Genomic DNA, 115,024 nt, shown 5'->3' with positions numbered 1-115,024 from the left:
CACAACTGCTGTATCTGTGCAACTCACGTTCATAGATTCCAGGATGGTGTGTTTCAGTGGCATTATCATTGAAACGGTTGGCAGCTGTTCAGTGCTCAACAGAGCTGTTACCGTTTTCAGTGGTTTGAGAACCTGAACAATGTTCTCAGCTACTTTTACATCTTCATCAGACAGAGTAACAATGTCCTTAATGTTCCTCTTAATATTCTTGTCTGTAAGTGCTGAGAAAACAGCAACCTGCTGTTCAAGGTAGCGCTCAAGCATGTCATAGCTTGAGTTCCACCTGGTGGGGACATCCTGGATCAGCTTGTGTGTAGGCAGTTGGAGCATCTCTTGTTTGTCCTTGAGCACTGCTGCAGCAGTAGTGCTTCGATGGAAAAAAGTGACAACTTTTCTCACTCTGCCTAAAAGCCGTGACATCTGGTTAACGCCCATCCCCCGTTGTGAAGCCAGGTTAACAGTGTGTGCAAAACATCGAATGTTTGGTGAAAATCCGCTGCTTTAACTGCATTCACTATATTTTTGGCGTTGTCTGTTGTGACGGGAACAGTCGCGTTTTCTCTGTCAATTTTCCACTCAGCTACAGCTCCCTGTAGTATTTCCGACAGATGATCACTTGTATGGCTTTCATAGACCACGCGTGTCTGGAGAACAGGATTTGCAATTACCCAGTTGTCGGTAATATAGTGCGCTGTGATCGTGATGAAGGACTGAGTTGCACGGGAGGTCCACCCATCTGTAGTTAAAGCAATGAATTTTGCATTGCTCAGGTCCTCCACCAGTTTGGCTCTCACTTTGTTGTAAAGTTGAGGCAAAACATTCTGACTAAAATGCGGTCGGTTCGGTAGTTGATATCTGGGCTCTAACACACGTAGCAAATGCGTGAATCCGTCGTTCTCAACAACTGAAAATGGGCGCATATTCAGCACCATGAAAACACCAATCGCCTTGGTAATTGCTTGAGCACGGTCTGAGTCGGCCTGTAGCTTAATTCTAAAGGCAGTAGGAAGAGTTTCCTGTTTTTGAGGTCTCTTACGTGTGCTGCTGATATCAATGTCGGGATGATGTCTCCGGAGATGCGCTTGCATGTTAGAAGTGTTTCCGTCGTATGAGCAACTTTGTGAAACACTTACGACAGACGACGCCGCGTTTTGTCTATGACACGATTTCCATTGTTGTAGTCCACTGGAAAACCAAAATTTGCCCACACAGGAGACGTAAATGTGACCGGTGGGTCTTCAATCTCAATATGCCGCGGAGTTGCCATCCTGAAGTGCGTAGCGTATGTAAACTCCCGTGCGTGATCGATCACCCAAATCACGTGGTGACATGCACTTTATTTAGTAAATAATATTAAAATAATATTTATTAAAACTACAGCTCTTATTAGTTGTTAAAAGTGTACTCAATTACTATTTAATCAAATGTCAAGGAAGAAAAAAATAGTTTTGTGACAAAATGAAGTGAAAGTTGGGCCGGGGCAGCAGGGGGGCGGCGCGCGTTCGGTTCGACATGCGAGTATCGCGGTTCGAACCGTGGCTGTGGTATCGCGGTTTTTCGGTTCGGTTTGAATATCGTTACACCCCTAATGATAATAGAGTGCCAACCCTTGTGATTCACATAATCATTATGGTGTTCCCTTGGGGCGATTATTGGTATATGCGAACCATCAATTGCACCCACACACTGTGGCACCCCCCATCGTCTTTCAAAATATGCTGCCATCTCTGCAAGGTTCTCTGCAGATGGGAGAGGGATGAGTTCAGCCAGCAAGATGTCTGCAGCTGCTACGCAGAACTCCTTTGTGCAATGCCATACAGTTGTTTTACCAACTCCAAAAAGATGTGAAATTGTCCTGTATTTTGAATTTGTTGACAATTTCCAGAGGGCGATGGCTACTCTTTTATGGTGAGGGACAGAAGGAAGGCAGTGTCTTATTTTTCCATAGCAGGGCGTAATCTTTCGTAAAGGTATTCAAATATGTTCTTAGACATGCGAAGGTTGTCAATCCATTGCCGATCTGAAAACCGTGTAACACATTTTTTCCCACCAGTCATTTCCCCAGCAGTGGGACCATACTGTGGGTGAGCATCTTGTGTTTTGCAACATGCGAAACACCTGGGTAAAAACATCAATGTGCATACATTAACCACTGCTAATGATATTTAAATCAGTATTATGCAGTCAGCATTATGCAGTACGTTATTTTTTAGTAATCTTGTACTCAAATCTACCTTCAATTTTTATTAGCAATGTATTCCATAGGAAGTGTAGTACCTGATTTTAGTACAATTTTACAATAAGGTTTGTTTTGTTCAAAATAATAATTGCACTAAGAATCTTGAAGTACAATAACAATAATTTAATTAAGGGAATTTAGTAACAATATGTGGTGTTTCTTTTTTTAGGCTATAATTGTAATTTTGTTACTTAACGTCAACAAAGTAATATATTTAATAAAATTCATTAACAGCAACCAAGCTAAGTAACAGCTCGTTGTTTGGTCATGTTGACTAGAGCAGCTAATTCCTTACAAAAATAAACCATGGTTTTACTACAAAAAGAAAAGAAAAAAAAGAAAAAACTTGCAATGATAACCACAAATTAACCATGGTTTTGCTACAAAAACTATGGTATTTGTGTGGTTATACAAATGGTAATCAATACTCCCAAAACCATAGTTTTACTATAATAAAACCATGGTTAATTCTCGTAACAAACAAAACTTTATTGTATTATTCTTATTGTAGGCCTAATAATAGTCTTTTGCTGCCATCTACAGGCGTTGGTTTTACTTTCACAAACGTTAAGCATAAGTAACAGCGCTTAAGTATGAATGAATTCAAATTTATATTTTGGGTTATTAGTAAATTTTTCTACAATTTAAATACATTTTTAATAGTTTTTATCAACAATGTGCATTATATAGGCTAAACTAATTAAAACACATCATAGTACAGCATAATATAATACTACAGATACTTAGCCTAATATAATATAATTCAATTATAATAGCTCATGCATTAATACTGTTACATCCCTAGGATGTATGTGTTATGTTTTCTCTGTGTGTTCTGTCTCTCTTTCTCTCTCTCTCTCTCTCTCTCTCTCTCACTCACTCACTCACTCACTCACTTTCACTCTCGCTTGGAGCTGTAAATTGCTCACAGGTGGTGCTCATCAGAGAGAGAATGCTGCAGACGGTGTTGTTACAAAAGAGCAGAGTGAACGTTGTTTGGAGAGGCTCACTTCTCCCCTGCTCTAGACTTGTGTTGGATGATTTCTTCTTTAAAAGATCTGTTGATTGTTGTGAGTAGTTAAAACCATCGCCTGTTACGTGTGAACTTCTGAGAGAGGTTGTTTTAGTGTTGATCAGCAGTGTGTTTTAAAACAAGCAGTGTGCAAGTAAATTACTTACTCTGTTAAGGTATTAAAAAAAGGTATTGTAATTTATTTTCTTTGTTTTCTTGATTTATGGTTAAAACTGGAAGCTGTAGGGGGAGGGTGCCATTTTTGTTTTTGTACTTCCGTTTATCCCTGTTTTCGGTTAGTGAGGGAGTGGAGGAAAGCTTTTGTTGTTTATTTCTTTTCTTTTACCTGAGTAGGTTATTTAGTACTCCTCCTATAAGTTAGCTGCTGTTTTGTTTGTTGTTTTGGCCAGGCCCTCTCCTGAAGACTGCAATTGCTTCCCGTTATTCTTACTTTCCTAAATAAATTGTTTAAGTCTGACAAGCTAGTGGTAGTTGCATTTCTGGGGCAGAGGACTGAGGTGACTCCTCCTCGTTTTATTCACTTCCTTTTTTTAATATTAGTTAACCGGTTACTCCCATTCCTTCCTCCTGAGAGGGGAAAGGGAATGTAACAATACTGTCAATAAATGTGGTATTTTTAGAAAGGAATTTTACCTTCTATGTCTGTCTCCGGTGGTATGCATATTCTCTCAGCATTTGTTGGTATACCCGTCATCGTCGCCTTCTGTTTATATTATTATTCGCATTAAGAGTTGTGTCCCTTTTTCTGTTATTTAACAAAGTAAATAACAGATAAAAAAGGAGTCCCAAAAACAGAAATATATGATCATCGTCCATATCATTGTGTTTACATTACACTTGCGAGTTACCAAGGCAACGACTGATGAATTTGTATTACATTCCAAAGAGCTCCGTTATCAGCACCACAGTGGAAAATGAAACTGTGACCATCATGAAGTTTTTCCTTGACCTCAGCTGTTTGGAATGACGATCCTGTCACTATAAATTAGAAGATCATGACACGCAGACAACATATCTTTGACAGCATAGTAGGGCTTGACATACACAGTTGTGAAGAATACTTTGTGTTTCACGAGTTTCATTACTACTTGCAATTCTGGATCAGCCTTTGTACTTTCTACGACCTCACTCAGTCATGAGCACGACATTGGCCTGGCTGCTCTGGTGGACTCCTCCAGGGCTGTAATGTCATGTGTAAGCTCCACTGAATCCAGTTGTGGTGTTGAAGATGGGTGCCTGGAAAGAGTATCAGCAACAACTAACAGTTTTCCTGGTACATACTCAGTCTTAGCGTTGAATCTCATGAGTCAAATCAAGAGCCGCTGACATCTCAGAGGAACCATGTCAATTTCTTTGCTCTTGATCAGCGGAATCAATGGCTTGTGATCTGTATGAATTACAAAACTGTCCAGACCATACAGGTATTTATAAAACTTTTCACATGCCGACACCACACTGAGACATTCCTTTTTGATTTGTGCGTATCTTGTTTCAGTGTCGGTCAAGGTACTTGAACAATAAACTGTGGGTCTTAAGAATCCGTCATGCTGCTGAAAGAAAATTCCTCCTAATCCATGGCTACTAGCATCTGCACTTACAATGGTTGGTTTGATCATGTCAAAGAAGGAGAAAACTGGAACTTCGGACAAGAGCTGCTTGATTTTTGTGAGCGCTTGTTCCTGTGAATGATTCCAAGTCCAAGCCATACCAGCTTTCAGAAGATCATTAAGTGGACGGGTTATCTCAGCCAATCAGGTAAGTATCGTCCTAGATAGTGAACCATTCCCAAGATCCTCTTCACTTCTGTCATATTCTGTGGAGGTTGAACATTAATTATAGCCTCAATCTTTTTCTTATCTGGTCTGACCCCATGAGAATCAATTACATGACCCAGAAACTGTAACTGTGTTTGTCTCAACAGACATTTGTCCTCACTGAGCTTCAGTCCAGCATCAGAAAGTGTTTTCAAGACTCTCTGGAGACAAAGATCATGGACCTCTTGACCAAAAGGTGTAATGAATGTGGTGAGTTTAGCATTCTCTGCACTCTCTGTCCAGTAGAATTTGCCAAAACCCGCTCTCCACATCCAACAGTAAAAACATTGTGGCACCGGACATCTGAGGTAATATATTGTCAAAAGTTGGTAGAATGTAACGTTCACGCTCAACTACTTGATTTAGGCGGTTTAGGCCAACACTTATCCTTACTTGTCCATTCTTCCTAGGTACAGGCACCATTGGTGCACGCCATTCAGTCAGTTCAGTAATTTCTTCAATCACACCATGCTTCAACTTTCTCTCCAATTCTGCTTTCACCTTGGGAAGTAAAAGGACTGATACTCTTCTAGCTGTTGTAACTGCATACAGGACAGCATCTTCAAATACCGGACCATACTATATATTATCTCATCAATTTTGATGCATTTGAGAAGCAAGATTAGGTACGATGTTAATTCTAACCCAAACCAGGAGAGGTCGCTATAGTTTCCTCCGATTACTGTTATTATCATCACCGTAATTACAGCGTAGTAGGATGAGCACGCTAATTTGAACGATCACGAAAATGAGCAAAAAGAAAAATTGACTACGAATATCGTGTTTTCCAGTCCAAATGGAAAACAGATTATGTTTTTACCGAGTTTAAGGGGGCACTGCTGCCTAGCTCTCATCTCAGACTTAAAAGGTAAATTATATTGTCAGCAAAACCTTTTTGCAAAATGCATGACGGTGCAAGAATCATCAGTAAAGGCATCTTATGCTGTTTCACTTGTGCTTGCAAAAGCGAAAAAGACGTTCTCAGAGGGCGAAATTGTAAAGCAGTGTGCGAATGAGATGGCTAAAGCATTTGGAAATGAGAAAATGGCCAAGAACTTTGAATCTGTATCTTTGTCACGCTGAACAGTAACACGTCGAATTTCTGACAACCAATGTAAAATCCAAGAAAAGCTGAAACATACAATAGAATATCAGTGCACTCTCAGAGGAAAACAGTTTGAAGAGACTCAAGTGAAAGTCATCAGGATTCATCTGTGGTGCAGGTATCTGATTCAATAAAATACAAACAACCAAAAAAAAAAAAAAAGACATTTGTGAGCATGTTAATATCAGGAGCATCTGTGTATATATGTGTATATATATATATATATTAGGGGTGTCAACGTTAACGCATGCGGTTAATATTTTTTTAACGCAGATTAATCGTTTGATAAGGTTTGACCCCAACTTCTTCCCGTCATCGCAGCGCGGAAGTTTATCTATCATTGTGTGATGAGGGTACAGCACCAGTGTTGCCAGGGTAACGATAGCGGCACAAGTGGTTTAGTTTGAAAATACAGTCGCGGGAAAAATTACAGAGCCGTGGCGGGTTGCGGTTTTTTGGGCTACTTTTATAATGTACCGCGGCCGCCCAAAGTGTATATAGACAAATAAAAATTAAAATAGATCCTTTTACTTATGTGTATTATACTTGGAATGTATCCCTGGCAACTTAAGAACGGAGAGGCAGTTGTAACATCACAAACAACGTGAGTTTCAGCCAGAGCATCAGAAATAAACATGACAACAGCCACTATAGATTATATAAGATAATAAACACACGATTACGATAGATATGGTCTGTATGTGATTTTCTTGAGAATGTGTACGTCTGAAATGCTAATTTGTGCAGCGATATAAAAGGCTATAAATAGCATATTTTAACAACAGTAAACGACCAAATTCCACATGTGATTGCAAAAGGAAGTTATTACAAACACTCGATGGTGGTTTGAAGTGAGTTCTGAGAAAAAGTTTACTATTAATCTTATAAATTGTCTTATGAAGCATGATGCTAATATTAGCTCTAATGCAGCTGCAGAACAGGTCCAATTCTTCTTCATAATACATTTTGTCATAATACTTCACGTAAGGTCGCAAGAAATGTTTTGTTGTATTTATTTAGAAATACTTTTGATAATAGTTGGGTAAATGTATACTGGGATTGAAGCGATGTGGCTTGGTAAACGATTTATCGCCAGTTTAAAGGTTGATAATGGCTGAATAAAAACAAAAGAATAATGATAAAAGAATGATAAGGATTATGTCTCATACCTGGCAGAAGTATGAAAGGTTCTGTTTCCTTAAACTAGTTTGTCATGCTTTTTTTTCCCAACACATTTACAGGTAAATCCTAGTATTTTAAATTTGCAATTAATCATGATTAATCACAGTCCATGACTGCTTGACAGCACTAATATATATATATATATATATATATATATATATATATATATATATACAGAGCTGGGTAGATTACTAACAAATTGTAATCCGTTACTGATTCCAAATTACATGACAAAAATTGTAACGTCAGTAACGTAATCCATTACATTACACATTTTAGGTAATATAATCTAGCATATTTAACAATAATTATACTCTAGCAGAGGATGCTAATTGCGTCAATACATAGGTCAGCAACATTCTGATTGGTTCTAAAAACTAGATAAACTTAGACAGTTTCCACATATGGACGTAAACGCTTCAAGCATATCTCCAACTGATTGGGCAGACGTAAGCGATCAGGGATCATACAAGATAGGTGTCTTCCAGACACCTATTCTTGATCAGGATGGTGGGAGCTGGCAGAGACAGTCTTCTAACACAGAGAGAGAGAGAGAGCTACCAGAACACGCACATACACACAGAGCACTTATCAGAACTTCAAGGCTGCTTAGCCCTAGCTAGAATTTTATCAGTATGGTTCGTTCCACACACTCTATGCAGTCGTCATCTTAGAGAGTAGAAGAACAGAATAAAGCAGGATTCTTTAATATCTCTTAAGCACACACGTAAGTCTCAGATACTGTTGCTCACGTAGATGGGAGGTCATCCTGACCTCCTGACATGGCTCTGTCACCTTTAGGGAAGGAATAGATCTCGGCATGTAAAGCATAAGGTTACACATTTCACTCTTGCTGCACTGCTCTAATGAAAGACCAAAAACTTATATCTATAATTATTATTATAGATGGCACCACTAACTTAAGTGAATCATCCAATAATCTAGGAGGTGAAATACTGATCCATAACTTGATTAATAGTCAAACAAAAAATATTAATAAAATAATTAATATCAGAAGGAAGGATATGGTCAGATCGGCATCCACTCCATCCTCTCCTTCAGGTCATTGATTATGATTTCACTTTTTTAACTTTAGTTAGTGTGCAATGTTGCTGTTTGAGCATAAACAACATCTGCAAAGTTACGATTCTCAAAGTTCAATGCAAAGGGAGATGTTGTCTTTTACAGAATTGCTGATTGACCACCCCTTTAAAGTAAATATATTAGGTGAAAGAGGTTCAGATTACAAAGTTTGAGAATATCTGTAAATAAGAAATAACGAGAATTTGTGCATTTTAATGAGTTTGAAAGACAAAAACCTTTCAATAATACATAATAATACATGGTTAAATAACCTACTGAGTGATAATTCAAATAAAAATGAATGTGTTCATCAGTAGTCGATGCCATGTTGAAACACTTCTTAAACCTGAAATGATTTTTGTAAAACCATTGGTCAAATCCTCTGTCGCCACCTGAATAATGACTGATCTCTGTGTGAATGTCCACAAAACCGAAGATTTTCTGAGTGTATATAAGGGATAGACTATTTTAGAAAGGAACATTTAAAAGATAAAAAAAGAGGAATTAAAGAGAATCAATAAATGATGAATAATTTATTGCTATTGTGTGAATATGTAATCATGTAATCAATGAAAAAGTAACTGTAGTCTGATTATGAGTTTTTTAAAATGTAACTTAGTCTAATTACAAGTACTTAATTTTTGGAATCTGATTACGTAATCCAGATTACATGTAATCAGTTACTACCCAGCTCTGTATATATATATATATATATATAGGTTTTGTGGACTCTCTCTTCTCTAGCACTTTAGATACGGTTGTATCTAAAGTGCTAGAGTACCGTGTATATTGTACCGTGGTATAATGAGCACACTCGCGCCCTAAAGAGAGCAGCCCGGAAAATGGAGCGCTGCTGGAGGAAAACAAAACTAGAGGTATTTCGTATAGCTTGGCGGGAAAGTACCCTATCCTACAGAAAAGCATTAAAAACTGCTAGATCTGATTACTTTTCATCTCTTCTAGAAGAAAACAAACATAACCCCCGGTATTTATTCAATACAGTGACTAAATTAACGAAAAATAAAGCATCAACAGGTGTTGGCATTTCCCAAGAGCACAGCAGTAATGACTTTATGAACTACTTTACTTCCAAGATCGATACTATCAGAGATAAAATTGTAACCATGCAGCCGTCAGCTACATCGCATCAGATAGTGCACTATAGATCCCCTGAGGAAGAATTCCACTCATTCTCTACTGTAGGAGAGGGAGAATTGTATAAACTTGTTAAATCATCTAAACCAACAATGTAGTTAGACCCTATTCCTATCTAGTTAATTACAGATCGATCTCAAATCTCCCTTTTCTGTCAAGGATACTAGAAAAGGTAGTATCCTCACAATTATATTCCTTCTTAGAGAAAAATGGTATCTGTGAGGAATTCCAGTCAAGATTTAGGGTGCTTTCACACCTGCCTCATTTAGTTCGGTTGAATCGTACCAGAGTTCGTTTTCCCTCTTGGTGCGGTTCGTTTGGGCAGGTGAGAATGCAGCGGGTGCGCACCAAAAGCGGACCAAACAAGCGTACCGAGACCCAGCTGAAGAGGTGGTCTCGGTCCGTTTCCAAACGAACTCTGGTACGGTTTGTTTAAGGTGTGAATATGAACCGGCCTCGATCCGATCCAATTGCAGAAAGCACGCTCAGAAAACACACAGCTCGCGCATATAGTGCTGTTGTTTGCATTTCAATCGCTTAAATCACTTGTTTTCAAACCGCAATGCTTAAAAACGCGTGCCAATTATGAGTTTTCGTGACCATAGCGCCCACAGCAACGTGACATGAGCGCACTAAATAGGCTAAAGCTTGCCGCAAAGCCCCAGCAAAAGTTACAATGAATGTGTCTGGGGGAAATAGTAAGGAGATATTTGAATTATTTATTAATAAACTAGTGTTTTCTGAGTCAGTGTCACAAAGATGAAGTTAAAAATCCTGACTCGCCGTCTCCTCATTGGACACGCCTTTAGAAAGAAATGCATCTTTACGGATAATGAAAGAGTTTTTGTTTTGGATATGATTTATTTCGTTTTGTAGTAATTCAAAGCTTTCTATAGATATATTCATCATGTCTGTAAGTTACAGTTCATTTTTGACGGGAAGCGCATCCTATTAGTTTTCTTTATTTTAGAAGAGCACGTTTTCTTGATATTGTGAGTGCACAAATAAAAATATACCCTTTACAGTTCCAAACGATGTATTATTATTACCTTTATGAGCAACAATTACGGCGTATATGATGTTCTGAAGCGCGCTTCAGCTTCCACTCTCCGCACAAACGATCGGATATGCGCCTAACGCACATCTATCTAGGTTAAATGTTTAAACTAACATTTTGATATGCTTTGAGTATTTCATATCTATAGATTTTATTTTTGGCAAGTCGTAATTACAACATTGTATGACATTGTCTCATATATGATGTTCATAAGTTGCTTCATATTGCGTTTTTATCTCATGACAGCAAATCAGTAAAATAATAAAAATTGCACTACGAAAGATCTCCATGATTAGCCTGTTTTTGCACTTCCTGTTTTTCCCTGCTTGAGAATTTCTGTCCAATGAACGGATGACCTTAGCACACGTGTGGTTTTGTTTACAATTTCTGGTTCATTTGCAAAAAGGGCAGTGTGAAAGCGAACCGCACCAAAAAAAAAAAAAAAAAAATTCTATTTGGTCCGGACCAAAGCAAGTGAACTATCGGACTTTCCTGGTGTGAATACACCCTTAGACCGTATCATAGTGCTCGTATCATAGTGTATCGTATGCTCTCATCAGAGTTACAAATGACCTGCTTCTATCATCTGATCGTGGTTGTATCTCTTTATTAGTTCTACTGGATCTTAGCGCTGCGTTCGACACTATCGAACACAACATTCTTTTGAATAGACTAGAAAACTTTGTTGTCATTAGTGGAAGTGCCTTAGCATGGTTCAAATCATACTTATCTGACCGCCATCAGTTCGTAGCAGTGAATGAAGAGGTATCATATCGATCACAAGTGCAGTATGGAGTACCTCAAGGCTCAGTACTAGGGCCGTTACTTTTCACGCTTTACATGTTACCCTTGGGAGATATTATAAGGAGACATGGTGTTAGCTTTCACTGTTATGCTGATGATACTCAGCTCTATATTTCTTCGCGGCCCGGTGAAACACACCAAATTGAGAAACTAACGGAATGCATAGTTGATATAAAAAACTGGATGACGAGTAATTTCTTACTGCTAAATTCTGAAAAAACAAAGGTGTTAATTATCGGACCTAAAAACCCCACATGTAATAACCTAGAACACTAACACTTGATCAGTTAGGAACCTAGGTGTGCTGTTTGATAGCAATCTTTTATTTGAAAGCCATGTTTCTAGCATCTGTAAAACTGCGTTTTTCCATCTCAAAAACATATCTAAATTGTGTCTGTCACTCTGTCAGTTTAAATCTAGATTAAAGACACATTTCTTTAACCTGGTTTACACGTAACACACTAATACGCTTCTATTTTTCAAATCCGTTAAAGGATTGTTAGGCTGCATTAATTAGATCAACTGGAACCGGGAACACTCCCCATAACACACGATGTACTCGTTAAATCGTAAGAAGAATGATATCTACGTTAATATTTGTCTGTTTTTTTTTCTTATTCTGTTTCTCAGTCCGTATCCGATCAGATGGTGGATCAGCACCAAGAGATGATGTCTACAGCCTTGATCGTCAGCGGAGACCAGGACACCTAGATGAGCCCCAGAGACATATCCCCAGTGAAGACCTCGACTAAAATACAATAAAACGAAAAACTGAAATATCACATTGTCCTAAGTATTCAGACCCTTTGCTGTGACACTCAGGTGCTGTCCATTTCTTCTGAAAGGAGATACTCCTTTCACGACTTTCAGAAATTGGAATTACTGGCACAGCCCTTGATTGGTTTTCCTCCTATTTGACTGGGAGGCAACAATTTGTTATATACCAGAATCACAGATCATCTACCAAATTCATCAGCTCTGGTGTACCTCAGGGTTCTGTTTTGGGCCCTCTCCTCTTCACCATTTATATGCTACCTATTGGACAAATAATTAAGCAATATGGGTTAACTTCCTCTGCTACGCAGATGACATTCAGATTTATTTTAGTACACCTTCCACTTCAGTGTTTCCTCCGCCTTCATTAACAAATTGCATCAAGGATCTCAAGCTTTGGCTAGAGGCAAATTACCTTAGATTTAACTCTGATAAAACTGAGATAATTCTGATTGGCTCTAAAGCTGTTGTATCAAAGCATTCTAGTCAACTGCTGGATCTGGATGGTGATCTGATTATGCCCTCCACTAAAGTTTGCAATCTTGGTGTTCTCATTGATTCTACTCTTTCATTCAACGATCATATTGGTAAAGTGGTTAAGACAGCTTTTTTCCATCTACGTAATATCTCGCGTATTCGATCCTCTCTCAGTCAGCAGGATGTTGAAACTGTTATACATGCCTTTGTTACATCCCAATTAGATTATTGTAATTAACTTTTTTGTGGCATCTCAGCTAATAATATCAAACGACTACAGTATGTTCAAAACTCTGCTGCTCGCTTGATTACTCCCACTAGAAAGAACGATCACATTACCCCTATCCTTTATCATCTTCATTGGCTCCCGGTTTCCTTGCGTATAAACTTCAAGATACTAATTCTCACTTATAAAGCCCACCATAACATTGCTCCTTCTTATTTATCTGATTTACTTCTGCCATATGTTCCTGCCCGTTCATTAAGATCTTCTAGTGAGGGATTGTTAGTCACCCCTAAATTTCGTCTGGTGACAATGGGAGCTAGGGCCTTCAGTGTTGTTGCTCCCAGATTGTGGAATGCTCTTCCCCAAATCATCCCTCAGGCATCCTCCCTTCTCTCCTTTAAAAACCTCTTAAAAAAACATTTTTTTTCTGACTATTACTCTTCAAATCATTGACTGTGAACTGTACCCTGTTATGGATGTTTCTCTTCATTCTTTCTGTTTGTAATCTAATCTTGTAAGTGGTTTCTGTATATTACTCTTAGCTCTTTTTTTGTGTGTGTGTATTGATGTCTATTGTCTCTGTTCCTTAAAGGAACACTCCACTTTTTTTGGAAATAGGCTCGTTCTCCAACTCCCCCAGAGTTAATAAGTTGAGTTTTACCGTTTTGGAATCCATTCAGCTGATCTCTGGATCTGGCGATAGCACTTTTAGCATAGCTTAGCATAGATCATTGAATCCGATTAGACCAGTAGCATCGCATTCAAAAATGACCAAAGAGTTTCGATATTTGTCCTATTAAAAACTTGACTCTTTTGTAGTTATATCGTGTATTAAGACCAGCAGAAAATGAAAAGTTGCGATTTTCTAGGCCGATTTGGCTAGGAACTATACTCTCATTCCGGCGTAATAATCAAGGAACTTTGCTGCCGTACCATGGCGCAGTGATATTACGTAGCGCCTGAAAGTAGTCCCCAGCTATATTATAACTAGGTACCTAGCTGGGGACTACTTTCAGGCGCTGCGTAATATCACTGCACCTGCTGCGGCCATGGTACGGCAGCAAAGTTCCTTGATTATTGCGCCGGAATGAGAGTATAGTTCTTAATCATGTCAGCCTAGAAAATCGCAACTTTTCATTTTCCGCCGGTCTTAATACAGGATATAATGACAGAAGAGTCAAGTTTTAAATAGGACAAATATCAAAACTCTTTGGTCATTTTTGAACGCGATGCTAGTGGTCTAATCGGATTCAATGATCTATGCTAAGCTATGCTAAAAGTGCTATCTCCAGATCCAGAGATCAGCTGAATGGATTCAAAAACGGTAAAACTCAGCTTATTAACTCTGGGGGAGTTGGAGAATGAGCCTATTTCCAAAAAAAGTGGAGTCTTCCTTTAAGCCTGATTTGTAAAGTGACCTTGAGTGCTAGAAAGGCGCTATATAAATAAAAAATATTATTATTATTATTATTCTGATCATCCTTGAGATGGTTCTACACCTTCATTTGAGTCCAGCTGTGTTTGATTATACTGATTGGACTTGATTAGGAAAGCCACACACCTGTCTATATAAGACCTTACAGCTCACAGTGCATGTCAGAGCAAATGAGAATCATGAGGTCAAAGGAACTGCTTGAAGAGCTCAGAGACAGAATTGTGGCAAGGCACAGATCTGGCCAAGGTTCCAAAAAAAATTCTGCTGCACTTAAGGTTCCTAAGAGCACAGTGGCCTCCATAATCCTTAAATGGAAGACGTTTGGGACGACCAGAACCCTTCCTAGAGCTGGCTGTCCGGCCAAACTGAGCTATCGGGGGAGAAGAGCCTTGGTGAGAGAGGTAAAGAAGAACCCAAAGGTCAATGTGGCTGAGCTCCATCACTGCAGCCCTCCACCAGTCGGGGCTTTATGGCAGAGTGGCACGACGGAAGCCTCTCCTCAGTGCAAGACACATGAAAGCCCACATGGAGTTTGCTAAAAAACACCTGAATAAGATTCTCTGGTCTGATGAGACCAAGATAGAACTTTTTGGCCTTAATTCTAAGCGGTATGTGTGGAGAAAACCAGGCACTGCTCATCACCTGTCCAATACAGTCCCAACAGTGAAGCATGGTGGTGGCAGCATCATGCTGTTGGGGTGTTTTTCAGCGGCAGGGACCAGCATCATGCTGTTGGGGTGTTTTTCAGCTGCAGGGACAGGACGACTGGTTGCAATCGAGGGAAAGATGAATGCGGCCAAGTACAGGGATATCCTGGACGAAAACCTTCTCCAGAGTGCTCAGGACCTCAGACTGGGCCGAAGGTTTACCTTCCAACAAGACAATGACCGTAAGCACACAGCTAAAATAACGAAGGAATGGCTTCACAACAACTCCGTGACTGTTCTTGAATGGCCCGGCCAGAGCCCTGACTTAAACCCAATTGAGCATCTCTGGAGAGACCTAAAAATGGCTGTCCACCAACGTTTACCATCCAACCTGACAGAACTGGAGAGGATCTGCAAAGAGGAATGGCAGAGGATCCCCAAATCCAGGTGTGAAAAACTTGTTGCATCTTTCCCAAAAAGACTCATGGCTGTATTAGATCAAAAGGATGCTTCTACTAAATACTGAGCAAAGGGTCTGAATACTTAGGACCATGTGATATTTCAGTTTTTCTTTTTTAATAAATCTGCAAAAATGTCAACAATTCTGTGTTTTTCTGTCAATATGGGGTGCTGTGTGTACATTAATGAGGAAAAAAAAATGAACTTAAATGATTTTAGCAAATGGCTGCAATATAACAAAGAGTGAAAAATTTAAGGGGGTCTGAATACTTTCCATACCCACTGTATATTATAAATATAGACCGAGGAACAATAAATGCATTAAACTATACATTACAATTATAGCAAATTAATCATTTCTATAACAATTACTCACTGTTACACAGCAATAAAGGATGCATATCACTCTGTCCCACGGCCAGCTTTGGGGCTCTCTGATCACTGTTTAGTTCATCTCATACCAACCTACAGGCAGAAAATGAAATCAGCTAAACCTGTATTAAGGACTGTAAAAAGATGGACAGCAGAGCAGAATTTACAAGCCTGTTTCTTTCTCACTGATTGGAGTGTTTTTGAAGCTGCCACCGATCTGGACGAGCTCACAGAGACTGTAACATCATATATCAGTTTCTGTGAGGATATGTGCATTCCTACCAGTTCTCATTTAACCTACAACAATGACACACCATGGTTCACCGCAAAACTCAGACAGCTCCGTCAGGCCAAAGAAGATGCTCGCAGGAATGGGGATAGATTCTTGTATAAACAGGCCAAATAGACACTGGAGAAGGAGTGGCAAAGAGGAATTATTCAGACTACAATTCCCATCATCCATTGCACTGACGACACACACACACACACACACAGCTGATTGCACTGATCACACAGCTGATTCCCATCACAGGCTTTACTTAAGCCATGGACTTCCTCAGTCAGATCGCTGAGTATTGTTCTGCGTTTAGCACGCTCCAAGTGTTAGCTGCCTTACCAAGCCATTCCGTGTTCATGTTTCCCTCAGTGTATTGTTCTACGTTTAGCACTCTCCTAGTGTTAGCTGTCTTACCGAGCAATTCTGTGTTTCTGTTTAATCTCCAGTATTGTTCTACGTTTATCACTCTCCTAGTGTTAACTGCCTTATTGAGCAATTTTGTGTTTCTGTTTAATCTCCAGTATTGTTCTGCATTTATCACTCACCTAGTGATAGCTGCTTTACTAAGTCTAGTCTCCATTTCATGTTAGTCTTGTCATCTCGTGTTGCCTTGTTTTCCTGTTCCCTGACTCCTGCGTGTGTATATTAGATTAACCCTTTGTCTTTCCGTTTGGACTCTGTTCGCCCCTGCTTGGACTATTGCTTGTGTTCTAGGATTACCCCTCTTGTCTAAACCCTTTGGACATTGTTCACCGATCTACGACCCACGCATGCCCTCGGAATTCTCTCGTGTCTTGTCCTCAACATATCTGTTTGCCACTGTTTGAACTATGCCTGTTATGACCACGTCTCTGTCTAATAAAAGCCTGCAAATGGACTCAGACGTCTCATGTCTTGTTTGCCCCGTTACATATTTAAACAGCAATATTAATTACTACATTTGCTTTTTCACTCCCAAAATAGTCAAATGACTGGTAGCAACAGCTGCCAAACAAAAACCATAAAGTTAAAGTAAAATCTCCTTGTTTAAATAAGCCAACAAACACTTATTTTACAGGTATTTCCTGAATTTTTATGATCAAACACCTTCACTGAAAAACAAAAGACAAAAAAACGGTCAAATGACTGGCAGCACAGGGTGCCAAACAAAAACCTTAAAATTAAAGTAAAATCTCCTTATTTAAACAAGCTGATAACACTGTTAATTTACAGGCATTTCCTAAATTATTACAATCAAACACCTTCACTGTAAAATTAACTAATTAATTAATTAAACATCACATGACTGGCAGCAACAGAACATGAAACACTAACAGATCTCTCTAGATCTCAGCATATTCACTTATTACAAACCAGTATGACTTTATTTATTTCATACAAAACATCTTATTGAGAATTAACAGAGGTTTAGATGTTAATGTTTTATTGAAAATAATAAAGTTTGAAGTCACCATTGTGGAGATAAGCGTTTGCTTTAGTTGGGGCTTCTGACCCTTGACTTTATAATATCAGCTTTTCTTTTACTGCTATAACTCTGTGTTTCTAAGGCATGTATTGATAAAGCAAAAATTGCTTGAGGAAAATCTGATCAGATAAACCTGGTTACTTATTTATGATGAGTTAATCATCATATAGTAGCCTTATCACATCATGAGCATTGTCTCTGAATATGTTAGCTTTAATGTTGCTTTTTTATCACAGCAGTCTTGTAATATTATGACAGACAGGGATTCACTTTTTTTTTAATCATTATATAGAAAGCGTCTTGAATGGAGGCGTTTTGACTCTCACAAATATCAAGAATCAGCATATGAATTTCAACAATGGTGACAATCAACAAAAAGCTTGTTTTGTGATGATCAGAGCTGATCTGAGGAATTATTATTAAAATAAAAAAATAGAAAATAGAAAAATAGAAACATTATTGTTAAAAAGTGAAGGGTCAGAAGCCCAACTAAAGCAAACGCTTATCTCCACAACAGTGACTTCAAACTTTATTAATTTCAATAAAACATCAACATCTAAACCTCTGTTAATTCTCAATAAGAAGTTTTGTATGAAAGAAATAAAGGGTAACACTTTACAATAAGGTGTCATTTGTTAACATTGGTTAATGTATTAACTAACATGAACAAACAATGAACAATGCATTTATTACACTATTTATTAATCTTTGTTATTGTTAGTTAATGAAAATAGAGTTGTTCATTGTTTATTCATGTTAGTTCACAGTGCATTAAGTAATGTTAACAAACACAACTTATGATTTTAATAATGCATTAGTAAATGCTGAAATTAACATTAACTAAGATTAATAAATGCTGTAGAAGTGTTGTTCATTCTTAGTTCATGTTTACTAATGTTGTTAACTAATGAACCTTATTGTAAAGTGTTACCAAATAAAGTCAGACTGGTTTGTAATAAGTGAAAATGCTGAGATCTAGAGAGATCTGTTAGTATTCAATGTTCTGTTGGGATTTAAAAGGGCTTCTGTTGTCTTGTCTTCTGGGTCACCATTGTGTTGATGAGTAGAGTCTGTGCTTCAAACCAGGAGAAGACCAAGAAACATTGATGTTATGCTGCATGTCACTTTATTTAAAGGCAGTAACTGTGGCGTTGTTGATGCAGTGATAGTTATTAGTTTTTGTATGTGTGCTGTTATTAGCTGATGGTTAATTGCCAAAAAAAGTGTCACAGAGAATGTTTCACAATGATAATCCAGACAATACCTGTAAAGTAACAGTTAAAAAAAAAAAAAAACGTTTAAGAAAAAAAAAGGTTGTTATACCTTATTTTTACAGTTTTTGTTTGGCAGCTGTCTCTGCCAGTCACTGACCGTTTTTAAAAAAAAAGTTATTTAACCATTATTTCCATTAATGGTAAACGTTTGGCACCCTGTGCTGCCAAGCATTTCACTATTTTTTTACATTTATTTTTTTTTTTTTACAGTGTAGGTCAATATTCACTATTACACAAACGCTTTTTACCTGATCAACTCTCAACATCTCTCACTGTTTCTCTCATTCCAATTGATGCAAGTGGGTAAACAGACAGTGTAATTCTACACTTATTACAGTAGGCTACATTTTATTCCTATCTGTTATAGAGTGCGTCACACCTGCCTCAAGATTTCTTACTGTTTGCACTCCAATTGTTGCATGTAAGCAAACAAAACAGTGCAAATCTATATTTACCCATTTTCCACCTTTATATTTTATATTACCGTATTGTCCCGAATATAAGATGACCCTGATTATAAGACGACCCCCCTTTTTCCAGATGTACCTGTTGGAAAAAGGCTTTTTGAAAACCAAATCTCTCTGTAAAACACATTTATTCTTAAATTATTTTCATATTGCATATTTTTCCAATTATAATTTTTGTTTTGAAAGTATGGTAAATACTGGTAAAATGTACCAACAATGACATTGGAAAATTTTGATATACCATTGAAATAACAGGTAGCCCATCTGAATTATATAACATTAGGCTATCCAACTCATAGTAGCCTACCAAAATGTTATTATCAGTAGAAGTGAAATCTTATTGTAGTCTTCAAATCTGGGTACTGTCTTATGTTTTAAAATCACTTACAGAGGAAGTTTGGTCCCATCAGGCTAACATACAGTCACGATCATGCTGCTGTAAGCTTTTCTTTTTCATTTGTTTTCATTCGCGATCTTTACAACACACATTACATTACATATTTCATGGCACACTCGTTTTATGCGTTTTTGGCGCCACCTATTGTTGTGGGTGTATTATTGACATGTCAAAGTCTAGACCCTGAATATAAGACCAACGCGTTTTTTCCAATGTATTTCCAAGGAAAAAACATTGTCTTATATTCGGGTCAATACGGTATTTCATATTTTAACAGTTTTAATCCATTATGGAGCATGCGTCCCGTGGGCCATGGCACCAAAGCATCACTCAAGTCTTAAGGACACTGCGATTGATGCACATGATTTTTAATATTAATTCACGTTGGCTTTGGCATGTTCTGTGACAGCTGCGCCTAGATCGTTGGTGTGAAGTGTAGTCTCATCTAGGGCAGGCAGAGTAGGAGTAGCAGTATTTTCTGTTTTGTCATGTGCATCAACTGGAGTGTAAACAGACTGAGAGATCTTGAGGCAGGTGCTCTATTATAAGATATGAATAAGATGTAGGTGGCAAATAGGTAAATGCATGCAGATTTGCACTGTTTGTTTGCTTATGTGCCTCAATTGGAATGCAAACAGTAAAAGATCTTGAGGCAGGTCTCTATTACTACGGAAGTTCTAAGCAGCCGTGCATTTTTTTCCCCCTTCTTGTTTTCTCGTGGTCTCGACATAACAAAAATAGTTTTCTTGTGATCACGACATTATTTTTGCTGTGATCTTGACATAATAGTTGTTTTCTTGTTATCACGACTTATTTTTCACAACTGCACCAACAGGTGGCAGTATAGAACTACTGATGGGGAATTGTATACTGTCAGGATTATGGACTGTTTTGTGTTTGTTTTCCTCCCAATGTGCTATACTGGAGATTAAACAGAATAGTGCCTATAGTTGGTTTCGTTTAGTCTGATTATCATTCTGTGCACCTGTGTTCCTCCTAATTTCCTCGTTATGTCATGTATTTAAGTCCTGGTCTGTGCATTCTGTCTCTGTCGGGTCTACATGTTGTGTACGTGTGTCATCTTCCCTTCCTGGTGTGGATTAACCCTGTATTGTGAAGTTTTTAAAGACAGTTTCGCTTATCCTCATCTCCTTCGTTCCTTCTGGCAGTGTATTGTGACATACACTGTATCAACTAGAGGTCGACCGACAGTGGATTTTACCGATACTGATAGCTAGGTTGGACCACACTGACCGATACCGATTAATCAACCGATAGTTTTCAAAATGGATACTGAAAGAGAGCTAGTGCTTTACTTTAAAAAAAAAAAAAAGCAGCAACAGTACTGAACCATATTTTGTAAATGACTAAAAATATTAATATTATTTACTATATTGATCATTAAAGTTATTTCATAGTTTGCTAATGTTAAAAGAAGAAACTTTAAAATTTAAAAATGTAGCCTATTAGTAGCTAATAGTGAATGTTGAAATGAACACACTCTAACAAGGAACAATACTCCTACAGTTTATTCTCTTATTGTTAAGTATTACCATTTAATTTCAACAGTCATGCTTAAAGATGGCCATCTTTAAATACCTACACAAGGCTATAGCATTAAAATTACATCACGTGGGATCACGTGACCCTTCGACGGCGATGCAAGCTTAGTCTTTCGCTCTGCTCACTTTGCCACATATTGTATGATCCTGTCAGTAAAATTTGAACCAATCTGCATTGGACCCATCATGAGTGCTAAGGCAGACAAAGGGGATCGGAAAAGAGAGATTGAGCAATCGCCAATGAAGAAAAAATTCAGAGATTCCGCCATCTCCAGAGAAGACCTCGGCGATGCTATTGCTAGCCGTATTGAACTAGCATTTAAAGAGCAGCAAAGCATTTTGAATTCGGTTGTGAATTCGGCAGTAAGAGATGCGATGGACTCTGTACTGATTCCAGCATTGCGCGAACTGCGTGAGGACATACAAGCGACCAACAAGTCTGTTAAAGAGCTAAGAGAGGAGTTTGAGGCCATAGCTACCGCGGCGAAGCAGACACGTGACCGCATTGATTCTGTGCAAGCAGATGCACGTGAGGATAGGAGGGCAGTCACGGACGTAAGAAATCAGCTGGAGCGACTCACCTAGAAGATGACAGATATGGAGGACAGGTGCAGGAGGAACAACGTACGACTGGTGGGGCTGCCAGAGGGGGCTGAGGGATCCGACACGGCTGGTTTCCTCAGAGTTAATCTTCCCAAGTGGATTCCTTCCTTGAGGGGCCGTGACATTGAGATTGACCGGGCGCACCGCGTGTATGACGGAGGGAGAGGCTCCGATCGGCCAAGGACTCTTATTTTTCGTGTACTGAGATGGCATGACAGATCAGATATCCTGAAGGGTGCTCGGCAGGCCTATCCGGTGAAATGCGCACAGAACAATTTCACACTACTATTTTTTCCCGACTTTAGTCCAGCTACAGCGATCAGAAGAAAGGCATTTGGTCCGGTTTTGAAGAAGATGACAGCGCTTGGCCTCCAGCCCTTCCTCATCTATCCGGCAGTACTCAAACTACGGCACAAAGGGGAACAGAAAAGCTTCGATTCCCCTCAGAAAGCGGAGGATTTTATCAGCTCCCTGTCTCAGCAGAAGACATATGCTGCGGCTGTGGGGGGCGGCGACGGGGGAACAGCGGCCGCTGTCTCTCTGGTCCAACGGAAGGAACTTGATGGCCGGGATGGACATGGTTCTAGCTGCCCAGTAGGGGATGATGGTAGGATGGACATGGACGCTTGCTAACTCTATTTTTTGCTTTTTCTTCTCTCCTCTCTACTACCGAGATATTGTCCCTCTATATCCGGTACAACGATCTCGTTGATGGTAAGACTGACACTCCTTTTTTTTTCTCTCTCTTTTTTGGAGGGGACTAATTGAGAGTAGGTTTAATTAAAAATATTTTTTGGCTGTGTGGGCCTTTCGGGAGATGTCTTGCGTTGGAGTGGATCGGTCACGAACCATCACTATTTTTGTTGCTCAGTCAGACCTATGTTCTCGGTAATGTGCGGTCTGAGTTGTTCCTTGTTTATGGTTGTTGGTTGTTCAGGTTTTTATGTTGTTTTTACTTTTTACAACAGACATTTATACTGATATTTATTTTACCTTATTTCTAAAGGGATTTTTCATCTAGGAGGTTTGGTATCTAAAATGCACATCAGTGTTAACATGCTATTTACAGAATGGAAGTGCTTCTGTTTATTTTCATTTATTGAATACAGTTTTGGGATTATGAATATTCAATGCATACTCTAAATATTTTATCACTGAATGTGAATGGTTTCAATTCTGCTGTTAAACGAACCCGTGTGTTAGAATATTTACACCGTAAGTCTATTTCCTGTGCCCTAATTCAAGAGACACATTTAAAACAATCTGACGTGGCACGTTTTCAGAATAAATATTATAAATTAGCAGCTTTTTCCTGCGCTCAAAATAAAACTAAGGGGGTGCTTATCCTTGTTAATCGAAAGTTAAATCTAACAATTGAACACCTTGGTAGTGATGAGAAGGGTAGATTTGTTTTTATCCGATGCAAAATATATAATAATAGGCTAACATTGGTCTCTATTTATGGTCCGACTGAGACAGACAGTGCGTTCCTTACACAGATTTCCAAAACATTACTTGAGCAGACTGACTGCCCATTAGTGGTGGGTGGTGATTTTAATGCTGTCATAAATCCTGCTTTAGATAAATCTCAATCTGATACAACAGCCAATCCATCCTCTAAATTACTGAATAAATTTATCACGGAGCTCAACTTAATCGATCTTTGGAGAATTCAGAATACTAAAGCTAAGGACTTCACTTTTTTTTCTAATAGACATAAGACTTTCTCTAGGATAGACTACATATTTCTCAGCCCATCTTTAATTTCGTCGAATTCCTCCATTTCTATATTACCAATTTTATTATCTGATCATTCTGCTGTGTTGTGCAGTGTTCCTCTTTCCGATGTTAAAGCCAAGTCCCCTAGATGGCGCTTTAACATATCATTATTAAGTAATCAGACTTTCATTACTTCACTAAAAGAATATATTAAGGAATTTCTTGAAATCAATATGCCCTCTGATGTGGATCCTCAAATAATGTGGGAATCGACTAAGTGTGCCATACGAGGATTCTGTATATCTTTCTCTTCTACTCTTGCCAAAGCGAAAACTCACCAGTTTACACAATTAGAAAATAAAATCCAATCATTGCAAAACCTACAAAACAACATTTTACTGATCAACAGGCTACACAGTTGTCCTCTTTAAAATAAGAATATGATTTACTTTCACACTCAAAGGCGGAATTTATTTTACATAGGACTAGGCAAAAATATTATTTTGAATCAGAGAGACCTAGTCATTTATTGGCCCTTAGGTTGAAAGAATGCGAGTCTAAGGCATATATTAGCGCAATAAAATCATCGGATGATCAGGTCACCACGAACCCTGCGGCAATTAATGACATATTTAAAGGTTTTACATGAATCTGTATAAAGCGAAACAGATTTTGATGAACCAATTTGTAAGCAGTATTTAGATAAATTGGAACTTCCTCGGATCTCACAGGTGGATAAAGAGTCTTTGAGGCCCGTTAAGTTTGGAGGAGCTACGTCTCTCTAAAAAGCCTTCAAAAGGGCAAATCGCCGGTCTAGATGGTCTCCCCTGAATTATATTTAGAAATTTGGGATTTGGTAGGGACACTTATGCTTAATTCATTTAATTTTGCAATTGAACATGGGGTATTTCATAGAGATCAAAAAACATCACTGATTTCATTACTTCTTAAAAAAGGGAAAGACCCATTAGATTGTTCCAGCTACAGACCGATTTCGCTTATCCCATGTGATCTTAAAATCTATGCTAAAGTTTTTGCTTTTCATATGGAGAAGGTTATTCATAGTTTGATCAAGGAGGACCAAACTGGTTTCATCAAGGGGCGCAATGCATCTGACAATATGCGTCGACTCCTTCATATTCTTGACTTTGCAGACTCCCACCCGACCCCTTTTGCGGTCTTTTCACTTGATGCAGAAAAAGCCTTTGACAGGCTAGAGTGGAATTATATGTGGGCAGTTCTGCAATGTTTCGGCTTCGGTAAACACTTCATTTCTATGATTAAGACATTATACCACTCACCTGCAGCATCAGTCATAACTGGTAATATTATTTCCCCCCCATTCCCTTTGCAGCGGGGAACAAGGCAGGGATGTCCGCTTTCCCCCTTATTGTTTTGTCTATCTCTTGAACCCTTAGCACAAGCCATCAGGAAATCTGAAGTATCGATTAAGATTCATGATCATAATCATAGTATTTCATTATACGCTGATGATATTATTCTATATTTAGACCACTTTGATGTTTCAGTCTCTAGTATAATTAAGGAATTTGATCATTTTAGTAGCTTATCAGGATATAAAATAAATTGGAGCAAATCTGCTTTAATGCCAATTAACAATGTTAAAGTTAATTCTTCTATTCCCTCATTTATCCCTATTAAGGAATCTTTCATCTATTTGGGCATTACCATATATAAAAACATTCATAAGATTGCCAGAGACAATTTTAATAATATTTTAGTTAAGGTCAAAAATGACATTCAAAGATGGAAGACTGTTAAGATGAATTTGTTACCTCGATTTAATTTTTTTTCTCTATGCTACCACTTTCTCCCCCTCCAGGTTACTTTAAGGAGATCAACTCCATAATTTCTAAATTTATCTGGAATGATAAATGCCCCAGAATTAAGCTTACCACATTACAACATCCTAATAGCGCAGGAGGACTGGCTGTACCAAATTTTGAACTGTATTATTGGTCGTTCCAGCTTAAGGCTCTTCATAATTGGGTTGATCCTCAATCTACAGTTTCTTGGAGAGTGATTGAAGCTGACAAGGTTAAACCAAATAGACTCCAAGATATGTTATTTACTGGCACAGGAAAAAAAGGGGATAATTATAAATTTGGTCCGGTTGTGGCCAACTCTATTAAAATCTGGAAAACGGTGGAACGTCGGATAGGAGGAACCTTCAAATTTTGTAACAGTACACCTTTATGGCACAATTTTAATTTTGTATGCGGAAATCGTCCATTTGTCCAACCCTCTTGGTCCTCTTTGGGTGTAAACACATGCGGTGATATATATGATAACCAGGGCCTATGTTCATTTCAGACATTAAGAACCAAATTTTGTCTACCAGCATCCGCATATTTTGTCTTTCTTCAATTACGTTCTGCTCTCAAAGCGTATGGAGTTCCTTGGGCATCCCCCATCTCCTCTCATCCTATGCAAGATTGGATTGCACCATCTGTTGGTCGGCCGTCTGTTTCTTTAATATATAATAAGATTATTGATTGCATTACAAAACCTCTTTCTATTAAAACTATTTGGAATAGGGAATTATCTGACCTTAATTTGTATGTCGACTGGGAGAGAGTGTGGTCTAATCTCAGTTTAACATCTAAAAATCTGGCTCATCGTCTTATTCACTTCAAAGTCATTCATAGAGCATACATAACTCCTTACAAAAGATTTAAAATGAAACTACAACCGAATCTCAACTGCCATATATGTAATACTACATCATCAGGTACTTTTCTGCATATGTTTTGGGAATGTCCTGTCGTCATCAGTCTATGGACACATGTAAACCTGGTTCTATCATCCTTACTGCAAATGGATTGGTCTGTTAATCCAAGTTTGTGTCTTCTTAATGATGATTCTGGTCTCTGTATAACTTCAATGCAAAAGAGAATGTTGTTTGCTGGTTTTACAGCTGCGAAGAAGACAATAATACAAAACTGGTTTACACCGCACATGTGTGGAAAAACATATTGGATCCGTAGCCTCCTGCAAATAGTGACTTGTGAATGTACAACAGCACGAATCAATGGGGCCAAGCCTTCTACCATTGATGCTTGGCAGTGCTTTCTCTTTGATATACGTGACTGTATAAAGGAGTGACTTTTGTGTTTTTCTTGTCCTTCCCTCTCTCCCTCCCTTTGACTGGACTTTGAGATATTGAGTATGTGTCTGTTGTTGTTGTTGTTTTTTATTATTATCTTGTATTTTTTTTTTTTTTTTTTTTTTGGATGTTATGTATGAAAAAAAAAAAAATGTTGATAACAAAAAAAAATTACATGCATATGGATATTGTATGTGTATTCACACACTTTATTTGCTTCTATTTTTTAACACTTGATAATTATCTAATCCCAAAAAAAAATAACAAAAATTGTCAAAATAAACAACAAGTGCTGTCAGTGATTTCCGCCTCTAGAGGCCGCTCTCGTACTGTATAATGCCAGCGGACCCTTCTCAGTTTTCTGGTTGCAAACCGGAAAACTATCGGCATGGATTTTTGCCAATAACCGATAGTTGGGGCAATCAACTATCGGTGCCGATTAATCGGTCGACCTCTAGTATCAACTATAGCCTACTGTACGCGTTTGGGACAGAGGACCTTCTTCGTGATCGCTATAATGCAGTTCATTACTGACATTTAATTAAACTTATAAATGTTAAATTCTTGAATAAATATGATCATTTTGCTTGAAATTCTATCTGTTATCGTTACGTTATTACTGCTACACGACTCCTGTAAAAGTTTCTTATTTACAACAACGTATTTGTAATGTGCATCTTTCTTATTTTTAATCTTTATTGTTAATAAATGTATACTAATAAGAAATGTGATTTGCATATGTGTATAATTTAGTTCAGTGATACAGTGTTGTAGCCTAATCTTTTGTATTTTTTACATTTCTTTGTAGGAAACCATAAGTATAGAAATGTCTGTTTACTCACTCGCATCAATCGGAGTGAGAGAAACAGTTAGAGATGTTGAGAGTTGAGACAGGGGAAACGCGTTTGGGTAATAGTGAATACTGACCTATTGCGTACCGATGTTGCTCCGCTGTTAGCAGGGTGTAATCGCTGTATTTGGGGTAAAAAAAGACTGTACAAAAGGCCTAATTTTTAATGACGCTGGTGCCACCTATTGGACACTTTAATTTGTTGTCTTTATCCTTTATGCCTTCGTATATAATGTCTGAATCACGTGACCATTATTTCTGTAATTTCATTGGTTTAAAGCAGCAGAATTAAATGTCAATCAAAGACTTTTCATGTCCAGACACGTACCAAAGCTGCTAACTTCTGCATCAGTTTTTGTGTAGCGATCTACGTGTTGATCTGGTCCAATTTGGATATTTGTTCATACTGTGTGCTTACATTTTGAAAGTAAGTAGACAAATACTCTTTTTATACGTCTATTGTTGGATTTAATTACTGAAACACTATATTGCAATACTAAATGTTCGCTTATTCCTTTGAAGTGCTTACTGTGCACTTAATCTCGATCGTACATTCATTCCAGCATAAAGCGCGATATATAAGACTCTAAATATAACTGTTTGAATGTTGTGAGGAGATATTTAACTTTGCTTTATCTGATAGTGGATTTAAAGTGAATATGTATATAAATCTGAAGAAATTTACATCTGCTGGATTTATATAACTTCGTCCTTATCTTTATAGGCTACTGTTGCATTGTGGCTTTATATGGTTAAACTATTACTGTGTCTGTCTTGTAAGTGTATATGCATTATTGTTGTTATTGTTAATTTATAGAACCACACTCATACTAATGTATGACTCAAGTGGGAACAGTAAAGAAGTTTATTGTGGACATGGACTGAGTGATTTATTGTTCTGCCTAGACAATCTGTAGGTTGCCACATAGATTATGAACTGCACCTTAAACTTCCCTACAAAGATAGAATTATGTATTGTGCAAAGAAGGTTGCCTGTTCGTTCACACAGGCACGAACTGATTGGCAGCTGCTTTTAGTGGCTAATCACCTCCCAATTAGGCATGGGCCGGTATGAGATTCTGACGGTATGATAACCTTAGATAAAAATATCACGGTATCACAGTATTGCGATTACAGCTCTAAAATGTTATTTTTAAATGTCTGGGTAAAAAACAACAACGTTTTTTCCACTGAACGCAATATATTTTATTTTTAAGAAACATATAGAACATTTTGGAACAGTAAACATGTCAGGCTAAATAATTAAAATAAATAATTGTATTCTTGTTAATTAAATTAAGTGCAGTCACTTAAGTGAGCCTAAACCTGCAGCTCAACAATAATCAGAACATAAATAATTTCCTCTAAAAAAAAAAAAAATCCTTCTAAATGAAAAAAAATAAATAAAAATGCAGTCACTTAAGTGAACCTAAACCTACAGCTCAATAATCAAAAACATAAATCAAAACATAATTTCTATAAAAAAATGTTAAAAAAAATGCAGTCATTAAACCTGCAGCTCAACAAGGTTTTTGGAGACATGCTCACTTTCTACACATGCATCTTTCAGTCCAAGTTATGAGCGGTGAGGTACAAAGATGTGTGCACATACACATAAGGAGAGAGCGCCAGTGTCTCACACACACACACACACACACACACACACATACTGTCTCTCTCCGTATAACACTCAAACAGTGGCAAAGACACCTGAGAGCCATTTTTTTTTTTTTTTTTAAATGTCGTGATTTTGAACTACGACGGCGTTTTAGTGCCTTGTTAAAAAAAAATAATCTAAGATTACGAGATTAAAGTCATAATATTTCGAGAATAAACTCAAAATGTTACGAGAATAAAGTCGAAACACTACGAGAATAAAGTCGAAATATTACGAGAATAAAGTCGAAATATATCGAGAATAAAGTCGAAACACTACGAGAATAAAGTCGAAATATTACGAGAATAAAGTCGAAATGTTTCGAGATTAAAGTCGAAATGTTTTGAGAATAAAGATTATATAGCTGTAATATTTTGAGATAGGCTATTCTAGCTTTTTGCTCATGCAAATGGCCCGGATTGGAAGCACCGGGAGATATTCCAAATCTCAGTTTTCAAAATCTGTCAGTTTTATAGCGAAATACAAACAATATGTAGGCTATATTGCAATAATGTATTTGTTAAGCGGCATGTGAGTCAATCATCTTTCCGATTACAATAACAAACGACGAGACATTTTCATTATAAATTAGGCTAAACTTTTTTTTTTATGCCTTATGATGTTCCTTCAATTTATATCTTGCTATAAACTTGAAATAAACAGCAAAAACACATTTATAATTTGTATTTCGTTATAAAACTGGCAGAATTTGAAAGCTGAGCTGTGTGTAAAAGCAACAAAGCACACAATTGTTGCGATTATTGGTTGGCTGGCGCGCTACAAATAATGAATGGAAGACGTTAAATATTATGTCCTCATTTACAGTATACCATGAATAAAACAGTTTGTGAATAGTCACTTAACGTTTACAGCAGAAAAGACAACAATATAACGTATGTTAACAAATTTTAGTCCACTACAACCTTTAGAACGTTTTATTGCTGTATATTGAAACAGGCTGTGTGAGGGATGAAGGTTTGGAGGCCACAGACGTTTTTGCGGAGTAGGTGGTGGAATTTTCACAATAATGTAATGAATTTATTCACATAAATACAGCGATCTGTCACGCCACATTAAAGATCTTGAAAATCACATTATTGTAAGACACATAATTTGTGTTTCGTTATAAAACTGATTTTGAAAGCTGAGACTTTGTTTTATATTAAAAGCACAAAGCTTTAGCTGTTATTGTGTGGCTGGCGCACTACAAATAATGAATGCAATGGAAGACATGAAATATTATTTCCAAGCATACTGTCCCCGCGAGTATGACACATGGTATGATTTCTGCTAATAATCCCACATATATTTGTAGTGTATTAAAAAAGGGTTAAATAAGAGAGCTACAGCGCACCCCCAAAGGAATATCGATTGAGTGTGTGAGCTGATGTTAAGATAAACAGTTGTTCCTGTTCAGTCTGTTAATAAATATCATATTCTTGATATTAAGCTGTTTCCGCGAGTCCTTAAAATTGACATCTCAGCAAGATGATGTGGCGCTCGGACACAACAATATTCAAATCAATTCCGGTGGCCTGGCAACTTCTCCCGCTGCTCTCATTGCGGGCCATTTGCATGCGCAATACTATACTCTCAGAATATTATAACTTTAATTTCTACGATTTAAATGACCGAAACATTTCGACTTTATTCTCGTAATATTGACTTTATTTTCGTAGTATTTCGACTTTATTCTCGTAATATTTCGACTTCATTCTCGTAGTTTTGACTTTATTCTCGAAATATTACGACTTTAATCTCGTAATTTTAGATTTTTTTTATTTTTTAACGAGTCACTAAAACGCCGTCGTATTGAACAGATGTAAACAATGGCAGGAGGCTTAAAATTATAGACGTGATACCAGCTAAATTTAATTATTGTACTATTATTGTACGCAGAAACATAGTACTTTACATTTTAGTCTGCTATTCCCTGCTCTGTGAAGTAACGTGAGGCAGAGTCCTGCACGCGGGCGGGTGAACCGCAAAAATTGACGTAATGGGTGGAATAATATTGACGTGTCGGGTGCGGTGCGGGTCGGACTGGTGACAGGCACGGGCGGGTTGCGGGTACAATTATAACCAAGACTATTTCGACTTAATCCAGTACACGCTGATAGGCAGCTCCTTTCAAATTGTCCCGTGCTTGTGTTCGCGCGCTCTGTCTGAAGACCGGGCTTCTACAGCGGGATTTGCAAACACTGAGCACTATAGCCAATCGACTGCTGTATTGACATTGATTGACAGCTGTAAGTCTAGTGATTACATTAAAGGGAGCGCTCTTTGCTCGCTTTTCTGTAGTTAATCTATTCACAGTTTGAATAAAAGCTTTAGTCCGCAATAGTTTTATATTGTTTACACGTTGAATGGTGCTTTCTCTCTCTCTGTTAACTTGTTGGGCTGCGTGTGTTAAATGTTATTATTAAATTTATTATTATTTATTATTAAAATATTAACGCATTAACTCAGAATGACTTGTTAATTGCTTGTTACATTAAAAATAAAATAAAGGTGTTTTGTCTGCCTTATGTAGATTTAATGCGGGTGCGGTTCAGGTCGCGGTTTTTATGTCAAACAGGTCGGGTCGGGTTCGGAATTAAATTAGTGTTGCTGTCGGATAACGGGTCGGGTATTCGGTTAACTACTGCGGGTGCGGGGCGGGTGCGGGTTTATCAAACAGGACCCGTGCAGGACTCTGACGTGAGGGAGGAAACTAGTTGACGTTAGCTAGTTAATTAGCCATGTTATCTGCCTTGGTAGCAAGCCAAATAGTATTTATTTCAACACTGAAACAAACGGCGGGAGGGTGGGTCTCTGTCTTGATCGGGGATGAAAGAGGGAGGAATGAAGATGACAGGGGGAGGGGTCTTGTTATGCTCTTCACTGCTCACAACTGAGTAGCCTACTGCACTTTCCGTCTTTGATGACATGTAAAAAACTGCGCATACTGCAGGAATGTTATAACGGAAAATTTTAGTGGTTTTGAAACCGTGAATTTTCAAAACCGTGGTATACCTTGAAACCGGTTATCGCCCCGTGCCTACTCCCAATACAGACACGCCCCATAGTATAGTCCCGCCCCCTCACATTGATTGACAGCTTTCTTTGTAGATGTCGGAAATGCAAAAGTAATTGTGATTCCAAGATTTTGCAGGTTACATGCACAACGCAGAGAGAGTGAAAAAGCAAATGTGGTAATTAATATTTATATTTAAATATTTATATATTTAAAAAGTCCTGGATATTCTTCCATAGTAAAGGTCACTATCAATCGTCAATCAAATTTCGATGTTTAACGTTCATTATTTGGTCGGTACATCAGAGCATTATTATGCTGAAAATAAAACATTGATTCAACATGACTCATCGAAATCATAAAGTCTGATTTAGGTTGAACCTTGTGGTTACCCAGCAAACATGCCCCTTTGGGGCCCGTGTGGGCAGAAAATCTTGCCTACGCGGGCAGCCTGCTGTGGGCCCCAATACAGGTGTGAAATGCGCGGCACGTGTGGGCTGACCCACACAAAGCAGAGTGGGTCCGCAATGGGGCCAACTGTGGGCTCATAACATGCCCACAGGTATGTCCACACTGTGGGCTGGGTGTGGGCACAGTGGGGAGAGTGTGGGCATACTGTGGGCTGGCTGTGGGCATAATGGGGGAAGTGTGGGCATACTGTGGGCCAAGGTTATTTTCGTAAATGAAAACTGAACCCAAGACTAAAACTATTGGTCAAAAAACATTTTCGTAAACTGAAATAAAATAAAAATTTCTAAATAAATGAAAAACTAAAACTAAACGAAACTAACAACAGTAACTGAAAAGCTAACGAAAATAAAATAATAATTAGCAAAAATAAATAATCGTGTTCGTGATTTAATAAGCTCTCATTCTGTGCCAGAAAATCAGACCTGTGGTTGTTTAAGGAAATAGATGGCGCTTCATGCACGTGAGCTGCGGCCTAAGCGGCTATTCACAGAGAATGCGTTTTTGCATTTAAAAAAACAAGACACGGGCTATAAAACCTTACAGCGCACGAATGTTTAAAAGCATGCTTGGCATGCGAGAACAACATGAGAGTGAGTTGACAGACACAGAATTAAAAGTTTTGGATGAGCTGACTTTAGTGAATAGTCATTTTGTCACACTTTGCGATTACTATGGTAACGTCCGCCTCGAGTCCATGACTGTATAAAATGAGAGAAAGTGATAGCCGCACTGTTTTCACCACTTGCCGTGTTGTGTAAAAGGGGCTTTAGAACTCCTATGATGTTTAATTTGAATTTTCAGCAGCCATTACTCCAGTCTTCTGTGTCATACAATCCAACAGAACTTATTAAAATATGTTGTTTCTTATCATCTCGAAAACAGTTGTGCTCCTTCTTTTGTGGAAACAGTGATACATTTTTTTTAGGATACTTTGAATAGATATTCTGCCCTCATAGCACGTGACTGTGTTCCATTAGACAGATAGCAAACATTTAGAATAAAGTCCCAAGGCGTACTTTTCTTGGTGATTATCCTTTACTGTGAAACTGAAAATATAGAAAATAGAATATGTAAATACACATTACAAGAAAACATATTATCCTGCTATCCTTGCTATTATCCTGTTTGATGACAGTCAACTGTTTGCTCTTATTCTCTTCAATAACAGTGTTCGTTTTAATATCAAAGACAGTCAAATCACTTGTTACATTCAAACCTCCATAACAACTTGATTAACATCGTAAATTACTTACAGTCAAATGTTTTCCAGAGCTAAACTGTTAAAGGATGCCTTTCTGAGCTGTGCTTCGTCATCATTCCTTCTCTTTGAACAAAACCGAACATCCACGCTTCCCCCCATTGAGATCATGATTTCACAATAAAAGTCCCACAGGAAATAATTCACAATATATACAAATAAAATAGTAAAATAATACACAAAAATAGCATTTCAATTTCTAAGGCAGCACACTCCCCGCATGGTATAATGAAATTATGCCACTACTTCTTGACATTAACTTTTTAATGTCTAAGTCTTGGGAGAAAAGAGAATGACTATTTCCGATATTGGTCTCATAATTTAGTGGTTCCTTGGTCAACAATTTTCAGTTCCACTTTACGAGCCAATTTGTCTACACTTGGAATGGTTTTTACAACAAGTCCAATAGGCCAGCTGTTCCTTGGTGCTTGACTTTCTTTCAAAAGCACAACATCACCAACTTTCACATTTGTTTTTGCATCAGGCCACTTTTTACGATTCTGCAGTGTCGACCAATTTTCCATTCGCCATCTTTTCCAAAAGGTATCGGCAAGACATTACACTTGTTTCCACTGTTTTGTGTGGAGATCAGTTGTGTCAAAATCTCCCTCAGGAACTGCAACTGTGTTCCGTTTCTGTGTCAACAACAATGCTGGAGTTAGTATTTCAGGAGAGTCTGGGTCTGTAGACACTGGTACTAAAGGCCTGGCATTTATAACTGCCATAACTTCAGCCATTAGAGTCACCAGAATCTCATGCATGAGGCGTGTGGGTTTTTGAATCAGCATACCATATAGAATTCATCTAGCAACTCCAATGAGTCTCTCCCAAGATCCCCCCATGTGTGAAGCATGGGGCGGATTGAAGATCCATGTGCATCCTGTGTCTTTGAGGTAGGCATTTAACCCAGAGTCATTCGTGTTGATTTTCAACTCTTTGCAGGCACCTACAAAGTTTGTACCTCTATCAGATCGAAGTAGTTTTGCTGGGGCGCGGATAGACAAAAATCGTTGCAATGCATTGATAAAACTTGATGTAGACATAGACTCAATCAGCTCAATATGCACTGCTCTGACAGACAAGCACACGAAAATCACTGCCCAGCGTTTTGAATTTGCGCTGCCACCTCTTGTACGACGTGTGACCACACTCCATGGGCCAAAAACATCAATGCCTACGTTAGTAAAGGGTGGTTCAGTCGACAGTCTATCTGCAGGCAAATCTGCCATACTTTGAGTCTGCAATCTCCCTCTTAGCTTGCGGCAGATAACACAGTTGTAAATTATACTGGAAACGAGATGTTTGCTCCCTATTATCCAAAATCCAGCAGCTCTGATGGCTCCATCAGTAAAATGACGTCCCTGGTGCACTACATGGCTGTGATAGTGTCTTACCAGGAAGGGTGGCAATATGGTGTTTGCATGGGATAATGAGAGGATGCTTTTCTCTTTGAGACAGGTCTGATGAAGATATGCGACCTCCTACTCTCAACAAACCATCATCAATTACTGGATTTAGTTTTTTGAGGAGGCTTAGATTTAGAAGGACCACTCCATTTTCAAGGCACTCAAACTCTTCCATAAATGTTTCTTGTTGCACACAGCGTATGACTGTATACTTGGCTTGTGTCAACTAACTTGCATTACAGGATTTGTTGCAGTGATGCCAACCTTTGCAACATGTGTCATCTGTTTTACCACAGTAGGATCTTGCAATATGGATTAGTTGAGCTATCAACTTACAAAGGCTTTTCCAGCTAGAGAACCTTTCAAATCTGTGAGCGCTTAACTGAGCTACAGAAATCTTTGTTGCAAGAACTGATATGTCAGGTCGAATTTCAGAATCAGGTTCCACCAATTCAAAGGTTTCGGTCAATTCCTGGGCATCTCTCTGGAGTAGAAATTGTGGTCCAGAAAACCAACATGTGTCCTGCAAATGCTCTGCTGATACAGCTTTTGTGGCAAGGTGTGCTGGGTTGCTGTTGGTATTCACATAATACCACTGGTCAGGATGTGTTGACTTCCTTATCCGAGCTACCCTATTTGTTACGTATACATAGAAACTCTTACTGACGTTATGGATATATCCTAAGACTATCCTGCTGTTTGTGAAGAACCTGACTGAGTCTATTTCTTCATCAATCTCATCTCTGATCATTTCGTATATTTCTACTGCTAGCACAGCTGTGCATAATTCTAAGCGAGGAATTGTGTGAGCTGGGCAAGATGCTAACTTTGCTTTTCCCTTAACAAACCCAACTTGGTATTGGTTATTACTATCCACTACCCTAAGGTAAGCTACTGCTCCTATCGTGACTGTAGAGGCATCTGAGAAGAAGCACAGTTCTTTCCTTTGTGTGGCAGACAGCGAAACAGGTACATACGTCCTCTTAATCTGTAATTGTTCCAGTGCTGTTAGAGAACATCTCCATTCATTCCACTCTGCTTGTCTTTCTATAGAAAGAGGTGCATCCCAGTCACTTTGTTCAGAAGAAAGTTCTCTGAGTAGTGCTTTCCCTCGCACTACAACCGGAGCTAGAAATCCAAGTGGGTCATACAGACTATTCACAGTGGATAGAACACCTCTTCTCGTAAAGGGCTTCTCTTCTTGATTCACATGGAAGATAAAGCTGTCAGGTTCCAGGTGAGACCCAGGCTGTGTTGGACAGGCAAACTATCAACTCCTAGGTCCAAGTCCTTCAAGTCTTTGGCATGATCCTCTTTGGGAAATGCTTCCATAACAGTTTTGCTGTTATGGAATGACTTCCTCAGGAGTGGAGACTGAAGTTAGTCCATCTTTCACATAAAAATGTCTTACTACAAAGTGCTTCGCATCAGAGCCAGGATAATTTTCTCCCTGCAGAGCGGCACGTCGCATGCAGTAAACTGCCACAGCAGGTGAAGGACTATTGCCAAATACATGGACCTTCATCCTGTACTCGGTTATCCCTTTGTCTAGGTCATTGTCCTCATACCACAAAAACCTTAAAAAAATCTCTGTGGTCCTCACACACTACAAGACAATAAAACATCTGCTGTACATCTGCAGTCACTGCAATGCTCTCCTTTCGGAATCTCATGAGAACACCAAGAAGTGTGTTGTTTAAATCAGGCCCACTGAGTAATACCTTGTTAAGGGACATTCTTTCAAACTCTGCACTCGAATCGAACACAACACTGATTTGGTCAGGTTTTTGTGGGTGGTACACACCAAACATGGGAAGGTTCCAGTGCTCTTCTTCATTATCTATGGGAGGGGTGTGCTCTGCATGGTCGTTGTCAAAAAGTTTTTGCATGAATTCCATGAACTGATGTTTCATCTCTATTTTTTTATCTAGAGTTTTACGAAGTGATGTGAGGTGTTTCAGAGCCTGATCTCTATTATTTGGTAATCGAGACCTCAGGGAATGAAAGGGTAATGGTGCGACCCAACTGTTCGCAGAATCCTGGAAGACATCTCTGTCCATGATTTCTAAGAAAGCTCTATCCTCCATAGACAGCCCAGGCTTGTGGTCATCTGGTGTTTTTTGGAATACTGCACAGCCTAAGTTATCAGTTTTCCTTCCAGCTGATTTTCCGTCAAGATCTAGTATCATGGTAGTGTGTTGCTTTGGCATTCCGCAAACACATTCCTTTACTTGAATCTGTTTTGGGCACGGAGTGAAATATGATGTGCAACCATTACTGAGCATGTGAGTACGATAGACGTTCACACTTGAAGGTCGATGTGCTGTTCCCAGGCATACTTCCCCAACTATCACCCATCCAAGATACAGTCGCTGAGCATATGGTGCATCATTAGTTCCATTTATTTGCTCTCTAACTTTGTGCACTCTCAGAATGTCTCTTCCTAAAAGCAAGAGGACGGGAGCATCAAGATCAACAGCAGGGATCTGATTTGCAACTGGCCTTAGGTAAGGATAATGGCGAGCCACCTCTGGAAAGGGAATCTCTGTTCTATCATCTGGCAGCATATCACACTCTATCAATGTTGGCAGTGACAGTTTTGTACATCTGTCTAGAGATTCTACTATAAAGTTGGTGGCTCTCCGTCCAAAAGTTTGATTCACCTCAGCACAGGTCTTAATAGTGTATGGTGTGAAATTGGCTTCAATCTCAAAAAGATTGAAAAACTCTGTCTTGGCTAAAGATCTGTTACTTTGTTCATCCAAGACAGCGTACACCTTAACTGCTTTCTCTCTCTTGCCTGCAGGATACACGGTCACTAGACAAATTTTGGAACATGATCTTCCATGATCAGATTTGCCACATATCTCTGTGCATTTTGAAGTAACTGAGGTGGGTGAGGTCTCAGTCTACTCCCCGCATTGCTCTTTGACAGGTTTTTCTGTAGTTAAGACTACTGAATCTGGATGCAAAGCTGCAATATGTTGTTCACTGTTACATTCAGAGCATTTTATTGATATCCCGCAATTTTTTGCAATGTGTTTGTTCGAGTCACAACATCTGAAGCAGATTTGATTTTCTTTTAGAAAAGATCTGCACTCCTCTATTGATTTCTCTCCAAAGGCCTTACACTTTTTTAGAGGATTGCGGTGAATAGGACATTGACTTTCAATTCGTTTCTGAAACTGTTTAGACTGCTGGTCTAATGTCGGAGATGCCACCTCTGTTAGATGTACATTTGCAGTGCTCTTTCCACTGGGTTTGTGTTCGGTTCTGCTTGTTGTCGACAGATAACTCGAGGAGGAGAACGAAAAACTGGGATCATTCCTTATTTTAGCTTGACTTCTTACAAACTGTGAGAAAAAGGCAAAGGGTGGGAAAGCTACTTGATAGTCTTCCTTATATTTGGACCCCTGAACTATCCATTTGTCTTGGAGATTTGTGGGCAATTTCTCCACTATTGGATTAACCCCACGTGGAGTGTTGGGGTACGCAAGACCTGGAAGGTACCCATCGGCTTTTGCACACTCCAGTTCAAGAAGGATATCTCCTAACTCTCGCAATTTGTGGTTGTCCTTTATTGACAGTTTCGGTATATTCTCAATTTTCTTTAGAAGCGCATTTTCAATCACTTCTGGTGCTCCATAGCATTCCTCTAAGCGCTGCCAAGCCATTCTGATTGCTGAGGTCGCATTGAGAACATGCACAGATCTTATTCTTTTTACTTGTTCAGAGGATTCTTTTCCTAGCCACTTTACCATCAAATCCAGCTCCTCCCTTGCCGTCAGATTCAGTTCTCTAGTCGAATTAACGAATTCTGCATTAGCAATTTGAGTATGTGCTGCAACTGCTCTTGCTCTGGCTCTTATAGCTGCTGAGCTTGTGCTGGACCTTTTTGATGATGATGATGACCTGGAGGATTGAGATCGTCTTTCTATCTGCTGAAGAGGCATTGTGATTGTCTTCACTTGTTCCCTGGCTTCAGTCGTTTGATCGCTTGTTCCTTGTTGTTGCTCCATTGTGAGTTGCACCTTATCTTCAGGAGGAGGTACTCTCTTGGATGACCGCAGTATCATGAGCTATTCATGCAGTGACCTTGTTAAACTTAGCCTGTTGTGATGATGACTTTTTACTATTCTGCCCTCATAGGACGTGACTGTGCTCCATTAGACAGATAGCAAACATTTAGAATAAAGTCCCAAGGCATACTTTTCTTGGTGATTATCCTTTACTGTAAAACTGAAAATATAGAAAATACAATATGTAAATACACATTACAAGAAAACATATTATCCTGATATCCTTGCTATTATCCTGTTTGATGACAGTCAACTGTTTGCTCTTATTCATAACCATTCTCTTCAATAACAGTGTTCGTTTTAACATTAAAGACAGTCAAATCACTTGTTACATTCAAATCTCCATAACAACTTGATTAACGTTGTAAATTACTTACAGTCAAATGTTTTCCAGAGCTAAACTGTTAAAGGATGCCTTTCTGAGCTGTGCTGCGTCATCATTCCTTCTTTTTCGTTTCTGAACAAAACCGAATGAGTTTTCAGCTGTTGCTTGAAGATTGACAGGGATCCAGTACTCCGAATATGGGTGGGAAGATCATTCCACCAGCCAGGAATGGTGAACGAGAATGTTCTGGAGAGTGATTTTGAGCCTCTTTGTGATGGTACCACGAGGCGTCGCTCACTAGCAGATCTCAGACTTCTGGAGGGGATGTAGATTCTTAATAGTGAGTGCATGTAGGCGGGTGCTGAGCCTGTGGTTGTTCTATGAGCAAGCATCAGTGTCTTGAACTTGATGCGAGCTGCGATTGGTAGCCAATGCAATGAGATAAAGAGAGGTGTAACATGGGCTCTTTTGGGTTCCTTGAAGACCAGTCGTGCCGCATTCTGAATCATTTGTAGAGGTTTGACTGTGTTTGATGGAAGTCCAGCCAGAAGAGCATTGCAGTAGTCCAGCCTAGAAATGACAAGGGCCTGGACAAGAAGTTGTGCAGCATGCTCCGTCAGAAAGGGCCTGATCTTTCTGATGTTGTGTAGTGCAAACCTGCAAGATCGAGCAGTCTTTGCAATGTGGTCTTTGAAGGTCAGCTGGTCATCAAAGATTACACCAAGATTTCTGACCGAAGTTGATGGGGTAATTGTTGATGAACCTAACTGGATCGTGATGTCATGCTGTAGAGTTGGAGCGGCAGGAAAGACAAGAAGCTCAGTCTTTGCCAGGTTGAGCTGGAGGTGATGTTCTTTCATCCATGCCGAGATGTCCGCCAGGCAACCTGAGATCCTTGCAGCTACCGTTGGATCATCTGGTTGAAAAGAGAGATAGAGCTGTGTGTCATCAGCATAGCAGTGGTAGGAGAATCCATGTGCCTGTATGATGGGACCCAGTGATGTAGTGTATGTGGAGAAGAGGAGGGTCCAAGAACCGATCCCTGAGGAACCCCAGTGACCAGTGTATGTGCTTTGGATACCTCCCCTCCCCAGGCCACCCTGAAAGACCTACCAGTGAGATTCAAACCAGCGAAGTGGAATTCCAGCGATGCCCAGTGATGAGAGAGTGGAGAGGAGTATCTGATGATTGACAGTGTCAAACGCGGCAGATAGATCCAGCAGAATGAGGACTGATGATTTGGAATGGGCTTTTGCAATTCGCAGGGCTTCAGTGACCGAGAGAAGTGCAGTCTCAGTTGAATGGCCACTCCTGAAACCTGACTGTTTAGCGTCCAGTTTGTTGTTCTGTGAAAGAAACAATGAGACCTGGTTGAAGACAACACGTTCAAGTGTTTTCGCTATGAATGGAAGGAGAGAGACAGGTCTATAGTTTTCTATAAGAGAAGTGTTTAATGTAGGTTTTTGAGCAGTGGGGTTACCGAGCCTGCTTGAACGCAGTGGGGAAGATGCCTGTGAGGAGGGATGTGTTGATGATGTGTGTGAGTGTCGGTAAGAGCGTGGGAGAGATTGCTTGCAGAAGGTGTAAGGGATTGGGTCAAGAGGACATGTTGTAGGATGGTTGGAGAGGAGAAGTTTGGATACTTCAGCCTCCGTCAGGGGACAGAAGGAGAAGATGGGAGGTTTAGCAGTGGATGTGGTTGGTTGGGGGTCCTGTGTGCGTGGAGGTGAGAACTGATCACTGATCGATCTAGTTTTGTCTGTAAAAAAAGTAGCAAAGTCATCAGCTGTAATAGAAGTGGTGGGAGGTGGTGGAGGGGGACAGGGGAGAAAATTAAATGTTCTGAAGAGATTATGCATGTCTGGAGCGCTGTTGATCTTGTTGTGGAAATGTGAGGATTTGGCAGTGTGGACATCAGCAGAGAAAGATGAGAGCAGAGACTGATACCTACTCAGGGTTGTTTGATTTGTGCCATTTTCTCTCTGCCGCTCTGAGTTTAGTCCGATGTTCACAAAGAACATCAGATAACCAGGGGTTAGAAGGGGCAGTCCGTGCTGACCTAGAGGAGAGAGGACAAATGTCGTCTAGACAAGAAGTTAAGGTAGAGCATAAAGTTTCAGTAGCTGCGTTTACATCCAGAGATGAGAAATGGGTAGATGAGGGAAGAGAGGAGGATACTACAGAGGAAAGATGGGAAGGAGAAAGGGAGCGCAGGTTTCGTCTAAAAGTAACCGGTAGGGGGGTTGGTGGCACACGGGTAGCAAAATGTAGTGTAAATGTAATGAAGAAATGGTCCGAGATATGTAGCGGTTGTACCAGAATGTTATCTGCAGTACAATTGCGTGTAAATTAAATCAAGTTGGTTGCCTGATTTGTGCGTGCTAGTAGTGGTAAGGCGATTGAGATCAAATGAAGCTAGGAGTGAGTGGAAGTCTGTAGCATAAGGCTTGTCTAGGTGAATGTTGAAATCACCAAAGACTAAGAGTGGAGTGCCATCCTCCACAAAGAGGACAACAACCCGTCCAGCTCCTCTAGGAAGGTGGCTAGAATTTGTCCAGGGGACGGTAGATTACCACAATCTGGAGTTTTATCGGAGCTGATACAGTAATGGCATGACATTCAAATGAGTTGTAATTGCAAAGGGTAGAGTGGGTTGAGTATTTCCAATTGTGTGAAACGAGCAGGCCAGTACCCCACCCCAACCAACTTGACGCCAAGTATGAGAGAAAGAGAAATTAGTAGAGAGCAGCTGGGGTTGCTGAGTCTTCTGGACGAATCCAGGTCTCAGTCAAGCCCAAGATGCTGAGAGTGGATTTTAAAGAAAAGGCAGAAATGAAGTCAGCTTTGTTGACGGCTGACTGACAATTCCAGAGACCCACAGAGAAAGCCAGAGGTGTAGTGGAAGATGTAGAGATAGGGCGTGGGTTAGCAGTATTACGTTGCCGTCTGCGGTGATGTTAGAGCGTGGCTGAGAGAGAACCGAATGTTTTGGAGACACATGATAGAGGTAGAAGGAAAGAGGATAGGAGAGCAGAGTGAGGAAGGAAAAAGATACTTAAGTGTGTAGCTCGGTGTCGTTGCTCGGTTCAAGTCACACAGGAAAAAGTCGCAGGTCTTTACACTCCTCGGTCTTCACACGAGGAGGCTGAACACGACGGCTGAACGCTTCTGCAGACGCTTCCGCGTCAGCGCACACACCTCAAACAAATACACAGTCTAGAGTGAAAAAAAAGCTGTGGTCGCTTTTAATTAGCACAACCACCAGCCAATCGCAGGGCAATGGCTCAAATCGAAACTAACACTTCGCACTTAAGTGCAGGAAAGGAGTTTCAGCTAAAGGGCAGTTATTATAATGACCAGTAAGTGCAATCAAAAATATAAACCACAACGAAAAAGCAGAATAGAAATAGGTAGGAAACGAACTATTCTTTCCTAGCAGCAAGTAATTAATTTAAACAACAGAGCTAAGAATAAGTATTAAAACACTTACGCACTGCCGTCTGTCTCTTCTGGTGACTAATCGCCTTCTCCCGGGGTCTAACAGTGCCCGAACAGTTTAAATAGTTTTTACAGTCGCTGTGGTCGCTTTTAATTAGCACAACCACCAGCCAATTGCAGGGCAATGGCTCAAATCGAAACTAACACTTCGCACTTAAGTGCAGGAAAGGAGTTTCAGCTAAAGGGCAGTTATTATAATGACCAGTAAGTGCAATCAAAAATATAAACCACAACGAAAAAGCAGAATAGAAATAGGTAGGAAACGAACTATTCTTTCCTAGCAGCAAGTAATTAATTTAAACAACAGAGCTAAGAATAAGTATTAAAACACTTACGCCCTGCCGTCCGTCTCTTCTGGTGACTAATCGCCTTCTCCCGGGGTCTAACAGTGCCCGAACAGTTTAAATAGTTTTTACAGTCGCTGTGGTCGCTTTTAATTAGCACAACCACCAGCCAATCGCAGGGCAATGCGCTTCTGCGCAGTGAGATGGCGATTTCACAATAAAAGTCCCATAGGAAATAATTCACAATATATACAAATAAAATTAATACACAAAAATAGCATTTCTAAGGGCAGCACAATAGAGCTTTTAAAAGAGCAGCATTTTGTTAAAAATAGGATTTTTGTGCAACAATGTAAAAGTTTTTACTGTCGCTTTTTATCAATTTAATGTTCCCTTGATAATACAAATAATTTCTTAAAAAATAAAAATAAAAAAACTTTCTGACCCCAAAATATTGAACAGTAGAATATATTGAATAGTTTTATAAAACAGAACAATGGCCAATTATAACTACATCAGAACATTAAGTAGATATTATAGATAATTATAGATAAATCAATACCCTAAGGGGCACCATTAGAGCTCTGCCTGATCTCTGATCTTCTAGTTCTTCTGCTCCTTCCACTGTCTCTAGACTCTTACATTACGGAGCCACTTTAATAGAAGTTTCCATTGTAGATGTTGTGGCCTGGCTGCTTTTTGTTTCAGCATCTACGTGAGAAAGAAGACAACAATTAAAACGTAAATCATCACAGCGCGGAAGGTTATCTATCATTGTGTGATGAGGGTACAGCGAACCAGTGTTACCAGGGCAACGGCACTAGTGGGCTATTTCAACATTATGAAGCTGCAGGCCCGAAGGCCCAACTGCACACTAGAGGTCTTCACGGAGGACCCGGGACCCGACCCGGGACCCGTACGGGTCCGGGTCTATATTTTAATTGGTCAGCAGGGTCCGGGTCGCGTCCCAATCTATTACTTCGGGTCCCGGGTCTGTTTAACATTGTGTGTAATACCCGAGTCGATCGGAGAACACCGCACCCGCCAGTGATCAGTGTCAGTCAGCATGCATGTGTTTTGTAACTTGCAGTTTGTAAAATTAGGATGAGAAAATTGTGAGCGGGAAATAAGGTAAAAAAAAACAAAAAAAAACACGTGTTACCTCGAGCCGCCAGAAGCAGAGCGCGAGCGGAGTTAATGCATACTGCACGCGGACGGTGATCATGGATTCCTTCATGAGTGATATAAAAAAAAAAAAAAAAAAAGAAAGCTGAAACAAAACTGAAGAGACGCACCTGTTATTGAACACGCACGCAGTAAAGTGTAATGCACTTCTTGCTCTGCACGTTTTTTGCTAAAAAATAATTGCTCCGAGTCTTTATTACAACCAACAAAATGTATCGTTATTGTTGCGGAAACGCAACAGTCGAAGTTGACTCGAGATAAAAAAAAAAACTGCGAAGTTGCATTAGTCATCCGTCACTGACCGTGACAGCAAGTAGACTTTTAAAACAATAATCAGTGGATTAAGAAGGCTCTTTCAGTCAGCAATAGAGAGGAACAAACAGCCTAAATGGATGGAGATTTATTGGCTCGGAGGATTGTATGCATCGCAGTCAGGGAGAAGGCTAACAGTAGTAAGGGAATTTTTTTTATTTTATTTTTTTCTCGCAACTTGTTATTGACTTAGTAGTTTGCTGTGCAATATGTGCCGATCGGGTGCAGTCGGGTCTGTGTCTTCCCAGCCGGGTTCGGGTCCAGCTTTCGTATAATGGTCGGGTCCGGGAAGTACATTTAAGGCATTTCTCGGGTCTGCACGGGTTCGGGTCCCACTTTCAAATAAAACACGGGTCCGGGTTGGTTCGGCGCAGCACATTTACGGGTCGGGTTTCTTCGGGTTTTTGGACCCGTGAAGACCTCTACTGCACACTCAGACCAGCACTCCCAGAACTATCGTTTTTTCAGACAGTGCCACCTGCTGTTTGGAAGATTATCTAACCTGATTAGATAAGATTACCTAACCTGAATTCAATTGCTGTTAGATTGCAATTTACACTATTTTTCTACTATAAAATATTACGCTATGACTGAATGCATTATTATATAAAATATTACACATACTAGGTTATGATTTAATGCATTAAGTCTGGTTTATTTTTATTAATTGTATTTGTAAATAGAAATTGTTCAGTTACTTAATAATTAGGAAAACATGAACGACTGAAAATATTTAAGGATTCATCACATTCTTTAGTATTGAGTTAGGGGATGAACATTAACTCTATATTTACATACAATAAATTATAGTGCTCGGAGTCATTTTCTCACACCAAACTTTATTTTTGTATTCTTTTTCATGAGGTCCTACAAGTCATCGAGCTGTAAACAATGCAGAGAAAAATGGTGAAAAAAATAATTGGGTTAATAATGTATATATTACATATTAAATAACATGAAATAAAATAAATGCTTTACATTCTTGTTGGGGAGATTTTTCATTTCTCGAGCAATTCTTGTGTCAAATTCCTCAACTTCACTAAAAGAAAAGATAAATGCTGTCAGAAATGTTGTGTAACACAAAAATCCAACCGTTTCTGTACAAACAAAAATTGAAAAAATACCTTGACTGATAAATGGGGCTCTGGAGGAACACCTCTTCAGCCTCCTGCCAAGACAAGCCCTGCAGCTCGCAAAGGCCATGAATGATGGCCTGTACAAATAAACCAATTAATAAAATAAAACATGCACACACTGCAGAACATAAACATGCTCATGTTCAAACATGTTTTGGGCTTACCTCTGGAAGGAGGTATAAAAACAGCAGTATAAGATTGCACTTTAAGTTTGTCTTACAATTTTTCACTATAATAAGATGTACACTTGCAAATATTACCTTCATGCTGGACCGATCTATTGAAATGTGCCTGCAGATGCATTTGCACTTTTGCCAACCGTGTTGGTTGGAAAACTGAGGCATCACAAAATGGACAGTGGAAATGACTGCAGCATTTGGTGCACTGTATTATTTCTGTCAGAGAGACCACCCTTTTTGAATTGTAATATCCATCTGGGAAAAAATACACAAGTCACACGCAAATTATTTAGACAACCCAACAGAGCTCATATTGTCAATTCTACGCAGATTGCTTGATATTTTGATGAAACTAAACTCAAGGCTGCATTTTATTCCAAAGATCTTATTTGTAATTATTACAGAACTTATTTGTAATTGCTACACTGTTATTGTGTTATTGTTGTTGTCTGTGGTAGCACTTTGAGATTTGTAAAGTACAATAAAAAGAACGTGCAATATTATTTTTCTTACACATACTACTACTACTAATAGTAGCCTAAATGTAGTAGTAATATTAGTATGAAATAATAGTAGTTAATACAGTAATACGTAGCTACAGTAGACCTACATAGTACTAAAATATGCTACAAATAATAATTGTATTATATATTATACATTTTATTTTAACATTTTTACTTTAACGTTTTTTTAATTTTGTTAGAAAACATATTAAGTATCCCAGAATTGTACAATAACACAGAAAATAAGAGCAAGCTGTAAATATTATAAAATAATGCTATCTTTCGACACTAATTTTGATCAAATCAAACACTGACTAAGCTAGCAATAATAGGTTACACACCACATGTTTGAAAATAACTGGGGAGAACAAAATTCAAGGCTTATTTTGTCGATCTATCTATCTAAACTATCATTAAATACTAAAATAGGCTATTCGTTTGTTGGTGTAATAAGATGTCACATTGATTTATGCCATAAAACTTGGTAATTTTCAGGAATTGCTTTAATAAAATTAATAACCTTACTCACGTGTCCGATGTTGCTACTTGCTAGCAGTTTTATAATGTTGGAAATTATTAAGGTACACACGCTACAAAACAAATGTTCATCCAAACAGCAGGAGGCACTGTCTGAAAAAACGATAGTTCTGGAAGTGCTGCTCTGAGCGTGCAGGTCTGAGTGTGCAGTTGGGCCTCCGGCTACTCGGCTATTTTGAAAATACAGTCGCGGCAAAAATTACAAAAATTAAGAATTTTGGGAAAACGTTACTGAGTCACTATCCAACCTTATGGGAAGTCACATCCCATTATCTCCCTCACTCTGTATATTAGGTGACATATCCATAATCAACTCAAACGATACAGATAGTAAATTACTCCTAGTGGCTCTAACTATCGCCAAGAAAACTATCCTCATGAACTGGAAATCAAGGAACACCATACATATTACATCTTGGAAAAACTTACTACTAGAGTACATGTCCATGGAAAACCTGTCAACTTCCACTCAAAATAATACAATAGAATTACACCCCTCTTTGTTATCTCTCATAAACCTCCATCAATCATGAATCCGTTGACCCTCTTTGTCTGAAGCCTTCCACAACGACACACCATTCATCAATATCTACACAAGATTTGGGGGAGGGGGGTTAGGAGGAGGTAGCAACAATGGCTAATATCAAACTAAATTAAAAGTTATGAAAGATTAAACTTGTTCATTTTATTATTATTATTATTTATTTATTTTCTTTCCCTATCCTTTCTTTCACTCTTTCTGTTCTCCTCACTTTCGTCGTGTTTTTATTTATTTTTTATTTTACTATTATTACTTTTTTTCCCCTTCCTTTTACCTCTCTCTCTCTCTTTCTCTCTCTCTTTCTCTCTCTCTTCCTCTCTCTCTCTTTCTTTTCTTTTCTTTTCTCTTTCTATTTTCATGCCTCTGGGCTTCAGTTGGCTGTGGCATCTCAGCTCCTGCCCTGTGTGGTTTAGTTTAGTGGTTTGGTGGGTGTGCGGTGGGGCCGGGAACCTTGTACCTCCAACCTGTACCAGCTTAGCCCTGTTTTCTTGCCTCTGGCAGGTCCGGCACTACATGCCTTGCTTATTTTAATGCATCACTAGACGATATACACACATCTATTGTAAAATAAGTAAAGGAAAAAAAAAAAAAATGCATATGTATATCAGACACACACAGGGTAAGTGAGACGTGAGCATGGGGGCCTAGACTTTGCACTGGGCTGGTTCCACGCTGCACGTCACGCTTTTTCAATGCATCATACACTCAACAATACATATACATATGTAGGGTAAGCGTGGCATGTGAGTGGCGGCCGGGGGTGGGGCTTTGGGCCTTGTGCCCTGCAGCACCTCTCCTTGATGGCTTGTTTTTGGCATAATTTATGCCTTATGCATGGAGGGCCCAGAGGCAGCCTTACAATATCTTATTATTATTATTATTACTATTTCGTCATTACTATTACTAACATTATTATTATTATTATTATTATTACTATTTGTCCTCTTCCTGATTCCCCAACCACCCCGTCTCGGATGAATAAGTTTATTATTGTTATTGCTGCTACTATTACTGTTATTACTTATCACCTTCCTCATCCTCCATCCTCTAATTTTTGTTATTAATGCTAATATTACTATTATTATTATTATTATTATTACTGTTATCATTACTACAGTATTGTTTTTTTTTTTTTTTTTGCCATTGTCATGTCTGTTGTACTTTCTTTTATTTATATACTTCCACCCCCAACACCCAGTCACACTTACACAAACACACACACTCACACTCACTCACTCACTCACACAAATCATGTTGGCTGTCATGTATGTTTTGTTGACCTTGGTTATTTTGTATTTGATTTGTTACCTGTAAATAGTATGTTTGTTTGCATAATAAAAAAATTAAAAAAAAGCCGTGGGTTGCGTTTTTTTGGCCTACTTTTTATAATACTTTTATATACGCCCAAAGTGTATATAGACAAATAAAAATTAAAATAGATCCTTTTACTAATGTGTATTATACTTGGAATGTATCCCTGGCAACTTAAGAACGGAGAGGCGGTTGTAACATCACAAACAACGTGAGTTTCAGCATACATGTTAAGGCTTTTACACAGCAGAAATAAACATGACAACAGCCACTATAGATTATATAAAATAATAAACACACAATTACGATAGGATATGGTCTGTATGCGATTTTCTTGAGAGAATGTGTACATCTGAAATGCTAATTTCTGCAGTGATATAAAAGGCTATAAATAGCATATTTTAACAAAAGTAAACGACCAAATTCCACATGTGATCGTAAAAGGAAGTTATTACAAACACCCGAAGGTGGTTTGAAGTGAGTTTTGAGTAAAAGTGTACTAGTAATCTCATAAATTGTCTTATGAAGCATGATGCTAATGTTAGCTCTAATGCACATGCAGAACAGGTCCAATTATTCTTCATAATGCATTTTTGTTATAATACTTCACGTAAGGTTGCAAGAAATGTTTTGTTGTATTTATTTAGAAATAATTTTGATAATAGTTGGGTAAATGTATACTGGGATTGAAGCGATGTGGCTTGGTAAACATTTTATTGCCAGTATAAAAGCTGATAATGGCTGAATAAAAACAAAAGAATAATGATAAAAGAATAATAAGGATTATGTCTCATACCTGGTGGAAGTGTGAAAGATTCTGTTTCCTTAAACTAGTTTGTCATGCATTTCTTTTTCAAAACATTTACAGCTAAATCCTAGTATTTTAAATTTGCGATTAATCATGATTAATCACAGTCCATGACGCAATTAAACTTTTTAATCAATTGACAGCACTAATATATATAACCTAAACAAAACCCAAGTGCAAAGCTTATGCTTATGTTTTCCTGACTGTTAGTGCACATCAGGAAGTCTCCCAGGGCACTAATATTTTTTGTGGAACTTTTTTTAATGTTAAAAATAAATTTATTAAAAATATATATATATTTTTAGCATGACTAAATGAGACAATGAGAGAGCAGAGGTTGATTGAGATTGAGAGTGAGATTAAAGGAAAACAGTGAATGAAAGACTAAAATAATTCATATACAACATTTTCAAATTTCTGTTCTAAACACGTTGACTCGGTTTTTGTAGGCAAATCTAACATATCCAATATGTGTGTTTTGTTTTCATTTTTTCCCACTTCAGCAACAGAAGGCATTATTGAGTACATAATTAAAGATGGTGTTAACACAAGGTTAAGTTATATTCTGACAAAACACTGCAACATTAATAATAATAATAATAATAAGTTTTATTTATATAGCGCCTTTCCAGAGCTCAAGGACACTTTACAATAAACACCAGAAATGGGCATTACCACTTTTATAAACTTACATTACGGTGTTTGCTCGGTTTGAGACTATGTCCCAAGAGGATATCTGAGTCACAGAAGAAAATGTCTTATTATTTTAATACAGTAAGTAAGTAAGTAATACAGGTTTGAAAATGGGCCCTTTAAGAAATTACTAATGACTTTAACTTGATGCATGAATATGCAGCTTTAAAGGTGCCATAGAATGCATTGATACAATATTTTAAATTGTTCTCTGATATCTACATAGAAGATATGTGGCTTAGGTAAGGGCAAAAATTGCTGGCGGAGGAGGAATTTCCGTGTCTTCATGAAACTCCCTGTAAATCGCCAGCCCCCAAACAACACAGAATTGTGGATAAAGATACAACGATCATCCTCTCGCAGATCTTGAACCTTTCTTAATAATATATATAAATATATATAAATATAATATTCTAATATAAATAAATTTATAGAAGAGGCAATAATACAATTTCTTTTTTCTTTGCTTTAAAAAGGGAGGTACTCTTCAACCTATTCTGTTTAAAGACTTGAATGAGTCTGAAACTGACTGAGGGACTGATTAAAAGGGATTGCTGTTCTCATCCTGGTATACACCTGTGGCAACTGTTTAAGATTTGCTATAATTTTTTATAGGAATCTTCTGGGTTTAACTTTGTGTTTTCTGTAGATTTTTGGTTTATGTCTTTATCTATTGTTTCTCTTAATTGTAGAGGGTTACGTAACATTGTAAAGAGGAAAGCCATTTTTTTGAAACGCTTCAATACAGATTTTTGTTTTTTACAAAAGTGCCACTCTGATATTCAAGATGTACATTTTTGGAGGTCGCAATGGGGACTAGATTTATGGTTAGCTCACGGCACTACTCATTCTGCTGGGGTTTGTATCTTGAAAAATCGATTTAAAGGGAAAATATTAAGTTCTGAGTGTGATATGACTGGACACTACATTTTACTTGCCCTTGAAATTTTTAATTCAAAAATTTAATTCATTAATTGTTATTAATGTATATGGTTTCAACTTACAAAGAGAAAATAATGCCTTTTTTGACAGTTTAGGTGATCGGGTGACTCGTATGTTAGCCATATATCCTAACTCTTCTCTAATGTTTGGAGGTGATTTCAATGTCGTCCTGGACAACAGGTTTGATAGATGGCCTCCTCAGGCTGGAAATCTAAGTCCTGATTATGTAATTACGTTTATGGAGAAATTTTTCTTTAATTGATACATGGAGAAAATCTCATCCAACACAAGAATGCTTTACTTGGAGCAATAATTCTTTATCTAGTCAGTCCAGGATTGATTATTGGCTTACATCTAAGGATTTAGATAACATTGTCACTGATATAATACCATCCCCATTCTCGGATCACAAGGCTATTTCAATAAGTATTCCCTTTACATCTTCTGTAAATTTAACTCAAAAGTCTGGATACTAGAAATTAAATAATTTAGTACTTCAACATAACAAAGTAATCACTGGCATAGAAAAAATTATTTTGACTTATTGGAATAAAGCAAAAATTGAAAAAAAAAAATATTGTAGCAATTGTGAACTTCTCAAATTTGAAGTAGGAAAAAGTAAGTTTTTTTTAGGAAGTACTGTAGCGAGTTTGCAAAAAAGAGGAAAGCTGAAGAAGATAAAATTTTATTTAAAATATCTACTTTATTATCTAAAAGTGTAGAAGAATTATCAGAATTCGATAAAGCAGAGCTCACTGAACAGAAACTTAAGCTAGAGGAGATTTACAAACAAAAGGCTGAAGAAGCTTTTATAAGGTCTCGAAGGAAATGGCTTGAAGAGGGCGAAAAGAGCTCTACTTATTTTTTTAGACTTGAGAGGCAACAAGCTGAAAAATAATCATATTGAAAAATTGAGGATTAAAGGTAATATTGTGGAGGACCCTAAAATTATTGCAAATTTTTGTTTGAGTTTTATAGTAATTTGTATACTTCTAATTTCTGTCAACAATCTACAACTGAGTTTTTGGAGTCCTTACATAATATGAAGCAGATTAGTAATGAAAAGTTCAATATATATGAAGCCCCTCTTAGTTTAAAAGAAATTACTGATGCAATTAATAAATTTGCAAAGATTTCAACGAAACTTCTTTCACGTTGTCATTATGGGGTATTGTTTGTAGAATTTTGAGGAAAATAATTAATTTAATCCATTTTGGAATAAGGCTGTAACAACAAAATGTAGAAAGTGCATTTCCGAATGCACTGTAATGATAGACTGTGGATATGCTTAGGTTATATATGGTAATATAGTGAGTAGCTCATACCTGTTGTGACGTGCAGCTAGTACAGGGAATTTGGGGTCAGAAGGAGTCATTAAAAGGAACTGCAGCACAGAGTGAATGAACGGAAACAGAGAACACCTGTATCGCCTCGTCTAAATATATATCCTAACATTACAGCTGCTGTGTGGTGGCTTGTTACTGTGACCCGTAGTGCAGCGCTGCAGAGAGATTTGTTGGGCTTCCTTCAAGTGCACACACTTGTGTGTGTGATCAAGTCGCATCGCAGTGAATTAATAGCGCATGTTTGTGTGAATGTCTGGTGAGTGAACGTGTGTTTGTATTGTGGCGGGGGTGAGGAATCACACACGACAATGAGACTGTTTTGAAGTCAAGAAAACCCCGGAGGGTGGATTTATTTGTGTCAAATGGTGAGTTCGGGGTGCGGTGCTCCGTGCAGTGTTCCAACTCAATCCTTTCGTGCTTCTGAAGTGGTGGATCGGTGCAGTGCTCTGTGGTTCGGTGGGGACCGGTCACATGCTGTCTTCTGTTTGAAGAGGAGAGAGAGAACAACATTATGCGGGAGGCTTCCGTGGAACTCACCAGAGTGTGCGTGAAGTGTGGCTTAAAAAGGGTGGCTTCTGATGAGCTCCAGGTGTGACCGGTCTGCCGCTGATGCGGGGTGCAGGTGTGCACCGTTTGTTGCCAGGGCGACGCTGATGACGGCTCGGGACACGTGTCACACTTGTTGTCCTGGTGTTCCTACACAACGGGGAAGAAGGGGTGGGTGGGAGTTGAACCCTGACAGACCTGCGAAAGCTGCCCAGCCACGGGAGAGTCCGTCTGCGTTGGCGTTGGCCGTTCCCGCTCGATGTTGTACGTCGAAGTGGAAGTCCTGGAGCGCCAGGAACCACCGCATCACTCGGGCGTTTGTATCTTTAGCCCGGGCCATCCACTGGAGGGGAGCGTGGTCTGTGAGGAGGGTGAACTTCCGGCCCAGGAGGTAATATCGGAGCTCCAGGACTGCCCACTTAACGGCCAACGCTTCTCTCTCGACCGTGGCGTAGCGACGTTCAGCGGGGGTCAGCTTCCGGCTGATGTAGACCACCGGGTGTTCCTCGCCGTCAACTACCTGGGAGACGGCTCCCAACCCGGTGTCGGACGCGTCCGTCTGTAACAGGAAGGGGCAGCTGAAATCTGGGGCCCGTAGGATGGGCTCGGTCGTGAGTGCCTCCTTCACTCGCTTGAACGCTTGGTCCATCCCCTGGCTCCAAATGATCTTCTCGGGCTGCCCCTTCCGGATCAGGTCTGTCAGGGGAGCAGCTAAGGAGGAGAAGTTAGGGATAAAACAGCGGTAATACCCTGCCAACCCCAAAAAGGCTCGTACCTGAGTTTTGGTTGTAGGCACCGGTGCTGAGAGGATAGCCGCCACCTTCTTTTCCTGGGGTCGGACGATACCCCTTCCCACCTGGAAACCCAGGTACTTGGCGTCGTAAAGGGCAAGGTGGCACTTCCGGGGGTTGGCAGTCAGTCCAGCCCGACGAAGTTCCATGAGCACCCTCCGCAACCGTTCGAGGTGTTCCTCCCAGCTCTCCGCATGAATGATGACATCGTCCAGATAGGCTGCCGCGTAAGCCTGGTGGGGCCGTAGTAGGACATCCATTAGACGTTGGAACGTGGCGGGGGCCCCGTGTAGGCCGAAGGGGAGAATCCGGTACTGCCAGTGGCCACTGGGGGTCGAAAAGGCGGTCTTGGGTTTGGCGCTTTCGGTCAGCGGGACCTGCCAGTATCCCTTTGTGAGGTCGAGAGTGGAGATGAACCGGGCTCTCCCCAGGCGATCAATTAACTCATCTACGTGGGGCATGGGGTAGCTGTCAAATTCTGATACCTCATTCAAGCGTCGAAAGTCATTGCAGAAGCGGAGGGTGCCATCCGGCTTCGGGACCATAACGACAGGGCTGGACCAAGGGCTCCGGGATGGTTCAATTACCCCTAACTTCAACATCTCCTGTATCTCGTCCTCAATTGCGTGTCGCCGAGCCTCTGGGACACGGTAGGGCCGCTGCCTCACGATGGTCCCCGTCGGGACGCGGATGTCGTGCTGGAGGACGTTGGTCCGCCCGGGCAGTGGTGAGAACACATCAGAGAACTGACTGACCAGATGTTGAAGCTGCGTCTTCTGGGCAGCCGAGAGATGGGGGTTGAGGTCCACAACCACGGGATCCGAGGTGGCAAGGGCCGACAGCTGAGCCCGGTTTCCGACCCATCGTTTCAAGAGGTTAACGTGGTAAAGTTGTTCCTCCCGTCGGCGGCCGGGCTGGCGAACCCGGTAGGTGACTGGCCCGATTCGTTCAGTAACGGTGTACGGCCCCTGCCCCAATATATAATAATACCCCAAGCGGCTGTGGGTATTAAGACCATCACATGATCCCCGGGCTGGAACTCCCGTGGTTGGGCTGCCCGGTTGTAGAGACGTTGCTGAGCTTGTTGGGCCTTGGTGAGGTGTTCCCGGACTAACGGCATCACTCTGTCTATCCTCTCCCTCATGTCGCGGACATGCTCGATGGTGGAGCGGAAGGCGGCCGGCTGTTGCTCCCATGCCTCCCTCGCGATGTCCAGGAGCCCTCGAGGTTGGCGACCGAATAGTAGCTCGAAGGGGGTAAAACCAGTGGAGGCATTGGTGGTATTCTGTACTCCGAGGTGGCCGGCCATCGGGTGGGCGTGGGCTAGCTCCATTACCACCTCCGTCTTGGCTTTTGGGACTACTAGTAGTGACTTTTCCTCCCCCCTCCGCTGCGCGACACAGTAAAGCAGGCCATTTTGGATGCGAAATTGGGGGATCGGGTGCGGTGCTGGCAGGACCTCTTTCCCCTCAATCGCTCGCACTTGCGCCCAACAGTGTTTTAGACGGTCAATCCCCGTGTTGCTCTTTTGCGAATGACCCCCCTCCCGTTACCTGCTGGAACACATCATAGTACAGGTTAGTATTTTGAGAGGGGGACTCACCGTCTCGGGCGCTGTCAGATGCCAGCAACACGGGGCAACGGCGGAGACTGCGTCTGGGTTTCCGGTGACGGCGGTTCCCGGCAGGGCTGACAGGCTGGCTGGCGGCTAGGGAGCGGTCGAAACCCGGCCAGTCTCTCCCGAGGAGGACTGGGATGGGCAGGTCCTTAATAATCCCCACTTCCACGGGCCAGGTTCCCTGGGCCGCCGAGATGTTGACCCGCCGAGCGGGCACCTGCCGCGTGTCCCCATGGACGCAGGTTACGGATAGGAGGGCCTTGGATTCGGCCCGCGGGGGCAGGACGGCCGGGTGTATAAGGCTTACGGTGCTGCCTGAGTCCAAGAGGGCGGGGAATGGGCGTCCATTAATCCGTACCTCCGTCTGTGGGCCGGAAAAGGGTGGTTCCTGGTGCAGGGTGCAGCCTGTCAGCCAAGCCCTGTTTGGAGAGCGAGGGGGTTCGGTGGGCATGGGCTCATCCTGGGGGCCGGGAACCGCTGGCCTGTTTACCGGTCGCGGGGTGCCCTCCGGTGTGCGTCGCTCCTGGACCACCCTCCGGGGAAAAGGCGTCACTCGCTCCCCCGCCTCTCGATGAAGGGTGGCATCCGCCAGTTCGATGGCCTCGACGACTTCCCGATGGTCAGGGGTTGCGCATCCCAGCGGCTTGTCAAGGGGACGGGTAGCGCCGGAGAAGCCTGTCCACGACGACCCTCTCAGCCACTTGACTGGCCGTGAGGTTCCCGACGAGGAGCCAATGTCGGGCCAGTCGCGAGAGTTCGGCCGCCTGGGCGCGGACCGGTAGGCGGGGCTTATACTCCCAGTCCTGGAAGAGTTGGGCCGCACAGATCAGGGACAGACCCACCCTGGCTAAGATCTCCTGCCTTAAGTCTTCATATGAGTCGACCTTCTCCGGGGTAACGTGAAGTAAGCTCGCTGTGCCTCGCCGGTCAAAAGGGGAGCGATGATTCGGGCCCATTCCTCCGGCGGCCAATCTTCCCGGAGCGCGACGGCCTCGAACATTTGTAGGAAGTGTTCCGGGTCGTCGTGGACAGTCATTTTAGGGAGGAGTTGGGTCGCCCGCACTCGGGGATCGGGAGCGGGATACGCTGGGCGGCGGCGAACGGAGCTCGGCGAGTCCTCGCCTGTCTCGCCTTGTCGAGAGGCCACGTGCTCCATTATTTGTTGCTGGCGGATGCTCACCTCCGTGAGATGTTTGAGGAGTTCTTCCATGCACCGTTTGTTGCCAGGGCGACGCTGATGACGGCTCGGGACAAGGTGTCACAGTATGTTAAGATTAGTTGATGTTGTATTTTTCTTTTTTTTCTTTTTTATTGATTGGTTTACTTGTATTTTTGGTATTTTGTCTTGTTCATTGCGCTCGAGTACTGTGCGTGGTTATTGCCACCTTTGATTATCTGTTGTCAATTCCCTTATAACCAACCAGGGCTATTATCTGCTGGGAGGGTTTACTTTATTGGTTTATTTATGTTTGTTTGTTATTGTGTGGATTGTAGTTTTGGTTATTCATTCTGAGTGGGGGTAATTTTATTTGTTTCACAGATTAGTATGAAAGTGTGAATTTTGAGGTTGTTGTTTGAATTGAATTTATTTGGGTTTATTGTTTATGTTTTGTTGTTTTTTTTCTCTCCCTTCCCAAATGCTGAATTACCCCATGGGGCATTGCTATTGACCAGTTAAAATGATACTATTACAGGTGGCCACTTGATGGTATCAGGAAGTTACTCATGGGATTAGTTGCATTTTGATGAATAAATAGATCAACTGATTCTGTTATATCCACAGATGCAGTGAAGGTATGACATAAAATTACATAATTTACAACACACCTGTGTAAATATCAAACACATGGTAAATACATGTATGTCATACATACATATACAGTGGGTACGGAAAGTATTCAGACCCCCTTCAATTTTTCACTCTTTTTTATATTGCAGCCATTTGCTAAAATCATTTAAGTTAATTTTTTGTTCCTCAATGTACACACAGCACCCCATATTGACAGAAAAACACAAAATTGTTGACATGTTTGCAGATTTATTAAAAAAGAAAAACTGAAATATCACATGGTCCTAAGTATTCAGACCCTTTGCTCAGTATTTAGTAGAAGCACCCTTTTGATCTAATACAGCCATGAGTCTTTTTGGGAAAGATGCAACAAGTTTTTCACACCTGGATTTGGGGATCCTCTGCCATTCCTCCTTGCAGATCCTCTCCAGTTTTGTCAGGTTGGATGGTAAACGTTGGTGGACAGCCATTTTTAGGTCTCTCCAGAGATGCTCAATTGGGTTTAAGTCAGGGCTCTGGCTGGGCCATTCAAGAACAGTCACGGAGTTGTTGTGAAGCCACTCCTTCATTATTTTAGCTGTGTGCTTAGGGTCATTGTCTTGTTGGAAGGTAAACCTTCGGCCCAGTCTGAGGTCCTGAGCACTCTGGAGAAGGTTTTCATCCAGGATATTCCTGTACTTGGCCGCATTCATCTTTCCCTCGATTGCAACCAGTCGTCCTGTCCCTGCAGCTGAAAAACACCCCCACAGCATGATGCTGCCACCACCATGCTTCACTGTTGGGACTGTATTGGACAGGTGATGAGCAGTGCCTGATTTTCTCCACACATACCGCTTAGAATTAAGGTCAAAAAGTTCTATCTTGGTCTCATCAGACCAGAGAATCTTATTCAGGTGTTTTTTAGCAAACTCCATGCGGGCTTTCATGTGTCTTGCACTGAGGAGAGGCTTCCGTCGGGCCACTCTGCCATAAAGCCCCGACTGGTGGAGGGCTGCAGTGATGGTTGACTTTCTACAACTTTCTCCCATCTCCCGACAGCATCTCTGGAGCTCAGCCACAGTGATCTTTGGGTTCTTCTTTACCTCTCTCACCAAGGCTCTTCTCCCCTGATAGCTCAGTTTGGCCGGACGGCCAGCTCTAGGAAGGGTTCTGGTCGTCCAAAACGTCTTCCATTTAAGGATTATGGAGGCCACTGTGCTCTTAGGAACCTTAAGTGCAGCAGAATTTTTTTTGTAACCTTGGCCAGATCTGTGCCTTGCCACAATTCTGTCTCTGAGCTCTTCAGGCAGTTCCTTTGACCTCATGATTCTCATTTGCTCTGACATGCACTGTGAGCTGTAAGGTCTTATATAGACAGGTGTGTGGCTTTCCTAATCAAGACCAATCAGTATAATCAAACACAGCAGGACTCAAATGAAGGTGTAGAACCATCTCAAGGATGATCAGAAGAAATGGACAGCACCTGAGTTAAATATATGAGTGTCACAGCAAAGGGTCTGAATACTTAGGACCATGTGATATTTCAGTTTTTCTTTTTTAATAAATCTGCAAAAATGTCAACAACAAAGACCTAAAAATGGCTGTGCACCAACGTTTACCATCCAACCTGACAGAACTGGAGAGGATCTGCAAGGAGGAATGGCAGAGGATCCCCAAATCCAGGTGTGAAAAACTTGTTGCATCTTTCCCAAAAAGACTCATGGCTGTATTAGATCAAAAGGGTGCTACTAAATACTGAGCAAAGGGTCTGAATACTTAGGACCATGTGATATTTCAGTTTTTCTTTTTTAATAAATCTGCAAAAATGTCAACAATTCTGTGTTTTTCTGTCAATATGGGGTGCTGTGTGTACATTAATGAGGAAAAAAAATGAACTTAAATGATTTTAGCAAATGGCTGCAATATAACAAAGAGTGAACAATTTAATGGGGTCTGAATACTTTCCTTACTCACTGTATATGGACAATTTTGTGATAGATAGGATTCGTTTTATGGAACTTCTCATTAATTTCTGTGGTTTCCACCACACAACTCAAAAATTCAGTAGTGTTAAGGCTGTTATGTGATAGATTATCAAGGCACATGTGAACCAAGATAAGTTTAAATGTGATCTGAGGGTGGGTTGCACCAACAAGGATTAAATTAAGCAAAGTTTAGAGCTAAGGTTTTGTTGATCTGGGTTTTATTTTAAATTGAGTTGTGTTGCACCACTTAATTTTAAACTTAGATTAACAAATCAGGGATTAGAATTCTAACCTGCGATTAAAACCTCCATCTACGATTAATTTTCTCCGCCATGATGGATTCGTCATGTAATTAAACAGCAACAATGGTAATATTTATTATCCTCTTTCTCTGATAAGTTGCTTTTGTCGATAAAGGAAATAAACTTGTAAAGGTCCGCCGTAAACCGCTAACGTTACATAAATACCGTTGATTAAAAGACTGATCAAACAAGCAATGACAACTTTGAGGCAGTGCATACGGATTTCATAATCTTGGAAATATATTTAAAGTATCAATTAATGGAGAAGGCTATAGTTTATGACAAACAACCGAGATAAGAGAAAACAACTGCCATGATTCGCGAGTACCTCCGCTCGTGACAGCAGCACACTGTCCATTTGATCGCCGTCCAGCACGCATATAGTGCGGCCGCGATCCTACCCAGCTAACATAAGACCAGCAGGCCACTGGCGGCCCACTGGTGGCAAAGCCTGCAGCCCACCGGCGGACGCCACCCGCGGTTCACCGGCGTTTTGCTCATCGTTATTCCAGCAGACCACCAGCAGCAGCCACCGCTTTTCCGGCAGCGGTTCGCTGACGAGCCGCTGGTTTATAATTACTGTTTGCTGGAGGTCCACGGTCGGTCCGTGGTTCATAATCAGTTCGATTACGCTAACCAAAATATCCTTGCACACAATAATGGATCAAAAACAATGTACAATGGCAATTGAAAATTTATTTTCAGTGAACAGATTAAACATACAAATGCATTTACAGTATATGTATCAGATGGTTTTATCCAATGTGACTTTCAAATAGAAGCATTCAGTTCACATATGTCCAGAGGTGTAAAATACTTGAGTAATTTTACTTGATTACTTTACTTAAGTATTATTTTGGGGGATTTGTACTTTATTCAAGTACAATTTAAACTGACTACTTGTACTTTTACTTGATTACATTTCTGAAGAAAAAACAGTACTTTTTACTCCTTACAATTTTATTTAATCTTGAAAAGTACATTACATTTTTATTTTATCTTATGCACATTAAATATGGTAAACGGAAGCTCAAACGTGCGTGCCTGATGTGAGAACCAATGATCATTGTTTTCATGCATCAAGCACACATATTTCTACTTCACTTATGACTTTCATCAGGTAAATGTCTGGCTTCAAAAGTTCACCATCAAATCCGAGGAAGCATATTGAGGTAGCAAAGTTGCATTTTCCCAAAAAAATGTTTATTCATTATTTGTTCTGTTTTGATAGAGCCATTAGCTGTGTAATATATTAGCTGAATGCACAAGATTGAGTGCAAATAAAATCAGTGATGAGAATTTAAATACCATTAATATTTTTGTGGAAATATTTTCTTAATTAATTAAAACTCTCCAAAAGTGTTTAAATAAGCATTGTTTGTTAAATTAATTATAATTCATGTTTAGTGATGTTCTCACCAGGTAGTGGATAAGTTGTATTTATAATATGTCATTATACGACGCATTGAGTAGGAATCAGGACTGTCAATGTTTTTTTAAATCTTAATAATTACATGATTTGCTCATTAATTAATCTAAATAGTAACAAATAATTATTTATCAATATTTGCTGAAAAAAAAAAAAAAAACTCTAAAAGCCCCAAATAAATAATTAAAAGATCAATAACACAAAAATGTGGCCTTTCAAAACGTTAATGTTGTATGTTGTAATTCTATGACTCTCCTCATTAATTCAACACATTCTAGTATTCTGTGTGGAATATGTTTCTAGCCTCTGCATCACATCTTGCTCTTCAAAGGGATACTTCACCCAAAAATGAAAATTCTCTCATCATTTACTCACCCTCATGTCATCCCAGATGTTTAAGACTTTCTTTCTTAAGATGAACACAAGCAAAGATTTTTAGTCCAGATAATACAAAACAGAATCACTTCAGAACCCACACAAAGTGAACACGGCGGTCAAGTTTAAAATATTAGTATTTGTATCCTTCTTACATATAACTATCATTTCACTTAAGAGGACACTGATTCATTAACAGGGGTTGCATGCGTTACTATCATATTCACTTTGTGTAGTTTTTGAAGTGTCATTTTTGGATGTCCCATACAAGTGATTTTTTTTTTCTAAAACTCTTATTTTGTGTTCATCTGATAAATGAAAGTCACTGTACTTCAGCATTGGGTAAAAGAGCATTATAATCTCCTTTGTGGTAGAGAAAGCTGCTTGCATGTAGGCTACGGGAAACAGCAAAGATGTTGAATTAAACATACAAACAATCAGCGTTTCCACATGTTTATACTGGCCCCGATAATCAAAACTTCTACTTAGCGCTTGCTCCATTTCTGCAAATCAGTTTTTGTAAATGAATGACTTAATCCACATATGACCACCTGCTGGTGAGCTGGAGATCATGCATCGGTGCTCTACTGCTATTCCTGCGGTTCCCGGATGCGCAACGCTGAATTTTCTGCCGAATTTTAACCACTGAATTTGTGGCAGCAAATTTGGAAAGTGAAATAAAGTGACCAAAATTTGCCTGTCGAATATTATACATCGTATTTTTAAACAGATTGAATATTTTGGAAGTGAATTCTGGAAGGTGAATATGAATTGTTGAATTTTTAATTATGAAAATGTGTGTGAAATATTTTGAATTGAAATATTCACAGCTTAAATAAACAATTGTGTTAAATTTCAGGACCTAAAAATGCAAGCCCTGGAAATACAAGGCATTAAAATGCAAGCACTGTTAATGGCAATGCATCTTTTTTTTTTATTTGTGGAATTCAGCATGCTTTGTTTCAAAAACTGTCATTATTCTGCTTCCATATAACTGGCCACTTACTTTCATGTATTTCGGGAGAAATAGGTGAATTTACTGATGTTAATCCGACAGATCCACACGGCAGTGTCCAGCGCATATTATCAACATGCCTGCATGACACGTCGCTATGGAAATAATAAAATTATTAGTATAGATTATTTAATTATTTAATATTGCGCTTCTGTATAATTACCACTGTCCATTGATATAATATATCATGAAATAAAATAAAATAAAATAAAATAAACTGTAGGCTACTCTTGGGGGCCCTCTGGTGGCCACGGGGGCCCTAAGCAGCCGCTTAGTTCACTTATGCATTGGGTACGTCACTATGCCCTTTGCATCATGGGAATTTTCTGTGACGTCAGACCCCACATAGAGAGACTTACTGTATTTTTTAATTTCTGCATACTACTATATTTACTGTAATACGGCCTCTTTGGCACCATTCTATTGAGGTTGTTTTATTTTCCTCATTTCTTACATTTGGATTGACACGATTTGCCCTGGTTCTACAACGCAGTAGTGATGGAAATTTTGATTCTTTCAAGAGATTCGTTCATTTTCAGTTCGTTCACCAAAATGATTCGTTCAGATTCATTTACTGATTCGTTCAGTGACCATTTCTTCATATTACATAAATACACCAGCATGTGGCGAAAAAGAGTGTATTATGTGTTATTATGTCTTAAATCAATGAACGTACTGTATTTACTTGTTACAAAAAACTGATTTGGCTTTATTAAAATGTGTGCCTAATCTACTCATAAAATAAATGAATAAGTCTAAATAAATGGTTCAGATGACCAAAACATAAGGTTTTCTTGCATAATTGACATTTTTAATAGTTTGGTCAGACTTTTACACATTCATAAATCTGGGATTATGTTAAACGTGTCGTGGAGTTATGTTCTGTATGTTAAATATGAATATATAAACAAATGTGCACAGTATGCACTTGCATCTGCTTTCTGCTGATTACTGAACGAGACTGACTCAAATGACCGACCTGCCCGGTACACATTCGTTCACGAACTACAAGTACCAGTTCGTTTAATTCATTCACGAACGCGATCTCTCTCTCATTCAGACTCAAAACAGCGACTCGGTCATTGATGGGCGTGTTCGTTCAGTAACAACCCTTCGTGAATGAAAAAAAAAAAAACAGTTGTTGAATGATATGGCGAGCTCAGCTCGTGTAGTTTGGCATATTTGCAGCAAAGAAAGAAATTTACACTTTACCATTGTAATGAAAACTGAACCAGGTGTTTTAGACTTTAGTTTTTTTTGCACTTTGAACAATTCTCTCAAGATCTCTCTCGTTACTCGTTCAGTACTCTGTACAGTAGTAAATTGTAAATAAAAACAGGTAAATTGTTCAAAGTGCAAAATATACCACAAAACTAAGTCTAAAACACAGTAGTGGGTCAGTTTTCATTACAATGGTAATATGTAAATTTCTTTCTTTGCTGCAAATAATTTGCTGCTCAAGCCGAGCTCTACCTGTACGCCATCATTATTGTTCAACAACTGGTTCTTTACATTCACGAACGAGATGTACCAGATCATTCAACCCGTTCACGAACGAGGTCTCTCTCTCTCGTTCAGACCCTAAAGCAATTCGGTCAGTGAAGGGCGTATTCGTTCACTACATTCAACAAATCACATGCTCCGTCACATCTCATACTCGAATGCTATTGGCTCAAGGTTTAGTCAGTCTTTGACAGGATGAAACAGTACGCAGAACTAACAGCGCCACGCTGCTCTGAAGGGAGGGATTTCAGTGAACGAGAAATATGACTCAATGGATTACGTGAACGAGAACGATTCGTTCACCAAAAAGATTCGTTCAAAAAGAACGATTCGTTCACGAACGTAACATCACTACAACGCAGCAACAGCTTGGGACTCACTACCTTACACTGGATGTGTTACATCGCTTGCAGTGGCGGTTCTACATTGAATTACTCTCCCAGCGAGACCCCCACTGTCACTCACGACCAGAAGTCAAGACTAAACCAATTCACCTCCACATAATCGTTTTGTATTACCTATTTTTATTAGCCATTTCACACAATTCAGAAAAAAACAAAAACGTGCAAATTATAGGCCTGTGTTTTATTATTATGAATGAAATGTGCGTTATTTGGAAGAAAGTCAAGGTGTGACTGACTTTAGCCCACTTGTCCCACACTGTAAAAAAAATTCCGTAAAATTTACGGTAAAAAAACGGCAGCTGTGGTTGTCAGAATTCTACCGTAAAATATATGGTAGCAACATTTTATGTTTTTACATTTACAGTTAAATACCGTAATTTAATAATTATTGGGGTTGCCTCTGATCTCGCCATAGCTACAACATACCGTAACTTAATCCCCAGCCCATGTCACGCCACAATGGGAGTGCCAGGGAAGGATGCCCCCCCCTCCCCCCCTTATTTTACAGCATGCATTTGTGAAAAAGTGTATTCATATTTAATGTTACCAATGCTTTGTCAATGTTAAGATTCTTTTTAATATACTAATACAAATACTGCAGGCATTCTTTGAGTCTTTATTCCTTTATTAAAATTATGCAAAACAAAACAAAACAAAAATGTTTACTTTTATGAGCTGTCATGTATTTGCTCTCAATCCAGTGTTTTCTCTCAAAGGTGGCATTTAATGAATCCTCAATATAAAGAACACATCCATGTATTTCCATCTGTCCTCTGCACTCTGCACTCTGTTCTCAATGGCTGACTACGAGAACACAAGATATTTAAAAATTTTAATAAATTAAAGCTTTCTTGTCTGTGAGAAAATAACTGTAAAATTATGTCCAACCTAAACCACGGAGGTCATGCATCAAGGTTTCTGATGACAAGATGATGCACAACATGGTTTATGATCTTGATGATCTTTTATGTTGATCTATTTGCTGGGTGAAAAAAAAAAAAAAAAAAAAAACCCTCATTGCTGTTTTTGTTTGTAACTTAAATGTCCCCCATTCTTTAAGAATAATTTATATGAGTCTAAACAAAGATAACAATCCATTCATGCAGATCAGACAAAAAGACAAACTGTGTCATCATATAAATCACTATTTTAATCAGAGTAAATTCACTCTTTACCAGCAATTTATATTGAAATATATTTACAAAGTATCTTTAATGATGCAAAACATATTTTTTTCTTTCTCTGTAATCTTAAGGGTTCATCTCAAATAGCACTCTTCTTGGGCAGCCCATCAGCTCCCAACAAATGATGGTTTGGATCCTTCACCACACATGGCCCAGGACCAGCCTAAAAGCACATTATGCAGCAATTATGGTAAACAGGTCATACATAAAACACTTTTTCTCCTGAAACAGGATTCAATATAGGGTATAGTGTTAGCCTATATATTCTCCACTGATGAACCACTGATGTCACATGGCCGCATTTACACTGCATGGTTCAAGTGACCCAATTCCGATTTTTTTCCTCCCATGTGGCACAGATCGGATATGGCCCACGACCGTGTAAGCAGGGGAAAAAAATCACATGGATTCCGATATTCTCAGATCGGTTTCAGGCCTCATTCATATGTGGAAATCAGATATCAGAAATAATACGTGCATAAGCGGTCAGATCAGATATTCCCCTGTAAATGCGAATCCTACATCATTGAAAAGTGAGGTTTTTTTAAACATTTCGCGGTACAGATATACCTGTAACAAATGAAACATCTCTAGTTGAGTATTAATTTCGTTCGTTTGTGTTAAATAAAAGGCGATCTGATGCTGAAATGTGTTGCTTTTGAAATCACGCTGAGTGCTCGTTGCCGCTGTTGTCAGTTACGGCTCGTGCACGGACGAGCGCTTCAGTCCCGTTTGTTCCATTGAAACCACAAAATAAAATGCACACAAACATGTCCCTGCCTTTGATATAGAATCACTGATGAACACATTTGGTTTTAATTACTAAAAAAAAAAAAAAAAAAAAAAGATGTGGCATGCTTAACAATATCTACCACCTGAGTATTATTCTACTCGCAAGCTTTCTGCGGAGCTGCGTACATCACTTTTAAAAGAAATGTAAGCACGTCGTCCAAAACAATCGGATATAGTCACATAATCGGAATTGGTCATCAAGACCATTTTAACTATGTCCTTACTACGTTTCTGTGCCTTGACCATGATAGTACCCTTGCTGTCTATGGGGGTTCAGAGAGCTCTCGGATTTCATCAAACATATCTTAATTTGTGTTCCAAAGATGAACGAAGGTCTTACGGGTTTGGAATGACATAAGGGTGAGCAATTAATGACATAATTTTCATTTTTGGATGAACTATCCCTTTAATAAAGTACAGATTGCAGCCATTTTTAGACAGTTACCTCAGTGCTGATTATATAGCGTATACCCTTGGGCGTGGGATCCATATTAATGTCTCTCTTCAGGTCCTCAGAAAGGTCAGCTGAACACACAGGAAGACCTTTGACAAACCTGCAAATTAAAATTACTGAGCTTAGAGTTATGATCATAGCATGATGCACCTGTGCTATGTGAGAGCTGCAAACATTTTTTTAAATGAATACTAACATCATGCCTGATTTGTAACTTACTCTTCTCCGCTGATTTCTGGGGGAAAGAAATGACGGACCACCTGTACAAACTCTGGCAAGTGGTCTTGCAATGTGTAAATAACAGCATTAGGACCAGCATCAAAGGTATATGCCACCTGAAACAAGGAAAAAGGTGCAAATACGTCAGTTCACATATGTAAACATAATAGTATGCTATAATAATTAAGAATACAGATTCAATTAAATTCAGATACAATTCAATACAGATGCACCAATGTATCAGCTGCCAATATTTATGGGCCAATTTTTGATCAATTTGAAATCACTAGCATATCGGCTATGTAAGGGATAATCAACGGCTAGCTGTGCATTAAATGATTTGAATGCACGACGTGGAGGCGAAGAACCGGTTGCCTCTGCGAAGTGCATTCAAATCATTTAATGCACAGCTAGCCGTTGATTATCCCGTTTATGCCATGGTTATTTCCCAGCATTCACATATTAAAGATGTTAATAATATTTGCGCTGCAATATTTGACCGGAATGATAAAAATGACGGTTATTTTCGTCTCTATTACTATTCAACTCTAACTGTATGTTACTATGGTTACCAATGTTTATAGGAAGCGCATTAATATAGAACGTGATTAAACTGACCTGGAACTACCTGTGCGGTTCAACGAATTTAATCAACACCTGCCAGCCAATCAGAATCGAGTATTCAGACAAACCATGGCATAAAGCATGAAAAAGGCCAATATAACAAATTGTTATTAATTAACTGTATGAAGGCACTGATTTATATATAATTTCTGCTGCTAGGGGGTGGGTGTTATGACCAAAATCTTATTTCACAATAGGAGTAATTTTATTTCACGATAACAATATACCTCACAATATAGTTATTTTTGCTTTAAATAAGATCTTTATGATATCAAAATTTCATAAGTCTTGTCACCAGTGGCAATATCACAAAAAAACTAATAATAACCTAAATTTAAAAAAAACAAACAAAAAAACAAGCTCACTTAAGAAAAGTAAACAGTCAGCGATTAAATAAGAATAAGAAACTAATTACAAGCACTAGGACACAAAACTATGTAGAACAAATAAATAGAAATGCTACATACATTGTATAAAGTAATCAAATGTATAACAATACTGCACTGTGTACTGAAATTGTACTGTCTTCAACATAGCTTTAGTTTTTTTTTTTGAAAGTCAGATAAACTCCCTTTCCTCACACAACTCGGAAGAAAAGAAGTTTGTTTTCCCACAGGTTTAATGTCTGGGGTATGGAGTGAAACTACAAATAAACAAATGAACACATTAAATAATAACGTCCAGAAATGAACAAAACTACAGAAGCAAAACAACATTTACATTGATATAATATGATGTGATGCTTGGAAATACACACAGTCTTTTCTAATGTAAATACACAATACAGAGATTGGACACTAAAGTAGAATGTGGCTAATGTGATAGCTCAGTGAAAATGATTAATAATTCACTTTAATCTTAACAGTTTACATTTATATACATGTATAATGAACATTAATATCAATCAAATAATTACTTACAAACGATGCTGATGCAAGGTTAAAGATTATAGAAATATACAGCTATTAAAGAGAGCCATCGTTACCGCTGCCCGCATGGAGAACTCACTATTTACTGATTCACATGAACACCAGAAATCGCAATTTAAAGTAACATTAAACTTTCCACTAGATGGAGCTCTAAACCATTAATAAAGTGAATAGGAGAATTACTGTCATTAAAGAATTGTACTCAATAAACAATTGAATCTCTAATCAAATTAGACATTAAAAATGGAATCTGTTTAAAGTGAAGTGATGTGTGGCCAAGTATGGTGACCCATACTTGGAATTTGTGCTCTGCATTTAACCCATCCAAGTGCACACACACACACAGCAGTGAACACACACACACAGCAGTGAACACACACACACACCGTGAACACACACCCGGAGCAGCGGGCAGCCAATACCAAACTTGTTACAGCACACTCCCCGTCTGGCGTGGGTAACACGCCACTACCACAGGTAATTTAAACTGGCCTAGTCAAGTTTCTCAGGAGTGAGGAGAAGGATTGTCTTAGTGATAGGCCGTATGAAAACCGTAGGGCCTTCCTTTTTAAAGACCTTGACTTCTACCTTGCGGACTTTATTGTCCTTGCTTGGGAAGACTTGAGTGACATGTCCCATTGGCCATTCATTCCTTTTTTGTTGTTCATCCTTCAAGAGCACAATGCTTCCTGGTTCAACATTTAGTCATTTTGCAGACGCTTTTATCCAAAGCGACTTACAATTGGGGAATACATAAAGCGATTCATCTTGAAGAGGCAATCTGACAAACGAAGTGCTTGTAACACCAAATGTTCAAAAGAGTTCAAGGTCAGGCTTACTAGAGGACCACTTTCTTTTCGGTTGCAAAAGAGTTAGGTACTGCTTTTTCCATTTATCCCAGAGGTGTTGTACCCTGCGCCACTGTCGGTTGTGAAGATTTTTGACCCAATCACCAGCTGGGACAGGTGCACCTTCTGACCTTTTGGATTAAGAGTGCATTGGGTGTTAGTTGAAAGGATAATCTGGGTCAGTTGACACTGGGACAAGAGGTCTGGCATTAATTATAGCAGCAACTTATGCCATAAGAGTAGAGAGCATCTCATGTGGTAGAGCTGGAGGCCCAAGCTGTTGAAACATTGCATCCAGTATCCTCCTAGCAAGGTCAATCATCCTCTCCCAAGACCCACCCATGTGAGATGCATGGGGTGGGTTAAACTGCCAGACACAGTCTTGGTCCAAGAGAAACTTAACAGAGGTATTGTCAATGTTAGAGGAAATGTTGAGCTCCCTGCAAGCACTTTGTTCCTCTGTCTGAGTGGATGAGCTTCACAGGCACTCAAATAGCAAGAAAATGTTGCAAGGCATAAATCTAGATATATCTAATGATTCAATAAGCTCAATGTGTAAAGCTCTAACACTCAGACAGGTAAATATTACTGCCCACCTTTTGCTCTATGCATGACCACCTCTGGTTCGTCGTGCCACCATGGTCCATGGGCCGAAAACATCTAGTCCTACATTTGTAAATGGAGGATCAGTGGATACACGATCTGCTGGAAGATCAGAAATTTTTTGAATCTGTAGTGGTCTTCTGAGTTTCCGGCATGTTACACATTCATGAATGACACTGCAAACTTGCCTCTTGCCACCAACTATCCAATAGCCAGCATCTCACACAGCACTCTCTGTATAATGTTGTCCCTGGTGTTGCACTTTCTCATGGTGATGTTTGACTAAAAGTGAAACAATGCGATGTTTACCAGGGATGATCAGGGGCTTTCTTACATCAAGCCCGATCTGCGCTTCTGTTAATCGTCCTCCTACTCGTAGCAGGCCATCTACATCTATGAATGGGTCTAAGCCTTTGAGGGGGCTTTTCCTGGAGAGCTTATTTTCTGTTTCCAAGCTCTTTTAGCCCTTGCAACTTGATGTTTGTGTTGTAGAACCTGTATGGAACTGTCGAGATATATGAAGAAGACGTGCAATGGCACGAGTGCTGGAATTCCAAGTCGAGAACTTAGAGAAGCGTTGTGTTCCAAGACTCTTACTCATCAATGTAGTGTTCGATGTGGAGACTTCAGGACGTACCTTTGCATCTGAAGAAGGATTCACAAGCTTGTGTGTTCTCTTCATGTAGAGTCTGGAGGTTGTTCAGAAGAAACTTTGGTCCATAAAGCCAGTTGGTGTCTTGGAGATGAGCAGCAGTGACAGACCTTGTTGCAATGTCTGCTGGGTCATTCCGTGTCAACTCAACCAGAGGTCCCCGGCTAAAATTTTAGATTTTGATAATATTTATTCTGAAGAAAGATAAACATGTAGGAGACTGCACCAGACAGCCAGCTCTTTAAGATGAGTCTGCTTACAGACAGGAGGTTAAAGAGCTGGCTGCTTGGTGCAGTCTCTACAACCTGGAGCTCAACACGCTCAAAACAGTGGAGATGACCGTGGACTTCAAGAGAAACCCCCCTATACATGTTTATGTATGGGGTGATATATGCTGATCCACCATCTGATCTGAATACGGACTGGATCTGGGTGACTGCAGTGGCCATCTGATCTGGATACGGACCGTGTGGCTACATTCACCTCGGAATAAGAATGAAACAGACTAATATTAGCGTAGATGCCACTGAGAACAGTAAAGCACATTATAATTGTAGTAAAAACTTTAAACATTTACACATATTACCTGGAATGAAAACAATAAACTCCTAGTCTTGAAAGTACACACAGTATGTAGTTGCAGTGGAGCGGTCTGGTCACGTGCCAGTGTTTGGTGCCTTGGGAGAACTAACTGGTCAGCATCTGAAATCTTGCAACGATGACAAAGCACCAATGAAACCTTTGGCCACACCCTGAAGGAGAAAGAAAAGTACATTTTAAGTTCAAAAAAATGAAATGGTGCCTTTTAAATAATTTACAATGCATCAATATCAGTTAATTAAATTTGTGATGGAACAGAAGTTGCAACCTTTTTTGTTTTTTGCACAAATCCATTCCACAACCAATTGCACAACAAGGAGCATTGATGCTGACTGGATTTGTAATATAACATGTACATTTCATATTATAGGGCTAAGTTACCTCAAATAGCATAAAAATAATATCAAAATATAACGGTCCTGCCTGTTGTTGATAAATACCAGTGGTGACGTTTTACAAATTGATTGATCAGTTGTCCCAGTGTTTACTGAGCCTTCTTTCCCTGTGCAGGAACTCGTGTGCACAATCTAGTGATTCACTACCTAGAGAACTGACTGAGATGTGTTGAACGGCGATTCAGTTGTTCATTTTCTTTCGGAACGATGAACTCCTCTTCCGAAGTCCCTTCACAAGAACAGAAACGCCGTATAATGTTAATCCGCCCCATTTGAAAAGAGCGACACTTCACCATTGCTTGTTGTTAGTCACGTTTAATGTCATCGTTTTACTTCACGGGACAATTGCAAAAGTTTACACACACAAAAACCCATTCAAAACGCCCATATTAACTTCAAATGAGCGCATTTCTGTGGTTTACATTAAGTCATACGTTTCATAGATTTCGGTTAACGTAGTCGTATTAAGCATAATGGCTTATAAAAGAGAGAAAGAACGTGCAATCTCTTCATATCTTTTCACGTCACGGAAACACAAAAATATCATACAACACACCAAAATTAGCTAAAATTCATTATAGTAATACAGCTTTTGATATGAAGTGTTTTATGGATTTAAACAAGGTGAAAGACCACATTCCCTTCACTTAAATTTCCCTCAGACATATCATACAATGCTTATTCGATGTTTTTATACATGTTGTATGTTTGTGTATTTACAGTTTGTGTGTTTACACCTTTTAAATATACGTTTTGATAAATTCAGTCTAACGTTAAGTACAAATATTTATTCAGTGCCACAACTGACTTACCTGACGCCTGAACTTTTCTTTGGAAATAGAACTCATAAATCACTTTCTAAATGTCCACTCAAAAAATGATTTTCTCGTTAAATTTAGTCTAAAAAAATAACATTTATTTAGTGCAACTCACCTGACGTATGAACTTGACAAGATGGCAGCGCTGTTTCTCCCACGAAGTCACTCAGGCGCATGCACGTGCAGAATGATCCTAGTGTTGGCTGGATTTGTTTTTTTTTAGTTTAGTCAACATTTAGCATTCTGAATGTTGACTGGATTTGAAAATAACCATTCATTTCATGTTTTTATAATAAATTTGAGCAGACTTATTATAATATGTCTTCTCAAGCCCAAGGAATAAAATTAGTTCAACTTAAATATTTTTGCCCTTGCAACATTTTATTTGGATTTTTTACAGTGTGTATAACTCAAGAAGTCTTAAAGATATCGCAATATAATTTTAGATTCTAGTTCTTAATAAACCTTTCTTTTAGAATCTTTATTTTCAAGGCATCATGGTGACAGGCTGAAAGCTGCTGTTTTTATACAGAACATTTATAGTTAATAATAGTCTACTGGTGTTATACCTTCAGTCATTTTGAAATTGAATTACCTTGACTTCATTTTCCTCGTATTATTTCTGAACATATACAGTATGTATAAGACAAGTTTGTACAAGATGTAGTTTTAGTTCATGCATCTTTTTCGGCAAAGATATTTAAAGGGGTGGTTGATTGTTATTTCACTTTTTTTTTTACTTTAGTTAGTGTGTAATGTTGCTGTTTGAGCATAAACAATATCTGCAAAGTCACAATACTGAGAGTTCAATGCAAACGGAGATATTGTGTTTTAGAATTATGGCAGTTTAATGCCTACAAAAACGGCTAGTAGGGACTACAACAAGCTACTTCCCAGGTTCGTGACATCACAAACCCAAAAATTTACATAAACCCTGCCCCCGGGAACAAGCAACAAAGGGGGCGAGACCATGTTGCGTTGCTTTAGAGAAGAGGAAGAGTTGTCGCCATGCCGTCAAAACTAGGGGTGCACAAAAAAATCTATTCTTATATGAATCGTGATTCTGTCTTCTAACGATTCTAATGGATTCACAAGTTTCAAAATCAATGGTCTAAAGCAGCGGTTCTTAATCCTGTTCCTCGCGTCCCCCTGCTCTGCACACGCTCTGCTCTGCATCTCTCTCTCAGCTGATTCAGATCATCAGCTCGTCAGGTCCTTCAATGAACTGTGTTCCAATTATGCACTTTATGTGTATAGACAGACAGATATTTTTCACATAGCTACGAGAAGCGTTAAACATGGACGTGGTTGCTATGGTAGCGAGCAATACTTGCTGGCAAACACTTCTTACTGTTACAAAAATGCTACAACGCAATCATGTATTCTGCTGTATTAAAACCATATATTAAAAGCTAACATAAGCAGTAGCATTTACAAATAACAGCATATCAAAGTATGAGACAACAACAAACAAAGAAACATACATTCTGAAATGTCCCGCAAGAGCCGGGCTTGCACAGGTTCTGTGCGATCCTCTTCACTACTATTATCTGGGTCTCAATCGAGATCAAATTGATAAGCAATATTGACAATGTCATTGTTTACAATACAACCAGAGCGCATTCTGAGGTGAGGGGCATGACGTTTCTGAACGCGCACTATACGGTTTAGCGAATCACAACACACTGGGCCAGCTAACCAATCTGAGCCCATTGCGTATTTCTGAGAGAGGGGCTTCATTAAACCAAGAAATCATCAGATCATTCATCGGAGAAGGGACAGAGCGGTGTAGAATAAAGGTAAATTATGTGAAAATAATGCATTTTTTTAAAAAAGAAACATTAACACATGTTAGACTGCACCCCATAAACACAATCAAGCCTAGAAAAAAAATCAGTCAGTGATTTGTGATTTGTTTAACAGTTACATCATGTTGACAATTTCATGTGTGGTGCACTTGGAATAGAATTTTCTTTAACTAGAGGGTTAATAAAGAAAAAATCTACTTGAATCATGTCGTAGTTACATTTGTTGACTAGTTAAAAATTGGTAAAAAAAAATAGAGAATCGGTCAAACGTTCTGAAAAAAAAAAAAAAACGATTTTAATTTTATGCCATTTCGCCCAGCCGTAGGTCTACTTTTATTTGTGTATAGTCATAACAACAACAAAACAATGTGCTTTTGTAAAATAAAGAAAACAAACGGTGCATCTGAATCTGAATCTTGCGAATACTTGCCTCACAGACATGATAAATATATGTATCAGGGGCGTTTCCTCCGAGGAGGCAAGGGAGGCAGCGTCTCCTCTCCTCAAAATTGGATGAGAAAATAATCAATATTACAAAAATAAAACAGCACAAATATGACTAAATATGATATTAAAAGTCTTAAAGTGATAGTTAACCCAAAAATTTAAATTCTGTCATCATTTACTCACCCTCAAGTAGTTCCAAACCTGTATGAATGGAAATACTATGGAAGTCAATGGTGCCCCAAAACAGCCTGGTTACAAACTTTCTTCAAAATATCTTCCTTCGTGTTCGGCAGAACAAAGACATTCATACAGGTTTGGAACTACTTGAGGGTGAGAAAATTATGACAGAATTTTCATTTTTGGGTGAACTATCCCTTGAAAGTCACTCGTTTTTATAAAGTAACACTGTCCAACAGCGACAACCGCAGGTAAAGTTACAGTGGAGGCTGCCTCCCTTTGGTCCATTGACTTTCTACAGAGACCCCTTAGTGTGTCATGACTTTTCTGGAGGCTCATTGAGATGAATGGGGGAAAGTCATGTGAGAGGAGGCAATGCCTCCATCGCGCTATAATTGGATATGATCGGTTATGATTGGATGTGATTGGTTCTTGAGATAAATCCCGCCTCTTGTTTTCATGCGAGCTCTCGGTCTGAATGAAGAAAATCATAGCGTTATTGACTAATTATAAAGTAAGCAAGCAACTCTCCCGCTTAGATATCACTGCTTTGTGTCACGTCAAAATGTAACATAAAATGGCTTGAAAACGTGATGACTGTCAATTTTTAGTGAGCATTCAGCTTGATGAAATGAAAGAAGTATCTTCGCCTGTGACAATGTTTGTGACAGGGCTTTTATGACGATAACCCAAATAAGTTGACTATTAAAAAGAACAGCTGAACCTCAGTTCACAAATAAAAAACGGAGTGTCTATTTACAAGTGCAAATATGGGTCGCCTTGTTGGCAGAGGTTATTTACACTAACTCCACCCATCAACGTGTGATTACAAAGTACTACAGAAGACCATCTTTCAATAACAGCTCCAGTGGCGCATATGGAGAAGTATGTGTTGAAGTCATTTTTGACGCGATTGACCGGGGTTCGAATCTGCGTTTTGTCCAACTTTTTTCGCTACCTTTTCAAATCAGATATCACGTTGGGAAGGCATATTTTCAATAATAATGAAGGAAATAATCTAAAAGTTGAACTTAAAGTATTCGGTAGGGTGTAGGGAGGGATTTATTGTCCCAATGAGGAAACATCCATTTAATAATTTGAATTAAAATTATAATTTACACTCAGTATGTTATTATTGCATACTGTTTTATAATGTACTACAATACTGAGGTGCAGACAATTGCCACTATTTGCAATAAGTAGTATAAATAGCAGAAAATCCTGCTAGATGTAAATAGAATAGCTATTTGCACAGTGCAAACATTAAGTGTAACAGGGACATGAATTATATATATATATATATATATATTAGTGCTGTCAATCGATTAAAGATTTTTATCACATTAATCACAGTCATGGACAGTTACGTGAAGTATTATGACAAAATGCATTATGAAGAAGAGTTAGACGTGTTCTGCAGCTGCATTAGAGCTAACATTAACATCATGCTACATAAGACAATTTATCAGATTAATTTTACACTTTTACTCAGAACTCACTTCAAACCACCATCGAGTGTTTGTAATAACTTCCTTTTGCGATCACGTGTGAAATATGCTATTTATAGCCTTTTATATCACTGCACAAATTAGCATTTCAGATGTACACATTCTCTCAAGAAAATCACATACAAATATCCTATCTAGGGCTGCAGCGATTTACCGGTTTTACGATTAACCGCGCTTTAAAACGTCACGGTTAATTAATCGTAAAGGCTCTGCTACACCGAGTGTTTCTGTTGCACGGAATGGAACTGTTGAAACATGAGCAAAACGAAAACAAAGTTACACTAGCAGTGCACCAGCTTAAAATGCCGTGCTTATCAGAGACACGGAGGCTACTAGATTAACTATGACAGAGGAACCAAACAGCGATCCTTTATTTCCACCAGAGAAATGACTGAATTCGATAGTGTGGGACCATTTTAAATTTGGGTACATCAATATTGCCGTAAAAATCGCTGTTAAAGAGTGAATACATAAGGGATAATGCACAGCTAGCCAACCTGTTCTGGCTGTGCAATAAACGATTTTAATGCACGACGTGAAGGCAAGGACCACCTGACGCGACGTTCGTTAGCTCGAACATTCTGCCGCTTTAGAGATGAAATGGTGCGGTGAGAGAGAGCGCGAGCGTGTGTGAAGCGCGCAGTCAGCGGAGGCTCGCAAGCAGAGCCAGGCGCGAGTATAAACGAGGCTTTAGCCTACCTGCATCTGCGTCACTACAAACAATGAAGATTTGAGTTTAGTTATTTAAACAGTCATTTTACCCCCTCTTTGCTGATTAATATAATGTAGCGATCCAGTATCTAAGCTATTTTATTAATGAAAGTCGCTGGGCAGCGTTGACAACACGCTTTCTGTCCTCCTAAATGTTTGTGGGCAGCTCGATCTCGATCTCACAAACCAAAATAATAGACATGATTTTCTCAGGCCTTATGTAAAATCAGATGAATAAAGATTATTAAAATGAATAAGTATCGATGACAGTTGATTACAATAATAGTTTAGTTTATTCCCTCATTAGTAACAGTGTCCTCTGTGGGATAAATAAAGTTAATATTAGTCATATATTAATAATACTTCATTAATATTGTGATTTATCATCCCTGTTATAGTATTATTCATAAGTCAATTTATTTTTCACCATCTTTCCAAGTTCTGTCCCTCAGGTCCAAAAGAAATGTAGAAAGAATGAAATGAAAACACCAAATACATTTGTTATTTTCAAAAGGGAAATACTGACATGGATATTTACAGAGCAGAGGTCACCTTTTTTAATTCCAATAGGAGAGATGGACTTTTTTTTTCTTTAGTATTATTATTTTGTGCTGTATTATTGGTTACTGTGTTATTTCTGTTTCAAAAGGCAGCAATAAATAACACTTTAATATCTAAAGAGTGTTTATGTGATTTTATGTTGTGAAATGAATAAATGCATAATAATCGTAATAATCGTGAAACCGTGATTATTCCTCAGACTATAATCGTACCAACAAAATCTATAATCGTTGCATCCCTAATCCTATCGTAATCATGTGTTTATTATCTTATATAATCTATAGTGGCTGTTGTCATTTTTATTTCTGCTGCTCTGGCTGAAACTCAAGTTGTTTGTGATGTTACACCCGCCTCTCCATTCTTAAGTTGCCAGGGATACATTCCAAGTATAATACACATTAGTAATTGACCCTACCGTATTGACCCGAATATAAGACAATGTTTTTTCCTTGGAAATACATCTGAAAAAAACATCGTTCGTCTTATATTCAGGGTCTAGACTTTGACATGTCAATAATACACCCACAACAACAGGTACATCTGGAAAAAGGGAGGTCGTCTTATAATCAGGGTCGTCTTATATTCGGGACAATACGGTATTTGAATTTTTATTTGTCTATATACACTTTGGGCGGCCACGGTACATTATCGTAGCGCACAAAACACAAGTAGCGCAAAAAACCGCAACCCACGGCTCTGTCATTTTTTCCCACGACTGTATTTTCAAAATAGCCCACTTGTGCCGCTACCCTGGCAACACTGCTTCGCTGTACCCTCATCACACAATGATAGATAACCTTCCGCGCTGCGATGACGGCAAGAAGTTGGGGTCAAACCTTATCAAGCGATTAATTTGCATTAATAAAATATTAACGCATTAAAATTATTTGATTAATCGCATGCGTTAACGCGTTAACGTTGACACCCCTAATATATATATATATATATATATATATATATATATATATATATATATATATATATATATATATATATATATATATATATATATATATATATATACACACACACTGTAAAAAAATTCCATAAAATTTGCAGTAAAAACGGCAGCTGTACTGCCTCCTCATTTTAAAACACCACCGCACGCCACTGATATGTCTAGAATGCTTGAAATGTCTGCTTTTAAATTAAGTCACACTGAAAACAAATGAAGAGTTTATTTGAAAAAACATCTCCATTTTTGTATATTTCATAAATCACTTTTTTTTGTGCATAAAATAATATCAATCAATCCGCAGTTGGGTTGTTTTGATTAAGTAATAATAACCAAAAAAATACAGGTAACTTATAAAATTAAAGTTCATTGAAAGTATATTTTTACATATATTAAAAGTTTGTTTTTTAGAAAAACAGATGGCTATCTCCAAACACAAAATAACCAAATTTAAACAAATATTCCGCACCATTGCAATCTCTTTAAGTATTAGTATGCCCCGACAGGTGATTTAATCCCTTTCACTGACAACCCTGATTACGAACCTGTGGAGAGATCTCAAAAACAGCAGTTGGGAGAAGGCATCCTTCAAATCTGAATGACCTGGAGCAGTTTGCAAAAGAAGAGTGGTCCAAAATTCCAGTAGAGAGGTGTAAGAAACTCATTCATGGTTACAGGAAGCGATTGATTTCAGTCATTTTTTTCCAAAGGGGGTACTACCAAATATTAAGTTAAGGGTGTCAATAATTTTGTCCAGTGCATTTTTTGGGTTCTGTGTGGAATTGTATCAGATTTGACTTTTCTTCTCTGTTTTTTTGTGTTGTTCCAATGTAAACAAAAAAGAAAAAATAAACATAACATTTGCATTGTTACAAAAAGTAACAAAACATTTGCAACTGCAACAATTTTCTGAGAGAAGGGTTGTATTTTCTGACAAAATTGCAAGGGTGCCGATATTTTTGGCCATGACTGTATATATATCTCAATATATCAATAACAACCAAACACCCAGTGCATAGATGCAACCGGGTCATGCAACAATGATCCGGAAGGTCTTGCCAAAGTGTTCTGGTGGACCCTTCCAAATCTTGCAGTGGGAATGTGCAATTCCCTATATTCTAGGGTAATGTGCATACATAGCAGGAAATTGTTTAAACCAGTCAACTGCTATTTAACAACAGACCCACCCCCCATCAAACTTGTTTCTTCCCTCTCTATTTCATCTGTCCATCTGTTCCATCTGTCTCTATAAATCTTCCTTATTTTCTTTCTTCTCATTTTTTCTTCTCTCTAATCTTCTTGTCTATTACCTCATTTATTTGTTTATTTACTTTTTATTTTTAGAAAGAACATTATTATTATTATTATTATTATTATTAATAATAAGAATATTAATAATAACATTTTATAAAATAGTATATATGTATATACGTTTTTGTTTGTATATGTATATATGTGTATATTTGTATGCATGTGTTTTTGTTTTTCCACCATGGCCAAGACCAAAGAGCTGTCCAAGGATGTCAGGGATCAGATTGTAGACCTAAACAAGGCTGGAATGGGCTACAAGACCATCGCCAAGCAACCATGCAAGATCTCACCTCGTGGAGTTTCAATGATCATGAGAACGGTAAGGAATCAGCCCAGAACTACATGGGAGGATCTTGTCAATGATCTCAAGGCAGCTGGGACCATAGTCACCAAAAAAGCAATTGGTAACACACTAAGCCATGAAGGACTGAAATCCTGCAGTGCCTGCAAGGTCCCCCTGCTCAAGAAAGCACATGTACAGGCCTGTCTGAAGTTTGCCAATGATTCAGAGGAGAACTGGGTGAAAGTGTTGTGGTCAGATGAGACCAAACTCGAGCTCTTTGGCATCAACTCAACTTGCCTTGTATGGAGGAGGAGGAATGCTGCCTATGACCCCAAGAACACCATCCCCACCATCAAACTTGGAGGTGGAAACATTATGCTTTGGGGGTGTTTTTCTGCTAAGGGGACAGCACAACTGCACCGCATCAAAGGGACGATGGACGGGGCAATGTACCGTCAGGGCCAGGGCATTGAAGCCAGCCAGGGCATTGAAAACAGGTCGTGGATGTGTATTCCAGCATGACAATGACCCAAAACACACGGCCAAGCTAACAAAGGAGTGGCTCAAGAAGAAGCACATTAAGGTCCTGGAGTGGCCTTGCCAGTCTCCAGACCTTAATCCCATAGAAAATCTGTGGAGGGAGCTGAAGGTTCGAGTTGCCAAACGTCAGCCTCGAAACCTTAATGACTTGGAGAGGATCTGCAAAGAGGAGTGGGACAAAATCCCCCCTGAGACATGTGCAAACCTGGAGGACAACTACAAGAAACGTCTGACCTCTGTGATTGCCAACAAGGGTTTTGCCACCAAGTACTAAGTCATGTTTTGCGAAGGGGTCAAATACTTATTTGACTCATTAAAATGCAAATCAATTTATAACTTTTCTGAAATGTATTTGTCTGGATTTTTTTGTTGTTATTCTCTCTCACTGTTAAAATAAACCTACCATTAAAATTATAGACTGATAATTTCTTTGTCAGTGGCCAAACGTACAAAATCAGCAAGGGATCAAATAATTTTTTCCTCCACTGTGTATATATATATATATATATATATATATATATATATATATATATATATATATATATATATATATATATATATATATATATATATATATATATATATATATATATATATATATATAATTTTTTTTTTTTTTTTTTTGTTTTTTATTAAAGAACATTTGAAGTGGATCAAAACCCATCATTAAAGTTGTCCTAAAGCCAAAATGCGTTCTTGTCTTAGGACAACTCTGATGAACTTTTTTGCTCCACTTCAAATGTTGACTGCTATATATATATATATATATATAAAACCCCTTAACCCCCAACCCGCAATGGGAATTCTCAACTCCAGTTGAATTCAAAAGTTGGCAGCCCTGCATCTGTGTTTGGCATTTGATGGCTTTTTTAGAGTTTGTAAGACTCCTCAGTCTCAAACTCAGGTGTCATGCCCACAGACCACCCACAGGCCTCTCTGATGGAATATTGTATACAGAAACACTTTCTAGTGAGCGTTGTTGTGTTTGGCTAATTTAACATCGGTTTCGTCTGTCTTCCAGGAAACAATATTTGTGTTTACAGGGTAACAGGTTGAGATCATGAGCTCTTATCAAGGATGAAATAATCATGGGATGTCTCAAAATTTGCATGGTTAGTGACATTAAATCTCTGAATATTTGAATTTATTACTTGCACTCACCCTGGTCTCCCCATAGTACTGGTTGTAGCGGTGAACTAGGCTGATGATCTGGTGCGATATGTTGTTCAGGTAGAATATGGGTGGGTAGGTGTCCAGACAGATGGCATGAAACTGATTACTGTCTTTCATAGTCAGCTCACCAAATGCTGTAAAGTCTCGTTGTCGTATAACCCTGATCATCTCCTCCATACGACTGGGGACCACAACATCTGCCCGGTACTGTGTAAGAGTATAGTAGGTGAACTTATTTGTCTACAAACCTATGTAAATTAAAGCAACCTAAATTACTTTCCTTGTATTGCACTGCTAGATTACAACAGATGTAAATTCTGATTGCAAAAAATATGTTAAATAATATTAGGTTACATGCATATTACATTGTTACATCAGTAGGTGGCAACAAGTGAGTCTTTTTGAGTGAGTCACTGAATCACCCATTCATCAATTGTCCCAAAATCCACACTTGCGGTCTTTGCACTTGTCCACCTGCCGATTTACATGACGTATTTCCTTACAACATGATTTTGTTTGGATTTTTTCATTGGCAGAGCAATAATACACAAGTTACTCAACATTAACTTGTTTTTTTTTCCTATTTCAGTCTGAAGATCATGACAGCTGTGATAATCTGTGCTGATATGCACAGTGCTGGTAGATCACTTAATCTGTTACTGATTACAAATTACATGATGAAAATTGTAGATAGAAGCATAATCTATTAGATTACTTACTTTAGGTAATGTGCTCTGGCTACTTTTTGATTACTTTTATAAAAAAATTTACCCAACTCATTTATTACATAGATATGAATCTCAGTATCAGCAGTGTTTAGTAACTTGCAAAATAATTTCTCTCATGCATGGTCTAACTGACTGAGAGGTGTTTTTGTCATAGATCACAAATTTATTTGTGACATTTTCATGCCATTCTATTTTTATATTCTATACACAGTAGGATTTTTAGAAGTGATGAATAATTTAATTGATATCACGTAATTCATAAAAAAGCAACTATAATTTGATTGTGAGCATTTTAAAATGTTATAGTCTTAATTTACTATATAAAGTTACATGGTACTTAACTTTCGGAATCTGATTGCATGATCTGAATATTATATCATCATATAAATTACTACTCAGCACTGTTCACAGAACAACATCACTTGCACTTGCTTGTGTGATATTGCTAAAATACATGCCAGTAAAGACAAATAGAAATTACAAAACCTTCAGAAGTTGGCTCGTCTCCACACTAGTATGCATTCCAGATGTGCTCCCAACAGACTTCTGATCAGCACTCACCTGAGAGGAAACATCTACATATCAGATACAGAAATGAGTAGTTGACAAATGGACATTAGCATTTTTCAAGATCTCAGGGTAAACTGTTTTTATCTGAATAAGGCAAGTGTGTTTTAAGATCATGTAACTGGCCACCACATTCAGAGGTGGTGTGAGTCCTCTAGAATGCATCTTGCAGGGCATTATTTTAATGATCTAACAAGTAAAAACACGAACTGAGAAAGTGTAAATACCCTCTTTCTGTCATTCTGCCACATTTATAGTTTAAAAGGTAATGATTTCTGATACATTATATACAACACAACTGCTTACCTGTCAATCACTGCACAAAAAACAAGGGCTTATACTTTGACAAAGCTGTCAAGTGAAAAAAAAAACAAATAAATAAAAAAGTGAAAGAAACTGAAAAAGTCAAAACAAACAACACAATAAAGACTTAAAAGAACATTTTGAACATGCCGTAGATTATTCAACATGGCGTATATGATTTGCTTTGAATAAAAGCTTGTTAAATGAAAAGTAGATAGAAGTAAAACGCATCTAAAGTTTTAAAATAACCCCTTCTAAAATGGCAACATTAATTTTGTTCATAAAATCATGTATGTCGAGTAAAATCAAGTATTTGGAAGTAACAGTGTGGCAGCTTTTTTGTGCCTTGTCATTAATGTGATGACAGGAAATAGATATCCAGGTATTAAAGGGATAGTTTGTTAAACTCTTGCTTCTTAGCTGAGAAAATGTTTTCAGCAATTTTACTGAACATTCTTTATGAAACTCACCAGAAAGATCAATGTTTACCAATAAGGACTGTTGCCTCATAGCTTGCTTTGGTAATGTTTTCACTGGACTCTTTTGCCCTGATGAATAATTGATGCTGGGAAAGTAGCAAGGCTTCCAGTTGTTTAACTGCATCCTCTTATTCGCTGTCAGAGAACCTCTGATATAAGTTTGCATGCATTGTCTTGTAATACCTCTTCACATTATATTCTTTCATATTGTAGACTGCCTCTTTGGCAAATGAGACAAACAATTATTATGACTGTAAGTGAAAAAAAAAAAAAAAGATACCCAGCAATAATTAAATCAAAAGGGCTTTTTATGGATGCTTCTCAAACGGAAGGACACATCCTAGTGAGGATGCGTTCTTCCAAGTCCACTCCTCCTAAGGCTTCAATTAGGAATGCAACGATTAGGGTAAACGTACCTATTAAGAACACGTACCCATTAAGCACAATACCATTTTTGAGCTCAGATTATATATCTAAAAAAAAAAAAATGTATTATCCTACTTGATGTCTTAACCAATTGGTGTGTTTGTTACTACATACCTCCTGTAATTTCAAGTCAATCAGATCATTGCATACTGAGATATGGGTCTCCATGTGCTCACACTGTCTGGCGGCGATTTTGAAAGCTGTCTGAAAACTTTCACCAAAAGAGCAGCTCCTTAAATGTGTATTTTTTTAGATGTTTAAGCCTTTATTTTGGGTAAGTTTCACTACTTACTGTAAAATTAAGAGATTAATGTATAGTGCCTCTAAGTTAGGACAGCATACGTTTGTCAGCGTTGTTACATCTGAACACCAACTTTCGTTGATGTAGGAACACAATCCACCACCCCTCGTTTTCCCTGTTAACTGCACGATGTGATCCGCTCTGAACAGCTGGTAGCCCGGCAGATGAAGCGCGTTATCCCGAATCCCGAATGGCTTCACTCAGCCAGGTTTCAGTGAAGCACAGTGCAACAGAGTTTGAAAAGTCCTTGTTTGTGTGGGTGAGGAGAAGTTCATCCGTTTTGTTAAGAAGGGAACGGACATTCGCAAGATGAATGCTTGGGAGAGCAGTTCGAAAGCCACACATACGCGGAGCATATCCAGGGCGCCGGCGCTTTCCGTCTTCTGTGTCTGTACGCGCGTTTGAACAACACAGCTGTACCTCCGACTAGAATGTCCAACAAAACTTTCGAATAATCAAAAACGGAAAAATATTGTCTGGGATGTGTTGCTTAATGTTAAGGATTTTGTCTCTGGTAAAACATATAGGAGAAAAATGACCAAACAGAACAAACAAAAACATCAGAAGAATTGCGTAGCTCAGCATCGTGGCACCATTTGGGGTGCCATTTTGACCAATTTTTAATAATAATAAAGACAAATTAAAAAAGGTGACCTCTGCTCTGTAAACATCCATGTCAGTATTTCCCTTTTTAAAACAACAAATGGTAATAGATCATAAATAATTTTTAGAATTCATATGATTTTACATGAGGCCTGAGAAAATCATGCCTATTATTTTGGTACGTGAGATTGGAGATCGCAATGCGCACACAAACATTCAGGAACATACTGGATCACTACACTACATTCATCAGCAACGAGGGGGTAAAATCAGTTTGAAGTAACTTAACTCACTGATTCATTGTTTGCAGAGAGACACGCAGATGTAATTCACACACACCACTGTCACCTCTCTCTCTCTTTCTCTCGATCGATCAATTGAATATTTAATTCAAGTAGCTATGTTATAATTAATTCATTCAAATAAATGTGATCTTTCATCTCTGTCTGATCTGAGCGGGCAGAATGCTAGAGCTAACGAGCTGTAGCTTCGCATTAGGCAATATTTAAATGACGCCCTGGTCATGTGTATCCAAAATGGTCTCACAGTATTGACTTCTGGCATTTCTCTGGTGGAAATAAAGCTTCGCTGTTTGGTCCCTCTGTCATAAGTTAGGGTACTTTCAGACCTTTAGATCATTTGCTGTGTCCCAAACAGGGATTAATTTGTTACAATGTTGCATTTTCTTCATGGTTTGGTTTGCTTTCACAAGGCAACATTGAAAAGCGTACCAAACTGTCTTTATGCAAGTCACATGTGAGTAAATCTGTCCTCTAATTAGTCAGTGTTCACCTGTTTACGTTACTTTGCATCATTCATCAAGATGGATTGACAAGTTCTCTCCGCAGGGTTATCATGGGCTTTGTAGCTGTCCTGGCAAACGCAAAACGAATGTAGCCGTTAGTCTGCTTTAATATATATATCTATATATAATTATATTTTCACTATTTATATTTATATATATATACCGCAGCCTTATGAGGATTGTCAAGCAAAATTGATTCAAGAATTTGGGTGAACTTCACAAGGAATGGACTGAGGCTGGGGTCAAGGCATCAAGAGCCACCACACACAGACGTGTCAAGAAATTTGGCTACAGTTGTCGTATTCCTCTTGTTAAGCCACTCCTGAACCACGGACAACATCAGAGGCATCTTACCTGGGCTTAGGAGAAGAAGAACTGGACTGTTGCCCAGTGGTCCAAAGTCCTCTTTTCAGATGAGAGCAAGTTTTGTATTTCATTTGGAAACCAAGGTCCTAGAGTCTGGAGGAAGGGTGGAGAAGCTCATAGCCCAAGTTGCTTGGAGTCCAGTGTTAGGTTTCCACAGTCCAGTGTTAGGTTTCCATGAATTGGGGTGCAATGTCATCTGCTGGTGTTGGTCCATTGTGTTTTTTGAAAACCAAAGTCACTGCACCCGTTTACCAAGACATTTTGGAGCACTTCATGCTTCCTTCTGCTGACCAGCCTTTTAAAGATGCTGATTTCATTTTCCAGCAGGATTTGGCACCTGCCCACACTGCCAAAAGCACCAAAAGTTGGATAAATAACCATGGTGTTGGTGTGCTTGACTGGCCAGCAAACTCACCAGACCTGAACCCCATAGAGAATCTATGGGGTATTGTCAAGAGGAAAATGAGAAACAAGAGACCAAAAAATGCAGATGAGCTGAAGGCCACTGTCAAAGAAACCTGGGCTTCCATACCACCTCAGCAGTGCCACAAACTGATCACCTCCACGCCACGCCGAATTAAGGCAGTAATTAAATCAAAAGGAGCCCCTACCAAGTATTGAGTACATATACAGTAAATGAACATACTTTCCAGAAGGCCAACAATTCACTAAAAATTATTATTATTTTTTTTTTATTGGTCTTATGAAGTATTCTAATTTGTTGAGAGAGTGAATTGGTGGGTTTTGGTTAAATGTGAGCCAAAATCATCACAATTAAAAGAACCAAAGACTTAAACTACTTCAGTCTGTGTGCATTGAATTTATTTAATACACAAGTTTCACAATTTGAGTTGAACTTTTCCACGACATTCTAATTTATTGAGATACACCTGTGTGTGTGTGTGTGTGTGTGTATGTGTGTATGTATGTATATATATATATATATATATATATATATAAGGGCTGTCAATCGATTAAAATATTTAATCGTCATTAAATCGCATGATTGTCATGAGTTAACTCGTGATTAATCACAACTTAATCGCACATTTTTATTTGTTTAAATATAACTTAAATTAATACTTATCAACTTTTTAATACTCTAATCAACATGGGCATGGACAAATATGGATGCTTTATGCAAATGTATGTTTATTATTATTGAAACCATTGTCAACATGGAGCATGAGGACTAGACATGTTTCAAAGGTCATAAATGTTTTTCAAAGAACTTGTTTATGTCTATTAGACACATGAAAAAAGAAATACCAGGTTCCCATTACTTCTCTTTCTTTGCACTGAGCAATTTACTTACACAAACCTGTTTACATTTTTGCATGACAGGGCAGCTCACTTCTTCTGAACATGTAAAATGTACATTTATTATTAATTTTTACATTTGTTTGCCTCTGTGTGCCACATACTGTATTTTGATGTAGCTAAATTCTAAATAAAACTGTTTTCATTGATATATTTGACTGTTTCTGTTGTTAGACATGTGATGTGATTTAGGCTATACTTGCATGTAAAATTAGAGAAGCAACATAATATCTGTGTTTAACTGAAAGCATAGCTCCTCTCCGCCGCTTGCTGAACAGACGGAGAGAGAGAGAAGTGTGCGCGCACTGGGAAAGCAAAACCTTGCGCTCGCGCGGCAGTAACAGCTAATCTAAAGAAACTAAATAAGGTTTGGGCGCTTTTTTGAAGGGAAAAAAAAAGTCACTAAAGGCATCTGCAATGTCGCTAAGTTGGCAACACTGTGCATCTCCATTTCTCCAACAACGGGCTAGGCCACAGGTCAAACAGAAAATGTGCGCTGCGTTAATAAAAAATTAGTGCCGTTAAAAAGATTTTGCGTTAACGCGTTAACTTTGACACCCCTAATATACAGTGGGTACGGAAAATATTCAGACCCCCTTAAATTTTTCACTCTGTGTTATATTGCAGCCATTTGCTAAAATCATTCAAGTTCATTTTTTTTCCCTCAATGTACACACAGCACCCCATATTGACAGAAAAACACAGAATTGTTGACATTTTTGCAGATTTATTAAAAAAGAAAAACTGAAATATCACATGGTCCTAAGTATTCAGACACTTTGCTGTGACACTCATATATTTAACTCAGGTGCTGTCCATTTCTTCTGATCATCCTTGAGATGGTTCTACACCTTCATTTGAGTCCAGCTGTGTTTGATTATACTGATTGGACTTGATTAGGAAAGCCACACACCTGTCTATATAAGACCTTACAGCTCACAGTGCATGTCAGAGCAAATGAGAATCATGAGGTTAAAGGAACTGCCTGAAGAGCTCAGAGACAGAATTGTGGCAAGGCACAGATCTGGCCAAGGTTCCAAAAAAAATTCTGCTGCACTTAAGGTTCCTAAGAACACAGTGGCCTCCATAATCCTTAAATGGAAGACGTTTGGGACGACCAGAACCCTTCCTAGAGCTGGCCGTCTGGCCAAACTGAGCTATCGGGGGAGAAGAGCCTTGGTGAGAGAGGTAAAGAAGAACCCAAAGATCACTGTGGCTGAGCTCCAGAGATGCAGTCGGGAGATGGGAGAAAGTTGTAGAAAGTCAACCATCACTGCAGCCCTCCACCAGTCGGGGCTTTATGGCAGAGTGGCCCGACGGAAGCCTCTCCTCAGCGCAAGACACATGAAAGCCCACATGGAGTTTGCTAAAAAACACCTGAATAAGATTCTCTGGTCTGATGAGACCAAGATAGAACTTTTTGGCCTTAATTCTAAGCGGTATGTGTGAAGAAAACCAGGCACTGCTCATCACCTGTCCAATACAGTCCCAACAGTGAATCACGGTGGTGGCAGCATCATTCTGTGGGGGTGTTTTTCAGCTGCAGGGACAGGACGACTGGTTGCAATCAAGGGAAAGATGAATGCGGCCAAGTACAGGGATATCCTGGATGAAAACCTTCTCCAGAGTGCTCAGGACCTCAGACTGGGCCGAAGGTTTACCTTCCAACAAGACAATGACCCTAAGCACACAGCTAAAATAATGAAGGAGTGGCTTCACAACAACTCCGTGACTGTTCTTGAATGGCCCAGACAGAGCCCTGACTTAAACCCAATTGAGCATCTCTGGAGAGACCTAAAAATGGCTGTCCACCAACGTTTACCATCCAACCTGACAGAACTGAAGAGGATCTGCAAGGAGGAATGGCAGAGGATCCCCAAATCCAGGTGTGAAAAACTTGTTGCATCTTTCCCAAAAACACTCATGGCTGTATTAGATCAAAAGGGTGCTTCTACTAAATACTGAGCAAAGGGTCTGAATACAGGTGCTGGTCATATAATTAGAATATCATCAAAAAGTTGATTTATTTCACTAATTCCATTCAAAAAGTGAAACTTGTATATTATATTCATTCATTACACACAGACTGATATACTTCAAATGTTTATTTCTTTTAATTTTGATGATTAGAGCTTACAGCTCATGAAAGTCAAAAATCAGTATCTCAAAATATTAGAATATTACTTAAGACCAATACAAAGAAAGGATTTTTAGAAATCTTGGCCAACTGAAAAGTATGAAAATGAAAAGTATGAGCATGTACAGCACTGAATACTTAGTTGGGGCTCCTTTTGCCTGAATTACTGCAGCAATGCGGCGTGGCATGGAGTCGATCAGTCTGTGGCACTGCTCAGGTGTTATGAGAGCCCAGGTTGCTCTGATAGTGGCCTTCAGGTCATCTGCATTGTTGGGTCTGGTGTCTCTCATCTTCCTCTTGACAATACCCCACAGATTCTCTATGGGGTTCAGGTCAGGCGAGTTTGCTGGCCAATCAAGCACAGTAACACTATGGTCATTGAACCAGCTTTTGGTACCTTTGGCAGTGTGGGCAGGTGCCAAGTCCTGCCGGAAAATGAAATCAGCATCTCCATAAAGCTTGTCAACAGAAGGAAGCATGAAGCGCTCTAAAATTTCCTGGTAGATGGCTGCGTTGACTGTGGACATCAGAAAACACAGTGGACCAACACCAGCAGATTACATGGCAGCCCAAATCATCACTGACTGTGGAAACTTCACACTGGACTTCAAGTAACATGGATTTTCTGTGCCTCTCCACTCTTCCTTCAGACTTTGGGACCTTGATTTCCAAATGAAATGTAAAATTTACTTTCATCTGAAAAGAGGACTTTGGACCACTGAGCAACAGTCCAGTTATTTTTCTCCACAGCCCAGTTAAGATGCTTCTGACATTGTCTCTGGTTCAGAAGTGGGTACGGTGCAGTCCACTCTTTGTGAATCTCCCCCACATTTTTGAATGGCTTTTGTTTCACAATCCTCTCCAGGGTGCGGTTATCCCTACTGCTTGTACACTTTTTTTTTTACCACATCTTTTCCTTCCCTTCGCCTCTCTATTAATGTGCTTGGACACAGAGCTCTGTGAAGAGCCAGCCTCTTTTGCAATGACCTTTTGTGTCTTGCCCTCCTTGTGCAACATGTCAATGGTCGTCTTTTGGACAACTGTCAAGTCGGCAGTCTTTCCCATGATTGTGTAGCCTACAGAACTAGACTGAGAGACCATTTAAAGGCCTTTGCAGGTGTTTTGAGTTAATTAGCTGATTAGAGTATGGCACCAGGTGTCTTCAATATTGAACATTTTCACAATATTCAAATTTTCTGAGATACTGAATTTGGGATTTTCCTTAGTTGTCAGTTATAATCATCAAAATTAAAAGAAATAAACATTTGAAATATATCAGTCTGTGTGTAATGAATGAATATAATATACAAGTTTCACTTTTTGAATGGAATTAGTGAAATAAATCAACTTTTTGATGATATTCTACTTATATGACCAGCACCTATATATATTTTATTATTATTTTTTTAACGACTGCTGCATTGTTTTGAATCAGGACTATTCATAACCACTAAAACAGCATTCCACTTTGGTTGATTTGTTTTTGTTTTTTTTGATAATATCATTTTTGTTTCACAGTGAAAAACCCAACCCTATATAAAATAATAATAATAATAATAAATAAATAAATAAATAAATATGAAAAATCTGGCTTAATTTTCATTTTCCACTTAAACAGAAAAAAAAAAAAATGACCAGAAGGTACACGGAATCCGAATACTTTTCTTACTTTTTTTATTTTTATTTTATTTTTCTCATTATTCTATTTTCAATATATTGAAAATTATATAGAAAATCTTGTGATAAAACATAATTTTTTAATCAACGTTTAACCCCACTAACATTATATGAATCCTAGGAGATACAACTTGTTAAAGTAACATTTTTTTTTTTTTAAATCAAGCAATATTTTTTAATAACTTTTTAAAACACTATTTCTATGCTGCTGCCATTATAAGGATTAAATCCACACACTCACCACTAGGATCAATATTCTGAGCTCTGGCCAGTACGACTCCGATTCCACTTGCTCAGCGAGACTGTCTTTCCCGTCCGACCGTTCCCCCAGCTTCCACTGGACAAAGCCACCATACAAACTCCTGCATGCACTGCCAGATCCCTGTCGTGCCACTGCAGACAACTGCTCGTTCTCCACACCAAACAACTGTGACAGCGTGTACACTAAAACATACCAAATTTTCACATCATCATCATCATTATTAGAAGAACAGGATGTCCCCCCAGAGACTGTAATAATTTACAAATGTCAGATTTTCTGAAGATATATTTGGTAACACTTTAGTACAGGGACCAATTCTCACTATTAACTAGTTGCTTATTAGCATGCCTATTATTGGCTGTTTATTAGTATTTATAAAGTACATACTACAAGACCATTGTAGCAAATTAGCTCAAAGGGGGAATATTAATAATTAATCATAACTCTTTATAGTTAATTAAAATATTTGGATAAGTTAATAGAATTTGCTTGATAAAGCTGAATTTACAGTACAATCAATTGACCAGGTCGTCTAGCGAACGTTCAGTGATGATTATTTATGAATTCAAAGAAATCTTAATTTCCAGGGTAAGAGAAACACTTTTTAAGGTACAGTACTACTCAGAGCATGTAACAAGATCAAAATCGTTAAATTGACTTTGTTGCAAGCAGGGAATCAGAAACAAATACTCATATCATACCTGCAAACTAGTCACTTTTCGGCGAAATTTGCCGTTTTAAATCAAAATATGTAATTTATGTGAATCGTCTAGATCCGAAGAGGTTTTTTTTGAGTGGGGGTGGGGGGGGTCTGGGTGGAGAGAGAGAAATTGCAAGCTCGTAGACAGGAGTGTTCGACCAAAGTCCCTTTTTCAGCAATGCACAGACCGATTGATGTACAACATCAAAGATCGGACATCAAAGTACCGCGAGAGCGATTTGAAAGCATGCGGAGCCATCTGCTCTCTGTAGCTCTCGCGGTACTTTGATGTCCGATCTGTCTGCGAGGTGCTGCTTCAAATCGATCATTGCTCATCTCACACCCGGTTTGTTTTGACGGCACACTTCGCTAACATCCGGTGTGGAAATTCTTCTTTGCGAGTTAAGCAGACACAAATTTCGCAGTTTGTACTATAATATTGACTGTTTTTGCTCAAGTTCGCTGATGAAGTTTCAATCAAAGCCATAGCAGAACTGTTTTGTCTCTCCGAGCAACACAGCTGTGTTTTCATACTGAATGAATCCACGTTTTTGAACGAACCAAGTGAGTCAATGATTCAGTAACCCATTCATAAAGACAGTAGTCACTTGCCTCGTTTTTAAATGAATCAACCGTTTGAAGGAATGACTAATGACATGCTCATTAAAACAGTCATTTACCGCCATCTACTGGTGGTTTGGTTTCATATTTAAAAGTATTGCATGTTTCCCAACATTTTTAACTTCTATAGCATTAATCTTGTAAAATTATTTATTTATTTGAAATTTTTGTGATGTAAATGCATTTATGGCACCTCAGCTTCATCAAACAGTCTGTGTAAATACATCTAATGCCACTTCAGATGCAGCTTCTGTTTCCTCTGCAGTGAAAAGATGGAGTTTGTTGATAGTATGCGCACTCTAATGTGAACATTAAAATTTGCAAAAATAAATTACTTCACTGCTCACAAAGAGAAGTATGAACACCGATGACAAGAGAGCTGCACTGTCCAAAAAGTTTGTGGTATAAATGTGCTTTTTTTTACTTATATATAAAAGTATATGTTGTCTTTTTCCTTTATTTTGTTGTCAGAGTGCACCAGAACGCTTCATTTACATGTTAAATTCTCAAAAATTTGCTTCGATTATGAACGTGGTTTAGCGTAGCTTGTCAGTGAACTACGGCTCTGTGTATTAACTACCGCTCCCTCTGAAAGCAGGTGATTACAATTTACTGCTAATCATGAAACCGGCTTTACTGATGAGATGCGCATGATAATCGAATTCGATTAATTGCACAGCCCTACATATACATATATATATTAGGGGTTGCACAGACTAGTCGACTTTAATGCTCTGCCGCGACGCTTTTTGATTGAAGTCGACTAGTCGTGCGGTGCAGATCATGTGATTTTTAACGTGAACATGGCAGCCTTACACACGAGGACCGATCAGGAACCCGGTGGGTCATTTCAGCAAAGCAGCAGTGGCATATCAAGTGTGTGGAAATATTTTTCTAAAGATGAATCTGGTAAAAATGTCACTTGCAAAATATGCAAGTCCGTCCTGAAGTACAACAAAAGTACAAGTGTGATGCACACTCATCTGAAAAGGCATTCACTAACGCTAGGTGAGGAACAACGCAAGTCATCTACACAGCAGTCAATTAAAGACTTCACCAAATGTCACTGTGACAGACACAAGACGGAAGCAAATCACCAATTTACTGGTTAATTTCATTGTCAAAGACATTCGACCATTAGCTGCAGTGCACGGAGAAGGTTTCCGAGAAATACTGCACTTTTTTGAACCTGGCTACGATGTTCCATCTTACAACACATTGTGGAACACAATCAAACACCAGTACGAGACCACACGTAAAAATATCGCAAAAGAGATGAGAGGCCAGACGGTGTCGCTAACAACTGACTTGTGGACATCCTCCACAATGGAGCCATACATAATGGTAACAGCCCACTATATCACCAACACATGGCAGCTAAAGGCCCGAGGCCACCGAAATAATGTGTGGTGAGTTGCATGTAGGACTGTCTTTCATCTTTCCAGTCCTTTTCAACCTGACCAGCACCACTCTGCGCGTCGAAGCATCCAATATGACAGCTGTACGTGTCTTTAACACGGTTCGACAGCAGTTGGTAACACGGTTCAAACTGGAATCTGGCGATCTGATGCAATCCATCCCCACCGTGGCCTGTATGCTCAAACCCCGGTTCAAACATCTTAATTTCATCCCAGAGAGTCAAAGAGATGCCATCTACAGCCACCTGAATGGCCTGATTCAGTGTGAGGAAGAGCCGCTTGCAGCAGAAGGTAGGTTTGCTGAATGAAACTGCCCTCGCATTATTGAATTTAACACTAGAAATGAATTTAAATTATATTATTCTTATGTTAGCGTCAACGCATCACATGAACTTTGAGTGAACTTTGAATCGTCACGCAGGTATCAGCCAGTTAGATCGCCCCATGCAAATACCCTAGAGCAGATGCTAGCCAATTGCGTTCACGCAACACTGGAAAAGTAACGTGATTGGCTGTTGTCCTTTGCGAAGCGTTGACGCGGACACATTTGGTGAATGAACCGTAACACGCAGGTGTGACAAACCTTATAGCTTGTGTAAATATCATCCCAGGTGAACTTGGTGAAGATGTACGCAGTGAGGGGACAGCTGATAACCAAGATGAACCAGTAAGCCGGAAAAAGGCCCGACTTTTTGGGCCGCACTATCATAGCAGGAGGAAAACGGGACACACCACAGCAGCTGAGGAAATACGTCAATATTTCTCAACACCACATATTCCCACCATGGAGAACCCCTTGGAATGGTGGGCCCGCAACCAGGACAATTTTCCCCATTTGGCAAAGCTTAGCAAAAGCTACTTGGCTGTTCCAGCTACAAGCACCCCAAGCAAGATAATTTTTTCACTGGCTGGGAATACGATTACCCGACAGCGTACGAGCCTGCATCCAGCACATGTCGATGCCCTCATTTTCTTGCACGCAAACCAGGATCAAAAAGTAAAAGATGTGACTGAGCATGACTCTGACAGTGAGTAGGCTCATAGCCTTTGTCTTTCGTGAGTTATGTTGTTATGAAATCACTTGATATGAATCAGTGTTATATGTGTTGACGATGTATGCATTACTTTTGCACTAAAACTAGTGAATCTTGCAGTGTTCAGTGTGTTGACTGTGCATTTATTTTGCACTAAAATTAGTCAGTGCTAATGTTGCATTGTTTTTGCAACGTGTTATGAGCTGTTTGACCGCATTTGTATATATTTTTTTTTCCCTACAAATAAATTGCAAATTGTGGCATGTTGCAAAACATTTGCATCTTGTGTTTTATTGATGACGTCACCAGCGACTAGTCGACGTCGACTCGACTTAAATCACGTAAAAGTCGACTTCAAAAAATCTAAAGTCGTTCAGCCCCTAATATATATATATACATATATACATACATACATACATACATACATACATACATACATACACACACACAAATCACACACACGGTACATGGGAAGGGAAAGTGAGACTGGATGAATGAAACCAGAGAGAAACAAGGGAAATGAGGCCGAGCTGACCATCTGAAAGAACCATCAGTCTCTAATTCAAAGCACATTATACGATAGCTTACAACAAACCTCTGTGTGGTGAAAGGAACGATACTTGCATTTGACTTGGCTGTGGAACGCGCTTGCAGGAAGTGTCATGGAGGAGCAGAAAAAGTTGAATAAAGTCAATATTTCGTTTTTTTTTTGCACACAAAAAGTGTTCTCGTCACATCATAAAATTCTGATGGCAGATGGACTGCTTTGACTACGTTTTTCATACTTTTATGGACCTTGACGGTGCAATTTACTATGCAGTCAATGGGACAGTCACAAGCCTCCCGGTTTTCATCTAGAATATCTTAAATTGTGTTCCAAAGACGAACAAAGCTTTTACGGGTTTAGAACGACATGGGGGTAAGTGATTAATGACAAAATTTTCATTTTGGGGTGGAGTATCCCTTTAAGAAGTGAAGAAAAAGAGGAAAAAGAAGGAAGACAGCTTTTCTATTTGGATTATGCTTGTTAACAGTGCTCATGACTATAGTTATGCCCTAGTAATCATTGAGACTACTTGTGTAGCAGGGTCGTAGAACTTAGTGCACTTGTTGAGAATAAACAGAATGACCAATAAAAAGTGTCTCTGGTTCCTTCCGACTCTACGAGGAAATGAAACCACACTAGAACAAGAGGGGTGAATGCAAATAAATCAAATAGATAAAGAATAAAGAAGTGAATAGCTGACTGCTATTATTTTTAGGATAAAAACTTAAATAAGTGATTAAACAGCGGAGTGACCTGATATTGGTAATACTCAGTAGCACTCTTGATTAACCGTTAGGTTTGCTTTTATCATCACTCCATAGTTGGTCACAGTTGCTGCGTGTTCAAGACCACACCATGGCAGGGTTGCTGCAGGATTTTTAAGCTCAAATTTAAGACTTTTTAAGACCTTTTTTAAGACCTGCACAAATAAAATTAATACCATATGAGCAGGGTAGGGCAATGTCTATGGTAAACTGTAAAATGAATGTAAAAAGCACGATTTACTGTTCAGATAGAAGTTTTCACAAAACAAAAGTATTAATTATTACATTAATTTAAACAATTATCAATAAATTATTATATTAATTAAATAACATACAAACACATTTTACTGTCTAGATTTTTATAATGGATTATCTCCTTATAGATCAGTTCACATTTACAGCTCTGCGTGTTTGCAGGGTAAAAATATGGGTTGAGTTTTGCATTGGTCTGAACAAAAACAACCCAATGTTCCTGCAATACTGGAGGCTGCAGTTCTAGGACTGCATAGAACCCTATTTTTTGGGACAGCACCATCTATTCCAACAGAGGAGACCTGATTCAAAGAAACAAACAAACAAACAGATGCAAACAAACAGCACATCAGACGTGAAGCGCTGCAGCTAATTAACTGAAGTCTCGCACAGACATAAGTCTTCTTTCCAAGAAAACTGAATTTTAAACCACAATATATTGAATATATTGAAATAAATTAGGTTAAATATTTCAAGAGGGTTACCAACGGGTATGTTTAGGGAGTTTAGGAGTTGGTTAGGACAATAATTAAGTGTATAAAATTAAATAACTACATAATTCCTTAAAAATAATAATATACAGAATTGAATAGCAAGTGCTATAAAATAGTATGAGCTACTAATATTTAGTCATTTAGCAGACACTTTTATCCAAAGCGACTTATAAATGAGGACAATGAAAGCAATCAAAATCAACAAAAGAGCAACGATATGCAAGTGCTATAACAAGTCTCATTTAGCCTAACGCAGTACATGTAGCAAGAGATTTTTTTTTATTATATAATAAAAAGAAAACATAGAATAGAAAAAGAATAGAGCAAGCTGGTGTTAGAGACCTTTTTTGCTTTTGTTAATTGTATAATAAATAAAAAGAAAACATAGAATACAAAAAAGATTAGAAAAGCTAGAGTGCAAGTCTAAAAGGGACAAGTTTTTTTTTTTTTAAGAATTAGAATAGAGAGAGGTATGACGTTCTTCATTCTCTCTTACATTATTTTTGGCTTATTAAAAATTAATCTTGCTGCCGCGTTCTGGATTAATTATAAAGGTTTGATAGGACTGGCTGGAAGACCTGACATAATACATACATACAAAAAATAAATAAATAATTAAATAATTAAAAAACAAAACAAACAAAAAAAACTATAGGGCCCTGGAAATCCAGTTCTGAAACTACAGCCTCCGGTATCGCAGGAATACCCTACTCACAACAACAGCCTTATTGAACATGCACATTCATTCTCTGCCAGCAGGAGGCGCTTTCGAACGGTTTCCCCGGTAACAGCAGAACACAAAGCAGCAAAACTGGACTTTGAAACGTGCTGGGCTCATATTTATTTATAGCCTTTTGAAGTTTAATCTTCACATTAAGCTGTATAGGGATTCTGGTTTGTACCCAAATTTAAGACCTCTTTAAATCATAATTAAGACTTTCTTGTACAATTTAAGACTTAAGACTTTTTAAGGACCTGCGGGAACCCTGCATGGGTGTGCCCTTCCATAGAGTTTAGTCAATGTGCTATTGAACAATTCCCAATATCTATAATAAAAAAAATTCTTATCTAACTGAACCATTTACATGTAATTAAATTTTGATTTAATTAAGCAAATGCAAATTTAGTTGAACAGCCCTCAGGAGGGGATACATGTAAGATGAATGGTGAAATTATCTGAGAAGACTTAAAGGTAAGGAAAGAAAAAGTGAGAAATCATGAACCAGAAATGGGGTTAAATAAAAATGGGTTAGATCACTTTACACTGCATACCCACAAGCTGTAGTTAAGAGTTAAGGTTGAGGTTGTGTTAGCTCAACCGGCTCAGGTGGTTTGCTTACAGTCTGGTGTCATGATGTATGCGCTATCTGGAGTTGGTGTTTCCTGTGACAAACACCTGGAGTTGGTGTTTCCTGTGGTGTTTCATTGTCATGGCAACCAATGCACAGCAGTGCCAATTCAAACAGTGTGTAGCAAATGTCTGTAGGTTTCAAAAGAGCCGGGCAGAGTCGGTTGACATGTGGGGCTTACACTTACTCTCAAGATTTCCGTTCAATCAGCAAAATCCTAAATTTGCTAATGCAAACTATTGCTTCTCTTTGAGCACGTGTTTTCATCTATTTTAAATGTTCTATGTCTTATGCCGAGTCTCTTTGTAGGAGGGTCTTGCGTTGTGGCAATGCTGGGTGCCTTCTGGTGTGAATGCAGGGATGTTTCTGGCCATTCGGTTGAGGTCTTGGAGTGTCACGCAATGTGCTGTTTCAGGGCTTGCCTGAATTAATCCCTTTCCTTCTGCAGCTGCAGAGGTTTTCAGGAAGTTGACTTGTGAAGTGTAAAGCAGAGGGCTTTTGGAATACACCATTCGAATCTGTAAGGGGTCTACTTTTATTTATATACACTCATAATAACAACTAAACTTTGTGCTTTTGAAGAATAAAGAAAACAAACAGGGTGCGTTCTCAGTCTTCACTCTCTCCGCGAACTGCTTTTTGAAACACGTCACTAAAATGAACCAACTCAGCAAATACTCAACACAGAGACATGAGAAATACATGTCTACTCTTAAATGAAGTAAGTCTTACCGAAAACAAATATTCTCTGATAAAGTAATCTGTATAAAACCAAGGACATGTCCAGTTTTTCCGTCTGGTCTCATTATCTCTAATTAGGTCACGCCCACGCGCTGCTCGTGCTATTGATATTACAAATCTCCACGTGAGACACGTGTAAACGCCCACACCACCATAAACAAAGCAGCAACGCGTTCATCTCAGATACTTTTCAGTTCTGTGAAGAATAAGCCTTGTATTTACCTCAGAAATGCACTGAGAGGAAAAAGTCTTGTCTGTACCCCCGGAAGACGCGCTGAGAGGAAAAAGCTTTGTTTACCTCACAAACAGAACGCGAGCGCAGCTGGAGCCGGCGATTTTATACAGAGTAAGTAATGTTTCTTATTGGCATTCGATAATGTGTTGTTTGTGACACAGTTGAACGCATTTACTAGGTGAACTTTTCCCAAACTATAACTCCAGAATAAAATGTGTGAAATCGAGTGCAACATTTTGAAATACGATAGGCAACCTTTCATTGCATTTAAATGTTGCACGACGTGAGGACGTTTCTTAGAAGTAATGTCTAAGAAAGTTTAGACCAATCTTTACTGTGAAGTAGCCTACTCTGTTTGCAAATACCTGCTCAAACATGTTTATAATGAGCTTAACAATAATAATTTTGTTTCTCAGTTATAAAATGTTGTTTTTGTATTGTATGATAATACATGCAAAGCATGTGTGCATCTATGTTATAAAATCCAGTGGGCAATATTGGTGATTGCTAATGTAATAATATTGTTGCTCCTGATAAGCCTATCAACATGCTTATTTTAGTGGGGGGGGGCTCATTATGGAGCTCATTATGCGGGCCTTCTCAGGTGTGAGTCACAGCATTATCCAGGATAGTTCACGCCCTCTCGCATAGAGCCTTTCTACTCAAAAAGTGACTTAGAAAATTTAAATCAATTGTTTTCTCTGAATGAGTGAGTTAAGATTATTTTCAGATCATTTTGAAGCAAAAATTCTAGGCTACAAGATCCAGTTCTCAAAAGTCTTGTGAACAAATGTTCTGTATGTGTTTTATGGCCTTATTTCAGTTACTTTAAAATTTTAGTTTTTTTCTAACCACGCATAAACGTTGTTTTCTCAAAAACGCAATCACGTACGTACATGCTGCTCACATATTATTGTAGCCCAGTTTGTGCTGAATACAGTGTTTTTAGACTTTAGCCATTCAAATGTTTATAAGCAACTGAAAAAAGCACAAATGTCAGGGCATGTCAAAACTTCTCGGGGGCCCCAAAACACCCTCAGACGGTTAATGTTGCAGAATTGCTGAGTCAGGGTTTGGACTTCAGCTCTGGCTGCATGTAGATGGCCTTCTAAGGCCTTAGCTCTAGTGTGTCTTCTCATTAAGTTCCACATACGCTGTTTCTAACGGTGTCCTTTTGTGAAACAATTCTCTTTCCAAGTCCTGTCTGGTGACTTTTTCCAGCTGCTTTTGATGTTCAGCAGCTGTAAGAGCCTCCTGAAGACTGGTGATTTCCTTTTGTTACTCCACTCTGTCAGGTTCCTTGCATCTGTTCTGTGCCGTCTCTCGCTGAGCAGGTGTCGGTTCCCTTGGGAGCTCTGTGACTTGCAGTTTCAGTTAATTTACCTCCTGTCTGAGGCCCTTGAGATTGTGGGCCAAGGAGGAGATGATGCTGGTCAGCTCCCGGTTGTCCAGGCTGGGGCAACTAGTAAGGCAGGTTGCTACCATTTAGTGTTGGTGAACAGAACTAAGGACTTTGAGTATCTTTGTTGATGGCTGCAAGAAGCGTAGACTGACGACTGGGCCTTTACATGCCGTCAAACTATTACTCAAAACACTGATGGTTCTTCTCAAATGTCACTACGAGGGTAACAAATAAAACAAATCTGAAATAAAACAATAAGATGAAATCAAAAAGAAAAAGGAAGAAAGAGGATTTTACCTATTTAGTTTTTGCTAGGAGATATGGCTAAGCAGATGTCACTTGTAGGTGATGCTGCAACAGACTCATAAACTTACCTCGAGGTCAAAAAGATAAAGAAACAATGGGAAGTGTTTCTAGTTCTATCTGGGGCCTACATTGTGTTGAACAGTAACTGCACATCAATGTACTAGGCCTGGCACTGAGGAGTGAGGAGGGGTAGAGAGGAAACAGGGATTAGGCTACTAATAACCTGTATAACTCATTAAGTCAAGTCAAGTCAAATACAGATTGTGTCAAAGCACTTAACAGTATCAAATTGGAGGATAGAGTGTCAGTAATGTATAATGATAAGATTAAACACTCAATTTTCAGTTAAAGGCATTTCATTATTGAATTCAGAGATGTCATTGTCTAGCTCAGTTTAGTTTAAATAGTATCTGTGCAATCAAATCGGCGATAATCGCTAGAAATTAAGTGTCCCCACTTAATTTAAGGAAGCAACAGTTGCTAGAACTACTGTAATCCTATACAAAAAGTGAAGATGGTGATGGTAAAATAACTAAAATAAAGTAATAGTCAAGGTAGAATTCCCTTATAGCTCTAGAAGACTGAAGGAAAGGTAAATAAACAGACTGATTTAATTAAATTTCAAATGTAATTAAATTCAGCTTAGCTGAATAGGGATATTCAGCCTGAAACAAAGGTAAATAAATGAGATAAAATAGAAAAGAGGAATAAAGTCAAAATGAAGAGTAAAAGTAGAGTGTCCTTATAGCTACAGGAAACTAAAACAAAAGGTGTATAAGCACATTGATTCAATTAAATACCAAATTTAATTAAATTGCATGTGGCTGAATAGGGATATTCAGGCTAAATAAACATATATAAATGAAATGAGATAAAATAGAGATAGACTAAAATCGAATTCTAGCCAACACAGATAAAACAGAAGTGTTCTTAAGACCCCATTGACTCTGATCTACAAAACCCAATATATTATATGGATTTTGACGGAGAGTGAAACCAAGAGTGAGGGGGTAGAGAGAGAAAAAAAATGGTTTCAACTAGTAATGGGGGTCTTTGGCATGCTTTGTGGAGCTTCGGAACCTCAGTAAGAAAAAATCTCTTTTTCTTGAATCCATGATTCAGAGCGTGCATCAAACTGCTAAAGTCATGTGATTTCAGTAAACAAGGCTTCTTTACACATCATAGCTGTTTCAATTCAATGGTTCGATGTGTTTAATGGTTCGAACCAGTGTCTATGATTTGTATGTGAACTCGTGTCAATTTATAAATTTGTACAGATTTAGCGACGCATTTAATAAAGGGAGGAGGCATATCTAAAAGTCTCCTATTGGTCTTTAAGTTTTCTTAAGTATAACGTATTAAAAGACCCTTAATATTTAAGTGTATTAGAGATCGTTAATTGCCTTTAATTGATTACACCTTCAATAACACATTGGCTATTGATTTGGTAAGGTGTTTAGTTGAATTGAATTTTCACTGCACTTACACTGTTCTGACCAGCAGGGGTTACCAGCACAGAGCGCTTCGAAACAGTGAATCATTTGTGGCACAATTGATTCATTTGATTCAAACCCTTGAGAAGCTTTGACTCTCCCATCACTAGTTCAAATCAAAGTCCCTTAATCCAAAATATCCCAAAGTCGGTAGTCTTTGGTTTAAATGTTACACTCTACACTCGCACGTACACTAAGTGTTGGCTGAGTGCTAACAGCTATCAGCTGAGGTAGAGGGCTTTAGCTTGTATGCATTTAGGGCTGCTGGAGAGCTAGCTACACACAGTTGTTTCTTTACACAAAGGTCTGTGAAGTGGGTGCTGTTATCAGATTGCAGACAGTCTGCTCACACTTCCAGGGTCACGTGTTGCTAGGAGACCAATGCAAGCTCACAACACAGTCCAAGCGGAGCAGCGATTGATCCATGATGTGAGCATGCACAGGAAACTCACATGTGGTCAGATGAGGTGTGCTCAGTCATGACGTCACATGCAACTCATTCACAAATCAAAACAGCATGTTCACTTCCCAGGCAATGGTGAATTTGTTAGCTACACTAGAATAACACCATTAATTTGATGTAAATGTTTCACATCAGCGAATCAATATGAATGCAATGATATGTAACACATAATAAGGTCTTAAATCGGTGAAATGAGGAGCATCGCTCAGATCACCTACAACAGTGCTGAAAGTGGGGATTTCTTCGCAAAAGGTCAGACCGATTTATTCTGGTACCATTTAAATGGCAAGAGCTAATCTTGAGATTTCTTCGTCAGAGAAGGCTTATGCTCTACTAACAACAGAAATTAGGATTTCTTCACTAATATCAGGTTAGTTTTTTATCGTATGATTTGAACATGCATTATAGCATTGAATAACTTCTGTACTGTTTGGAAAAGTGCACTCAAGCTATAGTTTTCTCTGATCTTGATCAGAAACTGGTACGTGCACATACAAGTTAATAAAACATATGAGACAAACACATAAGATTGATTACTGGGTCTGCTTGCAACAATGTTTAAAACGATGCCACCGTTCTCCACCAAAATATGTAGCAAATTAGCTTAAAGGGGGAATATTAATAATTAATCATAACTCTTTATAATTAATTATAATATTTGGATAACTTAATAAATTAGCTTGATAAAGGAGAATTTACAGTACAATCAATTGACCAGGTCGTCTAGCGAACGCTCAGTGTTGATTATTTATGAATTCAAAGAAATCTTAATTTCCAGGGTAAGAGAAATACCCTTTTTAAGGTACAGTACTACTCAGAGCATATAACAAGATCAAAATCGTTGACTTTGTTGCAAGCAGGGAATCAGAAACAAATACTCATATGTATTGTGCACAAAGTTTTATTAACTAAATCACAAACACATAACTAGACTAAACAAACACACATACACACACACAAATCACACATACATGGTACATGGGAAGGATAAGTGAGACTGGATGAATGAAACCAGACAGAAACAGGGGAAATGAGGCTGAGTTGACCATCTGAAAGAGCCATCAGTCTCTAATTCAAAGCACAGTATACGATGGCTTACAACAAACCTCTGTGTGGTGAAAGGAACGATACTTGCATTTGACTTGGCTGTGGAACGAGAGTCTTGTGAAGCCTCTGAAGAAGGTCTGGATGGTTCCATTCGATGCAAGTTGCAATCTCTTGAAACTCCAAGGTTGTTCTTGACTCTGTTGTGGTTGAGAGAGTCCTCTCTCCTAAGTAAGCACATGGCTGGGTGTAAATGGGGCCTGCTGGCCCTGTGGGCCGCAGTGGAACTGCAGGCCACAATCCAGAGATGAAGATGCAGAGACTGCTGGGAGCAGAGAGAGAGAATTGTCTGATCGAGGGTATTTCCATGATGGTGAATTCCAGGGTTGAGTGAGGACCAACTCCAGTGGTATTAGTCTGAATCGCACACGGCTCTATATGTTGGGGCCTGGCGGGCGCACCCGCACCGGCTCAGGCTCTCCGTGAGTCACTCCACACGGGCAGCAATCAGAAGATTTAGCAGAAGAGAAGGAGGACCTGTGCGTGAGCCCTTTAAAGTAAGGGAAGCGTCTTACCTCCCAGGATGGGCTTGACCAATGAAAAAGGCTGAATTTCCAAGCGGGAGGCTGGATATATTGGGAGGGGGGGTATGACCCTTTGTCTGAGAGCATGGTTCGAATGGCTCTGGCAGTCTATACTTTGATTAAGTTACAAACACACATGGCATTCTATGAGGAGGTGGTGTACACCAAAGAGGGCATCACCAAATGAGCATTCATTTGGTAGGTGACACGATATAGGTTGGGTTACATTAACTAGTACTTCACTCATAAAGCGTGCATACAACAAACTACAATGTAAGAGACACTATACAATACAAGTTAAAATCATACACACAATGTCCTGGGATGCATGTTTATTCGTAGAAAGGTTTGTCTATGAGTAAAAGGAGGAAAGTTCTTGATGGTTTTTATGGGCATTGCGTGGGTTTCAGAAGGGTCTGTTCTTACTGCACTGTGCATCTCACATACTTTTGAGCAATAAAACAGTCTTATCAGATGGTTTCCCTGGTAACTGAGCCCTTTAGGGTGCTTTTTCAGGGGAAGGGTCCATAGACCCTCACAGATTGTTTGTTGAATGAGAGGGTTTGCTGGATTATTCATTAAATATAATGAATAAATGTGTCTGATTGGTCCAAACGCTACAACATAGTCTACATCCGTAATCCTACACAAAGCTAAACTTAACTACCTTACTAACTATTAATAAGCAGCAAATTAGGAGTTTATTGAGGCAAAAGTCATAGTTAATGGTTTGTTAATAGCAAGAATTGGACTTTAAAATAAAGTGTAACCATTTATTTTTTCGGAGTGTCTATTTACACTAAGTGCAAATAGCCCGCCTTGTTGGCAAAGGCTATTTACACTAACTCCACCCACCAATGTGTGATTGGGATAGTCAACACTGCAAAAGATGCTTGTTGCTCATCAGTTTCAGTGGCGAAGATGATAAGGCATGTGCTTTTTGACGCGATCGACCCGAGTTCGAACCTGCCTTTTGCCGAACTTTTTTTCTACCTTTTCAAATCTCATATCGCATCGGAAAGGCATTTATTTAAAAAAAAAAAAAAAAATGAAGGAAGGAAATAATCAAAAAGTTGAAAATAAAGTATCGGGTAGGGTTAGGGTAGGTGTAGGGAGGGCTTTATTGTCCCAATAAGGTGGCATCCATTTAATAGCCTAATATGAATTAAAACTATCATTTACACTCAATACGTTATTATTGCGTACTGTTTTATTATGTACTACAATACTGAGGTTCAGATAATTGCCAATATTTGCAATAAGTAGTATAAATAGCAGAAAATCTTGCTATTTTAACAGTGTAAATAGAATCTATAGCTATTTGCACTTAGTGTGAATAGAATATCGTTAAAAAATACTGCTATTTTCACTTAGTGTAAATAGAACCCATTGCTGTATTTTTTTGCACCTACAACCATTTAGTGGCATGTTAAAAGTGATAATGTGTAAATTCATATTTAATATTTTTGAGTTATAGGGTTTTATTGTAAATACCATAGCAATGTTGAATGTCATAATTATTCAACATTGCTGTTGAATAATTCTTTGTATGGTAGGTTCCAAAATTGAGATAAAACAGAATGTAAGCCTTTGGAAACTCTGTAACAAAAATTCATTATCTTGAGCTGTTACGCATACATAAATTTAACCCATGCATGTGCTAAAGTTCAGAAAAACCTTTGAGGGCGCTGAAGAAAAAGCAGCTGAGAAAAATCCTTGATATAATGCCAAAATATTAAAACTTGACTTGATGAAAGGAGGAAAAAAAAACATTCTAATATGCAAAATGTAATTTGGATAGACCTGTGGAATTCTGGAAGAATGTTTTATGGAGTGAAGCGACCAAACTGGATCTTTTTGGATTCGTTGATAAGGGGTATGTCTGGTGCATAAAAGGCAAGGCTTATGAGCAGAAGAAAACCATCACCATGGTCGAACAAGGATGTGGGCCAGAATTGTTATTGTTATGCTTTGCAGAAAGTGGACATTTTGACTGTATAAAGGACATCATAGATTGTTCGAAATATCAGGCCATTTTAGCAAAGACTGAAATATTTTTGGTGCATAGACTGAAGGTGATGATCATTGGACTTTTCAGTAGGGCAACCATCCTAAAGTTCATATGCTAATCTACCATTTGGTTCAGTAAGTCTGGTTCAGGGACCAGTTGTAGAATGTTTATAAGTGGCCTGTTTAGTCCCGAGGTTTAAATCTCATTAAAAATATTTGGTGGAATTTGAAAGCAGTGGCAACATACAAATCAAAGATGATTAAGGATCTGGATGTTTTGCAAGTGAGGAACAGGCCAAGTTTCCAAAAGAGAGGTGTCAGAAGCTTGTAAGCACTTAGAGGCAAGGTTTATTGGAGGTTACAAAGAAAAAGATTACCTACAAATCTTGGCTTTTTGGGGTTGAATAATTTTGTACATTCATTTTTAGAGCGTATTTGATTTTTCGTCAACTTTAAGTTGTCAGAATCACTCAAATGTGTATTAAAAGTTTTATTTATTAAATAGTTTACTCATTATGAGGTTATAATAGTTCCATATTTCCAGATAAACAGATTTTGAGCCACAAATAAATGTAAAGAAGTTCACAAATGTTGAACAAATTCACAAATAAAAAGAAGCAGATGCACAAATATACCCGTGCTGGAAAAATGAGTCAGAATGCGCACGGGCTAATTTTGCGCTACAGATAAAAAAAGTGAAAAATGTCAATTAGGTTTTCACAAAAATGAGTTCATTAAGCCCTCATCTAGCAATCCCAATGCTCCAAACAGTAATGAAACTAATGAATCTAAAATTATCTTTATTTGTAAGTTTTTTTTTTTAAGAGCAGTACCCTTTTCTCTGCTTGCTTCTTGTGCTGCCGCTAACTAATATATGAATCGTGCACATAAAGGCATTTCCGTCAGCATGCGATCCCGATAAATATTCACACAGACTGTATAAACAGTATTACAGTATTTAAGTAGGCTATTCACACTAGTGTTGTCAAAAGACCCGGTACTTCGGTACCAAGTCGGTACTAAAAAAATGAAAACGTCACGGTACCAGGTTTTTTTAAGTACCGGTGGTATCGAGTACCCGGTCAACCCGGTTCTTGACGCATACGGCCCGATGATTTCCGCGATGCAGAAAACGTTGACGGAATCTCGGAATCCAGTTATAAAAAAGGAATTTACAGTTTAGCACGGAATGCCACGGAATTTGTCAAAGTTTGGATGAATCAATCAAAAGTAGGTCATTACACTTAAATCAAATCACGACGCGGACTAGTAAATATTAAGCCGCAAAAGTCGATTCAGATATGAATCCCGCATGTTCTGCGAGTCTCTGTGTGAATGAATGGCAGAGACGTGCGTTTTATTATTTTTTAACTACACACACTGAAGCGCGCCTGACGCTCGCGGTGATTTCAGCATCTGCCGTCTCAATGAGGACATAAATACATAAACAACATCTCCAGAACTGCTCTGAGAGTCACTTCACGAGCATTTTACCGTTTCATTTGAGTAAAACCAGCATCATATCATATAGCTACACACAGAAATAAAAGGTATTCACGGTAACCCGTCAAAATAAACGTTTATCTTAAAGACATTGTGCCAGAAATATATTACTATTATTTAGTAGAATGTATGTGATACTATTACTACTATTGAAAAAAGTTCATATTTATTTTTAAAGAAATAATCACACAATATTTCTTCCATATCCCCTTTATTTACCAAAAAAATAAAATGTGTTTCAATTTCATTAATTAAAAGACAAAATTAAATGTGGGTGAAACTTTACTGCTTACTGTTTTTCATACTTTTATTAATTGCAGAAAAACTTGAAACAATTTAAATAAGTATAAAGAATGGCATTGATTTTTGTACATTTTATTTTTGTTTGACTTTATTATTAAAAATAGTGTGGTTTTTAATTAGCATGTGGTACCGAAATTGGTACCGAGAACCGTGGATTTTCATTGGTATCGGTACCGAATACTGAAATTTTGGTACTGTGACAACACTAATTCACACAAAAATAATCTGTTATGTCTTAAGTGAACTTTGGGGAACTGTTGGGGAAAACATCTGATGTGTAACATTATATTAGATCTGTGCAGTACAGTACACTAGGACTCACTACAGGCTACAGGCCGTCTGTCTCATTAATGTTAATCAAACAATAAAAGAAAAGATCGCTGCTCTTGATTGAACTGCTTTTGTAGTTTTAATAATCAATTTATTTGTAATGAACACACTGAAGTGATTTTTACATTTGATTATTTGTTTTCTTACTTGAATGCTTTTGTTTAGATGTGAAATGAAAAAAGTAATGCACTAGGCCTATTTGTTTTTCTTTCTTATATTGTTCTACTGTTTTTGTTCTTTTTTTTGCATCTGTTATTATTTTTAATAACAAAGATTAAATAAAAAATGGCTATATTGTGATTATTTATATAGTAATTAATATTAAGAAAGGGAGTGGAGGAAACAATGCAATGTTGCATGGTGATTTTGCTTTGGAACGTTCAGAAAACTTCAATTTGAGTTTTCTCAGAACTGACTTTGCTGACTTGACTTTGTCGATTTCAAATGGGTTTAACTCTGTCATTTTTCGTCTGATTCCAACAAATCATTTATCATTTTGTAGGTCTTTTAATTTTAATTCTTTTTGAAAATAAAAATAACTTATTTTTGCTCATTGTGACTCATTTTGCCAGCACAAGTCACATATACAGAGTTTCACCAAAAAAAAAAAAAAAAATTAAATTGATAATTAGATAAGAAACAAAGTTTTTTTTATTGAAAATTTTTTTTTTTTTAATTATTAATACATGTTAAAAAAATATGTACAGGTTTTTTTTTTTTCATCTCAAAGTCTTTTAAAACTTATTCACCAATACTTAAATGCAATATTTTTTTAAATCACTTTATTTGTTTTATGTTCCACTTATGTTTTGTAAATACTGTAAATGCCAACAATCATGCCAATAAAGCTTATATGTGACCCTGGACCACAAAACCAGTCATAAGTAGCATTGGAATATTTGTAGCAATAGCCAAAAATACATTGTATGGGTCAAAATTATTTCGATTTTTTTTTTTTTCATGCCAAAAATTAGGATAAGTAAAGATCATGTTCCATGAAGATACTTTGTAAATTTCATACTGTAAATAGGATTTTTTTTTATTAGTAATATGCATTGCTAAGAACTTCATTTGGACAACTTTAAATGTGATTTTCTTTATTCAGTATTTTGATTCCAGCCAAATATTGTCCCATCATAAACCATACATAAATGGAAAGCTTATTTATTCAGCTTTCAGATGATGTATAAATCTCACTCAATCATGACTGTAATTCTGTAGGCCTACACCAGCAATAAATAAACAAACTGATTTTACCATATGGGAATTTACCATATTCTATCTTCATCATATATCATATATATTTATTTGCCTAGTCAATTATAAGCTACATTAGTAGGTATAATTCTAAACACATAATTAGTGCAATGACAATACATAATGTTAATTAGGCGGAAGCAAATCTCATTTTATTCATTTGTTAATTTTTTTTTTTTTTGTATATAATTTTTTTTTTGTGAAACTCCTGTATATATTTGTGGATCTTATTTTTAAATTTGTTTAATAATTGTAAATATCTTTACCTTTATTTGTGTCTCAAAATATATTTATCTGGAAATATGCAACAATCCTAACCCCATAACTGATGCCTTGGTTAAACTGTTTTCATAAAGTTATGTTCACGGGAGCAGAATGTCTTACAGGTTAAGGGGGTTGAATAATTTTGACTGCAACTGTATATGCAAATTGTTTTCACTCACCCAGACAGGCGTAGCCTGATGCAGATGATGCCAGGCCAGCAGCAGTTGGAAAATTATTCACAGAGCAAATATGGACCTTATGCGACACACTGTTGACGTCAGAAGTTGAATCACCAGTATTTCGTCTCTTGCGAGCAAACCTTCGAACTGGTGAATTTAAATGAGATTAACATCACAATAACAGCTCCTGACATACAGTTTAACTTATTTTAATGTTCTGAAAGTCAGAAACATACTCTCCTGCAGACATGACTGCAGCCGGGGGTTGCTGATATCCTCTTCTTTGCCATTCAACCAGATGCGGTCTTGCTGGAAATTTCTGCTGCATGCAATTGTTGTGGTTGTTTTGAGCTGAGAAAGAGAGTTTAAGTATATAATGGTGACTTCATTGTTTGAGCTAATAATCTGGAGCTCTTTAAATGAACTGAGGTACAACGACAGATGCTGACAGGGTTAATAATATTGGGAATATCATTCACCTGGTCCTGATGCAATGTTACGCTGAGGGATGAATTGATTGGCAGAATGATATCTTCATCACGTTTCCCCCCTGTTTCAATGTCAATAATACAACAAAACAGATGAAAATATAAGCCGAACATGTTCAATGTTATTTCCTGTAAATTTTCATTGAACATTTTATTGTTAATAAAATTAATATTATTTACAGAAAGTGTAGACCCTGTCACCAAAATGTATTTGGTCACTTAATTCACACTAACAAATGTGTGACTGTCACTACTTTGTATAAAGTGTCTTTTCTTCATTATTATTTAATTTTTCTTCCTGCCTTTTTAGTGTTTTGGTGATTTTAGTAGATCATACAGTTAGCAGAATAACCACAGGTGTAGTTCATCACTATAAGCATATTCCACTAAAGTTTTACAAACACAAAGTGTTACAATATGTTTTGCCTTTATCCTCAGCACTATGTTTTAGCATTTCAAACCTACAGTAATTTAACAAATACTCTTTGCTGCCACGGTGTATATAAACGGTTACAAACATGAAAATGACATGGACTTGGTAAATTACAAAAAGAAGACACTGAACACTTTCTCAAAACAAAAATAATGATCATCTTACATCATAACAATCATAACTGAATGTTACTGTTACTGAACTTTGATAGATTAGGACATGCACACTTACAGTATTTGATGACAGCGATGTTTACCGGTGCCGTGCAGGTGACCATAGCGAGATTTTGTTTATCGTTTTCTGGCATATTCATAAATTTATAAAAATCGACAGATAATTGCCGCGCAGATAATTTAACAAAAGTGAAAGATTATTAACAAATACAACTTGCGCTGGTTACCAGCTATTGTTTAACAGCGTGAAACATAGTGTGAAAGCAAATGTAACACAACCTTGAGTGTGGATTGGTTCACGCTGAACACGAGGATCCGTATTTGACCAATTAGAGAGCTCACCGTACAACCCTATATTAAAGTGACCCAATCATTGGCGTCGGACCATGGTCTTACCAGAACCAGAGATGGCCTTATTATTGGGAGATACTAACCTCCGCGGCTCCACCATTGGAGAAAACGTCACGGCCAACTGGATCATGTGTACTTTTATAACCAAGCACAGTGGGTGATTCTAAAATTGATACTTCCTCGTTTCCTAGCCCCGCATTTTTCTGGTTGTGGCTAAGGGATACAGCTACGGCCGGAATTATTGTTGTACAGTGTGACAAAAATTACGCTATATTGATGTGCGCATGGCCAGTAGCCGCAGCTGTGTCCCATCTAGCCTTAACCCATTTTTCCTGTCCTTCAGCCGTAACCCGGAAATCTATCAAACCTAGCCATATTAAAGGATATCTAAAATTCTGTCATTTATTTTTCCTAGTAATGCACTTTAAAAGTATCTGTGTTATTCGTATTATAAAACTTAATGTTCTTGCAAATAAAATATAATTATTAATAACTCCACGTCTCTACCAACGGTCTCACGCACATCCACCATGTTTGTAGTTCTTATAGAATTTGTAATTCTGAACGGAATCCTCTTCCAAAGCGAATGTGTTGTGGGCAAGATTTACTTTACTAAATTTACTTTACTCTCAAATTTAAAATACACAGCCTATTCAAAACCCACATTATGTATCTAATAAATATAATCAAAACGTATATGTTTATTATTGTATGACTGTTGCAGCTAATTAACAGATTTGCAGGTGTACTGTAACAAACACTCATGAGGTAAATAAAATAAAAATGACAGAGCCTCAGCGGCTTCTCGCCATTTTTTCATACTTATTCGTAGAATATGCAAATGTAACATTCATCGCTATAACCATTAATAAATACTAGTTTGTATAATAATAATAACATTAATGAACAGGTAAACAGGTAAACTCCATTGCAGAGCCATTGAAAAAATTAGCACTGGTCCTTTCCATTTCTCACTCATAGCAAACAGGGCAATTACTTTGAGTTGCCCCCTGTCATTTCAATGAATAGTGTACAATGTATACTATTATACAAGTAAAAATGCCTCATCCGTTTGGGGAGGTGAGCGTGCAGTCAGCAGAAGTGAGTGCTGGAGCTGGGCGAAAGAATAAACAGAGTTTAATGGTTGGAGGGGCGTGGTTAAGTAGCCACGAGATGTGGCTAGAAAGGGATACAGTTACAGCTACCTGGGGCCTTAAAAATGTATCCATCTAATTTGTTTTCATATAGACTGGTCATAATTAACTTTTTAAAGTCAGTTACAAAAATGTAGATTGCCAAAAGTGAGACTGATTATCTCTTGACTAACTGCTCCTTGGTCACACTAGTTCTAAAGACACAATCTTAATATACTTTATGCATGCTGGGCATGCACACATCAATATCGTATCATTTTCGTCACGCTGAATAACAATAATTACTGTATTTGCATTATTGTAAAGGGTAGGTTTAGGGTTAGGTGTAGACGTTAATAAAACAGAATGTGATAGGTAGCAAATTTACTTGTTTCAAACTTCTTCCATTAAGGGTAACAGAGACTACATGCTTCTGTGATCCTTCAATGCTGCAGAAATTTTTCTGTACCCTTCTCCAGATCTGTGCCTCGATGCAATCCTGTCTCAGAGGTCTACAGACAATAGGCCCTTTTCACATGACGTCGCACAACTTCCGTTCTGACGCGAAGAAGGGTATTCTTACTTCCGCCAGCATAGGAAAGCGCTATCACTACCAGCATGGAGTTCACCCATTTGCTTGTACAGGTGCATCTCAATAAATTAGAATGTTGTGGAAATTTATTTCAGTAATTTAACTCAAATTGTGAAACTCGTGTATTAAATACATTCAATGCACAGAGACTGAAGTAGTTTAAGTCTTT

General features: G+C 38.6%; 2 protein-coding genes, 1 long non-coding RNA gene and 1 pseudogene across 5 annotated transcripts; all 4 read right to left on the bottom strand.

Annotated features, from left to right (window-relative positions):
* Positions 1–34,319: 34,319 nt before the first annotated feature.
* On the bottom strand, positions 34,320–35,234 carry LOC131524882 (uncharacterized; annotated as a pseudogene).
* Positions 35,235–42,874: 7,640 nt separating this feature from the next.
* LOC131524884 (uncharacterized) lies at positions 42,875–47,139 on the bottom strand. Of its 3 annotated transcripts, XR_009267096.1 has the most exons (4): positions 46,491–47,139; positions 46,219–46,307; positions 45,893–46,133; positions 42,875–44,308 (listed from the first exon to the last, which is right to left on the bottom strand). It is a non-coding gene; the product is annotated as an uncharacterized LOC131524884 (long non-coding RNA). The 3 variants fall into 3 exon arrangements; XR_009267095.1 differs by having other exon boundaries at positions 46,219–47,139; XR_009267094.1 differs by having other exon boundaries at positions 45,893–46,307.
* Positions 47,140–53,068: 5,929 nt separating this feature from the next.
* On the bottom strand, positions 53,069–57,255 carry LOC131524068 (uncharacterized). Its single transcript, XM_058750809.1, has 3 exons — positions 56,930–57,255; positions 56,031–56,848; positions 53,069–53,571 (listed from the first exon to the last, which is right to left on the bottom strand). Exons 1-3 carry the CDS (start codon positions 57,253–57,255, stop codon positions 53,558–53,560), a joined length of 1,158 nt encoding a protein of 385 aa, XP_058606792.1. The 3' UTR covers positions 53,069–53,557.
* An 8,165-nt stretch (positions 57,256–65,420) lies between these two features.
* mvda (mevalonate (diphospho) decarboxylase a) lies at positions 65,421–113,220 on the bottom strand. Its single transcript, XM_058752263.1, has 10 exons — positions 112,838–113,220; positions 112,165–112,235; positions 111,922–112,036; positions 111,686–111,832; positions 92,372–92,574; positions 83,633–83,707; positions 82,407–82,625; positions 67,476–67,591; positions 67,248–67,356; positions 65,421–66,173 (listed from the first exon to the last, which is right to left on the bottom strand). The coding sequence occupies exons 1-10, from the start codon at positions 112,917–112,919 to the stop codon at positions 66,090–66,092; spliced, it is 1,221 nt and encodes a 406-aa protein (XP_058608246.1). The 5' UTR covers positions 112,920–113,220; the 3' UTR covers positions 65,421–66,089.
* Between the last annotated feature and the right edge of the window lie 1,804 nt (positions 113,221–115,024).

The sequence above is a fragment of the Onychostoma macrolepis genome, chromosome 18 (assembly GCF_012432095.1).
Source record: "Onychostoma macrolepis isolate SWU-2019 chromosome 18, ASM1243209v1, whole genome shotgun sequence".
Classification (NCBI taxonomy): Eukaryota; Metazoa; Chordata; class Actinopteri; order Cypriniformes; family Cyprinidae; genus Onychostoma; species Onychostoma macrolepis.
This window is presented reverse-complemented; position numbering and strand designations above follow the sequence as displayed.

What these genes read in the sequence shown, in the direction of transcription:
- LOC131524068 (XM_058750809.1), bottom strand. Translation starts at nt 57,255, where the DNA reads ATGGAAGAACTCCTCAAACATCTCACGGAGGTGAGCATCCGCCAGCAA. An exon ending in TTCACGTTACCCCGGAGAAG is followed by an intron (nt 56,849 to 56,929) that starts GTCGACTCATAT and finishes CAACTCTTCCAG; the next exon opens with GACTGGGAGTATAAGCCCCG.
- mvda (XM_058752263.1), bottom strand. Translation starts at nt 112,919, where the DNA reads ATGAATATGCCAGAAAACGATAAACAAAATCTCGCTATGGTCACCTGC. An exon ending in GCAGTCATGTCTGCAGGAGA is followed by an intron (nt 111,833 to 111,921) that starts GTATGTTTCTGA and finishes TAAATTCACCAG; the next exon opens with TTCGAAGGTTTGCTCGCAAG. An exon ending in ATCAGGCTACGCCTGTCTGG is followed by an intron (nt 92,575 to 111,685) that starts GTGAGTGAAAAC and finishes GGTATGTTTTAG; the next exon opens with TGTACACGCTGTCACAGTTG.